This window comes from Mobula birostris, unplaced genomic scaffold, assembly GCF_030028105.1.
Source record: "Mobula birostris isolate sMobBir1 unplaced genomic scaffold, sMobBir1.hap1 scaffold_361, whole genome shotgun sequence".
In the NCBI taxonomy this organism is placed as follows: domain Eukaryota; kingdom Metazoa; phylum Chordata; class Chondrichthyes; order Myliobatiformes; family Myliobatidae; genus Mobula; species Mobula birostris.
In genome coordinates this window covers 81198-225376 of record NW_027276683.1, presented here as the reverse complement: position 1 = coordinate 225376, position 144179 = coordinate 81198, and the positions used below count along the sequence as shown (strand labels likewise).

The following is a 144179-nucleotide window of genomic DNA, read 5'->3' as shown; positions in this document are numbered from 1 at the left end:
AAGAAGTGGGTTTTGGAGGATCGATCAGTGGCTCTCACAGTGTGGAGAAAGTTGACTGGTGGGGAGTTAATTGTATGTCCAACCCTCGCCTGGGTGGATACATCCATCACAGAAGAACGGTCCCCTTTGTTGTGGTCACGGTCCGTGACTTCTAAAGGATTTCAGAAGACAATGGGAAGATCGACGGCGTCAGCTCACCTGAAGACTCAAATCTTTCCCCCTCTCCATCACTACTCAACTCAATACCACGAACTGAACTAAACTTTACTCATCATCGTAAGACTATCTATTTTCCCCTAGACTTGAAGCTTGGTTTTCATATATATTCCACACTTACTTATTTACAATCATTGCTAACCTGTTTGAATTATCTGCATTTATATTACTGTATTGCGTAATTACTAATAAATATTATTAGTTAATAGCAATACTGGACTTCAAAGTGTTTTCCATCTCTGCTGGTTCTTTAACTCGTCACGGGGTACATGACAAAATTGGGGGCTCATCCGGGATATGAACAAATTGGGTGGAAGGCTTGTTTGAACTGATTGAGGAAAATCCCTTTTGATTTGGTTGTGCGGAAAAACAGCAGAAATGGATGTTGCAAAATTTCTGGAATCGCCAAACCCATGTCCTTGACAAAAGCTAGAAAGTATGAGTTGCGGGACATTGTTAAGGAATTAAAGCTTACAACGGTAAAGAAGGGTATGACTAAGGTAGAAATTCAAAGAAAATAGTTGAATATTTTGACAAATAAATTTACTGAGGAAGTGTTGAAAATGTTCGCACAAGGTAAACCTACCTGAGTTTCAGCTTGTTGGAACTGAAATGGCTTGAGGCCGCACAGGCAGAAAAACGGAGAGATGAGGCAGAAAAACGGAGAGAAGAGGCAGAAAGATAGAGACAGTTTGAGTTGGAGTTGGTGCGGCAAGGAGTTCCAGTGTTAAGCCATAGTAGGGAGCCAGTTGTACCGTTTAATGTTAACCAAGAAATTAAGTTGGTATCTCCATTTGAGGAAACAGAAGTCGATAGATATTTCCTACATTTTGAAAAAGTGGCCATAAGTTGGAACTAGCCGAGAAATCAGTGGGCTGTTCTGTTACAAAGTGTGATTAAGAGGAAGGCTCAACGAGTGTATTCGGCATTGTCTGTTGCAGATGCAAATAATTATAATGTAGTGAAAAGTGCTATACTTAAAGTTTACCAGTTAGTCCCGGAGGCATACAGGCAAAGGTTCCGAAATTTGAGGAAGCCTTGGGAGCGCACGTATTTAGAGTTTACCCGTGAGTACTTTGATCACTGGTGTACCTCGAAAGGGACAAGTGAAGATATTGACAACCTCGAAGAGTTGATATTGATTAAACAGTTTAAAGGTTGCGTCCCTGATGGTATAAGGACGTACTTGGATGAGAGAGAGGCAGCAACACTGTCAGAGTCTGCTAGCTTAGCAGACGAGTATGCCTGAACTCATAAGGTCAGGTTTGTTCCGAATAGGAGTTCTCAAAAGGGTAATAGGAATAATCCACTGGCTAAACCAGTAAGTAAGCCGGGGACTAGTAACAAAAGTAAGGAGGGAGGAAAGCAGTCGGGGGAAAATTTCCCAGTTTCAAGTGTTACTTTTGTGGGAAACCTGGTCATGTGGTGTCCAACTGTTTTGCTACGAAAAGGGAAAAAAGAGAAAGAGAAAATCCCAAATGCCTATGTTCAGACGGTTAAAACACCACTGAAGAAGGAGGGGTCTGACCAAGTTCAAGAGGGACATGAGAGATTTATTTCAAAAGGGTTTGTGTCTGTGAAGGAGGGGTCAACCCCAGTTCCAGTGAGAATCTGGAGAGATACTGGAGCTTTTCAGTCACTGATATTAAAGAGTGTTTTGGAATTTGGTGCTGAGACTAAGACTGGTGAAGTAAATATTATCAAGGGCATTGGACAGGGAACTGAGGCCATGCCTTTGCATAAAATAATTTTGAAATATGATTTGGTATCCAGACCAGTCACAATAGGAGTACAATCTGAACTACCGGTAGGCAATGTTGATGTCTTACTCGGTAATGACCTTGCAGGTGGAGATGTTTACCCAGCAGTTCAGCTCACAAGTAAGCCTGCTGCTTCTGAGGACCCGCCCATAAATGCTGATGTGTATCCTGCATGCGCAGTGACCCGAAGCATGTCCAGAAAAGCTGCTGATGCTAATGTTCATTTATCTGAGACTTTCCTACCGTCCCTATACCAACAGGACTTAGAGAGTAGTAAGGCAGAGGAGAGTCAGGAGGAAGGGAAAGACTTGTCCTTCTCGAGGAAGAAATTCATAAAGGAACAGAATAAAGATCCTGAAATTGTGGCTTTAAAAGAGACAGCTCTCTCTGAGGATGAAATTCAGAAAGAGACAGTGGGATATTACCTCAAAGATGGAGTGTTGATGAGGAAGTGGAGACCAGCCACTGTGCCTGCAAGTGAGGATTGGGCTATTGTGCATCAGGTGGTGGTTCCAAAGGTTTACAGGGCTGAAATTTTAAACCTAGCCCACAAGATGCCTTTAGGGGGACACTTTGGAGTAAAGAAGACCGTGCACAGGATTATGAGGGAATTTTATTGGCCCAATGTGAGGAAAGATATTGTCAATTACTGCAGAGGGTGTCATACGTGCCAGGTGGTGGGAAAACCTAGCCAAGCCATCCCAAAGGCACCACTTCGGCCGAAACCTGCTTTTGGTGAACCTTTTTCTAGGGTCATAGTGGATTGTGTAGGCCTAATGCCAAAGACTGCAGCTGGTCATCAGTACTTGTTAACAATTATGTGTGCTGCATTTAGGTTCCCTGAAGCCGTGCCTCTCAGAAACATCCAGGCCAAGACGTGGTAAAGGCACTCAGCAAGTTTTTCGCACTGGTAGGTTTACCTAAAGAAATTCAATCTGAATTTAGTTCAAGAACATTCCAGCAAATAGTTTCTAAGCTGGAGCTAAACAAATTGTGTCATCTGCCTACCACCCGGAGTCTCAAGGGGCTTTGGAGCGGTTTCATTCCACTTTAAAGACCATGGATTAAAACCTACTGCTATGAGAATGACAGGGACTGGGATGAAAGAATACACTTATTACTTTTTGCCGTGAGAGACACCCTTCAAGAGTCCCTGGGGTTCAACCCATTTGAGCTCATTTTCAGCCATAGGCCCAATGGACCTCTGAGCTTGCTCAGGGAGCAATGGTCTAACCCCAAAGTGTGTGTCAGCATGTTAGATTATGCTTTAAAATTTTGTGAAAGACTTATCAAAGCTTGTGACTTTGCCAAGAAGAAACTGCAAAACTCTCAAAATTAAAATGAAACAATGGTTTGAAAAGAGAGCGAGGGAGCAGGTGTTTGAGGTTGGAAATGAAGTGCTGGTGCTGTTCCCTCTTGTGACCAACCCCCTCCAAGCATAATTCCATGGACCATACCACATAATTAAGAAAATTGATTCTTTGGATTATGTTATCGAAACTCCCGACAGAAAGAAGGCGACCTAATTAGTACACGTAAATATGCTGAAGCCTTATCATGATTCTGAGACAGTACCAATAAGTACGGTTATGAAAACAAGTGGGGCTGAGGAATTTGGTAATGATGGGCAAAATCATTTTACCAACCGAATATTGTATCAACAAGACTTGAGAATTCTACTATTTTGAAAGACCTTACTGATAGGGTTTGTCACCTAGAGCCTGCACAGACAGAGCAATTGCAGGAACTAATTAGCAAGTATAAAGATTTATTTCCTGACATTCCAAGACGGTGCACAGGTGCAGTGCATGATGTTATTATAAATTCAACCCAACCCATAAAACAACATCCTTATAGAATGAACTTTGAGAAAAGCAAAGGGGTTGGAAAAGAAATTAGCTACATGCTAGCAACTAGTATCATTAGGCAATCTACCTCAGGCTGGGCATTGCCCTGCGTCTTTGTCCCAAAGCCGGACAGTAGCATGGGATTCTGTACTGACTACAGGAAAATTAATGCAGTAACTAAGACAGATGCTTATCCTATCCCAAGAGTGGATGACTGTATTGATAAAGGGGGAAAGGCTAAGTACCTCACAAAAATTGACATGTTGAAAGGATATTGGTGTGTTCCTTTGACCGACAGGGCCAGAGAAATCTCAGCGTTTGTCACACCTTTGGGGTTGTATGAATATAATGTTTTGCCCTTCGGGATGAAAAATGCTCCAGGGACATTTCAAAGAATTCTGTGATTAGAGGTTTAGAAAACACCGGGAGTTATATCGATGATTTAGTGGTCTGGAATGACACGTGGGAAGAGCATATTGCAGCAGGAGCAAAACTGTTTGACAGACTTTCCAAGGCCAGTCTTACTGTGAACCTCGCTAAAAGTGAGTTTGGCCATGCCACCGTTACATATCTGGGCTATGGGGTAGGCCACAGCCAACTGACTCCTGTAGAGGCCAAGGTTCAAGCTATAGCTGAGGTTCCTGTTCCCACTAGCAAGAAAGCTTTGAGAAGGTTTTTAGGAGTGGTTGGGTATTATCGTAAATTTTGTAAGAACTTTCCTGACATCACTCTCCCCCTAACAAAACTCCTAGGGAAGGGTGAAAGATTTGTATGGAATGACCTTTGCCAGGAGGCATTTGAACATCTGAAAACCATCCTGTGTTATCATCCTGTGCTCAAAGCACCTGATCTTTCAAAACCATTCTCGATAGCAACAGATGCTAGTGACGAAGCTGCTGGGGCAGTACTGTTACAGAAGGGTGTGGATGACATTGAGCATCCAGTAGCTTATTTCTCAAAGAAATTTAATGTGTACCAGAAAAATTATTCAACTGTTGAAAAGGAATTAGTAGCACTTATTCTGGCTTTACAACATTTTGAAGTTTATATTTGTTCTGCCCAGAGACCACTTGTGGTTTACACGGATCATAATCCGTTGGTGTTTCTAACTAAGATTAAGGATAAGAATAGAAGGTTGTTAAATTGGAGTCTGATATTGCAAGAATATCTCTTAAAAATCAAACATGTGAAATGTACTAACAATATTACAGCTGATTGTTTATCCAGATGTTAAGCTGGAAATGGTACACATTTTGCTCTGTCATCTGATGATTATATATGTATTGTTTCAAACTCTGAAATTTCCAGTTAAACCAAAAATTTCGCCTTTGTCAAAATTTTTTTTGAAGGAGAGGGGTGTGTCGGGGTCCTGAATTACCCCTATAAACTGTGCTCAATTACCCCTATGAACTGTGCTTTTAAAAGGAGAGAGAGAGTTACTTAACACTGACATGCTGTTTTGAAAGAGAAAGAGAGAGAGACAGACAAAGACTGCTCACAGGTTGTTTATACTTTCTCCAAGGACATCGCCTGCTTGTACTCTTACACAGACAGAGAAGGGAGGAGTTATTTGAGAGACAGTTGGTACTCAGTACAGTGAGATAAATAGAAGGTCAGATGATAGACCCGAGACACATGATTTTGGACACTGAATGAGCTTTGTTGTGCCCACAGAAGAAGTGGGTTTTGGAGGATCGATCAGTGGCTCTCGCAGTGTGGAGAAAGTTGACAGGTGGGGAGTTAATTGTGTGTCCAACCCTCACCTGGGTTGATAGCTCCACTACAGAAGAACGGTTCCCTTTGTTGTGGTCATGGTCGGTGACTTCTAAAGGATTTCGGAGGACTACGGGAAGATTGACAGTGTCAGCTCACCTGAAAACTCAAATCTCTCCCTCTCTCTCTCTCCATCACTACTCAACTCAATACCACGAACTGAACTGAACTTTACTCATCATCGTAAGATTATCTATTTTCCCCTGGACTTGAAGAAGCTTGGTTTTCATATATATTCCACACTTACTTATATATAATCATTGCTAACCTGTTTGATTTATCTGCATTTATATTACTGTATTGCGTAGTTACTAATAAATATTATTAGTTAATAGCAATACCGGACTCCGAAGTGTTTTCCATCTCTGCTGGTTCTTTAACCTGTCACGAGGTACGTGACAGATGTCTGGTGTTTTTTTTGATCCAGTAGACAGGGAATATTCGTTTTTCTCTCATGCCCATCATACATATTCCAGGATTGACTAGTTTTTATTGATAGCCAAATGATTCCAGTAGTTCGATCCTGTATAAAGAGATTGTTGTCTCAGATCATGCTCCTGTGCTCTTATCTTTAAATCTCCCTAGCTTTCTTCAAAGCATTTTAATGTAACTTTGTTATCTGATAAAGATTTTTTTAAGTTTATGGAGAGACAAATTACTCTTTTTTTTGAAAAGAATACGTCAGAGGAAACTTCTAGTCTTATCAGATGGGATGCCTTTAAGGTGTATACTAGAGGACAAATTATTTCTTACACTGCAAGTATTAAGAAAAAAGCTAATAAAGAGACAAGTGATTTAGCTAACCAGTTGAAACAATTAGACCAACAGTATGCCTTGGTTTCAGATCCTGCTTTATATAAAAGGTGTGTTGAAATTAAAACTAAATATGATCTCCTTTTAACTTATCCAATTGAAACTCAACTCTTAAAAGATAAAAGTCAATTTTATATTCATGGAGAGAAAACAGGTAATTTATTGGCTAATCAAATTAAAACACTTAGAGCTAAACAGCAGATTAAAGAAAAACGTAAAGCTAACGGTGATAGGACAATTGATCATTTAGAAATAAATGACACTTTTAGAGAATTTTATTCTAGACTCTGTAGCTCTGATTCTCCTCAGGATAATACTGTAACAAACAATTTTTAGACCAATTAAGCATTCCCACAATCTCTGTTGACAACAGAAAGCAGCTGGAACAACCTATTTCTTTTGAGGAAATTGCCGAGGCAGTGCGCTTATTGCACTCGAGGAAAGCTCCAGGTCCAGATGGATTTTCTGGAGAGTTTTATAAGACCTTTTCCTCACTGCTTATACCTCATTTATGTTCAGTTTTTTCGGATTCATTTAAGTTGGGCAGGTTGCCTCAATCTTTCTATGAGGCTTCCATATCGCTTATCCTCAAAAAGAATAAGGATCCAATTGAATGTTCTTCCTATAGACCAATTTATTTACTTAATGTTGATACTAAGATCCTATCTAAAGTTTTGGCCCGTAGGATTGAAAATATTTTACCACCTGTCATTTCTGATGATCAGACTGGATTTATCAAAAATCAATATTCTCATTTTAATATTCGTCACTTATTAAATGTTATCTATTCTCCTTCTAAGGAGATATCAGAATGTGTGGTATCCCTAGACGCTGAGAAGGCTTTTGACAGAGTTGAATGGAATTATTTATTTAAAATTTTAGAAAAATTCAATTTTGGACCTGATTTCATTCAATGGATTTAATTACTTTACTTAGCTCCCTCTGCTAGGGTTATCACTGATTCTCATAATTCCAAACCATTTAAGCTGCAACGTGGCACCAGACAAGGCTGTCCATTGAGTCCTTTGCTTTTTGATCTGGCCTTGGAACCCTTAGCCATAGCCTTCTGAGAATCTAATGATATCACTGGTATTTTAAGGAGAGGCACTATCCACAAAGTTTCACTTTATGCTGATGATCTACTGCTCTTTATTTCTAATGTCAAGACTTCGTTATTCCATGAGCTTTCTTTACTCTCCTGTTTTAGCCAGTTCTCAGGTTATAAACTGAATTTACATAAGAGTGAACTTTTCCCTTTGAATAATTGGAGATCAACTAATTCTAACCTTCCTTTTAAAATTGTAAGAAACCAATTTATTTACGTAAGTATAATAATTACTAAAAATTATAAGGGCTTATTTAAAGAAATTTTTTTTACCCTATTGAATTATGTAAAAAGGACACTATCAAATTCGTTGCCTCTTTTGTTATCATTGATTGGTCGAATTAACTCTATTAAAATGAATAATTTACCTAAATTTATATATCTTTTCCAGGCATTACCTGTTTTTATTCCTAAATCGTTTTTTGACTCTCTTGATTCTATTATATCATCCTATATATGGAAAAATAAGTGTTCTAAACAAAATTCATCTTCAGAAAGCTAAAAAGAATGGAGGGCTTGCTTTACCAAACTTTAGGTAAAGTTAATATATGGAATCTTACATCTTGGTTATATTACATTAATCGTGAGGATTGTCCGATGTGGGTTTCTTTAGAAGCTAACTCTGTTAATAAATTTTCTATTATTTCTCTTCTTGGATCCTCACTTCCTCTATCCCTGAGTAAGTTAACTGACAATTTGGTAGTTAAACATACTGTGAGACTTTGGGTACAATTCTGAAAATGCTTTGGCTTATTGAGATTTTCTCTTTTAAGTCCCATTTTTTCCAACTTTTTTTTAAATCTTCTATGATAGATGTGGCTTTTAAAGAATGGGATAGATTGGGTATTAAATGCTTCCAGGATTTGTTTGTGGAGGGAAGTCTCCTTTCTTTTGAGCAATTGTCAGCTAAATACTGTATAGCTGACCCAAAACTCACCTTTTTCAATACCTACAAATAAGAGACTTTTTACGGTCTCAAATATGTACACTCCCTAAAAGTCCTGATAAGAATCTACTAGATGTAATTTTTAATTTGAAACCTTTTTATTATGGATCTCTATCAAATATTTATAATATGTTGCTGGTAATGAGAAGTGTTCCTTTCGATAAAATTAAAAATCTTTGGGAACAAGAATTATAGACTTCAATTTCTGAGGAAACTTGGAATGAAATTTTTAAATTGGTTAACACTTCATCGTTATGTGCTCACCACTCTCTCCTACAATCTAAAGTGGTCCATAGGGCCCACATGACCAAGGATAAGTTGTCTCACTTTTATTTGGATATATCTCCTGATTGTGATAAATGTAATAATGGAGAAGCTTCACTCATTCATATGTTTTGGACATGTCCAAGTCTTGGAAAATATTGGAAAGAAGTATTTCAAACCTTCTCGATACTTTTTAAAGTAGATTTTAAGTCTAATCCTTTGACCGCTTTATTTGGTATTGTTGGAGGAAAGGATATTATTTTGGAGAAATCTGATTTGCACATTTTGGCTTCTAGTTCTCTTATGGCTAGGAGGGCGCGCTTGCTTAAATGGAAAGATGTGGTCCCACCCACTCACGTTCAATGGCTGCAGGATGTGATGTCATGTTTAAATTTAGAGAAGATTCCACATTCAATTTCTGAATCTAATCAAGACTTTCAAACATTGTGAGGGCCTTTTATGAACTATTTTCAAAACCTTTGATTTGCCATTAAAGCACAGATGGTGGCTAATAATATACTTTTTTCCCCTTTTTCTTCTTTACTAATCAGCTTCAGTCTTGGTAGTGGGTTAGATTTTTTTTCCATATGATAAATTTACTATATTTCAATATTATGAATTAATCAATTTGTATGAATATAGAGTAAGGAGTTTGTATGTGCGATTCAGTATAATGTACTTGAGATATTTCTTTTTTCTTGAACTCTGTATTCTCCTATGTAGAAAATTAATAAAAATATTGAAAAAGAAAAACAGTTTGCTGGCACGATGGGGTGAGGGCAACTGTTTGAGACATCGCAAGGGAGAGAAATCCCAGCTTCCCTGAATTTGATGTCAGCCTCCGCAGGCTCATGACTGCTGTTCGGTAAGCCTGGACCTCTGGGTCAGTAACTTGGTCAGCCATCATGCCAGAACAGTCGACCCCTATGTGTATGGCGTCAATGGCTGACCCTGAGAGGCAAAGAACCATGGCATTATTTGTCCCCTTGATATGTTGTATATCAGTTGTGAACTCCATGAAGGCTACTTGGTGTTGCTGCCATGCAAACAGAGGGTCTGATATTTTGCGCATTGCATGCACAAGAGATTTGTGGTCAATGAATGCTGTGAAATGGCAACCTTCCAGAAGAAAACGAAAATGGCGGACAGCCAGATAGACACCGAGAAGCTCACAGTCAAATGTGTTGTACATCCTTTCGGGAGGACTGAGCTGACAGCTGAAGAAGGCGAGCGGCTGCCACACGCCTCCCTCCAACCAACCAAATGGCTAAGGAAGTCATTGGTTGACAATCCAAACTGGCATTTAGCAGGATTAATCATCAACTTGTGTTGGCTTAAATGCTCGAAAGTCTGCGAAGATGAGATACATGTTCAGATTTGGATGCACTGGTAATGAGTATGTTATCCAGGTGAACAAAAAGAAAATCTGAGTCTTTTAATACAGAGTCTATCAGCTGTTGGAAAGTCTGTGCTGCAGTTTTTAGCCCAAACAGCAGAAACTCAGAGGCCAAATGGGGTTATCAGAGCCATTTTGGGAAAGTCCTCCAAGCACACAGGCACCTAATGGTAGCCCCTAACTATATAAACATCGGAAAAAAATTAACTTTCCAGCTCAACTTGCCGAAAAGTCTAGGATGTGTGGGACCGGGTAATGATCGAGGGGGGGTGTGACCTCGTTCAAGTGTCAGTAATCATCACATGGGCAGCAACCATCACTGAACTTGGAGACTTGATGGAAGGGTGAAGCCCAAGGGCTATTTGACTGGCACAGAATGTCAAGTCTTCCCATGTTCCACTGAAAGGTGTCTGGAATAAACTGTAGACGACCCTGGCAGCTGGAATCCATGGTGTTTACAGACCTCTTATATCCCGATGTGCTGGCACTGTCAAAGCTGCAAGGAGGTCATACCAAAGCAAGTGTGGTAAAAATACAGACCTGGAATCATCTGTTTTGTAGCCCTTGATGTCCTTGTGTTGGGGACCTTGCTGACCCAACTTCTTAAGATAGAGAAAACAGGTGGAATGCTGCACTGCTGCCTGGCTGAGTATAGATCATCAGCCATCTTAGCAAGCTTCCTATGGTCCTTCACAGGTGCATTAGTGAAGGCTATGCAAACTTGATCAAGCATTTGCTGCAGGAAGAGTTTTTTAAAGATAAAACAAGGATGGAGTTTTCCCAGGAGACTCAGCTTGTTGTCCATTAGCTCCGATGGCTTAGCATTGCTGAGGCTGGAGAAAGAGAGCAACTGTTTGGCGTGCTTAAATCCAATAGTCCAAAAGACTATAAAAGGTGATTTTTCAGCAATGGGTATTAACCATGTTCAGGTGGATGCTCCAGTCAATATGGTTTCCAGATGATGATATCATAAGCTAGGGCTTTATTCTCTGGAGAGAAGGAAGATGAGAGGAGACATGATAGAGGTATAGAAGTTCCCCTCTACCACCACTCTGCTCCGTCTAGCGGAATTAGTCCTTACTCTTAATAATTTCTCCTTTGGCTCCTCCCACTTCCTCCAAACTAAAGGTGTAGCTATAGGCACCCGTATGGGTCCGAGCTATGCCTGCCTTTTTGTTGGCTTTGTGGAACAATCTATGTTCTGTACCTATTCTGGTATCTGTCCCCCACTTTTCCTTCGCTATATCGACGACTGCATTGGCACTGCTTCCTGCACGTATGCTGAGCTTGTTGACTTTATTAACTTTGCCTCCAACTTTCACCCTGCCCTCAAGTTTATCTGGTCTATTTCTGACACCTCCCTCCCCTTTCTAGATCCTTCTGTCTCTATCTCTGGAGACAGCTTATCCACTTATGTCTACTATAAGCCTACTGACTCTCACAGCTATCTGGACTATTCCTCTTCTCACCCTGTCTCTTGCAAAAATGCCATCCCCTTCTCGCAATTCCTCCGACTCCGCCGCATCTGCTCTCAGGATGAGGCTTTTCATTCCAGGACGAGGGAGATGTCCTCCTTTTTCAAAGAAAGGGGCTTCCCTTCCTCCACCATCAACTCTGCTCTCAAACGCATCTCCCCCATTTCACGCACATCTGCTCTCACTCCATCCTCCCGCCACCCCACTAGGAATAGGGTTCCCCTGGTCCTCACCTACCACCCCACCAGCCTCCGGGCCCAACATATTATTCTCCGTAACTTCCGCCACATCCAACGGGATCCCACCACTAAGCACATCTTTCCCTCCCCCCCCCCCGCTTTCCGCAGGGATCGCTCCCTACGTGACTCCCTTGTCCATTCGTCCCCCCCATCCCTCCCCACTGATCTCCCTCCTGGCACTTATCCGTGTAAGCGGAACAAGTGCTACACATGCCCTTACACTTCCTCCCTTACCACCATTCAGGGCCCCAGACAGTCCTTCCAGGTGAGGCAACACTTCACCTGTTAGTCGGCTGGGGTGATATACTGCGTCTGGTGCTCCCCATGTGGCCTTCTATACATTGGTGCGACCCGACGCAGACTGGGAGACCGCTTTGCTGGACACCTACGCTCTGTCCGCCAGAGAAAGCAGGATCTCCCAGTGGCCAAACATTTTAATTCCACATCCCATTCCCATTCTGACATGTCTATCCACGGCCTCCTCTACTGTAAAGATGAAGCCACACTCAGGTTGGAGGAACAACACCTTATTATTCCATCTGGGTAGCCTCCAACCTGATGGCATGAACATTGACTTCTCTAACTTCCACTAATGCCCCACCTCCCCCTTGAACCCCGTCCGTTATTTATTTTTATACATACATTCTTTCTCTCACTCTCCTTTTTCTCCCTCTGTCCCTCTGACTATACCCCTTGCCCATCCTCTGGGTTCCCCCCCCCCACCTTGTCTTTCTCCCTGGGCCTCCTATCCCATGATCCTCTCATATCCCCTTTGCCAAGCACCTGTCCAGCTCTTGGCTCCATCCCTCCCCCTCCTGTCTTCTCCTATCACTTTGGATCTCCCCCTCCCCCTCCCCCTCCCACTTTCAAATCTCATACTAACTCTTCCTTCAGTTAGTCCTGACGAAGGGTCTCGGCCTGAAACGTCGACTGTACCTCTTCCTAGAGATGCTGCCTGGCCTGCTGCGTTCACCAGCAACTTTGATGTGTGTCCCCCGACTTATGAAAGCTAACATTCCATAAGCTTTCTTAACTACTTTATCTACCTGTGAGGCAACTTTCAGGGATCTGTGGACATGTACCCCTAGCTCCCTCTGCTCCTCCACATTACCAAGCATCCTGCCATTTACTTTGTACTCTGCCTTAGAGTTTGTCTTCCAAAGTGTACCACCTCACACTTCTCTGGGTTGAACTCCATCTGCCATTTCTCAGCCCACTTATGTGCTGGGCCCAGGACAGATCCTTCAAAAAAAAATAACACCAAGGAATATACAGTTGCTCGCCCTCTCCTCCTCTGATCTTGCAATGACAACTGGCTCATGGACCTCTGGTTTCCTTTTCCTGAAGTCTATAATCAGCTCCTTGGTCTTGCTGACATTGAGTAAGAGGTCGTTGTTATGACACAGGTCAGCCAGATTTCAATTTCCTTCCTATCTGCTGATTCCTCACCACCTTTGATTCAGCCTTCGACAGTGGTGTCATCAGCAAACTTGAATATGGCAATGGAGCCACACAGTCATGTGTAAAGCGAATAGAGCAAGGGATTAAGTACACTGTCTTGTGGTGAGCCTGTACTGGAGATCGTGGAAGAGATGTTGCCAAATGTCATTGGAAAGGAAGAGGGCATAGTCAGAATAAAAAGATAGGAGACGTGGAGGAGGATCACAAGCTGGCAGGTAATGGGTGAGGGGGGTGAGGCCGGGTGAGAGGGGGTAGGTAGGTGAGTGGGTTTTCTGCTGATTTCTCTTTGAGTTTTCATCTGGTCACTCAGAATTCAGAAATTGAACATAGAATAGTACAGCACAGTACAGGCTCTTCGGCCCACAATGTTATGCCGACCCTCATACCCTGCCTCCCATATAAGCCCCCACCTTAAATTCCTCCATATACCTGTCTAGTAGTCTCTTAAACTTAACGAGTATATCTGCCTCCACCACTGACACACCAACCACTCTCTGAGTAAAAAAACCTTCCTCTAACATACCCCTAGAACTTCCCACCACTTACCTTAAAGCCATGTCCTCTTGTATTGAGCAGTGGTGCCCTGGGGAAGAGGCACTGGCTATCCACTCTATCTATTCCTCTTATTATCTTGTACACCTCTATCATGTCTCCTCTCATCCTCCTTCTCTCCAAAGACTAAAGCCCTAGCTCCCTTAATCTCTGATCATAATGCATACTCTCTAAACAAGGCAGCGTCCTGGTAAATCTCCTCTGTACCCTTTCCAATGCTTCCACATCCTTCCTATAGTGAGGCGACGAGAACTGGACACAGTACTCCAAGTGTGGCCTAACCAGAGTTTTACAGAGCTGCATCATTGCATCGCGACTCTTAAACTCTACCCCTCGACTTATGAAAGCTAACACCCCATAAGCTCTCTTAACTACCCTATCCACCTATGAGGCAACTTTCAGGGATCTGTGGACATGTACCCCCAGATCCCTCTGCTCCTCCACACTACCAAGTATCCTGCCATTTACTTTGTACTCTGCCTTGGAGTTTGTCCTTCCAAAGTGTACCACCTCACACTTCTCCGGGTTGAACTTCATCTGCCACTTCTCAGCCCACTTCTGCATCCTATCAATGCCTCTCTGCAATCTTTGACAATCCTCTACACTATCTACAACACCACCAACCTTTGTGTCGTCTGCAAACTTGCCAACCCACCCTTCTACCCCCACATCCAGGTCGTTAATAAAAATCGCGAAAAGTAGAGGTCCCAGAACAGATCCTTGTGGGACACCACTAGTCACAATCCTCCAATCTGAATGTACTCCCTCTACCACGATCCTCTGCCTTCTGCAGGCAAGCCAATTCTGAATCCACCTGGCCAAACTGCCCTGGATCCCATGCCGTCTGACTTTCTGAATAAGCCTACCATCTGGAACCTTGTCAAATGCCTTACTAAAATCCATATAGATCACATCCACTGCACTACCCTCATCTATATGCAAGGTCACCTCCTCAAAGAACTCTATCAGGCTTGTTAGACACGATCTGCCCTTCACAAAGCCATGCTGACTGTCCCTGAACAGACCATGATTCTCTAAATGCCCAGAGATCCTATCTCTAAGAATCTTTTCCAACAGCTTTCCCACCACAGACGTAAGGCTCACTGGTCTATAATTACCTGGACTATCCCTACTACCTTTTTGAACAAGGGGAAAACATTTGCCTCCATCCAATCATCCGGTACCATTCCCGTGGACGAGGACATAAAGATCCTAGCCAGAGGCTCAGCAATCTCTTCCCTCGCCTTGTGGAGCAGCCTGGGGAATATTCCGTCAGGCCCCAGGGACTTATTCGTCCTAACGTACTTTAAAAACTCCAACACCTCCTCTCCCTTAATATCAACATGCTCCAGAACATCAACCTCACTCATATTGTCCTCACCATCATCAAGTTCCCTCTCATTGGTGAATACCGAAGAGATGTATTCATTGAGGACCTCGCTCACTTCCACAGCCTCCAGGCACATCTTCCCACCTTTATCTCTAATCGGTCCTACCTTCACTCCTGTCATCTTTTTTTTCTTCGCATAATTGAACAATGCCTTGGGGTTTTCCTTCACCCTACTCACCAAGGCCTTCTCATACCCCCTTCTTGCTCTTCTCAGCCCCTTCTTAAGCTCCTTTCTTGCTTCCCTATACTCCTCAATAGACCCATCTGATCCTTGCTTCCTAAACCTCATGTATGCTGCCTTCTTACACCTGACTAGGTTTTCCACCTCAATTGTCACCCATGGTTCCTTCACCCTACCATCTTTTATCTTCCTCACCGGGACAAATTTATCCCGAACATCCTGCAAGAGATCTCTAAACATCAACCACATGTCCATAGTACATTTCCCTTCAAAAGCATCATCCCAACTCACACCCGCAAGTTCTAGCCTTATAGCCTCATAATTTGCCCTTCCCCAATTAAAAAATTTTCCTGTCCTCTCTGATTCTATCCTGTTCCATGATAATGCTAAAGGCCAGGGAGCGGTGGTCACTGCCCCCAGATGCCCACGCAGCGAGAGATCTGTGACCTGACCCGGTTCATTACCTAGTACTAGATCTAGTATGGCATTCCCCCTAGTCGGCCTGTCCACATACTGTGACAGGAATCCATCCTGGATCCACTTCACAAACTCTGCCCCATCTAAACCCTTGGAACTAATCAGGTGCCAATCAATATTAGGGAAGTTAAAAGTCACCCATGATAACAACTCTGTTATTTTTGCACCTTTCCAAAATCTGCCTCCCAATCTACTCCTCTGTATCTCTGCTGCTACCAGGGGGCCTACAGAATACCCCCAATAGAGTAACTGCTCTCTTCCTGTTCCTGACTTCCACCCATACTGACTCAAAAGAGGATCCTGCTACATTACCCACACTTTCTGTAGCTGTAATAGTATCCCTGACCAGTAATGCCACCCCTCCTCCCCTTTTTCTGCCCTCTCTATCCCTTTTAAAGCACTGAAATCCAGGAATGTTGAGAATCCATTCTCAAATGTGCAAGAGCAGACAGTGTTGTGGACAGCACAGGAGACAGCTGGTGAATGATGGGTTCTTCCCCTATATTCATTAATGAGTAACAGCAGGAGTTGTGCAATGTACTCACAGTCATTCCTTGAACGAAGTATAACTGCAGAGGGATTAGAGGAGTCCACTCAGCATCAGTAGCTTTTGCAATGATGCCTCCTTCCATGGTTGCTAGCTAAATAGAATTACAAATGCAACAAAGGTGTGGATACAGATATTGAACAAGGGTTTGCAAAATCTATGTGCCACATTAGGCTTGGGTCTGCATCCCAATAGCCCAGTGGAGATTCTGTATCTGCTTCTCACTCACTGCCTGCCATTCCTAGCCTCACACAAGTAGAAACCAGTCAGTGGAGGAAAGGGCAAACAGCTTCAAGTTCCTGGGCATCAATATTTCAGAGGATCTATCCTGGGCACAACACACTGGTGAAGTCAGGAAGGACGCGTGCTAGCGACTCCATTTCATTAAGAGTTTGAGGGGATTTGATACTCTAGTAAATTTCTATAGATGACTATGGAGAGCATTCTAACTGGCTACATCACAGGACCTCCAATGCACAGGATCACAAGAGGCTACAGAGGGTTCATCTGCACCCTAGAGAACATCTTCAAGATGCAATGGCTTGAGAAGGCAGCATCCATTATTAATGACCCTCACCATCCGGGACATGCCCTCTTGACCTTATTACCATCAGGAGTAGGTACAGAAGCCTGAAAACCACACTTAATGTTTTAAGAAAAGCTTCTTCCCCTCCACCATCAGATTTCTGAGTAGTCCAGCAACACAACCTCATTATTCATCTTTAGTACTATTTATTTATTTTGGCAAATTATGGTAATTTTAAGCCTTGCACTGTACTGCTGTCACAAAACAACAAATCTCACAACATTACGTCAGTGATAATAAACCTAATTCTGATGTTTGAACATTCTCCACACTGAAGGAGGTAGATCAGGCTGTAAAGTAGAGGGGATTACTGGCCCCTTAATCCCTCAGGGACACTGACCAAAGCCATTTCACCCACTGCAGCCTGTCTCAACCTCAGCTGAAGCTACAAAAATTAAACATATAATAAGGAAAACAAATACATGTTCCTGGCAGTCAGATCCAAACAGTCATAGAGACTTGCACTTTGGGAGGTCAAATGTAAGGGAAAAGTATACATTTAATGGCAGGGTCTTTTTCAGTATTAATACTGTATAAGACACTACTTCTCAATGCAAGTAGATGGAATGGTGAAGGTGGAGTACGGAATGTGTGGCTTCATCACTGGGGCACAGACTATAAGAATCAGGAAGTTAAGTTGTAGTTACATAAAACCTTGGACGTGCGGACATTGGAAAAGGTTCTGAAGAAGATTACTGGACTGCTGCCTGGATAAGAGGGTCTTAGTTGTTAGGAGAGGTTGGACAAACTTGAATCATTTTCTCTGAAGAGCCAAAGGCTGAGGAGTAATTTTATAATAAAGTTTTTTAAATGAGGTATAGATAGGACATAGATTTAAGGTGAGGATTAAAGGGAATATGTGGGGCAAGATTTTTCTTACATAGAGAGGGGTAGGTGCCTGGAACATGGTGCAGTGGTGGCAGTGCAGGCAGATACTATAGAGGCATTCAAGAGACTTTTAGATAGGTACTGTACATGCAGGGAATGGATTTATATGGATCTGTGCAGGCAGAGAAATTAGTTTAATTTGACATCATACTGACACAAACAAAGAGTATGTTGCTATGCTGTACTGTTCTATCGCCTCTGAAATACAGCACAAATACTTCAACCTACTGTCCATGCCAACCACCAACTACCCATTTATACTATTTTCACGTTAATCCCCTATTTTTGATTCTCTCAACACTTTCATCAGTTCTTCCCAGATTCTAGATTGAATTTAGTAAAGATTATTGACAAGAAACTGGTATTAATTTTATGAATCTTAAATGGTGTATTTGGATTTCATTTTGAACTACAACATCAATTGCAGAGAGAGAGTCATAGAACAATAAATTCTCTTCGGTGAATCCATGCCTACCATGGTGTCCACCAAGCTAATCCCAATTCCCTGCATTCAGCACACATCAGGCCACCTAACAGTAGTAGTGAAATTGGGGATGGTATTAAACAGGAAATTAGAAATGCGTGAAATAAAGGAACAGCAGTTATAATGGGTGACTTCAAACTACATATAGATTGGGTGAACCAAATTGGTAAGGGTGCTGAGGAAGAGGATTTCTTGGAATGTATGCGGGATGGTTTTTTGAACCAACATGTGGAGGAACCAACTAGAGAGCAGGCTATTCCAGACTGGGTATTGAGCAATGAGGAAGGGTTAATTAGCAATCTTGTCGTGAGAGGCCCCTTGGGTAAGAGTGACCATAGTATGGTGGAATTCTTCATTAAGATGGAGAGAGACATAGTTAATTCAGAAACAAAGGTTCTGAACTTAAAGAAGGGTAACTTTGAAGATATGAGACGTGAATTAGCTGAGATAGACTGGCAAATGACACTTAAAGGGTTGACGATGGATATGCAATGGCAAGCATTTAAAGATCGCACGGATGAACTACAACAATTGTTCATCCCAGTTTGGCAAAAGAATATATCGGGGAAGGTAGTGCACCCATGGCTGACAAGGGAAATTAGGGATGGTATCAATTCCAAAGAAGAAGCATACAAATTAGCCAGAAAAAGTGGCTCACCTGAGGACTGGGAGAAATTCAGAGTCCAGCAGAGGAGGACAAAGGGCTTAATTAGGAAAGGGGAAAAAGATTATGAGAGAAAACTGGCAGGGAACAAAAAAACTGACTGTAAAAGCTTTTATAGATATGTGAAAAGAAAAAGATTGGTTAAGATAAATGTAGGTCCCCTACAGACAGAAACAAGTGAATTGATTATGGGGAGCAAGGACATGGCAAACCAATTGAATAACTACTTCGGTTCTGTCTTCACTAAGGAGGACATAAATAATCTTCCGGAAATAGTAGGGGACAGAGGGTCCAGTGAGATGGAGGAACTGAGGGAAATACATGTTAGTAGGGAAGTGGTGTTAGGTAAATTGAAGGGATTAAAGGCAGATAAATCCCCAGAGCCAGATGGTCTGCATCCCAGAGTGCTTAAGGAAGTAGCCCAAGAAATAGTGGATTCATTAGTGATAATTTTTCAAAACTCTTTAGATTCTGGACTAGTTCCTGAGGATTGGAGGGTGGCTAATGTAACCCCACTTTTTAAAAAAGAAGGGAGAGAGAAACCGAGGAATTATAGACCGGTTAGCCTAACATCGGTGGTGGGGCAAATGCTAGAGTCAGTTATCAAAGATGTGATAACAGCACATTTGGAAAGCGGTGAAATCATCGGACAAAGTCAGCATGGATTTGTGAAAGGAAAATCATGTCTGACGAATCTCAGAATTTTTTGAGGATGTAACTAGTGGAGTGGATAGGGGAGAACCAGTGGATGTAGTATATTTGGATTTTCAAAAGGCTTTTGACAAGGTCCCACACAGGAGATTAGTGTGCAAACTTAAAGCACACGGTATTGGGGGTAAGGTATTGATGTGGATAGAGAATTGGTTGGCAGACAGGAAGCAAAGAGTGGGAATAAACGGGACCTTTTCAGAATGGTAGGCAGTGACTAGTGGGGTACCGCAAGGCTCAGTGCTGGGACCCCAGATGTTTACAATATATATTAATGACTTAGATGAGGGAATTAAATGCAGCATCTCCAAGTTTGCAGATGACACGAAGCTGGGCGGCAGTGTTAGCTGTGAGGAGGATGCTAAGAGGATGCAGGGTGACTTGGATAGGTTAGGTGAGTGGGCAAATTCATGGCAGATGCAATTTAATGTGGATAAATGTGAGGATATCCACTTTGGTAGCAAAAACAGGAAAACAGATTATTATCTGAATGGTGGCTGATTAGGAAAAGAGGAGGTGCAACGAGACCTGGGTGTCATTATACACCAATCATTGAAAGTGGGCATGCAGGTACAGCAGGCAGTGAAAAAGGCAAATGGTATACTGGCATTCATAGCAAGAGGATTCGAGTACCGGAGCAGGGAGGTACGACTGCAGTTGTACAAGGCCTTGGTGAGACCACACCTGGAGTATTGTGTGCAGTTTTGGTCCCCTAATCTGAGGAAAGACATCCTTGCCATAGAGGGAGTACAAAGAAGGTTCACCAGATTGATTCCTGGGATGGCAGGACTTTCATATGATAAAAGACTGGATCGACTAGGCTTATACTCGTTGGAATTTAGAAGATTGAGGGGGGATCTTATTGAAATGTATAAAATCCTAAAGGGATTGGACAGGCTAGATGCAGGAAGATTGTTCCCGATGTTGGGGAAGTCCAGAACGACGGGTCACAGTTTGAGGATAAAGGGGAAGCCCTTTAGGACCGAGATTAGGAAAAACTTCTTCACACAGAGAGTGGTGAATCTGTGGAATTCTCTGCCACAGGAAACAGTGGAGGCCAGTTCATTGGCTATATTTAAGAGGGAGTTAGATATGGCCCTTGTGGCTAAAGGGATCAGGGGGTATGGAGAGAAGGCTGGTACAGGGTTCTGAGTTGGATGAAACATGGAAACATAGAAACATAGAAAATAGGTGCAGGAGTAGGCCATTCAGCCCTTCGAGCCTGCACCACCATTTATTATGATCATGGCTGATCATCCAACTCAGAACCCCGCCCCAGCCTTCCCTCCATACCCCCTGATCCCCGTAGCCACAAGGGCCATATCTAATTCCCTCTTAAATATAGCCAATGAACTGGCCTCAACTGTTTCCTGTGGCAGAGAATTCCACAGATTCACCACTCTCTGTGTGAAGAAGTTTTTCCTAATCTCGGTCCTAAAAGGCTTCCTCTTTATCCTCAAACTGTGACCCCTCGTTCTGGACTTCCCCAACATCGGGAACAATCTTCCTGCATCTAGCCTGTCCAATCCCTTTAGGGTTTTATACGTTTCAATCAGATCCCCCCTCAATCTTCTAAATTCCAACGAGTACAAGCCCAGTTCATCCAGTCTTTCTTCATATGAAAGTCCTGCCATCCCAGGAATCAATCTGGTCAACCTTCTTTGTACTCCCTCTATGGCAAGGATGTCTTTCCTCAGATTAGGGGACCAAAACTGCACACAATATTCCAGGTGTGGTCTCACCAAGGCCTTGTACAACTGCAATAGTACCTCCCTGCTCCTGTACTCGAATCTTCTCGCTATAAATGCCAGCATACCATTCGCCTTTTTCACCGCCTGCTGTACCTGCATGCCCACTTTCAATGACTGGTGTATAATGACACCCAGGTCTCGTTGCACCTCCCCTTTTCCTAATCGGCCACCATTCAGATAATAATCTGTTTTCCTATTTTTGCCACCAAAGTGGATAACTTCACATTTATCCACATTAAATTGCATCTGCCATGAATTTGCCCACTCACCCAACCTACCCAAGTCACTCTGCATCCTCTTAGCATCCTCCTCACAGCTAACACTGCCACCCAGCTTCGTGTCATCCGCAAACTTGGAGATGCTGCATTTAATTCCCCCATCCAAGTCATTAATACATATTGTAAACAACTGGGGTCCCAACACTGAGCCTTGCAGTACCCCAATAGTCACCGCCTGCCATTCTGAAAAGGTCCCGTTTATTCCCACTCTTTGCTTCCTGTCTGCTAACCAATTCTCCATCCACATCAATACCTTACCTCCAATACCGTGTGCTTTAAGTTTGCACACTAATCTCCTGTGTGGGACCTTGTCAAAAGCCTTTTGAAAATCCAAATATACCACATCCACTGGTTCTCCCCTATCCACTCTACTAGCCATGATCATACTGAATGGTGGTGCAGGCTCAAAGGGCCGAATGGCCTACTCCTGCTCCTATTTTCTATGTTTCTATTCCAACCCCTGCCCTCAAAGTACCAATTTTGATGAATTGTATTAAAGATGTCTGTCTTTTGGATCTATTTTTGTGTACAGCCCTTTGAAAGTTTGTATGTTTTGTGGAGTCAATATTGGAACAGGACACTGCACAATGCAAAATGACTGCAAGATCTAACACTGAACAGACACTGCCTTGTCAACATTCTCTGTCTTTGGGTCTGTGTTTTTATCTGCACCTTTCTGGCAGTTCATTTTAAGTATATACAATTAGGGTCCACGCCATAACCATGAAGTTATGTCACACCATGTGACTTCACAATGAAAACCATAACAACCCTGAGACAAGTGGAGTGGACAAAGCACAGCAAAGAGGTGCAAAATGCTTGTTTTTTTTTGAGTGAGTCAAGTTGTAAAGACTTGTACACAAGAGTGTTCATCAAACCATTCAAATCTAGAAGATAACTGGAAGGAGAACTGGAAATCCATTGTGAAGGAACAGTGTTAATGAATGGAGGGAAAGAACAATCAGAGGAGAAAGAAACTGTCCCCTGTCAGGAGGTTTCATTCTGATTGTGATAAAGTGAACAAGGACAACTTTAACTGATGATCAGGCACTGAACGCATTTAGTCAATAAATGCTTTCAGATTGATCAGCAGTACGTTTGAACCGAGGATGAAAATGATTGAAATATGTAAAACAGCTTGGGGTTAGAGTACTGAAAGGTAATGTCAGTTAGCAAGAAGATACTAATGATTTATGCAATATTGAACTGAGCAACTTTAGTCTTCCGGTCTCAGGCTGTGAACAGACTTCTAAAATGTACAGTAGTGCAAAATCATTCTCAGTTGCATTGCTGAAAATGGCTGAAGATGAAGATGAAAGTTGTCAGCAAAAAATATCAAACACTCTCCACACATTGGGGTGTCATCATACAGAAACAGTACTAATCGCCTGTCATGACTATCTATCTTATGGGAGCTTCCAGACAGCTCCACAAGGAGTTTTAATCTTGGAAACTATGACAAGGATTATCAAAGACACCCTTAACCAAATTAGCCAGACAGTAGCAGAGCAACTTATCTCTTCAGCTGTACAGTGGATGACAATGGCAGAAGCCAAAGCTGAGATCCAGGAAGTTGCTAGCAATCTCTTGGCTGCCATGAGCTTCAGGTTTATAAATGAAATTGTCCAACTGATGATGGAGAATTTCAAACAGGGCCATCTTCCTCATGTATACAAGGTGAAGACACTGACTAAAATATCGACAGAAAATGTGTATGGGATAGTGCCCTTTCTCAAAGCTATCTTAACTAACATGATTCCAATTCTTATTAAAATTAGAGAGGATGATCTGAAGTCTGTGTTTGCCTCAGCGATGGGTAGTTTCAGCAAGAGCATCCTAATCTACCTAGGAAATGGTGAAAAAGGTACAGACCCTACAATCACAAAGAGGTCTTTCTCTACGGAAATCAGCATCATCTACAGTTTGTTGTTCAACGTGTGGCTTGAGAAGGAACCCTCCAGGTTCAACATCCCCACAGTCGAAGCTCTTGGCTATGTCAGCAATCTACTCCCCAAGGACAAAATACAGGAAGAGCTACCCAAGTTAATTCTAGGCATCTTGTCCCTCTATGAGAAACAGGTGGGGCATTTTTCCATCACAGAATGCCTTTGTCAGCTATTAGAAATAGCGACAAAAATGAGGCATGCCAGGCTGAAACCACTGATGGACAATCTACTCAACAGTCTTCACCACCAGATCTGTCTATCAGTGTATCTTAACAACCAACTTGTCATAAAGAGCCACACTGCAGCCCTTGGCTGTTTCACAGTTCTAGCATCAATTTATACTTATTCAGTGGTTAACTTTCTCTTGGGGAAGTTAGAATACGTTGATCAGCAAGTAAGAGCAGGAACACTTAACGTGTTGAAACACCTCATTCGCTCCCTTTCCTCAGAGCTGGAGGGACAGAAGACAAGGATCGTGGATGCAATTAAACCAATCCTTCTGGAGAGGAGCACCAATATAGAGAAGAAGCAGGTTGTTCAAGTAATATCTGCCATGGCCCAACAAGGATACCTTGAGCCTGAAGGAGGTGAGATAATGGTGGAATTCCTTGTCAGGCAGTGCACTGCACCCATTGATTCAAGGACCCCAATAGCCAGCCATCATACAGATCAGGTTACGGATGAAGATTTAGTTTCAATATGTGAAACAGTGATGTATATTATCACAGATATTGCGAAAATGGAACCTGTTCTCTGGCCATTCTTATTGGAATATGTCACCAAAACTCAGTATAGCAACTCTTTAACAACAATCTGCAATTGCATAACACAAATTGCAAAAAGGAAACTACAAGCAAGCAGTGAGAGGTTTGTACTAACTTATGAAGACGATGGCAATCTCTCGAAAGCACAGGCACTTTTGGCCCGACTCCTCCTTGTGTCTTGTTGCCCGTACCAGGGGGGAGGCCAAGGAGCTGCTGCACTACGGCTGCTGCAAGTCCTGAGCTTCAGTATCTACCCAGCAATAATGCTAGAGTGGGAGGAGCAGCTTCCATCATTAACTGACTATTTACTAGAGAATTCAGAGGGATCTCTACCACAACAGGAATGGGAAGAGAAACTGCTGTTATTTTTGTCTAGAACCCTGAATACCATTGACGATGAGGGATGGACGAGCAAGCTGAGTGATGAAATGTGCAAACAGATTGACACTGAGCCCTGTTGCCCACAAGAGAAGGCTTTCCTCTATAAATCTCTTGGGACAGTACTCCATCAGGTGCCCAGTAAGAACATAAAGGAGGAGCTTCGTCTAATGCTACAGAGTGTGCAGCACAGTGAGTGTATCGAAAGAGAGGGTGTGGCTATCGCCATTGGACTTTGTGCTATGACCCACTTTGACGATACCCTTGCTAGCCTGGAGGAGTTTGCACAATCCAGTAGATTGAAGAATGTGAATACTTTCTTCAATATTCTTCGAGATAAGCCTGATGTGAATGGGGATAAAGTCAAGAGCACACTGGCTCTCTGCTATGGGAACATGGCACTCTATGCACCTCAGGAACTAGCTCTCTCCAGAATCGAGACCCACATTCTGCCAGCTGTGATAAGCCACTTCAATTCTTGTAGGCAAGGGGTAAAGTTTGAATCCAGAGATCTCATATTGAAGCTCAGCCTGATAAAGGCTGTGACTCTGATAGCTAGATCCCTACTTTCACATCACCAAATAACTCCCTTCAAATTCAGCAGGAAAGGGGAGCTTCTGAGATACATGCAGCAGTTCATTGAGGCTGAGCCACCAGACCTGCTACACACCCCTATTACACAATTAGCAATGAAGGCCTGCGCATACCTTGTACAACTACACACTGAATCAAACCAAGCTGACACCTCGCAGCTAATTCAAACCTGCTTGATGAGCACATTCAACTTGGTGCCTCCTGAGTTAAAGGGTGGTGATATGGATGATAGCACCAAGGAGCTTTCAATACTTTTTAACCAAACCATGACTGCTCTGCAAGAACTTCTTAAGCAAATTTTACTTCAGGACCTGACCTCTGAGGGTCTTCAGATGATATTCATACATCTGGAAGAATGGATCATATCAAGGGAGAACTATAAAAGAGAGAGAGCAATGAACACTGCATTAGAGCTGCTGAAATATTACTTGCAAGCCTTCTATGTTAACAAGAGCACACCACTAAAAAACTTGGGGTCTCTGATTGGAGAACTGATGCCACGCTGTGCGGATCCATCGCTAGCCGTTGGGCAGATGGCCACAGACAGCTTGCACATCATCCTGACCATTCAGCTATTATATGAAAGCAGCAACCTAGATGAGCATCACGAGGATCTTGAGCTTCTGAAAGCAGTCAAAGAACAATTAGTAATTCGCAACAATTCCACTTTGTTCCAAGCCTGTTGTCAGATCACAGAGGTCATCTCCAAGTGTTTGCCCCATGACCAGCTGGGAAACTTGCTCTTTACACTCTTTAAAAGATTGGCCGACCAACACCTTAGTTGTTCCAGTGCAGCAGTCATCCTTATGAAAACCATCATGCAAAGACGTGGCAGTGAACTTTGGGACCAGGTCTCAGAAATCATTGACTTCCTGAGGGCTTCACTACAGTGTGCTCTTTATGAGGCAGTGAAACTTTCAGTTCTACACAGCATTGCCATTCTTGCCTCACATAACCCAGCAAAAGTCGTGTCCTGTCTGCTCACCTACCTCACTCATGTTACTTCAGACAAGTACATCAGAGATATTTGGAGATCACTTGCCAAGGAGAGACAATGTGCCATGCTGACGATGACAGAATTATTGGAGACACTAAACAAACAGCTGTGCTCTGGAGAAAAGAAGGCCTGTTCTGCAAGAGAGAGCCCGACTCAACCATCTGTCCTTGAGTCCCTAGCACCTGTGTGTGCATTGTATGAGATGATAACCACACCAGAGTCTAAGGAAACTGTAATCAAGTTATTCCCCCAATTATTCAGCACCCTGCTTATCTACCACTGCTCCTTTGTCAATGTGCGCTTACCCAAGATTTTTGTTCCCCATCACAATTCAAAGCACAGAGAATTCACTGCTGAGCCTCAGGCACCCAGCAGCCAAGATGTGTGTGTGAATTGTGTGAAGATGCTTATAAAGCTGCTGGATCAGTCGAACCACAAACAAGTGATCCATTTCATGGTGGAAGTTGGAGGTTGGGACCAGATGATGGACCTACGCAAGTCCCACAGGGGAGTTATGTTGCTGGCCAAAGCAATGATCCAATATGCTATCCCTAGCCTGTCCGTGATTGTAGCACAGCTCTCAGTGTTCATCCTCACTGTTCAAGACTGTCAGAAAGTCACCGTGGCTGCCTTCTTTGGAGAATTTTTAAAGTCTCCACTAGCTTTACAACTGCATTTCACAGACATCCTGATGAACAGATTACTTCGATGTTTGCTTCACACTTCTTCAGTTGTGCAGTTTCTCTGTGTCCGAGGATTGGGCAACATTACATCTGGAGGTCCCAATGACATTGAGAAATATTCTCGACCAGTGCTGTGTGCAATGACCACATTGATGATAAGTGGGGAAAATGATAATGAGGTCCTAATGTTTGAGGTGCTGTTGTGCCTGTCAAAGTACTTAGAGCAGTTGAGAGCAAATACCATCAGACCCTTCATACTGAAAATTTTCACTGGGATCCAACCATTCTTTGAAGCTAAATGCGATAAAGTGCGAGCTGAAGCATTTTATGTGTTGGGGAAATTAGCCAAGTGTGCAAGTAGAGATCCTAAATCCTACTTGTGTCAACAATTCAATTCAAACTTAGTTTGTTTGTTGTTACATCTGAATGGAAATAGCAAGGAGGTGCACAGAGCTTGTAACTCAACCCTTCGTCTGGTCATGCCTTTAATTGGTTCAGACGAGGCACTCTCAAAGATTGAGAAACATTTAGGCAAGCCTATCCTGGACTATACAGATTTCTTAAGGGACATTTCTAAGCAATTCATTAAGGATTTCCCAGATAGGATCCATTCATATGTGACAGACTGTACATCCTTCTTCAATAATCCAAAAGCACAGATCCGTGCAAATGCTGTGACTCTTTCAGCCTTCTTTTTCCAATCTTTGGAACCATGTTCCCGACCTGTCCAGAAAGCCAGTTGGTGGAAAAAGCACACATACAACAGCAGAGGTGGACCCTCTAACTGAGTCAACATATATCTCCACTTCCTTTTGTTGCTTCTCTTGCTCCTGTCATTTGCTTTTCACCTGATTACATCCTCAGCTCTCAGAGATTAACTGCTGCTTGCTTCAGAATGATGTTTTGGAAATTCCTTTATTATAAATAAACTAAAATGTACTGTTCCAATTACTGTTCGATCTTCAAAATGTGCCTGTTAAGATGTATTCTAGAATTATGGAATATAACAAATATTAACTTCAATAGCAACCAATCTTTAGATCTGACTGTGCATTGTAGATTGAATTTAAAATACAGCTCAGAACAATGATCTTCCTGGGGCTGTAGACTGCAAACCAGGAAACACCCAATTGACCTGAGATGTCTGCATCTGTATGAATGCAGTTCTGATACACTGATGATTAACACTTATTTTGGATGTATTGGCCAAGGTGTTTCAAAATTATATGTAACTCAAAAGAAGCATTACGAATGCATTGTAGTTATATAGAAATTGTCCTGCTGTTACCTCTGATCTTTAGCAGATAAACATGTGATGTAACATCGGGTCAGCGAGTCTCCGGAGTGACTCAAAATACCATCAGCTTTTGTGTGCCAAATAAAGACTTTTATACTACCAGCTGCATGCCTCTCCAGTGGCTTTCATTGACAGCCACAACATTTCACAATATTTAAGGGGCTCGTCCAGGATACGCTACTGATCCATCGTGTGGCCAGTGATCTCAGCAGTCTAGTGGGTGAGTTTTTTTAAGATGAGGACCCATGCTTAGATCTGTTCAGGTCAATGATCACAGGATCAAGAGGTATCATGAACATGGCAGAGAGCTGAACTGGTAGATGTGTGAGAGAGAGAGAGAGAACTGTATAGTAGCAGACTCATTTGCAAGTTATTTGTGTGTTTTAAGAATACATCTGTAACCTTGGTTTAACAGTTTTAAATGCAAAGGAATACAACAGGCATTATGAGTTCAGATGCACATAAGTGGAAGATTGCAGAGTACCTACTCTGTAATTTAAGTGTGTACTGTTTAATTATTCATCATTTATATTTTGCATAGTGTGGGAATTAGTGAGGGAGAGGTTATACCCAGATACATCTGTTGAGATGGCGCCTATTGAGGTCAGGCATCGTCAGGTCAAAAACCCTGACGACCTGAGCCAGCCCTTGACCCTGATTATGACCATCCATAAGCCCCTCATCCCCAGGATGAAGGAGATTTAATTTGGCTTTTTCTGACACTGATCAACAGAAAAAGACTCTTTCATGTCGAAGTGAAATCAGATCTCTACAAAGTGCTCTAAGTTAATTACAAATATGAAACAAAAAATAATTGATTACATAAGTATTCACCGCCCTCCCCCAATATGACATACCAAGTCATCACTGTTGCCGCTAATTTGTTTTAGAAGTCACATAATTATTAAATGGAGATCTGTTTTGGAGACCTGTGTGCAGTCAAGGTGTTTCAGTTGATTATAGTAAAAACACACTTGTATCAGGAAGGTCCAACTACTGATGAGTCAATGTCCTGGCAAAAACTACACTATGAAGACAAAAGAACACACTGCGCAATTCTGCGTAAGGTTATTGAAAAGCACGTCAGGAGGTGGGTACAAGAAAATCCCTTGGAGTACGGTTGTCAATCGTCAAGAAATGGAAAGAATTTACAGCTGTAAATCTGCCTAGAGCAGGCAATCCTCAAAAAGTGAGTTAAGGTGCAAGAAGGGGACTAGTGAGGGAGGACACTAAGAGACCTATGCCTACTCTGAAGGAGTTAAAAGCTTCAGTGGCTGAGATGGAAGAGACTGCACACACAACAACTGGGTGCTTCACCAGTCACAGCTTTATGGGGGAGTGGCAAGGAGACAGCCACTATTGAAAGAATCTCACAGGAAACCTCAGCTAGAGTTTGCTAGAAGACATGTTAGAAGACCCTGAAGTCAGCTGGAAGAAGGTTCTGTGGCCTAATGAAAGCAAATTTGAGCTTTTTGGCCATCAGACTAAATGCTATGTTTGGCATAAACCAAACTCTACACCACATCAAAAACACACCACCCCTACCATGAAGCATGGTGGTGGCTATATCATGCTGTGGGAAGGCCCTGGAAAGCTTATGAAGGTAGAGGGTAAAATGAACACAGCAAAATACAGGGAAACCCTGGGGGGAACCCCTGATGCAGACTGAAAGAGAACTGTGACTTGGGAGAGTTGCTTTCCAGGTGGGCAGTGACCCCAAGCATAAAGCCAAAGCTACACAGGAATGGCTTAAAAACAACAAAGTTAATGCCCTGGAGTGGCCAAGTCAGAGTCCAGACCTCAATCTTATTGAGAATTTGTGGCTGGACTTGAAAAATGCTGTTCACTCGCCTTCCCCATGCAATCCAACAGAGCTTGAGCAGTTTTGTAATGAAGAATGGGGAAAAGTTGTAGTGTCCAGATGTCCAGAGCTGATGGAGACCTATCCACACAGACTGAAGGCTGTAATTCCTGTCAAAGGTGCATCTACAAAATACTGACTTGAAGGAGGTGAATACTTATGCAATTCTGTGTTTTGTATTTGTAATTAATTTAGATCACTTTGTAGAGATCTGTTTTCACTTTAACATGAAAGAGTCTGTTTCTGTTGATCAGTATCAAGAAAAACCAAATCTGGGTGCTTTGGTTCCTCCCACAGTTCAAAGATGTACTGTTGGTTAATTGGTCATTGTACATTGTTCTGTGATTAGCCTAGTGTTAAGTCAAGTGTTGCTAGGCAGCATGACTCGAAGGGCCAGAAGGGCCTACTCCACACTGTATCTCTAAATAAAATAAAATAAATAAATCCACTGTGATTAAATATTGTAACATGAAAACTTCCAAGGGGGTGAATACTTTTTATAGGGACTGTATGCATGTATGCAGCTGAAAGACAGTGGTGATTAACACTCATTTTGGTGTACTGGTGTGAAGATCTAGGTGTTTGAAAATTATATACGGTATAACTTAAAGGATGCATTATGAATGCACTGTAACCATAGAAATTGTACTACTGTTATCTTTGATCTTTAGCATATAAAAATATGATGTAATGTTGGTCAGAGAGCCTCTCTCCAGAGTTACAAATGCTGTCAGCTTGTGTGTGCCAAATAAACACTACCGCTAGCTGCATGTCTCTCCGGTGGCTTTCGCTGACAGTCACAACAGTGCCTATTCCTTTGGCACAAGTGGAAATTAAATTTCCTGATTCTCAAACATGATCCTAAATTAGGGATAAACTCTGCCACACAATCTTTCAAATGTTCCTCCGTATTGGTGGTCAAGTTGAGTTTATTGTCATGTGCACAAGCACGGTGAGGTACAAAGAAAAATTTGCTTGCAGCACAATCAGAAGCACCGAAGTACAGGTAATATAATATAAACTATATATAAAATTCTACCATACAGTGATTGCTGCACTAATTCCTGATGATTTGACATCTTAGTAGTCTAGTAAACTGGGGGTGTGAATTGCAATCTAAGTATACAACTAGAGTGAAATCTAAGTGATTTATTCTATGGCCAGAGACATGGTGTGGTATGTTTCAGCTTGTTCTGAGAAGGTGAAAGTTAATAGCAGAAAAACTGAGTTTTATTTTCTACACTTTAAACTCACTGGGTTCACTGAAAAATTGTACTGCTGTGTAACTTGTAAAATAAAATGAAATAAAAGTGTGCAGGAGTATTAACAGGTTAAAAAAACATTGAATAAATCTGCACATTAGCATCAGCGAAGTCCTGAGGATGCCAGATTATCACTGTAAAAAACTGCTCCCACGCTTGAATGCACAAAGATCTGCGTATGCAAGGAAGAATAAAACCTACCTTGAACAACACTTCTCTCTCGGTGTTTGGCTGCTTTTCCTGTATACACTCTATCAATTTGACTGGGTTAAACTGTGGCCATTGTGGGATCCTGGAATATTAAACTGACAATGCAGTTCTGTTCAAACACAAGGCCTTACTTCAGAAGGCAAGCCTGCAGCTTCAGACCTTCTCACATGCCTCACGGTCTCAGTGCTCCTGGTCCCCTCTGCCTCTGGACAGGATCTGGCTTTGTTAAATCCCTGCAGTAGGTAGATAATGTGTAATATCAAATCCATGTGGGGAACATGCATTCCAGCAATGTCCACTCTATAGCAAAAAGTTCAGAATATGGCATGTCAATACCCTCATAGGCAATCTTAACAATGAGAGACCTGAACTTTCCTCTGCCAGTGTAGTTCAAGAACTTAGATGCAACCTATTCCCTCAAACGGTCCATGAACCTTTTGATTTTTTTCCATTATCTCCGCAAGAGATTAATTACATTGACTAATGAACCCACCAGCACGTCTTTGGGATGTGGGAGTAAACCACGTGGTCACAGAGAGAATGAGCAGTCTCTACACAGCATCCAAGATTAAGACTGAACCCAGGACACTAGAACTGTGAGGTGAGAGCACTGATTGAGTGCTACATCTGAATGGACAGAAGTGGCACAGCCTCCCCTCTATAGGCTCTATCTATTGTATGTTTCTTACTGCCTCAGTAAAGCAGAATCAGAATCGGAATTGAGTTTATTATCACTGACATATATTGTGAAATTTGTTGTTTTATGGCAGCTGTACAGTGCAATTAATAATAAAATTACTGTAAGCTACAAGAAATATGAAAATGTAGTGCAAAAAGAGCAAAAAAGAGGTAGTGTTCATGTTTTCATCGTTCATTCAAAAATCTGATGGTAGAAAGGAAGAAGCTGTTCCTAAAATGTTAAGGGAGTCCTTCCAAGCTCCTGTACCTCCACCCTGATGGTACTAATAAGGGGGCATGCTTTGGATTGTGAGGGTCCTTAATGATGGATGCTGCCTTCTTGAGGCCACTTTTGAAGATGTCCTTGATGGTAGAGAGGCTAGTACCTATGATGGAGCTGGCTGAGTTTGCAACCTTCTGCAGATTTTTCCAATTCTGTGTATTGGTGCCTCCATACCAGATGGTGTTGCAACCAGTCGAAGTATTCTCCATGGCGCATCTGTAGAAATTTGCTCACAACACGCTGGAGGAACTCAGCAGGTCCGGCAGCATCCATGGAAACGATGAGTCGATGTTTCGGGCCAGAACCCTTCGTCAGGACTGTAGAGGGAAGGGGCAGAGTCCCTATAAAGAAGGTGGGGGGAGGGTGGGAAGGAGAAGGCTGGTAGGTTCCGGGTGAAAAACCAGTAAGGGGAAAGATAGAAGGGTGGTGGAGGGGAAGCAGGCAGATGATAGGCAGGAAAGGTGAAGAAGGAATAGGGGAAAACACAATGGGTAGTAGAAGGAGGCGGAACCATGAGGGAGGTGATAGGTCCCCTTGTCCTCACCTACCACCCCACCAACCTCCGGATCCAGCACATTATCCTCCACAACTTCTGCCACCTTCAACAGGACCCCACCACGAAGCACACCTTTCCCTCTCCACCCCTCTCCGCTTTCCGCAGGGATCGGTCCATCCGCGACTCCCTGATCCACACATCCCTCCCCACGGATCTCCCACCCGGCACTTATCCCTGTAAGCGTAAGTGCTACATTTGTACCTACCCCTCCTCTCTTGCCACCATTCAGGGCCCCAAACAGTCCTTCCAAGTGAGGCATCACTTCACTTGTGAGTCTGTTGGGGTCATCTATTGCATCTAGTGCTCCCGGCGCAGCCTCTTCTACATCGGTGAAACCCGACGCAGATTGGGGGACTGCTTCGTCGAGCACCTCTGCTCCATCCGCCACAACAGACAGGATCTCCCAGTAGCCACCCACTTCAATTCTGCTTCCCACTCCCGTTCAGATATGTCCATACATGGCCTCCTCTACTGCCAATATGAGGCTAAACTCAGGTTGGAGGAGCAACACCTCATATACCATCTGGGTAGTCTCCAGCCCCTTGGTATGAACATAGAATTCTCCATCTTCTGGTAATTCCCTCCCCCTCCCTTCCTCTATCCCTATGTCACTCTGCCCCCTCCCCCAGCTGCCTACTACCTCCCTTATGGTTCCGCCTCCTTCTACTACCCATTGTGCTTTCCCCTATTCCTTCTTCACCTTTCCTGCCCTTCCCCTCCCTGCTTCCCCTCCCCCACACCTTTATCTTTCCCCTTACTAGTTTTTCACCTGGAACCTACTACCCTTCTCCTTCCTACCCTTCCCCCACCTTCTTTTTAGGGCCCCTGCCCCTTCCCTCTTTAGTCCTGATGAAGGGTTCTGGCCCGAAACGTTGACTGATCGTTTCCATGGATGCTGCCCGACCTGCTGAGTTCCTTCAGCTTGTTGTGAGTGTTGCTTTGACCCCAGCATCTGCAGAATATCTTGTGTTTTGGATTAAAGCATGCCTATTCAGGTTGGCTGCCGGTGATAAGTGGAGTTCCACAGTGGTGCTCCATATTGGGACCACTTCTTTTCACGTTATATGTCAATGATTTGGATGACTGAATTGATGGCTTTGTGGCCAATTTTCCAGACATACAGATACGTGGAGGGGCAGGTAGTGTTGAAGAAGCAGGAAGTCTGTAAAGGACATATACAGTCTGGAAGAATGGGCAAAGAATTGGCAGATGGAATATAGAGCAGGGAAGTGTATGGTCATGCACTTTAGTGAAAGGAATAAAGGTTTAGACTATTTTCTAAATGTGGAGAAAATTCAAACATCAGAGTACAAAAGGACTTGGGATTCCTTGTGCAGGATTCCCTAAAGATTAACTTGCAGGTTGAGTCTGTGGTAAGGAAAGTAAATGTGTTTCGAGAATATGGGCAAAGATGTGATGTCAGGACTTGCCCTCTTCTTATTGTTACTGTCAGGTAGGAGGTACTGAAACCTGAAGGCACACTCTCAGCGATTCAAGAACAGCTTCTTCCCCTCTGCCATCTGATTCCTAAATGGACATTGAACACGTAAACACTACCTAATTTTTTAACATATTATTTGTTTTGCACTTTATTGTAATTGATTTACTTATTTTTTTCTATATTATCATGTATTGCATTGTACTGCTACTGCAAAGTTAATAAATTATGCAACACATGCCAGTGAATTAATGAATTGAAAATACACTTGGACTAAGATGTTAACTGTCCTGTACGATCACCAGTGGGATCATCAGTTGATCTGCCACCTGTCTTCAGGAGTTTTGGCCCACTTATGATCAAGACTCCTTCAAGGTGGTGGGCCAGCAGTGCTAAAATACCACCTCCCACTGGTGAGCTTAAAAACTTGGCATCTGCCTCTATCAGAGTTGTTGGTCGCTTCCATCCAACAGATAGTCTACTCTTCAGGTGTTTATGCAACTACTGAAGGGTTTGCAAAAGATGGATACACTGTCCGACTATCTGCCCCTCTGGACGTACTTAGTCCACAGCCATGATGATGCTGTCTCTGCTGCCTCAGCTACAGCCCTGCTGGTTGACTTGATCTCTCTTCTAATGAAGCCAAGGTCACACAGCCACTTCTGGAAAGTGACCGCAATAAAGCCACAGCAACCTACTTTGAATAGATAGCATGAGACCTTCCACCCTCTGTCTTTGAACTCTGATCTTAATTCTGCATACTTGGTTACTTGCGCTCATGGGCTCCATCGATGTTGTCTTCCCAGGGGACTGTGATTTCACCAATAACCACTTCTCTACTGGTGTCAGACCATACGATTATATCTGGACACAATGTGGTGAAAGCTATTTGCTCTGGGGAACTGCCTTTCCCGTCCAGGTCAGCCTTGACACACCAGTCATTGGCTGAAGAAAGTATGCTTGATCATGAGCCTGCGCTGTACATCCTTGACTTGGAGCCTTCTTTCACAAATGATATGCGATGTTCCATGCAGCATGGGGCATGAGATAAGTTGTGCTCCAGTGCTCTCTGCTCAACCGCTTCTGTTACAACTTTGAGAACATTATTATGTCTCCAAGTGTACATGCCGCTGGAAAGATTGACTCTACATACACTCAAAATATGTTGAAGTGTTCCCTTCTCGCCACAAGCAGCACACCTGTCTGTCTTATCTTCATACCAAGTGCTGAGGTTGGCAGGTACTGGGAGCAGGTCGTACGCTGCTCTGCATAGAAAAGAAATGCAGAGCAGTTCCATCTGCCACGGAACATTCCAAGATAGATGTCGTTGTTCAACACTTTCCCACCAGGTTCAAGCCCCTTGTTTGGCCAGGCCAGCTGTTTTAACTAACCTCTTCTCCTCTTCTACCTCTCGCATTTCTTGTGTTACAAGCTCAGGGCGCTCCTTACCTGTAGAAGATGACCACCACTTGTGGGTTGTCCATCCAAGTCCCTGGTGGCCTAGCTGGATAGCCCCAACCGTCTCCTTGTGCTTTAATTTAGACTCTGCCTTATCAACTGCTACATGAGCTGACCACTTCCTGCCTGATCTCACATCCGGCTGGGTGTTCTTGATGACAGGGTCTTTTGAGTCTCCAAGCATCAAGAATGATCTTACCTTGGCTACCTTGACCTCTTCAACAAGGGATTGCACTGGGATGGTAAGCTTTGTCTGGCTAATGTGGATTGCAACATTGGTGAGGCTGCTCGGTACTCCAAGCCACTTCTTCACATACTTGCTGATCTTCTGTTCCTTTGCCTCAACATGGGACATTGCCACTTCATAGACAGTTAGTGGCCACATTATCCATGGCATCAGTCCATACTGCAAGTACCACAACTTCAACCTGCTAAGCAAGCCACACTTGTCAACAGACATCAGACCTCTGCTGATCTGTTCTCCTGTCTCTTGAACCCACTTGGTGTCTCTCAGCTCCTCTGTGTACCATTGCCCGAGGCTCTTAACTGGTTGGTCCTGAATGGATGGAATCTCCTCTCCACAAAGAGTGAAATGAAAGTCAACCAGCTTTCCTCTCCTGAGAACAAGGCTCCTTGACTTCTTGGTCTTGAACTTCATTCTTCCCCAATCCATTAGCTCCTCGAGTCTAGATAGTACATTTTCCACTGCCTCCGTACTGGGACCCAAAAGGGTGACATCGTCCATGAACGCTCCTGTTGGTGATAACTCCCCTCCACCATCAAGTGCGACACCTGGTCCCACTGATTCTGCAGCTCTCACAATGACCTCCTTGGCTAACACAAAAAGAATAGGTGAAATCGCACATCCAATTGGGATTCCAACATCCAAGCTCTGCCACCTAGTTGTGAACTACTGTGTGGAAAACCTCATCTGGAAATCGGTGTAGTACTGCATAACAAAGTTCCTCACCTTAGCAGGAATCCATAGGAATTCCATCGCAAACTCAATCAGGGCATGGGGAACAAAACCATATGCATTTGCAAGATCAAGCCAAACTACAGCCGGATTTCTTCTCAACCTTTTCGATTCCTGGATGGTATGCCATATCATACTAGTATGTTCAAGGCATCCCAGGAAGCCTGGTATTCCTGCCTTCTGCACAGATGTATTTACCAATCCATTCTCTATCACAAATGAAGATATTCTTTCTGCCAGAATGCCAAACATAATCTTACCCTCTACATTCAGGAGTGAAATTGGTCGGAACTGATTCAATGTAGTAGAATTCTCTTCCTTCGGGATGTATACTCCTTCAGCCTCACTCCATGACGAAGGAACAACACCTTGTCTCCACACCACCTTTAAGAATCTCCACAAGTATTTCCTCAGCTCTTCACACTTCTTGAACACCTTATACGGCACTCCATTAGGTCCTGGCACTGAACCTGACCTTGCCTTTCTGATGAACCGTTCGACTTCTGCCAGTTTGGGTTCTGACAGATCGAACTTCACTCGATAGGCTTCACAAGCCCTGAAATATCAAGCAAAGGAGCCTCCTGTTGTTCGCTAGAGTAAGTGCTTGCCAGGTGATCCTCAAGTTCTTGTTGAGAGATGTTAGGCTGCCCGCTCTTACTTTGTTCAAACAATTTCTTTGTGAACTCATGAGGATTCTCAAAGAATGACCTTCTTGCCTTCTCTCTTTTCTTTCTCTATAATAAACCTGATTCTGATTCTGAAGCTGAGACCACACTTACAGTATTGTGAGTAGTTTTGGGCCCCTTTCTAAGAAAAGTTATGCTGCCACTGGAGAAGGTCCAGGGAGGTTCACGAGAATGATTCCATGAATGGAGGTGTTAATGTATCAGGACCATTTGATGACTTTGGGGCAGTACTCGCTGAGGTTCAGAGGAATAGGAGGGGTTCACTGAACCCTACTGAATATCGAAAGGTCTGGATAAAGTGGATGTGGAGAGGATGTTTCCTATATTGGGGGAGTCTAGGACCAGAGGACACAGCCTCAAAATAGGGAGATGTTTATTTAGAACAGAGGTCAGACGGAATTTCTTTAGCCAGAAGGTGGTGAATCTATGGAAATTATTGTCACAGATGGCAATGGAGGCCAAGTCATTGAGTATATTTAAAGCAGAGGTTGATAGGTTCTTGGTAAGTCAGGACGTCAAAGATTACAGGGAGATGGCAGGAGAATGGGCTTGAGAGGAATAAAGGATCAGCTGTGATGGAACAGCAGAGCAAACTCAATAGGCCGAGTGGCGTAATTCTGCTTCTATGTCTTATGGTCTAACGGTCATTAAACCACCTGTCTGTCTGTCAACTTTTCATAACTTGCAGTACATTTGGTTCTATACATCTGTAGTTTCTTTGTTTGGGAAGCTGAAGTGTGATACAGTTGGTACCTGCTAAATGGGTTTCTTCTCTAAACTGGTCCAAACTGGCTTGCAGTATAAAAGCAAACCATGTGCTCATGTTCCTCCGTTAGTTACAGCCAGGTACAGACAGTTACAGTTTCTTTTAAAGTATGAGCAGTTCCAAATTCCTGGGCATCAAAATCTCCAGGGATCTATCCTGGGCATACCTCAAAATTTTGTCTCTCTCCATCTAGGACAAAGAGGAGACACAGATATCCCCAGAGAGGCACTGATTGCCGACCCTGAGGCATACTGTCGCCGGGACATATAGGGGAGACATCAACACTCTACCCTGGGGCAGAGGGCAGAGGGCAGATACAAATACCCTACTGTGCAGCAGACGCTGCTTTTCTAGCAAAATAAACTTCTTTCATAATAAAAAATATATACCAGAATAAACCACAGAAGAGAATGAGGAGCGATAGATAGGAGCTATAGGGAGGTAGCCACACATAAGTTGCAGGAGACAGGTATCTGGGCGACTATCAGGAAAGAGAAGGGGATAGACAGACAGTGCAGAGTACCCCTGTGCATTTTTGCTCAATAACTGTTGGGGGGAATGACCATAGGGGAAAACCACAGTAACTAGGTCTCTGGCACTGAACCTGGCTCTGTGATTTAGAAGGGAAAGGGAGAGAAGAGGAGAGTGGTGGTGATAGGGGATTCAATAGTTAAGGAAGTAAACAGGAGATTCTGTGGATGTGAAAGAAACTCTAGGATGGCATGTTGCCTTCCAGGTGTCAGTGTCATGAACATCTAAGACTGGGTCAACAGCATTCTTAAAGGGGAGGGTGAGCAGCCTGCGGTTGTGGTACATATTGGTACCAATGACATTGGTGGAAAAGGGATGAGGCCTTGAAGAGAGAATATAGAACAGAAAGCTGAAAAGCTGGACCTGAAGGGTAGTAATCTCTGATTTGCTGCTTATGCCAGGAGCCAGTGAAGATGGGAATAGGAATAGGTTGATTTGGCAGTCAGTTCAGATTGGCAACAAAATCTCCTCCACAATCTCCATCAGCACAGGTGCACGACAAGGCTGTGTGCTTAGCCCCCTGCTCTACTCATTTTACATTTACGACTGTGAACCTAAGTACAGCTCCAATATTTTGCTTAAGTTTGCTGACGACACCAATGTTAACTGATTCAGAGGTGTTGATGAATCAGCATATGGAGGGAGATTGAAAATCTAACTGAATTATGCCACAACAACAACCTCTCACTCAGCATCAGCAAAACCAAAGAGCTGTTTATTGATTACAGGAGGAGGAAACCAGAGTCTGTAAGCCAGTCCTCATCACTTCAAAGTATCTGTTCTTAGTGTAAGTGTCAATAGAGGCAGGGCAGCGCCTCCATTTTCTTTGAAGTTTGCAAAGATTCAGCATGTCATCTAAAACTTCAATAAACTTCAATAGATGTGTGGTGGAGAGTATACTGACTGGTTGCATCATAGCCTGGTTTGGAAACACCAATACCCTTGAAAAGCGTACAAGAGTTAGTGGATACAGCTCTGTCCATCACAGGCGAAGCCCTCCCCACCAGTGAGGGCATCTACAAGGAGCTCTGTTGCAGGAAAGCTGCATCCACCATCCAGGTCACGCTCTCTTCTTGCTGCTACCATCAGGAAAGAAGTACAGGAGCCTGAACCAGAGTAGATAACTTCATTCACACCAACACTGAACTGATTCTACAATCTATGGACTCACTTTTAAGGACTCTACAACTCAAGTCCTCAATATTATTTATCTATTATTATTATTATTTTGTTTTTGTTATTTGCACAATTTGTTGTCATTTGTGCATTGGTTGTTTGTCTGTCTTTCTTTGTGAGTAGTTCTTTATTGAAGCTATCGTGGTTCTTTGTATTTACTGCAAATACCCACAGAAAAATTAATCTCAGGGTAATATATAATGACATATATGTGCTTTGATAATAAATTATTTTAAACTTTGAATGTGTGGCTAAGGAATTGTTGTAGGGAACAGAGTTTCAGATTTATGGATCATTGGGATCTCTTCTGAGGAAAATATAACCTGTACAAAGAGGAAGGGTTACACCTGAACTTGACAGGGACCAATATCCTTGTGGATAGGTTTGCTAGAGCTGTTGGAGCGGGTTTAATCCGGTTTGGTGCCCAAGTGATAGATTAGAGGATGGGGCAATTGGTGTACAGGTAAATGTTGGTGTACAAGAAGGGGAAGTTGAGGGAGCACACACCAGTCCTCATCGAGGAATCAGCAGTGAGCAGTTTCAAGTTCCTGGGTGTCAATATCTCTAAAGATCTATCCTGGGCCGACATATTGATGCAATTTCAAGGAAGGCACGACAGTGGCTATATCTCATTAAGAGTTTGAAAGGACTATGTATCTCACCAAGGACTCTCTACCTAAGTTTTCTACAGATGTACCATGGAGAACATTCTAACTGGTTGCATCACTGTCTGGTATAGAGCAACCACTGGACAGGATCAGAAAAAGCTGCAGAAAGTTACAAACTCAGCCAGCTCCATCACAGGTACTAGCCTCCCCAGCATTACCAGATTTCTTAATGGACAATGAACCCATGTACACTACCTGACATTTTTTTTCTTTTTTTTTGCTTTCTTCTTGCACTACTTATTTAATTTTTTTTATATACAGTAGATTATGGTTAATTGGGTCAATTAATCAGAACAGTCACTTACCTGAGACAAGTCTTAAAGAACAAAAATTCATTGAGAAAATAGCCAGAATACCTTTCATTTATTTGTGACAGTATGCCTCTTAATTGGCCCAAGAGATTATTGCCGAACAGTTTCTAACTAGCATCCATCATGTACACTTGCATGCTGTTAAACACAACATTGTGCTTTGAACGATCAGATTTTAAATAGTGTCATTTGTATGTATTTGTGTTCAAAAAGCACCAATCTGTGTCACTGACAGTTGGCAAGAAACAAGCAGTAAGACAATCCAGAAATGTTTTACTCACTGTAGTTTCAAGCATTCCAGCTTGGAGATGCCAGAAACGACCAGGAGTAAAAATGAAGTGATTTCACTACAGTACTTCATCAATTTAGAAACTACAAAGAGTTTGAAGGTATTGACTATCATCTCCAATGACACAATGAAAATGAAAATTAGGAGGAAGCAATCATCAGCAGTATTGTATGAAGACAGTCTTTTATCTGCACTGATTTTATTCATTTACAGTCAAAAGAAATGAAACTCAGATTAATTCCTCCATTGTTAAGTATTAGGACCCAATATACAGTTTTATAATACTGAAGTTGTACTGGTAGTGTTCTAATTTATTCTGTATTTCATTTAAACACATAATTTGTTACTGAGTTTTGTCTCTTTTCTACCTTTTTAACTATTTCCATGAAACTCTGGCTAATTGGTGCAGCCACTTAATTGGGTCAAAATGTATTGGTCCAGTTGTATACCGATTAACCAGAATCCACTGTATATATATTTTCTTATTGTAACTTATATTTTTTATTATTGTATTGCACTGCAATGCAGTTGCAAAACAATCAATATCATGACATATGCCAGTGATATTGAACCTGATTCTGATTCTAAGCTTATAGAGAGACAGTGAGGAAGGAAGGGCAGATGATAGGTATAATTACCGTCAGTTTGATGGATTGAAGTGTGTCAATTATAATGCAAAATGTATCAGGAACAAGGATGATGAACTTGGAGCATGGATCAGTAGATGGAACTATGATGTTGTGACCATTACAAAGACTTGACTATCACAAAGGTAGGAATAGCTGCTGGATATTCCACACTTTAGATATTTCAAAAGGGATAGGAAGGCAGGTAAAAGAGGTGGGAGATTGGCATTGCCAATCAGGGATAGTATCATAGCTGTGGAGTTTTCTATAGGACCCCACCCCAAAAGAAACAGAGACACTTTGAAACAGATCAGGAAGTAGATTTTGGAAAGATGCAAAAGTAACAGGATTGTTATCATGGGTGGTTTCAACTTCGCTCATATTGATTGGCACCCACTTAGTGTAAAATATTTAGATGGGTCAGATTTTGTTAGGTCTATCCAGGAACAATTGCTGGAACAAAATGCAGACAAGCCAACTGGAGGAGAGGCCGTAATGGATCTGGTACTAGGCAATAAAACTGGTCCAGTATAGATCTCCTTCTTCTTCTGATGTTTTATGGTGGTTGGCATACAGCTTTAAGTTGCATTACCACCACCTTCTGAACTGGAGTGTGGGTCAGGGTATCTAAATCCTAAATATTTATACATGTATCAAATTCCATTAAAAAGGCCTTTATTTTAAAGGAACTATGCTATATAATTTAAAACAAGAATCCAGTAATCTTTTCTACAAAATATTGCTACTGTTAACTTAAATTTATTCCATAACTTCAAAATCAACCATCCCCTCTCTTGAACACCTCACCAGTACATGCTCAACTATTTCTTGCTGATTACACACCTCCCATTATCGTGAGTCTTCATTAAAAACCATGTTCACTGCATGCCCAAGCCTCACCTCCTCCTGCCTGCTCTTTCCAGCATTCCTCAATCACCTCACTTCTTTCTGGATATTATAAAGATGTCTTCCTATTCTCTCTTCATCCCATTGTTTTCTCCTCATTTTTAAATTTCACTTTAATAATGGTTTTCATTTCTCCTTTACAGGAATTTATTTCAATGTCCACTTCTGCTCATCTAGTTGCCTCCTTTGTTACTGGAATTTAGAAGAATGAGGAATGACTTCATTGAATCCTATCAAATGTTGAAAGGCCTTGACAAGAGTGGATCTGGAGAGGATGTTTCCTATGATGGAAGAATCTGAGACCAGAGGTCACGGCTTCAAAATAGAGGGCGGTCCTTTTAGAACGGAGGTGAAGAGGAATTTCTTTAGCCAGAATGTGGTGAACCTGTGCAACTGTGCAGCTGAGGAGGCCAAGTCTTTATGTATAATTAAGGCAGAGGTTGATAGATTCTTAATTGGTCAGGGCATGTAGGGGTTACCGGAGGAAGGCAGGAGACTGGGGTTGAGAGGTAAGATGGAAATGGCAGAGCAGACTAATTCTGCTCCAGATCCTATGGTCTTTTATACAAAGTGTATATATGTATACAGATTTTAAGGATTTCCTATCATCTCCCCGTTCCTTTCCTATTAAACACCTCAGGTGTCAGAGCTCTTGGTTGGTGAGCAATTCAGAGGCAGTAACCACAACTCCCTGACCTTTATCATAGTCTTGGAGAGACAACATGGAAAGGTGTTTAATTTGGAGAGGTGAAGTTATGATGCGACTAGGCAGGAACTTGGCAGCGTAAATTGGGAACATCTGCTCTCAGGGAAATTCACCGTGGAAGTTGTTTAAGGAGTACAGAGAACTATCGCTCTGTTAGCCTAACATCAGTAGTGGGGAGGATGCTAGAGTCCATTATTAAAGATGAAATAGCGGCATATCTTGATAGCAGTGATAGGATTGGGCCGAGCCAGCATGGATTTACCAAGGGCAAATCATGCTTGACTAATTTATTGGAGTTTTTCGAGGATGTAACCAGGAAGATAGACGCGGGAGATCCAGTGAATGTGGTGTACCTTGACTTTCAGAAGGCATTCGATAAGGTACCACATAGGAGATTGGTGGGTAAAATCAGAGCTCATGGCATTGGGGGGAGGATATTGACATGGATAGAAAACTGGTTGGCGGATAGAAAGCAAAGGGTAGCAGTGAATGGGTGTTTCTCGGAATGGCGGGTGGTGACTAGTAGGGTGCCACAGGGCTCGGTATTGGGACCACAGCTGTTTACGATACGTCAATGATTTAGAGGAAGGCATTGTGAATAACATCAGCAAGTTTGCTGATGATACTAAGCTGGGTGGCAGTGTGACATGTGATGAGGATGTTAGGAGAATTCAAGGTAACTTGGATAGGCTGGGTGAGTGGGCAGAAACTTGGCAGATGGCGTTTAATGTGAATAAGTGTGAGGTTATTCACTTTGGGAGCAAGAACAGGAAGGCAGATTATTATCTGAACGGTGTGGAGTTAGGTAAGGGAGAAATACAAAGAGATCTAGGAGTACTTGTTCATCAGTCTCTGAAGGTGAATGAGCAAGTGCAACAGGCAGTGAAGAAGGCTAATGGAATGTTGACCTTTATTACAAAGGGAATTGAGTACAAGAGCAAGGAAATCCTTTTGCATTTGTACAGGGCCCTGGTGAGACCACACCTGGAGTATTGTGTGCAGTTTTGGTCTCCAGGGTTAAGGAAGGACATCCTGGCTGTGGAGGAGGTGCAGCGTAGGTTCACTAGGTTAATTCCTGGGATGTCCGGACTGTCTTACGCAGAGAGGGGGACTGGGCTTGTACACGCTGGAATTAAGGAGATTGAGGGGGGATCTGATTGAGACATATAAGATTATTAAGGGATTGGACAAGATAGAGGCAGAAAATATGTTCCAGATGCTGGGAGAGTCCAGTACCAGAGGGCATGGTTTAAGAATAAGGGGTAGGTCATTTAGGACAGAGTTGAGGAGGAACTTCTTCTCCCAGAGAGTTGTGGAGGTGTGGAACGCGCTGCCTCAGAAGGCAGTGTAGGCCAATTCTCTGGATGCTTTCAAGAAGGAGCTAGATAGGTATCTTATGGACAGGGGAATCAAGGGTTATGGGGACAAGGCAGGAACCGGGTATTGATAGTAGATGATCAGCCATGATCTCAGAATGGCGGTGCAGGCTTGAAGGGCCGAATGGTCTACTTCTGCACCTATTGTCTATTACTTGCACAGGGTTTTGGATAAGTTTGACCCATTGAGGCAAGGGAAGGATGGCAAGGAGAAGGAACCATGGTTGACAAAGGGATGTTGAATATCTTGTCAACAGGAATAAAGAAGGTTACTTAAGTTTTAGGAAGCAAGGATCAGACAGGGGTCTGGAGAGTCAGGAGGTAGCTAGGAAGGAACTTAAGAATGGACTCTGGGGAGTCAGAAAAGGGTATGAGAAGACCTTGGTGAGTAGGATTAAGGAAAATGTATATAAAGGACACGAGGATGATTAGGACCAATCAGGGATAGAAGAGGAAACATATGTCTGGAGTCTGAGGAGATAGGGGAGGTTCTTAATGAATTCTTTGCTTTAGTATTCACCAGTGAGAGGATCCCTGATATTTCAAAGGCTCAAAGGTTATTTTATTATCAAAGTGTGCAACTCTGAAATTCTTCTTCGAATAACCACGAAATCAAGAAAAAAAAGAACAAAAGCATGATCATTACCCCCAAATCCCTGCCTCCACAAACAAAAAAACAAAAATGGAACAGGCATATTGACCCCCAAATCCCTCACCCCTACACACAAAATAAACAGAAAGATCTGGTGAAAAACAGAGACTGAATAAAAAGTCTATAGTCTAAGTCCACATCCAAAACGCAGAAAACCTGGGTAACATTCTCCAGGTAATATTCTCCCACCTCAGGTCACAGAGCGATCTGCAGCAATCAAAAGGCAGGTAGCCAGCGCTCAGCTTCCACATTCACCTCGATGTTTCAATCTCCCTCATCACTTTGATCGGTGAACAATGGAAGCTTTAATTGGCGAATCGGTGCCCCATCCCACAGCCTTCTTGCCATGCAGTTCGTACACGCTGAACTTCAGAATCCTCTCGGAGACTGCAGAGAGCTGGAAAAACCCAAATGACCTCCAAACTGCAAATCACAGGCTCCAATAATTCCAGAATCACATTCAAGATGAAAAACAAACGTAAAAGACGTAAAAGAAGTTAAATATATGGTTTCATGATCTATCCATAAGATGTTGACCAAAACGAGAGGAATAACAGGCTAATATGCTAGAACATGTTGATGTCAAAAAAAAGGATTTACTGGAACTTTTAAAAAATATTAGGATAGGTAAGTCCCCGGCGCTGGTGGGATATATCCCAGGCTATTACAGAAAGTGAGAGAAGAAATTGCTGCACCTTTGACAATGATCATTGCATCCTCACTGGCCACAGGAGCAGTACTATATAATGGGTCGACGGCAAATATTATTCCTTTGTTCAAGAATGGGAGTAGGGTTAACCCTATGAATTATAGACCAGTGAGTCACAAAATTATAAGAGAAGATTCTTAGACACTGGGTTTACAAACATCTGGAGAAGCGTGGTCTGATTAGAGACAGTCAGCATAGCTTTATGAGGGGTAGGTCATGCCTCACAAGTCTGTCTGAGTTCCTTTAGGATGTGACAAAGCACATTGATGAAGGTAGAGCATTGAATGTGGTACACATGGATTTCAGTAGGTGTTTGATAAGGTTCCCCAATGTAGGTTCATTGAGAAAGTCAGGAGGCATGGCATCTAATGAAACATGACTGTGTAGATTAGAATTGGCTTAATCATAGAAGGCAGAGGGTGGTTGTAAATGGAGTGCATTCTGCCTGGAGGTCATGAGCAGTGCTGTTCCGCAGGGATCTGTTCTGGAACCCCTGCCCTTTGTGATTTTTATAAATGACTTGGATGAGGAAGTGGAAGAGTGGGTTAGTAAGTTTTCAGATGACATAAAGGTTGGTGGAGCTGTGGATAGTGTAGAAGGTTGTCAAGGGTTATAATAGGAAAGTGTAGAGGAACAGAAAGATCCTGAGGTCCACGTCTATGCATCCCTCAAAGTCACCATGCAAGCTGGTAGGGTTGTTAAGAAGACATATGGTGCGTTGGCCTTCATTAGTCGGGGGTTTGATTTCAAGAGGTGTGAGGCAATGTATAAAGTATAAAATCCTGTTTAGACCACACTTGGAATATTATGTTCAGAAACAAGAGAAAATCTGCAGATGCTGGAAATCCAAGCAACTCAGCAGGCCAGGCAGCATTTGTGGAAAAAAGTACAGTCGACATTTCAGGCCAAGGCCCTTCCACAGGACTAGAGAAAAAAAAAGCTGAGGAGTAGATTTAAAACGTAGGGGGAGGGGAGAAAGAAAAACACAAGGTGGTAGGTGAAACCTGAAGGGGGAGGGATGAAGTAAAGAGATGGGAAGTTGATTGGTGAAAGAGATACAGGGTTGGAGAAGGGGGAGTCTAATAGGACAGAGGCCATGGAATAAAGAAAAGGGGAAGTCGCACCAGAGGGTGGCAATGGACAGGTATGGAGATAAGTTGACAGAGGGAAAAGGGATGGGGAAAGGTGAAGGGTGGGGCTTACCGGAAGTTTGAGAAATTGATGTTCATGCCATCAGGTTGGAGGCTACCCAAACGGAATATAAGGTGTTGTTCCTCCAACCTGAGAGTGGCCTCATCACGACAGTGGAGGAGGCCATGGATGGACATATCTGAATGGGAAGTGGAATTAAAATAGGTGGCCACAGGGAGATCCCACTTTTTCTGGTTGACAGTCCCCCTTCTCCAGCCCTGTATCTTTTTCACCAATCAACTTCCTAGTTCTTTACTTCATCCCTCCCCATTCAGGTTTCACCTATCACCTTATGTTCCTACCTCCCCTTCCCCCAGCTTTTAACTCAGCTTTTTCATTCCTCCAGTCCTGCCAAAGGATCTCAGCCTGAAACGTCGACTGTAATCTTTCCCATTGATGCTGGCCGGCCTGCTGAGTACCTCCAGCATTTTGTATATTATGTTGCCTTATTACAGGATGGATATGGAAGCTTTAGATAGGGTACAAAGGAGATTTACCAGGATGCTGCCTGGATTGGGGAGGATAGGTTGAGTGAACAAGGGCTTTTCTCTTTGCAGTGGAGGATGAGAAGTGAGTTGATAGAGGTATACAAGATGATGAAGCATAGATAGAGTGGTCAGCTGGAGACTTTATCCCAGGGTGCAAATGTCTCATACAAGGGGGCATAATTTTAGGGTGACTGGAGGAAATTACAATGGGGAAGGTAGGTTTTTACACGGAGAGTGGGGTGGTGATACTTTTTACTTTATTGCCGCCAAACAATTGGTACTAGAACGTACAATCATCACAGCAATATTTGATTCTGCGCTTCCCACTCCCTGGATTACAAATATTAAATATTAAAAATAGTTAAATTAATAGAGGCAGATACATTAGGAGCATTTAGATAAACACTTGAAGGAAAGGGAAATGGAGGACTATTGTGCTGAGACAAAGTGTGAACTTACATTTTTAAACCGACGGAACCAGTGCCACTAGAGGCCGATACCAACACGCCAACCTCAGCAGGCAGCCGTCAACGGGGCTCGCGCGAACCTAACGTCATGACATCATCGCTTAACGTGGTGAAGTCACCGTATGCGCGCCGGTACGAGCCGGAACGCGGAGAGGGTAGAAGGAATAGGCCCGAACAGGGGTGTGGAGTTCGGCAAGAGTAGCAGGCCAGAACCGAAGGCGGAGGGCGGCTGGAGGAGGTGGCCCGATCTGTAACCCTTAGAGCGACGGGTGAATCGAGCCTTAACTGACGCCCAGAGGGCGACGGTAGGAGCAGGCCCTAACCGGAACCCCGAAGGCGCGGGAGAAGTAGGCCGGAGCAGGGGTCTGAGAGCGCTTGAGGATTAGGCCCATCCCGGGCGACGGCCGAGGCCGTGCCCAGAGATCGTTTTGATGGGGAAGAAGACGCGAATCAACTTGCAGCAGAGCCGGCGGCGGCCGATCCTTCAGCTGGAATCCGGTCACAAGAAGGAGGATCGCGGCTCAGGCTCGGGCTCGGATGGTGAGCTGGGAAAGCCGGAATCTAGCAGGAGGGAGGGCATTTGGCATGTGAACCATCAACGGGCTCTTCGAGGCGGCAAGCTGATTGGGGTTATTCTGGCTCATCACGCGTGTCTGCAGGGGACATGTGGGTCTTCATAATGTTCCTCTAAGATCAGTGCGAACTCAAAGTTGCATTGAAACCACTTGGGAATTGAGATTTTAAGTTACTCCAGAAAATGAGCAATGGGGAGCATTTATATGAATAATTCATAATTATTTGTAACCTGTGTTCCAATTAGGCTTTATTGGGAACTAACTGGCCATATTGGGCTAAAAGGTTATTTGCAATGTGTTGTCAATTTAATTGAGGAAAGAAGTACAAGTGCTAACAACCCCACCTGAAAGTCTGTGTTCCAGTATTCCGAATGAAATGGATAGAAAGATAGTTGGCATCTTATTAGTTACTGTTCAATGCAACTCAGATTCTGGAAAGATCCAGGAGGATTGGGGGGAAGCAGCTGTAACTTTTTCAAGAAAACAGGGAGCTAGAAAGCGATTGTTTTAGTCATGGAGAAAAAGCTGTCATCCATATGTAAAGTGGCAATAATAGAATTCATAGAAAAGTTCTTTAGTTTTTGCAATGCTGAACAAGTTTAGATTAAGACTGGGCTGGAATACTCAATCCGTAAGTCTCTTGGTTTTGGCCAGAGTGTTTTACAATTCCCTGTGCAGTTTGCCATGCTCCCTGAGATTAACTCTCAAGTACTGCTGATGCAAGCAGTAAAGGCACACCACATCCCCAACTGCTTGTTCAAATTAGCCGAAGTGTCTCTACGGTTGTCGTAAATTATAATCTGTGGTAAAACAAGCATTATTCAGCGGTTTGAATTAATTATTTGCAGGAAAATGAATGTTTCAAAATGAATCCATTAAATAGTGGAATTTGAATACAGTTCAGTAATTGACTTGCTTTTTTCCTCATGCTAATTTCACATTTGCTCCAATTTTTTTAAAAAGTTGTAATTTTGAGTTTATTACTATCAGGGTGTTTTCCATGCATGTTTAACACAAACTCAAAACCCAACACTGGAGCTCTGGCTTTGGGAATATATTCATTTGTTTTAAATTAAAGACTATAAAGCCTTTTATTGTAGTACATACTGCCTTTAATTTATAGTCACTTGCATACTAGTTTATGATTACTTAGTGACATTTTTAACAGAGAAAATTTTTCAGTCACAGACAAGAGAAAATCTGCAAATGCTAGAAATTCAAGCAACACACACAAAATGCTGGAGGAACTCAGCAGGCCCCGCAGCAGTTATGGAAAAAAAATACAGTCCACATTTTGGGGAGCGGTCCATTGGCGGGTCTGGAGAGTAAAAAAGATGAGGCGTAAATTTAAAAAGTTGGAGGGAGGGGATAGAGAAACACAAGGTGTTAGGTGGAACTGGGAGGCGGAGGGAAGCTGCTGGAAAGTTGACTGGTGAAAGAGATACAGGGCTGGAGAAGGGGAATCTATTTGGAGAAGACAGAAAGCAAGAGGGAGGCAATCGACAGGCAAGGAGATAAGGTGAGAGAGGAAAAAGGGAATGGTGAAGGAGGAGTTGCGTTACTAGAAGTTCGAGAAATCAATGCTCATGCTGTCAGGTTGGAGGCTAACCAGACAGAATATAAAGTGTTGTTCCTCCAACCCGAGTGTGGCCTCATCGATGCCATGGGTTGACATATGGGAATGGGAAGTGGAATTAAAATGGATGGCCACTGGGAGATCCCACTTCTGGCAGGCTCGGCGAAGCAGTCTCCTAATCTGCTTCGGGTTTGACATATAGGAGGCCACACCAGGAACACCAGACACAGTGTATGATCACTCACCAACCACCCCACCAGCCTCCAGTACATAATTCTCTGGAACTTCCGCCATCTCCAACGGGATCCCATCACCAAGCACATCTTCCCCCACTTTGTGCTTTCCACAGGGATTGCTCCCTAAGCGACTCCCTTGTCCATTTGTCCATCTCCCTCTTGGCACTTATCCTTCCATGTGGAACAGGTGCTACCCCTGGCCCTACATCTCCCTCACTACCATTCGGGGCCCCAAACAGTCCTTCCAGGTGAGGTGACACTTCACCTGTGAGTCTACTGGGGTCATATAACGTGTTTAGATTGTGTTACTGAGTTCCTCTATTTTGTGTTTGTTGCTTGAAAAATTTTCAGTTCTTGGATTATTTCACAGTGTGAAAGTTGATTTTTTTGTCAAATATAGTGGTATTTTAAGAATTTGTATAACTGTTCAGTTTTGCATGAAAAACAAGCAAGATTTCCATATTATTGATTCCCATTTGTGTAATAACGAAGAAACAGTAATATGCAAAGTAGAGGTTAGACCAACTTTTTGTTGTTCATATGGCAGAGTATGTAGCTTCTGATTCTGCCCAGATCAGATGATGACAATTGACTTTGTACAAAATCTCAGTCAAATGGTCCCATACTGAGTGCAAACGGTCCCACCAAGACCAGTGTTTACAGGTGTGCGTGAGATAGTAAAACAAAACTAAAAAGAACCTGTTCATGTCAAATTGTGCTAGCTAAATATTATTACAATTTTAACCAATTTGTTATTGCATAAAATACACATTGTTTAAAACTTAACATTGTGCATATTGGTTAGAAAAATGTTCTGCTGTTTTTAGTCTCATACTACAAGTTGAACACCCCTTATCCGAAATTCCGAAGTCCAAGAACCTCTGAAATCCAAATTTTTTTTGAGAGCTGACATGACATCACAAATGGAAAATTCCACAGGGTGCTAGGAAGATTCCCAGGTGATGTGCAGGTCTTTGCACACCGCACAGTTCTGAGAAGTGATCTCACTTATGTAATGATCAGAAGTTGATGAAAGCTAGAAAAACACTGCATAAAGCGAAAAATGAAGATCTTGTTATGTATTGAAAGAGTGGATCCATCAGTATCAAAGTGAACATATCCTGTTCATGAAACAAGCAAAGATCTAACACAATGAATTGAATATTAAAGGTAATTGTGTATATTTAGCAGGCTGGTTGCAGAAATTTAAGGAAAGGCACAATAAATTTTAAGATTTGCATTAATAAAATATCTGATCACGAAGCGGCTGAGAAATTCATTGATGAATTTGTCAAGATTGGCACTGGTGAAAATCTAATGAGCTGAACGGCTACATCATTGCAGATGCGTGATGAGCAAGTGTACGATAAAGACTGATTACGCGGAGCACACAAATTCAGGGTCAGAAATAATGGTGATCAAAAACTATATCATTATATATTCCAAAACACTTCAAGCCCCAAGTATTTTGGGTAAGTGGTACTCAACTTGTATGTACATTAAGAATTGTATTGCTCTATAGCCATCAGAGAGTTGGTATGCTGTTAATTCATTATGATAGGAAATGTGTTAAATATAAGATTCTATTTTTTATATGGTAGTTACTGTAAATTGAGGACTGCTTTATTTGAGCAACACACATCGAAGTTGCTGGTGAACGCAGCAGGCCAGGCAGCATCTCTGGAAGAGGTACAGTCGACGTTTCAGGTTGAGACCCTTCGTCAGGACTAACTGAAGGAAGAGTGAGTAAGGGATTTGAAAGTTGGAGGGGGAGGGGGAGATCCAAAATGATAGGAGAAGACAGGAGGGGGAGGGATGGAGCCAAGAGCTGGACAGGTGATAGGCAAAAGTGATGTGAGAGGATCATGGGACAGGAGGTTCTGGGAAGAACGACAAGGAGCGGGGGGGGGGGGGGCCAGAGGATGGGCAAGGGGTATATTCAGAGGGAGAAAAAGGAGAGTGAGAGAAAGAATGTGTGTATAAAAATAAGTAACAGATGGTGGTACGAGGGGGGAGATGGGGCATTAGTGGAAGTTAGAGAAGTCGATGTTCATGCCATCAGGTTGGAGGCTACCCAGACGGAATATAAGGTGTTGTTCCTCCAACCTGAGTGTGGCTTCATCTTTACAGTAGAGGAGGCCGTGGATAGACATGTCAGAATGGGAGTGGAATGTGGAATTAAAATGTTATGGCCACTGGGAGATCCTGCTTCTCTGGCGGACAGAGCGTAGGTGTTCAGCAAAGCGGTCTCCCAGTCTGCGTCGGGTCTCGCCAATAAATAAAAGGCCACATCGGGAGCACCGGACGCAGTATATCACCCCAGCCAACTCACAGGTGAAGTGTTGCCTCACCTGGAAGGACTGTTTGGGGCCCTGAATGGTGGTAAGGGAGGAAGTGTAAGGGCATGTGTAGCACTTGTTCCGCTTACAAGGATAAGTGCCAGGAGGGGAGATAAGTGGGGAGGGATGGGGGGGGACGAATGGACAAGGGAGTCGCGTAGGGAGCGATCCCTGCGGAAAGCAGAGGAGGAGCGGGGGAGGGAAAGATGTGCTTAGTGTGTGGGATCCCGTTGGAGGTGGCGGAAGTTACGGAGAATAATATGTTGGACCCCCGGAGGCTGGTGGGGTGGTAGGTGAGGGACCAGGGGAACCCTATTCCTAGTGGGGTGGAGCATGGAGTGAGAGCAGATGTACGTGAAATGGGGAGATGCGTTTAAGAGCAGAGGTGATAGTGGAGGAAGGGAAGCCCCTTTCCTTTAAAAAAAGGAGGGCATCTCCCTTGTCCTAGAATGAAAAGCCTCATCCTGAGCAGCGGATGCGGCGGAGACGGAGGAATTGCGAGAAGGGGATGGCGTTTTTGCAAGAGACAGGGTGAGAAGAGGAATAGTCCAGATAGCTGTGAGAGTCAGTAGGCTTATAGTAGACATCAGTGGATAAGCTGTCTCCAGAGACAGAGACAGAAAGATCTAGAAAGGGGAGGGAGGTGTCGGAAATGGACCAGGTAAACTTGAGGGGCAGGGTGAAAGTTGGAGGCAAAGTTAATGAAGTCAACGAGCTCTGCATGCGAGTGCAGGAAGCAGCGCCAATGCAGTCGTCGATGTAGCGAAGGGAAAAGACGGGACAGATACCAGAATAGGCACAGAACATAGATTGTTCCACAAAACCAACAAAAAGGCAGACATAGCTAGGACCCATACGGGTGCCCATAGCTACACCTTTAGTTTGGAGGAAGTGGAGGAGCCAAAACGCCATCCCCTTCTCGCAATTCCTTCGTCCCATGATCCTCTCATATCCCTTTTGCCAATCACCTGTCCAGCTCTTGGCTTCATCCCTCCCACTCCTGTCCTCTCCTATCATTTTGGATCTTCCCCCTCCCCCTCCAACTTTCCAATCTCTTACTCACTCTTCCTTCAGTTAGTCCTGACGAAGGGTCTCGGCCCGAAATGTCGACTGTACCTCTTCCTAGAGATGCTGCCTGGCCTGCTGCATTCACCAGCAACTTTGATGTGTGGTTGCTTGAATTTCCAGCATCTGCTGAATTCCTGTTGTCTGCTTTATTTGATCTGGCCAAGTACAATCTAAGTATACGATGTAATGGTCAGAATTAGAAAAGAACCCCATTAGTGCATCTTAAGTGTAAATGGTGCTGCTGTGGTGAAGCAGAGTAGCAGCTTGTTACATTAGGCTTTTAATGACTGCAACAAGCACTGAGCTATCACTAGTTGAAAGGTTTTTTACTTCACTCTAGTAGAAGATATCCATTTTTCCATTAATCTTGAAGTTTTTCCCTCTCAGCTGGATGAATACTAATATTATACTTATCATACCTTAAGATCTTCAAAGCCTGGACTAAAATTGAATTGATACTAAATTTCCCTTGCACTTACGTCCAAGACCAAGTCCAAAATGGGTTCCTTTCCTGTATAGAGGTCTCTTACCATTGTAACGCTTAGCTATATTGGCTGGTACTTATCCAGGGGAAGACCCCCGTCCGCCACCCACCTTGTCTCCGGGTTACGTCGGTTGCTGTACAAATGCCACCTGATTTCGGCTTCAAACATCAATCATCAGCCAGCACACAATGTACGTTTTACCAATTACACTTTATAGTTATTACTAATTCTATGAGATAAAAGTTCAATACAAAAAAGGAATGGAGAAGGCACCAGACTTATCAAAGTTCCAATTTCTTCGTGCATCACGTTGGAGCTCGGGACCCACCCAGACCCCCTTCGACTGGCGGCTCGGGACCACCCAGACCCCTTCGACTTGGCGGCTCGGGACCACCCGAAGCAATTGACCTGGGCTTTCCCGGTACGTCTGTCGTCCTCGACGGTCTCTCCGCCAAAACCCCCTGGTTCCCCTCCCAGCCATATGAGACAGCATATCAATCCAAGAAAGAATAACATTGACACCCATTGGTTCATTTACTGTGTTATCTATATTATAACCCAAGCAAAGTGCTAGCTAGAGACTTTATCGGCATCTAACATAACAAAGAAGCCATTTTAATTAACATACGCAGTTACATAAAAGAAGAAAGGCCTTACACCATTCAGTGGTCTAAGTGGTTCAGAGTGTCAACAGAATCTCTGGATGGCTCATTCACTGCTGAAGTAGATGTTGTGAGATTCTTCATTCCGAACAGTGTTGGGAGGGATTATCAAATTGGTTGTAGAAGGTTTTTTTTGTGTGGTTGCTGTTGATATTCCCTGATGCTGTCCTATCAAATGATCCCAGCATAGATTAACCATGGTGTATGTGGTAAAGTCAGATCCTTATCTCCACGTCAAGAATTCCAGATGATTAAGGCTATTTATCTTCACCTTGAATTCAGTAATGAGTAAACGTGCAACCATGTTCATCCTGTAAGTCCATCATCTTCAGTCAGTTCTTTCTCCTTGATATCATTCCCATAAAGATGGCACTAACAAGACAAGGTGACGCTTTACAATTAATGGTTCCATTTAATATCAGAGAATGTATACAACCTGAAATTCTTACTCTTAGCAGACATCTGCAAAACAGAAGAAACCCACAAAGGATGACAGAAGGTTAGAACCCCAAAGCCCCCCATGCAGCGGCAAAGTACCCCAAAGAGACTATGACCTAGGTCCATAACCCAGCACTTCTACTTGCCACAGGTCTCTCTAATAAGGGAGAGAGACGTTACCCCTTCCACAATGACAGAGGAGACAAAAACCCACTGATTTATGTGGCAGAGACTGCTGTGTCGCTCATTCCAGCTCAACAGACTTCCACTTTTTCTCTCCCTCTCCCTCTCCCTCTCCCTCTCCCTCTCCCTCTCCCTCTCCCTCTCCCTCTCCCTCTCCCTCTCCCTCTCCCTCTCCCTCTCCCTCTCCCCTCTCCCACTCCCACTCCCACTCCCACTCCCACTCCCACTCCCACTCCCACACACACACAGTGCTTCAGTTGACAAACAAAGCTGCTAGCTATTCTATTATACTTTTTTCTGGACTTCCATCACTGTAATCCACAGCCTAGAGCCTGGTAAATTCCTCTTTGTGGGGTTGTGCTTTTGAACCATCTGCACGACCTGGCATTTTTGTGCTACACATTGCTGGAGCAGACCTATGGTTAGCGGCAGGACCGGGCCCAAGAGTGAAAAATTGACTTATGTTTTGCTGATTTAAGTGCCAAGCAAGATTAAAAAGATCAAAGCGTCAAGACCAAGGGTGAAGGACTCTGTGAGGTTTTCTTGACTCAGCTCTGAACTGACTGCAGCTGTGACCTGTAACCATTGGCACTCGCCTCAGCACGGAACTGGCTCTGTGACTGTGGACTCTGCAGTTTATGTTCTGTGTTATTTGTTTACTTTTTTATTGTTTACACGATTTGATCTGTTTTTTGCACATTGGGTGTTTGATCTTTGTTATGTAGGTTGTTTAATGGGTTCTGTAAACACGAGGAATTCTGCAGATGCTGGAAATTCAAGCAACACACATCAAAGTTGCTGGTGAACTTAGCAGGCCAGGCAGCATCTCTAGGAAGAGGTACAGTTGACGTTTCAGGCCGAGACCCTTCGTCAGGACTAACTGAAGGAAGAGCTAGTAAGAGATTTGAAAGTGGGAGGGGGAGGGGGAGATCCAAAATGATAGGAGAGGACAGGAGGGGGAGGGATGAAGCCAAGAGCTGGACAGGTGATTGGCAAAAGGGATATGAGAGGATCATGGGACAAGAGGCCCAGGGAGAAGGAAAAGGGGGAGGGGGGGAACTCAGAGGGACAGAGAGAGAAAAAGGAGAGAGAGAAAGAATGTGTGTATATAAATAAATAACGGATAGGGTACGAAGGGGAGGTGGGGCATTAGTGGAAGTTAGAGAAGTCAATGCTCATGCCATCAGGAATATGAGGTGTTGTTCCTTCAACCTGAGTGTGGCTTCATCTTTACAGTAGAGGAGGCTGTGGATAGAAATATCAGAATGGGAATGGGATGTGGAATTAACATGTGTGGCCACTGGGAGATCCTGCTTTCTCTGACGGACAGAGCGTAGGTGTTCAGCAAAACGATCTCCCAGTCTGCGTCGGGTCTCGCCAATATATAGAAGGCCACATCGGGAGCACCGGATGCAGTATATCACCCCAGCCGACTCATAGGTGCAGTGTCGCCTCACCTGGAAGGACTGTCTGGGGACCTGAATGGTAGTAAGGGAGGAAGTGTAAGGGCATTTGTAGTACTTGTTCCACTTAGAAGGATAAGTGCCAGGAGGGAGATCAGTGGGGAGGAATGGGGGGGACTATTCCTCTTCTCACCCTGTCTCTTGCAAAAATGCCATCCCCTTCTCTCAATTCCTCCGTCTCCGCCGCATCTGCTCTCAGGATGAGGCTTTTCATTCCAAGACAAGGGAGATGTCCTCCTTTTTTAAAGAAAGGGGCTTCCCTTCCTCCACCATCAACTCTGCTCTCAAATGCATCTCCCCCATTTCACGCACATCTCCTCTCACTCCATCCTCCCGCCACCCCACTAGGAATAGGGTTCCCCTGGTCCTCACCGACCACCCCACCAGCCTCCGGGTCCAACATATTATTATCTGTAACTTCTGCCACCTCCAATGGGATCCCACCACTAAGCACATCTTTCCCTCCGCCCCCCTGCTTTCCGCAGGGATCGCTCCCTACGTGACTCCCTTGTCCATTCGTCCCCTCCATCCCTCCCCACTGATCTCCCTCCTGGCACTTATCCTTCTAAGCGGAACAAGTGCTACACATGCCCTTACACTTCCTCCCTTACCACCATTCAGGGCCCCAGACAGTCCTTCCAGGTGAGGCGACACTTCACCTGTGAGTCGGCTGGGGTGATATACTGCGTCCGGTGCTCCCGATGTGGCCTATATATTGGCGAGACCCAACGCAGACTGGGAGATTGTTTTGCTGAACACCTACACTCTGTCCAGCAGAGAAAGCAGGATCTCCCAGTGGCCACACATTTTAATTCCACATCCCATTCCCATTCTGATATGTCTATCCACGGCCTCTTCTACTGTAAAGATGAAGCCTCACTCAGGTTGGAGGAACAACAACGTCTGGGTAGCCTCCAACCTGATGGCATGAACATTGACTTCTCTAACTTCCGCTAATGCCCTACCTCCCCCTCGTACCGCATCCATTATTTATTTTTATACACACATTCTTTCTCTCTCTCTCCATTTTCTCCCTCTGTCCCTCTGACTATACCCCTTGCCCATCCTCTGGGTTTTTTCCCCCCCTCCCCCTTTTCCTTCTCCCTGGGCCTCCTGTCCCATGATCCTCTCACATCCCTTTTGCCAATCACCTGTCCAGCTCTTGGCTCCATCCCTCCCCCTCCCACTTTCAAATCTCTTACTAGCTCTTCCTTCAGTTAGTCCTGACGAAGGGTCTCGGCCCGAAATGTCGACTGTACCTCTTCCTAGAGATGCTGCCTGGCCTGCTGCATTCACCAGCAACTTTGATGTGTGTAGCTTTAATGAGTTCTGTTGTGCTTTTTGTTTTGTGGCTGCCTGCAAGAAGATGAATCTTAAAGTTGTATACTGTATAATATTTACTCCTCTTGAAGTTCATATTCAATTGCATTTGAAAGGTTCCAAGTGGCCCATTCCAGACCCTTCTAAAAATATTCTATTTTACTCTTTGCTTTGCATGCTTTTCTTATATCCTTGACCTGTGCTAATTTGCCATTGAAAATGGGTTCTCCTCCAAAAAAGCTGCATATCTGCACTGGCTCTTCCTGTAATCTGCTCCGGTAAAAGTGAATGAAAGAGTAGAAAGAGAGCATGTGAAGGGGATGTTTCTAGTAGTGGGAGAGTCTAGGACCAGAGGGCACAGCCTCAAGATTGAAGGATCTCCCTGTAGAACAGATGAGGAATTTCTTCAGCCAGAGGATGGTGAATCTGTGGAATTATTGATGCAGATGGCTGTAGAGGCCAACCCATTGGGTATATTTAAATCAGAGGTTAATAGGTTCTTGATTAGTAAGGGCTGATGGTTACAGGGAGAAGGCAGAAGAATGGGGTTGAGGAAAAATAAATCTCAGGATCATTTTGTAGAGCAGCCTCAAAGGGTTGAATTGCCTAATTCTGCTTGTATGTCTTGTGGTCTAAATATCTCCACCAGAAAGATTGGCTGACTTGTGGTTAATTATGTGAAAGGTTGGAGTCCAGACAAATTTATAGAAGATTTGGAAATATTTTGACTTTCAGCCTCAGGATATTTTGATTCAGTGCTTTAAAGTCTGTTTTCTAGTATATCGTAAGTGTACATACTCCTGGTGTCTTGCTGTGCATCAGTTAAGTAAATAAAGAGTTTTTGCTGCATGAACTTTATTGAGACTGTGACAAGTTCCCACGGCAGACTGGTGCAAAAGGTTAAAGCCTGTGGTCAATTTGGCAAATTGGTTTAGTAATAGAAGGCAAAGAGTGATCATGGAGGATTGTTCCTATGATTAGATGCTGTGACCATCAGTGCTGGCTCCTTTATTGTCAGATGCATTAATGATTAGAATGTGAGTGTTTGAGGTATGATTGCTGGGTTCACAGATGACATTAAAAATTGAGGAGAATCATCTTGGGTTGCCTAGGTAAAATGGGTAGAGCAGTGGCATATGGAGTTTAATTATGTTTAGGTGGGGCTAATAAGAGAAGAATATACACTGTGAATGTCAGTGCCTACAGAATATTGAGGAACAGAAGTCCAAGCATGCCCAAAATTACCAAAGCCAAGAGTTAGTGGTTAAGTCATATGGTATACACTCAGTGGCCACTTTATTAGGTAGCCATAGGAAATATTTAATCAACCAATCATATGGCAGCAACTCAATGCGTAGAAACGTGTAGATGTGGTCAAGAAGTTCAGTTGTTGTTCAGACCAAACATCAGAATGTGGAAGAAATGTGATCTAAGTAATCTTGACTGTAGAATGGTTGGTGCCAGGAGGGCATGAATATCTCAGAAACTGTGATCTCCTGGGATTTTCATGCACAGCAGTCTCTAGAATTTTCAAAGGGTTGATGGGGGAAAAAACAAAAACATCCAGTGAAAGGCAATTTTGTGAGAAAAATACCTTGTTAATGAGAGAGGTCAGAGGAGAATGGCCACACTGGTTCAAGCTAATAGGAAGGGGACAGTAATACAAATAACCATGTGTTACCACAGTAGTGTGCAGAAGAAGAACATTTCGTGTTGACCCTTGAAGTAGATGGGTTATAGCAGCAGAAGACCACACTGGGTTCCACTCTTGCCCTGATAAAATTGTCATTGGGTGTACTTGCCTTTGTTATCTGGGATGCATAATATAGGAAAAGGGAAGTTATGGTACGTGAACTTTGGGTCAGCCACAGCTTAGAAATGTTGTGTGCAATTCTGGTCCTCACAACAGAAGGGATGTAATTGCACTAGAGAGAGCATAGAAGTGGTTTACCAGGATAGTACTTGTGATGAAGCAGTTTAGTTATGGTGAGAGACTGTATGGTTTAGATTTATTTCCTTGGAGGAGTGGTGGCTACAGAGGATCCAATTGTGATGTACAAAATTTTGAGGGGCAATTTTACAGCTCATTTAGTGGGTCACTTGGTTAAATGCTACCTTATCATTTTATGCCACCTTGGAATTGCACTGTTTAATGATATTTGAACAAGGATGCAAAGAGGTTTGAAGGCAAAATACAAATTGAGTAATGGCAAATTTATTTTTTAGTAAGACAAGTCAGTGATTGAGGCAGCGGCAGTTAGCTGGTTTGGGCAAGCATCTGGGCAATTTTCGATCTTATCAAGTAGATGCAGGTATAAATACTCAATCTTTTACAGACTTCTCAATGCTTCACATGAAAAGCACGTTTAAGTCCCTTGAGGGTGATAAGGAAGAGGTTTAAAAGTATTGCACTAGAGTAGCTGGACAATAGGAATGAACTCGTTATGGAATGATGCTTTCAGAATATTCAAGGAAAATGTCTGATGTTGCAACCTTATTGAAGGTGGCAGAAGTTACGTTGAATATAAAAATTAGAGTAGAAGCTAAGGTCAGTCCTTCCAGATGAAGCAGCATTCATTTGCACTTCCTATTATGTTTTGTAACTTCCAAAACATTAAACTAATTCAAAGGAAAACAAGAGATGTGAGTCTTAGTTTGTTCTTTAAGTGAGATGTGAACATATTACATGGCAGCGCCATGACATATGTAATTCACTTAGTTTTACATAGGACCTATATAATGTAAACCAGGGCTTTCCAACCTGGGGTACACGTACCTCTTGCTTGATTTAAATGAACAAGAATGCTTAATCGAACACTGTATTTACAATACTACTCAACTACTGAATTATTAAGTACACTTCACTCCCACTTGCTTAGCTATAAACTCCAACTCAACAGAGAATGCATTTCAACTATATACATAGTATTTTATATTATAGAACTACTGTATACAGACATCCACATCACAGTAAAATTAAAATGGACCCATTCGTGCCTAAAGACTTGATCATTATGGAGGATTTCTTATTCTTGTGGGGTTATGTCCTTCCTGACAAGGGGGATCACTCTGCTTGGCAAGTGAAACTTGTGGCTGTGAAAGCAGTCTCTGGTTCTGGGGCCTCCTTTGTGGTGGTTGTAGGAGTCGACTCTGAGACTGCAGGAAGTGGTAATGACAGCTCTGGGCACCTCTCTTCTTCCTCTTCCTTTTAATTTGTGCCTTTTGATGTTGGGAAGATCCATTTAGTTCACTGGAGTATTTCCTTAATAATCCTTCTATTGCTCCCTTTACGATCTGATCTGATCTCATCTTGGTTTTGTCATCTACTACATCACTGACAAATCCTCTGTTTCTGTTTTTGTTTTCCCATTGACTTTTTTTTTAATTTTTGCCTTCCATTCATCCAGCTGGGCTTTGGTCTTTGCATCTACGTTTACAAGAAGTTTTTTGTCTCCCACTTGGAGTTTATGCAATAACCTTAAAGCGCACAGAGTAGATTTTGCTTCTTTATACTCACAAAAACCAAATACTTGTAACTTCCCTGAAGCTCCTTGAGCTCTCTTCCAGTTTAAAATCAAGCCACATTTTGCAAGAAATGTTGTGGTTGTTCCACTGCTTTTGTCACTTTCACACTTCCTCTAAGCAGCATGATTCTTCTTGGTCTAGTATGCTTTCCAAATCAGAGGTTGGCACCAACACCTGTCTGTCCTCTGGGCAATGTTTCATAGTGTACAGCATGGAGACCGTTGTTATATCATCAATACCTTTATTAAATCACTTTCAGTTGACTATTGCATGCCAACGGTGGATGGATCACCAATCAAGTTGTAGTTGTCTCAGCCAATCGTGTGCCCACAATGCTGGTTCTCCTGTTTTTACCACATAAAGTTCCATCTGGCTTGCTTGTTATTGTGTTTCACTGTTACAAATGTCACCATCACTCGGGAATTATCTTTGCTCCAGTGAAGTTGTATGTTGGATATCAGCAGGCTTCAGCTCAGCATCTGTGAAATGCTGTTCAAACCCATCTTTGGAATGACTGAAACAGCTGAACCAAAATCCAATTCTATTTAAATTAATTTACTGTTCACTTCAGGTGCAAGCCAGATTGCTGTTCTATTGCTAGTTTTCACATTGTAAATCTCGAGTGTACTCAGTCCTGTGTCACTCTCATCATTATCAGATTATTCATCAATAGCATGCAGATTAGTGCTCTATTTGAAACTGCAACTTGACGTTTTAGCTTTATCTCTTCCCTGTGCAGTCCATTTATTTTTGTCTGCCTGACATACTCTCTGTATGTGTCCTTTGTTGCATTTGTTTTGTTGCATTTTCTGCAAGTTTTGCCTTTAAATCTGCATTGGTTTCATGTATGTGAGCCCCCTGCCACAATAGTAATACAATTTGTTCAGCCAGGCCGGTTTCTGTTCAATGCTGCAATTTTGTTTGCTCTCATTTTCATCAATTGCGCCTCTGCTATTTCCATTGATTCTACAATTTCAACTGCTCTTTTAAGTGTAAGTTGTGCTTCAGTTAGGAGCCATTTTTGAATGCTTTCTTGTAAAGTTCCATAAACTAAATGATCTCCCAGTGCATCATTAAGCCTGTTACCTAACTGGCAATGCTCAGTCAATCTCTTCAATTCAGCCACATAGAGTGAAATGGATTCCCCTTCGTTTAGATTTAGCTTATGAAACCTAAAACATTCTGCAATCAACAATGGTTTTGTTTCTAAATGTTCCTACATTGCATTCATGATAATCAGCAAAGCTCATTTCAGCTAGTTTGGATGCAGCAGTTAAATTTCAAAGCAAACTGTATGCCTTTAAACCCAATACACTCAGCAAAATTGGTACTCGTTTCTCATTAGCTATTTTATTTGCTTCAAGATACTACTCAATTAGCTCAATATGCATGAGCCTGTTGCCCATTGAGCAATTGTATGTGTCTATCTTTCTGATGTAGCCAGCCATTTTATATACTTTTTTTAAAATGATCAACACCTGGTACTCACTGTGTATGAACCTGTGAATTCTTCTATTTTATGCCTTTTTTTAAAACTCTACTGTCTCTACACATGTTACGCTTTTTTTTACTCGTCAGTCTTCACTGCAGTTTTTTAAAACTTTATGTCTCAACAAGTCAGTAACTATCTTGGCAAACACGAGGAATTCTGCAGATGCTGGAAATTCAAGCAACACACACAGCTGGGGTGATATACTGCGTCCGGTGCTCCCGATATGCGGCTGGGGTGATATACTGTGTCCGGTGCTCCCGATGTGGCCTTCTATATATTGGCAAGACACGACGCAGACTGGGAGATCGTTTTGCTGAACACCTACACGCTGTCCGCCAGAGAAAGCAGGATCTCCCAGTGGCCACACATTTTAGTTCCACATCCCATTCCCATTCTGACATGTCTATCCACGGCCTCCTCTACTGTAAAGATGAAGCCACACTCAAGTTGGAGGAACAACGCCTTATAGTCCATCTGGGTAGGCTCCAACCTGATGGCACAAACATTGACTTCTCTAACTTCAACTAATGCCCCACCTCCCCCTCGTACCCCATCCGTTATTTATTTTTATACACACATTCTTTCTCTCACTCTCCTTTTTCTCCCTCTGTCCCTCTGACTATACCCCTTGCCCATCCTCTGGGTTTTTCCCCACTCCCTGGGCCTCCTGTCCCATGATCCTCTCATATCCCTTTTGCCAATCACCTGTCCAGCTCTTGGCTCCATCCCTCCCCGTCCTGTCTTCTCCTATCACTTTGGATCTCCCCCTCCCCCTCCCACTTTTAAATCTCTTACTAACTCTTCCTTCAGTTAGTCCTGACAAAGGGTCTCGGTCTGAAACGTCGACTGTACCTCTTCCTAGAGATGCTGCCTGGCCTGCTGCGTTCACCAGTAACTATCTTTGGTTCGTTTTTAAAATACCTTGTCACCACTGTGAGGTTTTGTAACTCCAAAGCATTAAACTAATTTAAAAGAAAACAAGAGCAGGGAAATGTGAGTCGTAGTTTGAACGTATCACCTGGTAGCGTCATGACAAATGCAATTCACTTAGTTTTACATATAACCCGTAATGAGTTATTTAAATGAACAAGAATTTACAATATTACTCAAATTCTACTGAATTATTAAATGCACAACACTTCCAATTTAATATATTGAATGTGGTGCTGATAATGGGGTCTCCTCTACATTGCAGAAACCAAATGCTGATTAGATGACTGCTTTGCAGAACACCTCCATTACACACACAAGGGTGTCTTTGAACTTTCAGTTGCTTGGCACTTTCAATCTCCATCCCACTCCCATTTGGCCATGTCCATCTTTAGCTTCTCTCTGTTCCATTGGAGTCCACCTTGATTTCAGGATTTCATTTTTGTATACCACATTAACTTGGAATTCAAGAGTTTCAGATAGCCAGCCTTTCCAGTGCCCTTACTGGTGGAAGCACGATGGGGCAGTGTAATTTGTGTTGATGGAACAGCTTTGTTTTTTGTCGTACAACGGTGCCCATATCAGTACAATGCTACATTATTCAGACTGTTCTCCCTTCTTTGCAGATGAGCAGGAAGATGGGTCAGATCAGTTATTTGTTAATTCGACTTCAAACAATGCAAATAATGGGCCAGCAAAAGATGCTGTGGTCCGGACTACAGGTAACTACATCCTGTTTTAATTCCCAGAAGGTTCCATTCAAAATTTTAAGATGTACCTCCTGGGCTGTGAACATTTTGTTGGAAAATCCTGCAAAAAGTAGTGGATACTGCCCAGTGCATCACAGGTAAAACCTTCCGCACCATTGAGCACATCTATACAAAGTGTTGTTGCAGGAAAGCTGCATCCATCATCAGGGACCCCCACCGCCCAGGTCACGCTCTCTTTTTGTTGCTGCCATCAGAAAGAAGCCTCATGACTCACACCACCAGGTTCAGGGACAGTTAATACACCTCAGCCATCAGGCTCTTGAACAAAGGGGATAACTTCAGTCAACTTCACTCACCCATAACTGAACTGTTCCCACAACCTATGGACTCACTTTCAAGGACACTTCATCTCATATTCTCTATTTATTTATTTATTATTGCTATTTTTTTTTCTCTTTGGTTTTGCACAGTTGTCATTTGCACATGTGCAAGTTGTTGTGGGCTTGCATGAATTCTATTATGGATTAATGATATGCTTGCAAGAAAATGAATCTCAGGGCTGTATGTGGTGCCATATATGCAGTTGGATAATAAATTTACTTTGAACTTTTGAGATCACCCACCATTCACTCTCCCATACTTTGTAATTTGTATTTATAAGCCCATTTTATTGTAACACCCAAAATTCTAAACAACAGCATTATTGATCCAAAACTTTGATTATTGGCTTCAGAAAATGCCATCAGAAAATAGGAGATCAAGGAAGATTTAGGGAGAGAATTTGAAGAATGTAGTGCAGTTAAATGGTGTGAATAGAATTTGCAGAGTGCCACTGACTGGAATCAGACACAAACCAAGCCAATGCACCTCTTGTAATTTAACATTTTAAGTCCAGTTCTGTTGCATCTGCATTGTGAGTATGAGGCAAAATGTATCCTTAGGATGTTGTCTGTAGAATTGAATGGAACATTCTTTGAGATGTGGTTCAATTGAAGCCTATTATTTCCCTTTCTATTCCGGTCTCTGAGTTACTGCCAACTTTCATTAGCTCAGCATGGTAGCATAGCACTTAGCATAACACTTTACAGCTCAGGGTTCAGTTCCCACTGCTGTCTCTAAGGAGTTTATACTTTTTCTCCATGACCATGTGCCTTCCCTCCAGGTTCTCTTGTTTCCTCCCACATTCCAAAAATGTAAGTGTTAGTGAGTTATGGGCGTGCTATGTTGGAGGTGGAAGCTTGGTGAATCTTGCACTGGGGTTAGTCATTACATGAACAATGCAATTCAGTATACATTTTGATGTACTGTACATGTGACAAATGTTAATTTTTCATCTCTATCTCTTTTTTCATTCTGTATCTGCCCAGTAGGTTAATTTATATGGTTCTTGTGTATAAATTTGCAGATCTTTCACTATTCTAAGACTTGTTTTTCCATTTAGAAAAACATTCCTTTTTGTCTCTTGGATTAGATGGTGGGTCACCTGGTTCTTGCTTATATTGTATTACTTCTGTAGTTTTGGACAAGTTCATAATCTGTCAGTTTGCAACATTCTGATGCTATTTACATATTGCCAACAGCCCACTCAAGGTTAACTATTAATGTGGTATTGTAGTTTTTCATGCAGCACCTTGTGTTGCTGTTTTTGGTTGTGAATTCGGATGGGATGAACCGGCATATAACTGCTTCAAAATTTTCTTTAACTTGCTCTTTTATCAGGTGGTTTGGGCTTGCTTGGAGCTTACACAGATAGTGACGATGAGGACAGTCCCGAGACTGAGCCACAGGAGGTGGAGCCACGGTCCAGTAAACCTGCAGACATTGACAGCACATTGGCAAATTTCATGGCGGTGAGGATTATACTAGCATTAACCTTTTTAGTGTTGCCTCTCGTTCCTCTTGTTCTTCTTCCTCCTCTTCCCCACTTCTCCCCAGCACTGTCCAATTGTATCTTTTCTCTTCATACTCAGTGCTCGATCACTCTTTAAGTAGGTTGCTGAGAGGGTACCAGTGAATCGTCACCTTGGCCTTTTCACTCCATCCTCACTTTGACCATGTTCTGACTTCCCCAGGGTGCTCCCCGCTTCACCATTTTCCAATCTCAACTTTTCCTTTCCTTTCCATGCTAATCGTGACTTTCCCTTCCTGTAAGTGGGACTGAGATATTTCTGAGGTTGCACCATGAAGGAGGCACTGGGTCGCGGATGTACTTTGAGTCTAATGTTTGTCTTCTGCCCACAGGAAATTGATGCAATTACAGCACCTCTGCCCGTTTCTGAATCAGCTCCTTCCACTGAGGCAAAAGCTCCGGCACCAACACCTCCACGTCCAGAACCCAAACCTTTATTAAATGCTCAGAAAGCTACAAACAACCATGTTGATAATGAAGTGAATGCAGTGGTGGTGAGCAGTAACATGGCAGCTGATTGGCACTATGATACACAGTATTCACTGGCTGGAGGTATGTGCTACATTAATTTTATGCTTGGTCAAAACCTGCTCTTTATGGTTCTTTAATACAGTCAGAGAGCAATATAGGGCTGAACCTATATCCCTCTAAACCCTACATCTTCGTGTACCTCTTCAAGTACTTTTTAAGTTATACTATTATACCTGCCTCTGCCCTTTCCATATACAGGATTCATTGGATAACCAAGAATAACACTGCTTCGGATATAGGCTGTAGCTACAGAACCTAGGACTCTGTATCTCCCTCTGCAACTGGATCCTCAACTTCCTAACTGGAAGACCTCAATGTGTGCCTCTACTCTACACCCACGTGGCTAGGCACAGCTCAAACGTCAACTATAAATTTGCTGATGATACAACCATTATTGGTAGAATTTCAGATGGTGATGAAAGGGCATACAGGAGTGAGATATATAAATTAAATCAAGTTTAATTATCATTCAACTTGTACATTAATACAGCTGAACGAGACAGCATTCCTCTGGGGCCAAGGTGCGAAACACTCAAAATAGCAAGCAGATTTAAAAATAGTGAGCAAAGAAGCATATTCACTCGGAGGAGGCAGGCGGGGGGTGGGGGTTGAGGAGCATATAGGCCAAGACCCTGAGCAACGATGTTCAGCAATCAATGGTACAGTTTCCTGGCAGAGCGCAGACTCACGTAATCCAGCCTGTCATTCCACTGCTCTAACACGGGAGGACAGCTTCACTGGGAGAGGCCAGGACCGAGCCGAGCATGGATATCACACTGCAGTGTTTCTGCAACTCTCACCTGGTCTGCAGCAGCAGGAAAGCCTGAGGTTGTGGTAAGGACGAGGCCTCAAGCCAAGGCTACACAGCTTCCATGTCAACTGCCCCTCCACCATACAAGGGTGACGGGCCTGCAGCAACTTACATTGTCGCTGTCCAACAGAGTCTTGCAATTGCAAGTGAAATGTCCATGACAATCTCCCACCATTATAGTGCACCAACTTCGCTTACGAGTAGCAGGCAGCAACACGGTCTGCGACCAGGTCAGCTTCTCCGACATCCCGGTGGGCTCAGCTAACACCTGTCTAGTCACTCAATCACTGATAGAGTAGCCCTGTAGTACCCTAAGTTCTTGGAATAGAATTATCTTGCAATCATAAAAAACAAACTTTATAAAGAGAAAAGCACTTTTGGTAGGCCCCTGACGTGCCGCTGTTTTTGCACGCATCGAAACAGTTGCAAGAAAATGTTTGTGAACTTTTGCAATTACCTGGTTTTCTGTATCAGTTACTCTGAAATTTTGGTTTTGTCAACTGAAACACTCAAAACTTTTACAAATGTACCATGGAGAGCATTCTGACTAGCTGCATCACCATCTGATATTTGGGGGGTGAAGGGCTACTGCAGAAGATGGAAATAAGTTGCAGAAAGCTGTAAAATTAGTTAGCTCCCTCATGGGTACTAGCCTCTGTAGGAACAGTGCCTTAGGAAGGCAGTGTCCATCGTTAAGAATCATCTCGTCCCAGGACATGCCCTCTTCACACTGTTAACATTGGGAAGGAAGTACAGAAGCCTGAAGATGCACTCTTGGCGATTCAGGAACAGCTTGTTCCCCTCTGCCATCCGATTTCTAAATGGATATTAAACCCATGAACACTACCTCAATACTTTTATTTGTTATTTTGCACTACTTATTTAAACATGACTATTTAATAGACATATGTATTTAACATATCTCAATTTTTCTCTATATTTATCATGTATTTCATTGTACTTCTGCCATAAAGTTAACAAATTTCATGACTTGTCCCGGTGATATTAAATCTGGTTGTGATATGTCATGTCTTGCTTAAACTTTACATAGGAATTAATAGAAGTGAGACTCTTAGCCTATTGTCTGTCAGCTCTTGGAAACAGCTAACAAACCAGTTATATCCAATCTTCTCCACCTCCCCTCCTTCCATGGTCCCTATTTTCCCTGGCTGTCTAAAATGCTTTCCATTTGTCCAATGTACTGAGAAGCACCAACATTTTCAACATGCAGCTTTCTATCTTTTTTATCCTATCCAGTGTCACTGTTCTCTTCATCTTAATGATTTTAACATATTCGGTGATACAACATGTTCCTTCAGCACTCCATGCATTCTCTCTGAATGCATGTGTATTTTTGTTCTTTTCTTTACAATTGACTTTTTTAATTTTAAATGACTTGCAAATCATTTTTCAAACATTCTTTGCACTTGTATTCTTTTTCAATTCCCTCAATATACTTTGTGTATTCTATCTGGTCTTCAACATATGCCTGTGCCAAATATCTTCTATACTACTGGGCAGTTCATGCCTTTTTCTTTTATCTTGTAATGGTTGGTTCCTATTCCTGTCTATTTTAAAGCTGGAATCTATCATAACCACAACATCATAACTGCTTATGGCTGCTTTGCCAAATTTCATGTTTTGTTTTTGCTGAATTCTAAGCTCTGCCCAATCCTCAGGCTTGTTAGTTTTTAATCATATCTTTATCGCTCTTCAATTTTTTTTAAAAAAATTGTTAACTTTTAGTCATAGTTGAGTCAATTTTCTTTTTGAATTTGACACCGAATAGCTTTGGCAAAAACACCTATTATTTAAAATGAATGAATAGTTGTCATCTTCTGAATTTTTCCTGTAACTATTCACAAAATGTAGCCAGCTGGTGGTTGCCACCGTACTTTGTGTCAAGTAGTCCCTTTTAATCCATTCTGGGTTGAGTGTCAAGCTAGCAACTGGGCCTTGTAAACAAAAAGCAGACATGCTAAAGAAGCGGCAAAGTTGCCACTTGATGAGCCACAAAGCGTGGAAGAGGATCAACAGCTCGCAAAATGTGGGGGAACGTCACGTGATGACGTGGGATTGAGACGTATGAATCCAGCTCTCCCGTAAAAAATCAGCAAAGTACCGTTTAAACAAAGCAAAGTTAATAAATACTTTCCGAAAACTACTTATAAACTTCTCAAGACTATTTTATGATATGCCTTGTAAATCGCAACAGAAGAAGTCTGCCGTTGTGAAGTCGCCACGAGACGAGAAGAAAAAAAGGCCTACTGCAGCGATGGATCCTTGGACTCAGGTTGGATCTCCTTTGGAGGAGACACGTTTTATCTCTGGCGTAGAAGAACAGAGAGCAATGGCGGCGGTAGCAGTCCCTGGGAAGATGATGCCGGAACTGCGCATGCGCAAAGAAGTTGGCATGCGCAAATCGATACAACTTAAAACTACAAGAACCGACGGTCACTGAAAGCGAAAGTGACTCAGATTCAGAATCGGGTTCCGCAGAGAACACAGATGAAGGAGAGGAGGAAGAACTGGAAGAAAATAAAAGTAAAGGATATGATGGAGACATAAAAGAGGCTTTATTGCAAGTAATGACTGAATTAAAAGGAGTAAAAATAGAGATTACAAACATGAAGCTGAGCTATGATAAGGCTATGAGAAGACAGGAGAAAATGGATAAGAAACTTCAAATGTTGGAAAGAACAATGGAGCATATTAACGACAGAGTGGAAAATGATATGCTTGTCTGGAAAACGGAAAGTAATCGACTGTTGGAAAAAGTGGGCGTGCTGGAAAATTTTAGTAGACAAAATAATATTAAGATTGTTGGTCTTAAAGAAGGTATAGAGGGAGACAATCCAGCAGAATTTTTTCAAAGATGGATCCCAGAAACTTTGCAAATGAAAGAGGAAGACCGATCAATTGAAATTGAATGAGCACATAGAGCTCTAAGACCAAAACCACAAGATGACCAATATCCACGATCAATTTTAATAAAATGTTTGAGATTTCAAGACAAAGAAAGGATTCTATGGGCGGCTGCTCAAGCTGCCAAGAATAGAAAAGGGCCATTGATGATAGAAGGGAACAAAATTTTTTTCTACCCTGACATAAGTTATGAACTTTTGAAGAGAAGGAAGAAATCTAATCCAGTGAAAAAATTCCTTTGGGATCACGGTTATCAATTTATACTGCGCTATCCTGCAACCTTGAAGATTTTTTTGGCTGCCGGAGAAAAAAGATATTTTGACAACTACCAGAAAGCGGAGAAGTTTGTGCAAGATTCTTTGAAGATACAAGAACAAACCCAGGGGAGCGAAATGAATTAAAGATGAAGATTTTGTCAAGGAATAGACTTGGTGAATTTTTAAAGGCGAAAGAATATATAAATATATTATTAATTATATGATAGAGGGGAAGAAAGGTTAAAGTTTAGAATATTAGTTGGGAATAGTGATATTAATTTTTTTGTTACGGGGGAGCTGGAAGAAATACTGACCAATCGCTACGGAATTAGCCACGACCCGCAAAATGGAGGGGGGTAGTGCTGTGCTTTTTTTCATTCACAACATTAGTAGAGGGGTATTTTGTTGTTTTTCTTTTTGTATCTTATCTATCTTTCATTTCTTTCTTTTTGCCTGGATGATTGGGAGGGAAACACATAGCAACACGGTGAAGTTTAAAGAGATTCCCCAAGGAACTATGAGAGTTAAGATGTTAAGTAACGTTTTAGATTGGAGTAACTTCGTTAAGAATAATGACTAACTTATTGAATTTTTTGAGTTTTAATGTTAATGGGCTTAATGGACCGGTGGAAAGAAAAAGAACTTTAACACATATTAAGAAAATGAAGGTAGATTTAGCCTTCTTGCAGGAAACGCATCTAACAGAAACAGAACATCAGAAATTAAAGAGAGATTGGGTGGGTAGTGTTGTTGCAGCTACATTTAATTCAAGAGCGAGGGGAGTAGCAATTTTGATTAATAAAACCTTACCAATTGACAAAATGTAATAATCGATTCTGCAGGGAGATATGTGATTAAAAACTGTCAACTTTTTTCGGAATTATGGACTCTCATGAATATTTATGCACCAAATGAAAATGATGCAAAATTTATACAAGAAGCTTTTTTGAATTTGGCTGATGCACATGAAAAAATATTAATAGGAGGAGATTTTAATTTTTGCTTAGACCCAGTCTTAGATAGATCAACTAAGGCTGTTACAAAATCGAAGGTAGTAAAACTAACTTTATCATTGATGAAAGATTTAAATTTGATTGATATATAGAGAAGAATCAATCCCAAAGAAAGAGATATTCGTTCTATTCTAATAGACACAAAAATTACTCAAGGATAGATTTTTTCCTATTACCAATCAATATTCAACACAGAGTGAAAAATATGGAATATAAGGCAAGAATATTGTCAGATCACTCTCCTTTATTAATGACAACAATAATGACTGATAAGGAAGAAGTGACTTATAGGTGGAGATTTAATTCAACGTTATTAAAACATCAAGATTTTTGTGATTTTATGAAAAAACATCCAATTTTTTTTGGATACAAGCTCATTCAGTGGATGATAAATTTATACTATGGGATTCGATGAAAGCATATTTGAGGGGTCAGATAATAAGTTATACGTCTAAAATTAAGAAAATATATGGCAGAACTAGATCAATTGGAAAAAGAAATTACAAAATTAGAAAAAGAATCTCAAAGACATACGACAGAAGAAAAACAGACAACTTGTCACTAAGTTACAATATAATATGCTTCAGACATGTAGAATGGAAAAAGCAATCATGAGAACTAAACAAAGGTATTATGAGTTAGGTGAGAGAGCACACAAAATTCTTGCTTGGCAGTTGAAGACAGAACAGGCTTCCAAAACGATAAATGCAATTAGAACAAGTGCAAATAAAATTACTTATAAACCTTTAAAAATTAATGAAACCTTCAAAAGTTTCTATTCTGAATTATATCAATCGGAATCACAAAATGAGATAGAAGGGTTTTTATCACAAGTAACTCTTCCAAAATTGAATTCGGAAGAACAGAAGGGATTAGATATGCCTTTTACATTAAAAGAGGTTGAAGAAGCTTTAGGATCACTTCAAAGTAATAAATCTCTAGGAGAGGATGGTTTTCGACCTGAATTTTATAAAAAGTTTAAAGATTTATTATTTCCTCCTTTTATGGAGTTAATACGTCAAGCGGAAAAAACACATAAACTCCCAGAATCTCTCTCAACAGCGCTTGTAATAGTATTGCCAAAAAAAGATAGAGATCCTTTAAAACCGGCATCATATAGGCCTATTTCTTTGTTGAACACGGATTATAAAATAATAGCAAAAATTTTATCAAATAGATTGTCTAAATATTTACCAAAATTAATACATAAGGATCAAACAGGATTTATGAAAAATAGACAATTGGCAGATAATGTAACTCGGCTACTCAGTATAATTCATTTGGCACAAAAAAGGGAGGAGATGAGTATAGTAGTAGCCTTGGATGCAGAAAAAGCGTTTGATAGATTGGAATGGGATTTTTTATTTAAAGTATTAGAAAAATATGGGTTAGGAACCCCTTTTATAAACTGGATTAAAACTTTAAATACTAACCCTAATGCTAAAGTAGTGAGAAATAGTCAAATTTCAACACCATTCCAGTTAAGAAGGTCAACTAGACAAGGTTGTCCATTATCACCTGCTTTATTTGTATTGGCGATAGAACCATTAGCAGAACTAATTAGAACTGATTCAGATATTAAGGGTTTTAGAGTTAATCAGGAGGAATATAAAATTAATCTATTTGCTGATGATGTTTTGATTTATTTAACAAACCCACAGCATTGGTTACATGAGTTATCTTGTAGATTGGATGAATATGGGAAAGTATCAGGGTATAAAATAAATTGGGATAAAAGTGAAATTTTACCTCTTACTAAAGGAGACTATAGCCAATGTCGATTAGTAACCCAATTTAGAGGGCCGGTAAATGGTATTAAGTATTTAGGTATAAGACTTGATAATGATGTAAAGAATTTATATAAATTTAATTATTTACCACTATTGAAAAAAATTCAAGAAGATCTTGACAAATGGATGATACTACCAATAACATTAGTGGGTAGAGTCAATGTTGTAAAAATGAATATATTTCCTAGATTACAGTATTTGTTTCAAACATTACCACTACAAGTGCCGCAGAAATTTTTTCAAGAGTTAAATAAATGTGTGAGAAAATTTCTTTGGAAAGGTAAGATGTCAAGAATATCATTGGAAAAATTGACATGGAAATTTGAGTTAGGAGGGTTACAACTTCCAAACTTTAAGAATTATCATAAAGCAAATCAACTTAGATTTATTGCATCTTTCTTTGACGAACAAAAACCGGCATGGATTAGAATAGAATTAGATAAGATAGGAGAAAGTATACCTGAAGATTTTATATATAAATGGGAATCTAAATGGATACAGGAAAAGAAAGAATCTCCTATATTAAAACATTTGATTGATCTATGGAATAAGATAAACGTTGATAATGAAATAAAGAAATCTTTATTAGCAAGGAGACCTTTGATTCAAAACAGACTTACTCCTTTTACAATGAATAATCAACTGTTATATAATTGGTACCAAAAAGGGATTAGATCTATAGGAGACTGTTATGAACGAGGTATATTGATGACATTTGAACAATTAATGAATAAATATAAAATATCAAATAACAAATTGCCTTCAATTAAGGGCTTATTTAAAAGACAAACTGGGTCAAACAATGTTTTTGCCAAAACCCAATGAAATTGAAATTTTAATTCAAAAAGGAAAAATTTAAAAATGTATTTCTTTTATGTATAATTTGATTCAAAAACAGGCAATTAAACAAGGAATCCGCAAGTCAAACCAAAAATGGGAAACAGATCTGAATATTAATATTGATGAAACAAAATGGTCAAGACTGTGTCTTGACAGTATAACAAATACAATAAACGTACGACTTAGATTAGTACAATACAATTTTTTACACCAATTATATATTACACCGCAAAAAATAAATAGATTAAATTCAAACTTATCTGATCAATGCTTTCGATGTAATCAAGAAATTGGTACTTTCTTACATTCTATTTGGTCTTGTTCCAAAATTCAACCTTTCTGGATAAATTTAAGAGTTTTATTGGAACAAATTACTGGAACTCAACTTCCACATAACCCTATTTATTTCTATTAGGTGATATTGAAGGGATAAAACCAAAACTTAAACTGAATAAGTATCAGAAAGAATTTATAAAAATTGCATTGGCAGTAGCCAAGAAGGCTATAGCAGTTACTTGAAAATCGGATTCGTATTTAAGTATGGATCGTTGGAATAATGAAATTTCTAGTTGTATTCCACTCGAAAAAATTACTTATAATTTAAGAGAAATATGATACATTTTTGAATATTTGGTGCCCATATTTACAAAAGATAGGATGGCATGTTTAGTTGCTCCGATGATAAAGATGTTGGTCCCCTGGGGAAAGTAATAAATAAATATACTGAATTTATTTTGAATCCCATGGAGCATGTGGAAACTCTGCAATATCCAGGCAGTTCTTCTTTCTTCTTTCTTTTTCTTTTTTTTTTCTTTTTCAGATAGGGGTATATATCGGGGGGAAGGGTTAAGGGGAGGGGGGGGACGGTAGATATTATCTTTCTATGTAATCTTTTCGAAAACTCAATAAAAATTATATTTAAAAAAAACAGTTCCCAAAATGTGAGGAGGGCTTGATTTGGTATGGCTTATGATCACATAAAAGTGATGGTCATTGTTGGGTGTTATCCTAATCATTGGAGAATTGTGCTGAACAAGGGTAAGCTTTGGATGATGTAAATTCCCTGGTAACAGAAAGTGTTCTGTTCTCTTATTGCTACAGTTAATGTGGAGATGGGTGACTGGCAAGAGGTGTGGGATGAGAACACAGGCTGTTACTACTACTGGAACATTCAAACCAATGAAGTGACATGGGAATTACCCCAATACCTGGCCACTCAGCTTCAAGGACTCCATTACCAGGCCAGGTGGGTACTTTGCCACAACACAGTAGACTTCCAATGCACAGTCCACTGAAAAAAATGATATGCTATAAATTGCCCTAAACTCCCACATCCTGATCCATCAAGGGAGACTGAGCCATATTGCAGACCAGAATTTAAATCATTTGAATCATCTCTGGTTCTGGCTTGCCCCCAGTGGGCAAGGCAGATTAGAAAAATTGAGTGCAAGTTGTGAAATTCTGTTTTCTGCTCAGTTCTCTTCCCCAGACCTTGTAATCCTAAAATTGAGCCTACCCAATAATTGAATGCTTGCCTTGATTTTAACATGTGTGCCCTCTGTCAAACTATGGAGTGTTTTGGCTTTGTGGAATACTTGGAAATGCACACTTGACGGTTGTTCACATTCGTTTCTATCTTCCATGAGAGAAAGTTAAACAGTGTTAATGAAGAAGGCGCAGCAGTGGCAAACCCCGAGTCTCATTTTGAGGGCGTTGAAACTAATGGACGGAGAGACCTGAACTGTGCAAGAGGATCGAGGGATCGGGGCCAGACAGGGCCCACATCTCCTTGGGTCAGCAATTGATGCCAGCAATCAGTGGAAAAAATGTTAATTTTACAGTGTTTCTAACCAAAGAATGGTCTGCAATTCTCCACTCCTAGCATAGTGTGAAAAGTGAAGGGCTGTCTCGCCAGGGGGTCCGACACCTCGATATACACGAGCAGGGGTGATACGACCAGTGGCTCGACGCTGGCTAGTGCAAGTGGTGATCTTAGACCTACCTGTGTCTGTTCCTGTATTCGTTTACTGTTGAGGGCGTGCAAAAGGTAATGGATTGGCATTCTGATATGCCACACAAAGGTTTTAGGCTAAGTATGATGGCACAATGTAATTTTGGGTCAGCTTGTAATATTGCAACAACACAATTGCCAAGGCGGAGTTGGATTAATTCTCTTCAGCTCATAAGTGGGACATCTCAAAAATAGTTGCAAGGATGTCTGCCTATAATTTAACAGGGCAGAGGTGAGACCGCACCTGGAGTACTGTATACAGCTTTGAAATCAGCCAAGGATATCATCTTTGGGAGGTATTTGAGTAGGATGGGGCCTAAATTTTCAGTGTCTTGGGCAAAGTAAATTGCCATGAAACACAAATCTCCCCTGGTTGCAGAATGTAGAAATTGTCTTCAGGTATAAGGGGGTCATCATTTAGGCATGCTGAATGTTCTTCACGAGGGAGGTGGGGGCGGGGTATGAACATGTTTGAGTATATTCAAGCCTGGGTGCTGAGGGTTACTGGTATATGGTGGGTATATATCATGGAACTGTAGGTATCAGCAAGACAAGTTAAGCTGAGCTGTAAATTCTCAGCACATGATGATTCATTTTATTGTCTTGTGGCTCTCACTTATACCTTATTATTCATTAATGACTCTTTAATGAAAGTGTCCCTCAGTTTTAATTCAAAGTGTCAGCCTCAGTAACCCCTGGTTAGAGTACTTGCAGGAAGAGAGCTGCGGTTTGAGCTAGCTTTACGTGAGTGATTTCTTCGTCACCTTGATGGATGTTTTGGAGCCCCTCAGTGGTCTATCTGCCCTAAGGAAAGTTTTGCCCCATTTGTTTGCAGCTTAGTGTAAGTCATGCTCTGGTATCATTCTTCTCAATCTGTGCTGTCTCCGGTTACTACTTTCGTGAAGTATGGCACTCCAGTTGCGGTCTAAGGAGGGCTTTATGTAACTTCTAGGATAAAGCTCTGAGCCCTGTCTGATGTTTTGAAATCAGTGTTGCCATTCAAAATGTCGCTTAGCAATCCATGGGGTGGGAAGGGGGATGGTGGTTGCAGGATTGGATATAATTGCCTATAACAATTGATGGAAAATCCATTGATTTGTTTTAAGTGCATGTTTCCAAGGAAGCATTAAGCAGCACAGGGAGAGACGCATGTTTTTGTGTATTGTCTTTCAGCTCCGTGGTTCTGTCTGCTGGTGAAGTGGAGAGCAGTTACCAACATGTGGGTGTCTATCACCATGACCAAACTCTGGCAAAGCCTGATGGCAGAAACCTTAAGAAGAAGGTAGGGGTGAATTAAGGTGATATCTTTTGCTTTCCCACAGGGCACAGGGGCAAGAGAAATAAAATTCTTGTGTGGAAGCCTACATTTGTTTCAGTGGGGCCATTGATGTGCAGGTAACTTTTGATTTATGCCCATGCTGGCGCCCTTAGGTATTATGTTTCTCAAATGTGTTTTTTCCTGCTTCCAAAGGAAGTTAACGAAAGTGTGTTTGCACTGACTGGTGAGAAGGAGGAACAGTTGGGCGTTGCTGCATCTTTGCTGGCTCCACTTATCCCAGAGGAGGTGAAAAAATCCGAGGAAAAGTGGCGGAAGAAATTGATTTGCCAGGAAGAACCTCAGGAAGAGGAGGAAGAGGAGAGTGCGAGTGGGGACACTGGACACATGGAAGAAGCCCCTCAGGAGGAGCGGCAGAGCTTGAATCAGGAGAGTGTGGAGGATGAAGAGGAGGGGGTGGAGAAAGAGGAAGAGGAGTATACACGGCAGTTGGAGCTGGTGCTGGAGAGGAAAAAGGTAAGATTACAGCACAAGAAGATTGTCCCTTTAAAGGCCTGACTAAACTATAATGAATGCAAAGCTCTCTGGTGTGTTTGAATTTCTAAACTGTATTTTTTTATTGAACAATTGTATTCTGTAGAGATAAAGGTAAATTAATATGGAGCTTTTTGAGGATGTTACCAGGATAGTTGATGAAGGAAAGACAGGTGTATTCTCCATGGGCTTTAGCAAGTCCTTTGACAAGGTCCCACATCTGCCAGTGGAAGTGGTGGATGTGGCCTTTATTTCACCATTTAAGACAAGTTTGGGTAAGTACATGGATAGGAGGGGTATGGAGGGCTATGATCCATTTGCAGATTGTTGAGACTGGGGGAGTGATAGTTTGGCATGGACTAGATGGGCCAAAGGACCTGTTCCTGGGTTGTGCTTTAGCTCTATTTTATGACAATAAGTTACTTTGTGTAATTCTATAAAACAATGCTAATGTTGACAATAACTTTAAAAGTTTCAGAAAAATGTGTGGTTTGAATAAAGCCGCAAATGCAGTAAGCTGTTTATATTCAATTACGTTAGTTTTTGTCATGTGCACGAGGATGCAATGAAATCTGTGCATAAGCTCGCAAAGTAAACAGTATACTGGCCTGTGCAATTGTCTCAGGCACGTGAAGCAAGATCTGTAAAGTGAAGGTGCTGTCAAAAATGAAATGTAAAACTAAATATCAAAATTACTATAAAGAGCAGTAAACACTTTTTTTTATAAAAAGCTAAATCAAATCAATATTTGGTGTGACTTTGCTTTTAAACTGCATCAATTCTCTTCCATACTGTCATAAAGCTTCATAAGAAAATCGGCTTGTAGGTTGTTCCAGGCATCTTGAAGAACTTGCCACAGGTCTTCTGCAGATTTTGCCTGTCTCACTTCTGTTTCTCTAGGGAATCACAGGCAGCCCCGGTGTTAAGATTGGGGCTCTATGGAGGCCATGTTGAACTCTTGTTCTTTTCACTGAAGATAGTTCTTTATGACAGTGGCCGTGTGTTTGGGGTCAGTGTCCTGCTGTAGAATGAAGTTGGGACCGATGAGACACCTCCCTGACGGTATTGCGTGATGGATGGGAATCTGCTTGGACTTCTCAGCATTGAGGATTCCATTAATTCTGACCAGAACACAAACTCAATTCGCGGGGAACCACCGGCATGCTTCACTGTTGGCTGCAAACTGCCTCTGTTTAAGCCAACAATTTCAAATTTTAACTCTTCAGTACAGAGCTCTTGCTGCCATGGTTCAGCACCCCCGTCCTTGTGTTTTTGGGCATAGATGAGTCTCTTGGCTTTGTTTTCACTTCGGAGGAATGGCTTTTTGGCAGTAACTCTTTCATGAAGACCACTTCTAACAAGACTTCGCCGGACTGTAGAGGGGTGTACTTGGATTCCAGTGGTGTCTGTGAGTTCAGAGCTGATAGCCATGCTGAACTTCTGATTTAGTAGGAATGTCAGTTTGATGCATCTCATGTCTGCTGCAGTCAGTTTGGTTGTCCTTCACCCAGTTTGATTCGTTCTACACCTGTTTCTGTTTCAGTTAATCAGCTTAGTTCATTTAACTCAGTGTCATTGATCATTAGCACCTGTTATCTTTGTTTAATCATGCACTGGGCTATATACTTTACCTACAAAGTAATCAAAGTTTTATTTGAAAAGTGGTCTATTACTGAATGTTATTTTCTATAACAAAGCAAAAAAGTTTTTGTAACTTAAGTTTTTGGAAATGAATACTTGGAAATCTAAAATTTTCTCTTTTCAACTGGACAGAAATGCAGAAAACAAAATAAACATCTAAAGCAAAATTTATATAAAGAATCTAGAGTGCCTAAGACCTTTGCACAATAGTGTATAATTGTAATAAATTCAGTGGTGCAAAGATTGCACAATCTGAAGTAGTGTGAAAATAAATGCTAAAGTGACAGTAATGGAACAACCAAGAGAGAGATTGTCGAGAATATGAGATCACGCTAGGGAGCAGTTACTGAGATAAGTGTAACAAACATCTGATTAAGCCTGTTGGAAGTAGTGTTGCTTTGGTTATTGAGCACATTGATAAGCCACCTACTGGGAAATTCACATCTTCCATGCTGAAGAGCTACACAGACCTTGTGCTCCCTCTGAAATGATCACCTTCCCCCAGTGTGTCTAGAGTGGAAAATAACGAAAAAGATCCATGAATACAATATCAATACCCTCAAAGAGCAGAAAAGTAGCTGTGTAGCACTTCTTAATATGCCATTTATATCAGTATTACTGTGCTAGTGCTAACTCTGCCATGTCTTCACAGGCAGAGCTGCGTGCACTAGAGGAGGGTGACGCCTGTGGGTCGAGTCCACGATCTGATTGCAGCCAGGTTATGCAACAGGATGTTCAGGTGTCTGAGAGCAGTAAACATGTCCACAGGAAAGGGAAGTGGCAGGCACTTGCTCGCACATTCAGTCCTGACTCTGCTGGCCGTGCTTTAAATAACCAAGAACAGGACACTGCCCCAGAAGGAGTGCAGCCTGCAGAACCTGGTGAGTTATAGAAACATAGAAAACCTACTTCACAATACAGGCCCTTCAGCCCACAATGCTGTGCCGAACATGTACTTAACGTTAGAAATTACCTAGGCTTTACCCATAGCCCTCTATTTTTCTAAGCTCCATGTAGCCACCCAGGAGTCTCTTAAAAGACCCTATCATTTCCGCCTCCTCCAACGCAGCCGGCAGCCCATTCCACGCACTCACCACTCTCTACATAAAAAAAAAACTTGTCCCTGACATCTCCTCTGTGTCTTCTTAACCACACAATCTTTCTACACAGCAGGTTTGAGTGTCCGATGGACTCGGACCCCAAGATCCCTCTGATTTTCCATACTGCCAAGAGTCTTAAATGCTATATTCTGCCATCATATTTGACCTACCAGAATGAACCACCTCACACTTATCTGGGTTGAACTCCATCTGCCACTTCTCAGCCCAGTCTTACATCATATCAATGTCCCGTTGTAACCTCTAACAGCCCTCCATACTATCTACAACACCCCCAACCTTTGTGTCATCAGCAAATTTACTAACCTATCCCTTCACTTCCACACCAAGGTCATTTATAAAAATAATGAAGAGAAGGAGTCCCAGAACAGATCCCTGAGGCACACCACTAGTCACTGACCTCCATGCAGAATGTGACCCATCTACAACCACTCTTTACCTTCTATGAGCAAGCCAATTCTGGATCCACAAAGCAAGGTCCCCTTGGATCCCATGCCTCCTTACTTTCTCAATAAGCCGTGCATGGGGTACCTTATCAAATCCCTTGCTGAAATCCATATACATTACACCTACTGCTCTACTTTCATCAATGCGTTTAGTCACATCCTCAAAAAATTCAATCAGGCTAGTAAGACACGACGTGCCTTTGACTAAGCCATGCTGACTATTCCTAATAATATTGTTACTCTCCAAGTGTTCATAAATCCTGCCTCTCAGGATCTTTTCCATCAGCTTACCAACCACTGAAGGAAGTCTCACAGGTCTATAATTTCTTGGGTTAACTCTACTCCCTTTCTTAAATAAGGGAACAACATCTGAAACCCTCCAATCTTCCAGAACCTATCCTGTCCCCACTGAACCATTGATGATGCAAAGATCATTGCCAGAGGCTCAGCAATCTCCTCCCTCGCCTCCCACAGTAGCCGGAGGTATATCTCGTCCAGTCCCAGTGATTTAACCAACTTGATGCTTTCCAAAAGTTCTAGCACATCCATTTAATATTTATATGCTCAAGCTTTTCAGTCTGCTGTAAATCATCCCTACAATTGCCAAGGTCCTTTTCTGCAGTGAATACTGAAGCAAAGTATTCATTAAGTACCTCCGCTGTCTCCTCCAGTTCCATACACACTTTTCCACTGTCACACTTGATTAGTCCTATTCTCTCACGTCATACCCTCTTGCTTTTCACATACTTGTAGAATGCCTTGGGGTTTTCCTTAATCCTGCTCGCCAAGGCCTTCTCACGGCCCCTTCTGGCTCTCATAATTTCATTCTTAAGCTCCTTCCTGCTAGCCTTATAATTTCCTAGATCTCTTATCATTACCTAGTTTTTTTGAAACTTTCGTAAGCTTTTCTTCTTGACTAGATTTCCAACAGCCTTTGTACACCATGGTTCCTGTATCCTACCATCCTTTCCCTTGTCTCATTGTAACGTACCTATGCAGAACATCATGCAAATATCACCTGAACATTTGCCATATTTCTGCCATACATTTCCCTGAGAACATCTGTTCCCAATTTATACTTCCAAGTGCCTGCCTAATTGCTTCATATTTCCCCTTATTCCAATGAAATGCTTTCCTAACTTGTCTGTTCCTATCCCTCTCCAATGCTTTGGTAAAGGAGATAGAATTGTGATCACTATCTCCAAAATGCTCTCCCACTGAGAGACCTGACACCTGATCAGGTTTATTCCCAATGCCAGCTCAAGTACAGCCTCTCCTCTTGTAGGCTTATCTACATATTGTGTCAAGAAACTTTACTGAACACACCTAACAAACTCCACCCCATCTAAACCCCTCGCTCTAGGAGATGCCAATCAATGTTTGGAAAATTAAAATCTCCCACCACAACAACCCTGTTGTTATTACACCTTTCCAGAATCTGACTCCATATCTGCTCCTTGATGTCCCTGTACCATTAGATGCTCTTAAAAAAAAAAAAAACACCCAATAGAATTATTGACCCCTTCCTGTTCCTAACTTCCACCCACAAAGACTCAATGGACAATTCCTCCATGTCTTCCTCCTTTTCTGCAGCTGTGACACTATCTCTGATCAGCAGTGCCACACCCCCACTTTTTTTGCCTCCTTCCCTGTCCTTTCTGAAACATCTAAAGTCTGGCACTCTAAGTAACCATTCCTGCCCCTGAACCATGCAAGTCTCTGTAATGGCCATAATATCATAGCTTCAAGTACTGATGCACGCTTTAAACTTATCCGCTTTGTTCATGATGCTGCATGCATTAAAATAGGCACATTTCAAACCATCAGTTTGAGAGCGCATCCCTTCTCTATCACCTGCCTATTCTCCCTCTCACGCTGCCTACAAGCTTTCTCTGTTTCTGAGCCAACCTCCCCTTCCACCGTCTCTTCAGTTCGGTTCCCACCCCAGCAATTCTAGTTTAAACTCTCCCCAGTAGCCTTAGCAAACCTCCCTGCCGGGATATTGGTCCCCCTGGGATTCAAGTGTAACCCATCCTTTTTGTACAGGTCACGCCTGCCCTAAAAGAGGTCCCAATAATCCAGAAATCTGAATCCCTGCCCCCTGCTCCAATCTGTCAGCCACACATTTAACCTGAACCTCACCCTATTCCTGTGCTCACTGTCATGTGGCACAGGCAATAATCCCAAGATTACTACCTTTGAGGTCCTGCTTCTCAGCTTCTTTCCTAACTCCCTGTAGTCTATTCAGGAACTACTCTCTTTTCCCATCTATGTCGTTGGTACCAATATGTACCACGACCTCTGGCTGTTCAACTTCCCCATTTGAGGATATCGTGGACACGATAAGGAACATCCGTGGCACCTGGGAGGCAAACAACCATCCATGTTTCCTTCCTGCAGCCACAGAATCACCTGTCTGACCCACTAACTATAGAGTCACCGGTCACTGCTGCCATCCTCTTCCTTTCCCTACCCTTCTGAGCCACAGGGCCAGACTCTGCCAGAGGCTCTGCCACTTCCTTCCCCAAAGTAGGTCGAGCTTCCCAACCATACTCAAACAGGAGTACTTACTGTTAAGGGGGACAGCCACAGGGGTACTCTCTAATATCTGCCTCTTGCCCTTCTCTCTCCTGCCTGTTACCCACTTATCTGTCTCCCGAGGCCCCAGTGTGACTACTTGCCTATAGCTCCCCTCTATCACCTCCTCACTTTCCCTGACCTAGCAAAGGTCATCGAGCTGTATCTCCAGGTCCCTAAGGAGCTGCAGCTTGACACACCTGGTACAAATGTGGCTGCCCGGGAGGTTGGGAGGCTCCCAGACTTCCCACATCTGACACACAGTACAGAACACCAGCCTCACAGACATACTTCCTATTCCGCACAAGTAGCTTACCTTGCCTTGACCCATTATCGCCGAAGCCCTGTTGAGCCAAAGCCCTCCTACTCTGTCTCCCTCTGCTCTATAAAACGGTCTTCTTTTAAATCCTTCCCACCGGTCTAACTCGCTGATGTCCACACGCTTGTGCAGTCGTGCCTCGTAGAAATCCTATCTCTAGCCTCTGACCCTGACCTTTGAAGATGCCGAGCCTTTATTCACACAAGTGTCAGCTCTCTGAAGAATGAAAACTACACTATCCAACTGTAGCCACTACGGTCAGCCTTTAAGGTTAATTTCCAATCTAGCCCTGGTACTAGAGAGCACCCTAAAATGCATCAGGATCAATGCTTGGTTGTCTGTACTGGTGTGGTATAGAAGCTGCACTGGAGTGGGCAGGAAGGCTCTACAATGAGAAGCTCCCAACGTCTCACTGGCACCAGCCTACTCGCCGTCAAGGTCATATATACAGAAAGGTGCTGTAAAGGGGCCAGTAACATGAAGGACCTTACCCACCCTACTCATGGACCATTTGTCCTGCTCCCATCAGGGGGAGGCTATGTAACATACACGCCAGGACAAGACACTCAAACAGATATTTTCCCCAAGCAATATGGCTAATCACATCCACCCATTATGCCACCACTACTTTATCATTTCCTGTCAGCCACCTAGTATACTGACACTCCTATGCCTAACATCACTTTATGGACATACAATCATTCTATTTATATAAGCTATTTAACCTATTTATATTTATTGTGTTTCTTTTGATTGTGTTCTTTATCTTACTGTTTTTCTTTTGTGCTGCGTCAGATCCAGAGTAACAATTATTTCATTCTTCCTCACACTTTTGTACTGGAAATGACATTAAGAAATCTTGAATCTTGAATTCCAGTGTCTCTTCATAATAACCAAACCTAATTCTATTATGTCTTCAATGGTTGTGAAACAGATTTCATTTGTAACATCGCAAACACGAGGAATTCTGCAGATGCTGGAAATTCAAGCAACGCACATCAAAGTTGCTGGTGAACACAGCAGGCCAGGCAACATCTCTAGGAAGAGGTACAGTCGACGTTTCAGGCTGAGACCCTTCGTCAGTTAGTCCTGACGAAGGATCTCGGCCCGAAACGTCGGTTGTACCTCTTCCTAGAGATGCTGCGTTCACCAGCAACTTTGATGTGTGTTGCTTCATTTGTAACATGTAGAGTTGTCTTTGAACACTAATGGGCAGGATCAATATGAGCACATCTCCCAATCCATTGTTTTGTTTTGCACCAGTTTTAATATTTACTGAGTGAGGCCACTGTAATAAGTAAATATAATTTCCACTCTCCCACTTTCCCAGTGGAATCCGTGTTTCATGTTGTCCTGTGAATTACATAGAATCTGCAAATGTGGTAAATTCACTCATAGCTTGCAGCAATCCCATCTGTATTGGTTGGACATTTCAGGGTTATAAATTATTTTCTCCACAATTATTTTCTCTTTAGCTCCTGAAAAACCAAGCATTGATCCTGAAGGTGGTGATGTGGACCTTGAAGAGCCTACAGAAAAGGCAGTGGCAGCACCAAAACCACCACTTGAAGAAAAAGATGATGAATTTGAACTCAAGGTGGGGAGGAGGATGGGCTACTGTGCAGACTATGCTGACATTGCCCTAATTTTCCAATGTTTAAGGTGGTGCAGCAATATTCCTATATGTTGATATTTTTGTGGAAAATTGAGTTGTAAATTAGTATCTGGGGCAAGACCAGTCATGGATTATGATGGGGTTTGGGAAGAGGACTGGTGTGGTTGGGGTGGGAGTTGTGCTGGAAGCAATGCTGCATATGTGAAACTGCTTTTTACCGGGCGTCTCTAGCCCCTCGTTAGCCTCTTTTCTCCGTTCGTCTAGAGTCAGATCCCACCAAAACCAGGAATTTGGGATGTCTCGCCCACTTGAACCCTGAATTGTGTAAATACTGCCCCCACGCAATTAGCCGTTGGCAGGAAATAACAGATCGTACACTGCACACATTTATAAAGAAAGTATATTTACAAATGTCAGCTTTATCGAACAGTTAGTACGGAAAAGAGAAAGAAAAACATTTAAAGGGGCCAGTTATAGTTAACAGAGTCTAAATGTGCACGCAAGTTGAAGCTCATCTTGAAGTTGTCTTTAACTCGCACACTGGAGCCATGGCCTGTGTGAAAGCGCACACCACCATCCGAATATCACTTGAAATCCAGCTCAAATAAATGGGGCTTGCCCACTGGAGTATTGGTCCTTCTTCCTTGAAGTCATTCATCTGCACAAAGCACCTTGTGCCTCAGCCATTTTGCCTCCTGTCTTCTCCCAGCTCCCACCAAAAAAGACCTCAACCCGCACCAGTGTCCGTCACAAAAACATCTCCGCCTAGTTCCCTCCAGAATCTTCTCCCAATTCTACCATCCTGATTAGCTGACACAACATCCCTAAGTTGAACAACAGAACCCTATACCTCAGTTCAAACCCAGACATGCTAAAAGCAGGACAGACTGCTCTTACAGAACTGCTAAAATGAAATACCTACAGCACAGCAGTAAAAATCTGAACCAGGGCGTTACGGATGTCTTAAGTGGTATTCTCTGGAGGAAATAGTGGGGGCTTTGGCAGTGGCATAGTTGGTAGTTTATGGGCAATTATTCCTGAAGCTGGTGGTCTGATTAGGTTGGGCAAATTATTTCAAGATGTCAAAACATCCTGAGGTGTGGTTGTGGTCACGTGGATGTTAACTGCAGATTTTTTTATATCAGTTTCAGATTGCTGAACTGGCAAACACACTCTCCAGTAAACTGGAATTCCTGGGAATTAGCAGACAGTCTATCTCCAACTTCCATTTCCTGCTGCTCCAGATTGAGGTTTGTGACTGGCTCCTATATTCCATCAACACACATCAAAGTTGCTGGTGAACGCAGCAGGCCAGGCAGCATCTCTAGGAAGAGGTACAGTCGACATTTCAGGCCGAGACCCTTCGTCAGTCCTGACAAAGGGTCTCGGCCTGAAACGTCGACTGTACCTCTTCCTAGAGATGCTGCCTGGCCTGCTGCGTTCACCAGCAACTTTGATGTGTGTTGCTTGAATTTCCAGCATCTGCAGAATTCCTGTTGTTTGCGTCCTATATTCCATGTAGTGTTCCTTGTGTTTGGGGATTAGTTGCTTTCAAAGAGGGGTTTAATTTTGAAAATGCTGTTTATAATTCGGTTTTCAGATAGCTTCCACTTCGCCCCACAGTAGCACCCCAACCACTGTCACACTGCACAGCTCTAACAGCCTGGTTTTATCCCTGGCTCTGGGTCTTCTATCTGTGCAATTTGCCTATGGACCATATGAACTTCGCTGGATGCTCCAGTTTCCTCCCACACATCAACAACACATGGGGTTGGTACGCTTATTGGCCACTGTAAATTGTCCCCAGCATGTAAGTGAGGGAGAAATTGTTGATAAGTGAGGGAATACTTTGTGGGGGATGAGTCTGATGGAAATGCTCTGAGAGACAGCACTGACTCTGGACGGAATGGCAGGAAGTAAAAATGTGCAAGAACAAAAGTGAAACAGTATACCCGCAGCCTCTGCACTCAGTGGCCACTTTATTAGGTACACCTGTATGCTCGCTCGTTAATGGAAATAGCTAATCAGCCAATCATGTGGCAGCAACTCAATGCATAAAAACATGCAGAAATAGTCCAGAGGTTCAGTTGTTCAGATCAAACCAAACATCAGAATGAGGAAGAAATGCGATCTAATTGACTTTGACCGTGGAATGATTGTTGGGGCCAAGCGAGATGGTGTGAGTATCTCAGAAACTGCTAATCTGTGGTTTTCACACCCAACAGTCTGCACTTTATAGAGAATGATGCAAAAAAACAAAAAAAAACATGCAGTGAGCAGCAGTTCTGTGGGGAAATAAAATACCTTGTTAACAAGAGAGGCCAGTGAAGAATGGCAAAACTGATTCAAGCTGACAGTAAAGTAATAGTAACTCAAATAACCATGCGTTACAACAATAGTGTGCAGGAGAGTATCTCTGAATCCTCAATACCTAGAACCTTCAAGTGGATAGGCTACAGCAGCAGAAGTCCATGAACATACACTCAGTGACCATTAAGTGTACATCCTTGTGTCTGCCAGCACCCATTTTGTCCTCCATCTGTGACAGTTGACATCTTGTCCTTTTCTCAACATTACCACGCAAAATAATGGGCCTGTCTGCCCTGTAATGTGGGTCCATGTCCCCGCTGCAGGTTAAAGAATGGAGCTCCTTGCCTCATCACTGCTTGTGGACAGGATAGATGGTGAATCCAGTGTGTGCTGAGGGATCTAACTGACTGTTCCCCAGTAGCTACCGCTGATTGCTGATAGAGCACCTGTCCTGGGCTGTACTGAAACGCGAGAGATCTTTCGTCCGTGTTTAAGCCTGTACCTTAATGGCTCAGTGTTCTTTTCTAATTACCCTTCATTATCCTGTGTTTCAGACTCGTATATCAGACTGGCGAGAAGGAGCACTGAATGGCCAATATCTCAAACGTAAACTGCAGGAAGCTGATTTACAGATTAAACACTATGAATCAAATGCATCCCCAAAAGGCTGGTCCTGCCATTGGGACAGGTACGCACTCTTCTACTTTTTCACCTTTCACCTTTGACACGTGACAACTGAACTGTGACCCCACCCTCCCCATCTCCACTTGACGACGTGACAACAATAGTTGCAGACTGCCAGCTTTTCTAAACTACTAATTTGGCAGCACTCCCGCATGCGTGCAAAAAAAAATCCCAAAAGCAAAACAATCATTGGACCAGCCTAAAGTGTAACCCACAAATTTTGGCAATATCTCTTGCTGAGGGTTGAGTATTGGAGTTGAACAGATAGACTGCTCGTATAATTTTGAGGAAGGGATAAAGGGGAAAGGGGCGGGAGAGAGTGCGCATGCAAGGAATGTCTGCGCTTTGCTGGAAATTTCTGGGATGGAATTCCTGAGCCGACCACGCGACAGAAAGAGGGAAGGTGCCTCCTGCAGCAGCTGCAAGAGAAGACCAAGATTATTGCCGGAACCACAGGTCAGAATTATTTTCTTTTATCTTTTTTACTGTTTACTGCATCTGTAAAACATGTAAATGTGTTTTTATAAATACACATAAAAATTGCTGTTTCATTTTTCAGCTTGAAGAATATTTTTGCACTAATTCCTTCCTTATTTGCTTCCAGAACAAAAGGGTTGTCTTAAGTTACCTAGACACCCTCAATGCCGTCATTATCAGGCAGCCATTTTCTCTCTTCAAAAGATAAAATAATTGGACTGAATTAGTAACTTTCTTTTTAAATGGCTGATATTTATTTATTTTTTTTTAAATAAATCAAATCCAAAACACAATTGAATCATGAGGTTTCCCCTCTGATCTCTGCCATCCTAGGTCTCTAGGAACAGGAGGTGCCAAACTTCCTGTTGGCAAAACAAAACTCATAATTTTCTTTTTCGCCTTTGGCAGGGACTTCCTGCTGCTACCTCTATACTAAGTGTGCCCTTTCTGTCACGCCGTAGGGAGCACCGGCGCTATTTCTATCTCAATGAACAGACGGGCCAATCTCAGTGGGAGTTTCCAGATGTGGACGAGGAGGAGGAGACAGCCGAGAGCACTTCAAGGCTAACTGCTGGTAAAAGCATGCTCAGCGCTCCAGTGAGAGAAGCTGCAGGTGTGACAGGTGACCCTGCAGGTGAGGAGCTTAGCATCTCCATGGGTTCCAGTCTTTGACACATGTCCCCAGTCACATCTTGGAGTAGTATAAGCACGGAAAGAGTCCCTTTAGTGCAACCAAAATGCCTGTATTTGTCCAATTATCTTTCTAAACCTTTCTATCCATGTTTCTGTCCATATGTTTCTTAAATGTTGTTTCACCTGCCTAAACTGCCTCCTTTAGTAGCTCGTTCCCTGCACTCACCACTTTCTGTGTGAAGAAGTTGCCATTTGAGTCCTTTTTAAATCAAATCCCCCCACCCCCCCCCCCCATATTCAAGTTATGCCACCCTTAGTTTTTCATTATATTTTCCTGTGGGAAGGACTGTATGTGTTCACTCTAACTATGCCTCATGGTTTTATACACCTCTTTCAGGTCACCCGTAAGTCCCCTACACGCTAAGGAATAAAGTCCTAGCCTGTCCAACTCTTCCTATAACTCAGATCCTCGAGTCCTGGCAGCATTCTCAGAAACCTTTGCTTTTTTTTTTAACCAGCTTACTGGCATCTTTCCGATAAGTGTGACCAAAACTACACACTATTCTAGCTTACCAACATCTAATACAATGGCAACATACTGCCCCAACTCTTGTACTCAGTGCCCTGAGTGATGAAGGCCACCTTGCCAAAAGCTGCCTTCGGCACCCTGTCTACCTGCAGCTTGGCTGAGTTGCTGAAGGTTTCCTCCTTCTGGGTCAGGGATGCTGGAGCAAAGACTGTGGTTGTTATTTTTGTGCGTTTGCCTCAGTAAGTCAGCCAGAGCAAATCACTTGAAAGAGCAACACCCACAAAATGCCGGAAGGAACTCTGCAAGTCAGGCAGCATCTATGGGTATGAATAGGTGCTACATTTTGGTAGGACTAATCAAAATAGGACATACATGGTAAATGGTAGGGCATTGAAGAATGCTGTAGAACAGAGGGATCTAGGAATAATGGTGCATAGTTCCCTGAAGGTGGAATCTCATGTGGATAGGGTGGTGAACAAAGCTTTTGGTATGTTGGCCTTTACTAATCAGAGCATTGACTATAGGAGTTGGGATGTAATGTTGAAATTGTATAAGGCATTGGTAAGGCCAAATTTGGAGTATTGTGTACAGTTCTGGTCACCGAATTATAGGAAAGATGTCAATAAAATTGAGAGAGTACAGAGAAGGTTTACTAAAATGTTGCCTGGGTTTTGTCTCCTAAGTTACAGAGAAAGGTTGAACAAGTTGGGTCTTTATTCTTTGGAGCGTAGAATGTTAATAGAGGTGTTTAAAATTATGAGGAGGATTGATAGAGTTGACGTGGATAGGCTTTTTCCATTGAGAATGGGGGAGATTCAAACAAGAGGACGTGAGTTGAGAGTTAAAGAGCAAAAGTTTAGGGGTAACATGAGGGGGAACTTCTTTACTCAGAGAGTGGTAGCTGTGTGGAACAAGCTTCCAGCAGAAGTGGTTGAGGCGGGTTCGATGTTGTCGTTTAAAGTTAAATTGGATAGATATATGGACAGGAGAGGAATGGAGGGTTATGGGCTGAGTGCAGGTCGGTGGGACTAGGTGAGAGTGGGAGTTCGGCATGGACTAGAAGGGCCGAGATGGCCTGTTTCCATGCTGTAATTGTTATATGGTTATTGTTGTTCGTCTATTGTTGACGTCGATGAGGACCTCGACACCATTATGATGGTGTCAAGACTAGCGCGTGATTCGGATTTAAGTGAGGGAGAGTTGCGCAGCGTCAGCTTCACTCTCTCTTCCCAATTCCCATCTGGGTCCAGTGGCAAAGCAGAGTCTGGAGGGCTGGAGATGGGACTAGGCGCAGTGGGTGACCAGGATGTCTTCTGTGTCTTGTCCTGCTCTACACGTTCCACGACACTTGCAGAGACTGCCTTCTTGACCGTTGGACCTTCCATTGGTTTCGTCCGCTCAGTCCGCCGGAGTCTGTCTTCACATGTTGGGATAGACAACTCCCTATCTCACCAAGGGTTTGAGACCCGTCGGCTACCCTCACCTGGTTTAGCCGGCTTGTCGAAGCCGTTGCCCGGGGTGTGGCCGCTGTCGCATGCAAGCAGCTACGGGGAGCCACAGGTGAGAGCTGAGTGCCAGGTGGGGACCAAAGGTGGACTAACCGCCCTGAAAAGGACGCGACATGTTCCCCCACCAGAGGTACTACCCCTCCCTGACACCCCATATACCCCATATGGTTATGTGGAATAATTAGTTGACGTTTCAGTCCAAGGCTTTTCTTCAGGATTGAGAGGGGTGAGGGAGATGCAGAATAAAAAGGTGGGGGGAGGGGAAGGAGGCTAGTTGAAAAGTGATAGGTGAAGTCAGGTGGGTGGGAAAGGTAGAGTTGGAGAAGAAGGAATCTGACAGAGGAGAGTTGATTATTGGAAGGGAAGGAGGAGGGGACCTCTGGGGAAGTAATAGACAGGTGAGAAGAGATAAAAGGTTAGAGTGGGGAATAGAGGAAGGTGGAGGAAGAAATTTACCAGAAGGAGAAATTGATATTCATGCCATCAGGTTGGAGGCTACCCAGATGGAGCATAAGGTGTTGCTACTTCACCCTGAAGGGGACCTCATCTTGGCCTCGTGCCATGGACCAACCCATTGGAATTAAATTGAATGAAAAGAGGTGGTGTTATCAGCAAGACTGCTGTGGTTTCCTGGATGACTGCTGCGCAGAAGCAGTGCTTTAGTAGAGGAATTCCTCTAGGAGGAAAACAGAGTTCTGAATGCAACACAGTGGGTGTTGAAAGAATGAAAATCACTAGAATAAAAAGTTGTCTTGAATGACTTGGACAGAGTGGCCTTTTCTGTTGCTTAGTAGGGGTTTCTCCAAATGCTTAAGCAGAAGAGACTGCTGAAAAAACTTGCTGTCAGCACCATCATCCTTTTAAACTACATGTGCAGTAGATTGGGTCCCATCTGATGATGTCATTTTCCCTGTTCTGTTTAAAAGCCCTCAACACGGGAGCCCCTCAGGGCTGCGTCCTAAGCCCCCTCCTTGACTGTCTGTATGCCCATGACTCTGTCACCACTCACAGCTCCAATCTGCTAATTAAATTTGTTGACGTTACTGTATTGATTGGCTTAATCTCAAATAATAACAAAACAGCCTACAGGGAAGAAATCATCACTCTGACACAGTGGTTTCAAGAAAACAACCTCGCCCTCAATGTTGCAAAAACAAAGGAGCTGGTTGTGGACTATAGGAGGAATGGAGACAGACTCATCCCTATTGACATCAATGGATCTGGGGTTGAGAGGGTGAACAGCCTTAAGTTCCTCGGCATACACATCACCGAGGATCTCATGTGGTCTGTACATGCTGTGTACATTCTGCACAACAGCACTTCTTTCACCTCAGACAGTTGAAGAAGGTTGACCTGAGTCCCCAAATTCTAAGAACTTTCTACAGGGGCACAGTTAAGAGCATCCTGACTGGCTGCATCACTGCCTAGTATGGGAATTGTATATCCCTCAATCGCAGGACTCTGCAGAGAGTGGTGTGGACAGCCCAGCGCATCTGTAGATGTGAACTTCCCACTATTCAGGACATTTACAGCGCCAGGTATGTAAAAAGGACCCGAAAGATCATTGAGGAGGGGACCCGAGTCATCCCCAACCACAAACTGTTCCAGCTGCTACCATCTGGGAAACGGTACCGCAGCATAAAAGCCAGGACCAACCGGTTCTAGGACAGCTTCTTCCACCAGGCTATCATACTGATTAATTCACAGTGATACAATTGTAATTCTGTGCTACATTGACTGTCCTGTTGTACATACTATTTGTTGCAAATTACTATATATTGCACATTCAGACGGAGACATAATGTAAAGATACTTATTCACGTATGTGAAGGTTGTGAGAAAAAGTCAATTCAATTTAATTTAAATTTTAGATTTGGTGCAAGTGGAGCTGTCTGCTGGCCAAGCTTCTGCAGAAGTCACCCCCCAGCCTCCTCCCCCACCGCTTCCCCCTCAACCCCCCCTCCCCTTGGATCTCCCTCCCTTGCCCCCACCCCCTCCCTCCTCCCCTCCACCCCCACCCCCTCCTCCACCCCCTCCGAGTGACGATGGTGGCGACATACAAGAAGTGGAGATGGAAGTGGACAGCAAGGAACCACCAGCGCCGGGAACAGAAGAAGATTGTTTGGAAAGGTCCCTTCTCCCCATCGTTCCAGTTACAACAGTCCAACTTCCAATAGTAAAAGTGGTGAGAATGTTTTCATGGTTTTAAGCCACTGTCCACCCCATCTCACCCAAGCTCAGCAGGTTGTTTGTGTCAAGAGTTTCCTGTTTTCTGGTCCCTCTGGGATAAGAACATAAGAAATAGGAGCGGGAACAGGCCATCTGACTCGTCGAGCCTGCTCCGCCATTCAATAAGATCATGACTGATCTGGCCATGGTCTCACCTCCTTTTCCCCGTAACCCTTAATTCACCTACTATGCAAAAATCTATCCAACCTTGTCTTCGGTATATTTACTGAAGTAGCCTCCACTGCTTCATTGCAGAGAATTCCATAGATTCATCACCCCTTGGAAAAAACAGTTCTTCCTCATCTCCATCCTAAATTTACTCCCCCGAATCTTAAGTGCAAACTTACCAGTGCAAACAACTTTTCTGCCCCTATCTTATCTATCCCTTTCCTACTTTTGTATGTTTCTAAGATCTTCGCTTATCCTTCTGTATTCCAGCGATTACAGTCCCAGGTGACTCAATCTCTCCTCATAGTCTAACCCCCTCATTTCTGGAATCAACCTGGTGAACCTCCTCTGCACCTGCTCCAAAGCCAGTTTATCCTTAAAGTAAGGAGACCAGAACTGCACGCAGCACTCCAGGTGTGGCCTCACTAGCACCCTGTACAGTTGCAGTATAACCTCCCTCCTCTTAAATTCAATCCCTCTAGCAATGAAGGCCAACATTCCATTTGCCACCTTCTCAGCCTGCTGCATCTGCAAACCAACCTTTTGTGATTCATGCACAAGCACTCCCAAGTCCCTCTGCACAGCAGCATGCTGTAATTTTTTTTTTAAACATTTAAGTAATGATGTGATCTTTCATTTTTCCTTCCAAAGTGGATGACCTTCCATTTACCAACATCGTACTCCAACTGCCAGACTTAACCCACTCACTTAACCTATCTATATCTCTCTGCTTTTCCACTCAGTTTAGTGACATCAGCAAACTTGGATACACTCGGTCCCCTCTCCAGATTGTTAATGTATGTCGTTAACAGTTGTGGGCCCAGCACCGACCCCTGCAGTACACCACCCACCAGTGATTGCCAGCTAGAGAAATACCCATGTATCACAACTCTCCACTTTCTATTGGTTAACCAATTCTCTATTCATGCTAATACATCACCCCTTATGATAAGTCTTTTATGTGGCACCATACCAAATGCCTTCTGGAAATGCAAGTAAGTATCAGCTATCTGTTCCCCTCTATCTCCTTCACTTGTTTTACCCTCAAAGAACTCCAGTAAGTTTGTCAAGCAGGGCCTGCCTTTGCTGAATCCATGCTTCGTCTGTCTGATGGATCCATTTCTTTCCAGATGCCTCGCTACTACTTTAATGATAGCTTCAAGCATTTTCTCCACGACAGATGTTAAACTAACAGACCTATAGTTACCTGCCTTTTGCCTGCATCATTTTTTTTGAACAGTGGCGTAATATTTGCCATCTTCCAATCTGCTGAGACCTGCCCTGAGTCCAGAGAATTTTGGTAAATTTTCAGCAAGGCTTCAACTATAACCCCTGCCATTTCTCTCAGTACCCTGGAATGCATTCTATCAAGAGTAGGTGCTTGTCTATCTTTAGGTCCACAAATTTGCTCAGCAACCTCTTCGGTGATAGTTATTGTATCAAGGTCTTCACTTCCCATTGCATTTATATTTTGTGCTAGCTAATTTTCATAATCTATGTTACCTTTCTTTATTGATCGCTTAGTGGTTTTTTGTTGCTTTTTAAAGTTTTCCCAATCTTCCAGTTTCCCACTACTCTCAGCGACTTTGTTTGTATGAGCTTTTAGTTTGATGCCTTCCTTTATTTCCTTGGTTATCCATGACTGGATCTCCCCACCCTTGCTTTTAACTGGAATATACTTTTATTGAGCACTGTGGAAAAAACTCTTTGAAAGTCTGTTCCTCAACTGTCCCACCGTATAGCCAGTGCTCCCAGACTACTGTAGCCAACTCCTTCCTCATCCCACTGTAGTCTCCCTTGTTTAAGCTTAATGTACTGGTTTTAGATCAAACTATTACACCCTCCATTTGCACCCTCAATCTGCTGTAACCACTCTTTCCAAGAGGATCCCTAACTACAAGATTGCTAATTTTACCTGTCTCATTGCACAGGACCAGATCCAAGATAGCATGTTCCCTTGTAGGTTCAGTAACATGTTGTTCAAGAAAGCTATGACATATATGTTCAATGAAGTCCCCAAGCCTGCCTCGACCGACTGGATTCACCCAATCTATGTACAAGTTAGTCCCCCACGATAACTGCTGTTCCATTCTTACATGCTTCAGATATTTCTTGGTTTATTGCCTGTGCCATTGTAATGTTATTATTCGGTAGCCTATAGACAACTCCCACCTGCAATTTCTTTTTTTTTAAACCCCATTTACTATTCCTGATCTCTACCCAGATGGATTCAGCATTCTGCTCCTTAGATCTTACATTGTCTCTCACTACTGCCCTGATCCCATCCTTAATTACGAGCACTACCACACTTCCCTTACCTTCCTATCCTTCCATATTACGTGATATTGTTGGATATTTAATTCCCAGTCCTCTCCACCCTGCAACCATGTTTCTGTAATGGCCACTAAATAACAACCCTTTATACTGATTTGTGCCACAAGTTCCCTGACCTTGTTACGAATACTACAGGCATTCGGATAAAGTGCCCTTGCACTCATTGTGCCTTTAAAATCTAGTCATCTTTGTCTCTTATACACTTTGGTCTTTTCTGCACTCCACCCTTTTATCTTTTTTAACTTTTGTTTTTACTTTTTCTTTATCCACGCTCTTCTCTTTTACTTTATCCATACTGCTCCAATCGATATAGTTTAAAGCCCTATCCACAACCCGAGTTATACAATTTGCCAAGCTCCAGGTCCTATCACAGTTCAGGTGGAGCCCGTCCTGATGGAACAGCTTCCTCCTTCCCCAATGCTGGTGCCAGTTTCCTATGAATTCGAACTCATTTCTCCCACAACAGTCCTTGGGCCATTCTCTAATCTTCTTAACTCTGTGCCAATTTGCATATGGCTCAGATAGTAATCTAGAGATTACCACCTTTTTCATTCTGCTTTTTAATTTAGTCCCTAGCTGCTCAAATTCCTTCAACAGAACCTCTTTCCCCATTCTACCTATGTTGTTGATACCCACATGGACCACAACAATTGGATCCTTTCCTTCCCACTGTAAATTCCTCTGCAGGTCAGATGAGATGTCCCGAACCTGGGCACCTGGCAGGCACCAGGGAGATAAATTGGCTAAATTTGGAAATATGGTGAGCTGGGTTATGTTGTATGGACACCACTGACTCTGTGCTATTCTTCTGCTAGCTGTACCTTCTGCAAATTTGAGCAAAGCCAACACTGCTATCCTTCATATAGGCTGCAAGGGAGAATGAGTGTACGTGCTGTTTTGTATGTGACCAAAGAATGTGGTATGGATCACACACATCCTCCCCTTAGTTGGGTGAAAGGTTTGTCTTAATACAGAATATTAGAACTCAGATTACAGTTTATGTTTGACTCTGACCTTCTCTACATAATCCTCTTGGTTCCTTGAGCACCATGAGTGCAGGTAGGTTCCGTGGATCAGCTCCCACTCACGACTGATTGCATAAACTAGATGGCTGTCTGGGATGTTTACGAACATAAGAGTTGGTTATCTTTCAGAGTAACTCTGCTTCAAGCATGCCCTCAAATCCTCCAGCTCTGGGTCCGGCAGCCAAGCCCATCAAGAGGAAAGCAGCAGTGCTCACTTCCACAGCGATGCCGCGTACTATCACCATTGGAAGCAATCCTGTCCTCTACAGTCAGTCGGCCATGGTCCCAGGTAAAAGTGGTCCACGTTGACACTTGGGTTGTATAGTAATCGTGAGGCTGAAGATGGGGAGCTGTTGGGTGGGATACATTCCAATGGTATTCGATAGCTGATTTTAGTAATTGTACTTGTAACATACACCAGCATTAGGAAACTGAAAGAAAGCAAAAGCGGATGTTGATCTGATTTCCCTAGTTAAGCCGTATGTATAGTTGTGAGTAGGTTAGCTGAGAAATGACTCTAGGTGTGTGGTTCAAATCCATCTCTATCACTAGCAGTGAATATTGAGACTGGTAATCACAAAATTCTCTGCAGATGCTGGGGTCAAAGCAACATGCTGGAGGAACTCAGCAGGTCAGGCAGCATCCATGGAAACGAACAGTCGGTGTTTCAGGCCGAGACCCTTCGTCAGGACTGAAGAGGGAGGGGCAGGGGCTCTATAAAGAAGGTGGGGGAGGAGGGTGGGAAGGAAAAAGCTGGTAGGTGCCAGGTGAAAAACCAGTAAGGGGAAAGATCAAGGGGTGGGGGAGGGGAAGCATGGAGGTGATACGCAGGAAAGGTGGTGAAGGAATAGGGGAAAGCACAATGGGTAGTAGAAGGAGGCGGAACCATGAGGGAGGTGATAGGCAGCTGGAGGAGGGGATCTCCCACCCGGCACTTATCCCTGCACATCCCCTCTCACCACCATTCAGGGCCCCAAACAGTCCTTCCAGGTGAGGCAACACTTCACTTGCGAGTCTATTGGGGTCATCTGTTGCAGGGGTCCCCAACCTTCTTTGCACTGCAAACCAGTTTAATATTGACAATATTCTTGCGGACCGGCAGTCAAATACGTTGTGTTTACCCAGAAAAAGACTACAATGACCAAGAAGCCTTGTGCGGGCACCAGTGCGCATGCGCGTCGCGACCTGCTATTTTTCTCCTGCAAATCATTTTTGGCGATTCTGTTCGGGGGGTGGGGGGGTGTTAATCACAACTGGAATATAGGTGATAAGTGGCTAATGCACTCAATTTCATTTCTAAAACGGTTTATCTGACGAATTTAATATTAAACACAGCGCATATTTTCCTTGCATGAATATAATGATAAGTTAATTATCAGGGGAGCTTGAAGTAAGTGTTGAACGAACTTCCAGTAGAAGTGGTAGAGGCAGGTTCGATATTATAATTTAAAGAAAAATTGAATAGGTAAATGGACAGGAAAGGAATGGAGGGTTATGGGCTGAGTGCAGGTCGGTGGGACTAGGTGAGAGTAGCATTCAGCAGGGACTAGAAGGGCCGAGATGGCTGTTTCCGTGCTGTAATTGTTATATGGTTATATAAGTAAGTCAATAGCATCATAACATTTTAAGTAACGTTTGGATATTAAACATACAGCACATATTTTCCCCATATGAACATATAAAATCATTGCACCAATATCGCTGAATCAGTGGGAGCCCTGGGCATTGTTTCCCTGCAACAAGACGGTCCTATCGAGGGGTGACGGGAGACTGTGATACACGAAGGGGGTTCCTTATCTCCAGTCTATTCCGCAATTTAGTTTTTGTTGCATTCATTGCAGAGATATGTTGGAAATGGAAGCAAGGTTTTCAGTGCTTTTGTGGCTATCTCAGGATATTTAGCCTTGACTTTGATCCGGAATGCTGGCAGAGATGTTATGTCAAACATACTTTTCAGCCCACCGTCATTTGCAAGCTGAGGAGTTGATCTCCTTCCCGCGCTGACATGAATGACACGCGGGTAATGACCTCGCGCCGTTCAAGCTCAACAGTGCGTGACAGGGAATGAGGAATGGTGCCGCTGACTCATATCGCCAAATCATATCGTTTCCTTGCGGCCCGGTAGCACATGCTTTGCGGCCCCGTGGTTGGGGACCGCTGATCTATTGCATCAGGTGCTCCCGGTGTGGCGTCCTCTACATGGGGGTGAAACCCGACGCAGATTGGGGGATCGCTTCGTCGAGCGCCTCTGCTTCATGTTCCCATTCGGATATGTCCATACATGGCCTCCTGTACTGCCATGATGAGGCCAAACTCAGGTTGGAGGAGCAACACCTCATATACCGTCTGGGTAGTCTCCAGCCCCTTGGCATGAACATTAAATTCTCCAACTTCCAGTAATTCCCTTCCCCCATCCCAGTTTCACTCTGCCCCCTCCTCCAGCTGCCTATCACCTCCCTCATGGTTCCACCTCCTTCAGCTACCCATTGTGCTTTCCTATTCCTCCTTCACCTTTCCTGCCTATCTCCTCCCTGCTTCCCCTCTCCCACCCCTTGATCTTTCCTGTTACTGGTTTTTCACCTGGCACCTACCAGCCTTCTCCTTCCCACCCTCCCCCCACCTTCTTTATAGGGCCCCTGGCCTCTCCCTCTTCAGTCCTGACGAAGGGTCTTGGCCCGAAACGTTGACTCATCGTTTCCACGGATGCTGCCTGACCTGCTCAGTTCCTCCAGCATGTTGTGCATAATATTGAGACTGGGCTGTCTCTGTCTTGTGAAGCTGTCCATCAGCTGGTGACCCTGGGGGTACCTGAACGCTATGGTTCATATCGTGAGGTGGTGTCTCCATTTAACAGTAGCATATGTTGAAACTATGACTTGCATACATAGTGTTTCACTCAGGTTGTAATTGATTGCGGTGTATTCCTTGATTGGAGTTGCCGATTAAATGGGCCTTTATCTCCTTTGAAGGTGACTTGAATAGAGTACTGAAACAGTTTTTATACGCTCATTATGTTTTCTTTTGGTTGAGCTGCAGGCCCACAGATGCTGGCCACGATGATGTCTGTTCCTCCCATGCCTGCCCCGAGACCCCTTTTATTACCCAGACCAACCCACTTGGTACAGATACCACACCCTATACCACAACACCAAATACCAGTGGCACAAGCTATTCCACAGCCCCCACACATACCAGAGGCTCCTCCGGCTGCTGCAGCCCCTCAAGTAACAGAAAAAAGCAGGAAGGTGAAGAAAGACAAGGTAGGGTGCAGCTTATTTTTCTCAGTGTCTGATGGTGCAATGCCTTGCGTTTGAGAAATACTAAGCAAATATTCTCAAAGTATTTCCCCCCCCACCCCGAGGCAAGCAGCATAGAGAGAGGCTCTTCAGCTCACCACGTCCCTGTCAATTGATCTTACTAACCCCATTTGCCAGCACTTGGTGCATGTCTTGGCTATTATATTGATTGTCCAGTTGCCTTTTAAATATTATGAGTCTGTGCTTCTGATATAATTCTGTTTGCTAAAGCCAGAGCCCAGGTTGGTAATACTCAGCAATCAGATATGAGCTACCACCAAATCTCACTAACAGTCTCTCCATGAACTGGGAGTTCCACTTGCTAGGTGTGTTCTGGCTACAATGAGATACCAGTTAATGTTGCTTGATAATTACAGGGGATTACTTCCCTAGGGTTGGTTACTGATGCTTGGGATTGTTTGTGTTTCAAATATTGCAAAACTTGGTCCTGTACTGAGAGCACAGCTCCAACATCTTTTTCTCTATATCTATAATTAATGCTAAAAGTTAGAAGCCTGGAGTATAAGCAGATTTAAAGCCATCTGGTGTTCTTCCAGCCTTTTATCTGCTGCTATCAGCTTTTGTTCCAAGTTGAGGTGGGAGTCAATAGATTTGGGTAATGCAAGAAAATCGCACTGGGGTGGAAGGTCAGCTGTGCTCAGGAATAACAGAGCAGGCTTGATTAGCTGTTCAATTTATTGAACAACACACAAAATTCTGGAGGAACTTAGCAGGTCATATGGCATCTATGAAGGGAAATAGTTGATGTTTGGGGCCAAGACCCTTCTTCAGGACCTGACTTACTGAGTTCCTCCAGCATTTGTATATGTCGCTCACATCAACAGAATTACTTGAGTATGCAGGAACTTCTGACTTGTACACAAACCTTGTTGACTTTTTTCATGATTGTGCATGTCTATGAAGGTTCTCAGTCATCCAGGTCATTGTATATCAAGCAGCAGTAAATCAAGGCAACTGGACTTTCTGTGTTGTCTAGAAGACATTTTGACACTCACCCAAGAGGCTTCTTCAGTTCTGACCCATGGCAGGTAGCTTTCCAGATTATAAACTGAGTTGTTTAAAAGCGTAGTAATCACATGAGGGTCATAGAGGTAATGAGAGGGTAATTTATTTTGCATGAATGGAGGTGTGAGCTGTTGTGGGGACGCTGGGGTAGAGATATTAGGACTTTGATAACAATGTGCACATTTTGGGCAGAGAGGGCAAGTGGTTTGAAAGAAGAGTTAAAGAAGCCATCTTTGTCAAACTGGAAAACCCGTCTCTGAACAGAGGCAGTGGGGTACACCACCTACCAGCTACTTACAATGCAGTCCTAACATCTCCACCCCAGTGTCTCCACAACAGTTCACACCTCATAAGAAATAGGAGCAGGAGTAGGCCACCCGGCCCACCAAGCCTGCCCCACCATACAATAAAATCATGGCTGATCTGTACGTAACTCAGCTCCATCTGCCTGCCTTTTCCCCATAACCCTTAATTCCCCTACTACGTAAAAATCTATCTAACTGTATCTTAAATATGTTCAGTGAAGAAGCCTCAACTGCTTCCCTGGGCAGAGAATTCCACAGATTCACCACTCTTTGGGAAAAACTGTTTCTCCTCATCTCCGTTCTAAATCTTCTCCCCTGAATCTTGAGGCAATGTCTCCTAGTTCTAGTCTCACCTACCAATGGAAACAACTTTCCTACTTCTTTCTTATCTATCCCTTTCAAAATTTTGTATGTTTCTATAAGATCTCCTCATTCTTCTGAATTCCGGAGAGTATAGTCCCAGGCAACTCAATCTCTCCTCATAGGTTAACCCCTTCATCTCTGGAATCAACCTGGTGAACCTCCTCTGCACTGCCTCCAAAGCCAGTGTATCCTTCCTCAAGTATGGAGACCAGAACTGCACACATTACTCCAGGTGTGGTTTCACCAGTACCCTGTATAGTTGCAGCATGACCTCCCTGCTCTTGAATTCAATCCCTCTAGCACAGAAAGCCAACATTCGGTTTGCCTTCCTAATAACCTGTGCACCTGCAAGCCAACTTTTTGCGATTCATGCACAAGCACTCCCAGGTCCCTCTGCACAACAGCATGCTGCAATCTTTCACCATTTAAATAATGATCTGCTCTTCTATTATTCCTTCCAAAGTGGATGATCTCGCATTTACCAATGTTGTATTCCATCTGCCAGACCTTGGCCCACTCATTTAACCTATCCATATCCCTCTGCAGACTCCCCACATCCTCTGTACAATTTGCTTTTCCACTCATGCGAAGATAAAACAAATGACCCTGTCATTACCTCTCGATTCCTAACATGCCTCATGTGATTGCTGTACCTTTAAACAACTCGGAGTTTATAAGCCATAAAACTACCCGCTATGGATCAGAACTGAAGAAGCCTCTTGGATGAGTGGCAGAACGACTTCTAGACAACACAGCAAGTTCAGTTGCCCTTGATTTACTACTGCTTGATATACATGCGTCTGATTAATTAAATCCCTGTTAATTGTTATTTAATGGCATTATTTCCCAACTCCTCTTTAAGTAGTTGGTGCACCCTTTGCTTTTCTGCAACACCATGATATTGGAACGTCTTGAATTGTTTTCCAAGTTCTGCAGGATGTCCCCAAACCTTGTCTCTCCAACTGTGATTAAAAGGTTAGGAAGAACAGTTACTGCCGTGGCTCTTCCTGTCTATAGAGTAACATTTATGAGATATCTGTTTGGGTAGAGATGTGGCATTAATTGTCTTTCTGCTCCACCAATCCTCTGTTGGCTGTTTTTCAGCTCTGTGGATAGATGGGAGCAAGATTACATTACACTCTTCCCATCATGCGCATTTGCAGACTAGTCCCATTTAAAAGGCAAACCTACAATAGTGAATGACATTTTCAATATGTGATTGGCGGTCTAGGATGCTGGTGGTGTGAACTTATGTAGTCTTCTGTCGTGACCATTTTTAGGGATGTGATAAATTTTTAAACTCTTTCAGAATAAGAAGAGTAAAATGAAGATGCCATCATTGGTGAAAAAGTGGCAGAGCATTCAACGGGAGCTAGACGAGGATGAACACTCAAGCTCCAGTGAAGATGAGCAGAGAGCGATTCTGGCGCAAAAGCGGATAGAAGAGTGGAAGCAGCAGCAGCTGATCAGGTGAGCTCCCTGGCCCTGGCCACAGTCTGAAGGAAGGTTTGTGCACAGTGGTCATGAGTCGTGCAAGGGATGCTGTGGTGAATAGAGCAGTTGTAGAGTAGTGATTGCAGGCCAAATCAAGCCAACATCCTCTTGAAAAATCTGGTGGTTTCATAATGGAGTAGTTCAGTAACAGAAATCAATTAATCTGATACAGGCCCCAGGCGCAGATATGATGAATCACAATGACAGAACCATTTTTTTTATCAACACCATTCACATGATTTGCAAACTGAGTAAAGTAATTCTCATTTGTACATCTTACCTTTTTCCCCTGGATGAGATATCTTTGCCTTTCACATCCCTTCCAAAAATGTTTTTCAGTATGGGAGTATTAAATGGGAATAGTGTCCAATATTCCAGAAAATCTACTACCAAAATACAGTAATAGTTTGCTGTATTGTATCCTCTAATATCATCACAATGATTTATTATGGTCACCCTTTCTGTTCCCCTACTTTCACTTTTACTTTCATGTTCTGCTTTATGTCCTTGGGCTCGCTGGCCTCCAGGATGTCACCCATTTAGACAGAATTTGTTGCTGATAGAGGTGGACGATGAGGAGAGTGCGGAGTCCACCAAGCGATCTTTAAATGTTAGGCAAATTACCATAAGATCTGGAAGTAGGAGTATAGCAAAAGGAAATGACATCCAGTTCAAGAACCATACTTAACAGCAGAACATTGAGGTGTCTAGCGTTCTTGTGTGTGAAGCACGAAGTATGCAGGTAAAGGAAGTAGGTTGGCAAATAGAAATGCTGGCTTTGATTGAAAATAGGGTGGAGGGTAAATGGCACATGTAACACCACACAGTACAGTGTACAGTTTTGGCTTATTTATTTAAGAATGTATTTGCATTGGAAATATTTTCAAGAAAGTTGATCAGAATGATTCATAAGATGGTGTGAGAAAGGGTTAGGCTTGAGACAAAGCCTCAAATTTGGGGGAATAGATTTGGGTTGGAGATGAGAAACTGCTTTTCCTAGAGAGTAGTGAAGCTGGAATTCTCTGCCTAGGGAAGCAGATAAGGCTACCTCATTAAATATATTTAAGGCACAATTAGATAGATTTCTGTATGGCAGGGGAATCGAGGGTTATGGGGGGAAAGGTTGAGCTGAGTCCATGGCCAGATCAGCAATGATGTTATTATATGGCAGAGCAGACTCAACAGGCTAGTAACCCTACTACTACTTGTTTCTTATGTTAAGCAAGAATATACACCTTCAGCTGTGTCAGGTTGGTAAGCGCAAAATGATGCATACACTACAACTCTGAAATAAAACTAAAACGGTATAAGCACCCAACTTTTCTTGGAAGCCAAACAGTTAACACTTCAACTTCTTGACCTTTCCTCCAAACCTTAATATTCAATGTCTTGCCACACAGGTGAAGCTACAATCCCTTTCTCAAGTAAATATTCAGATGTTTGATGGGATGTAAGGATATTGGGAAAGCGTATGAAAAATAGAAGGTGGTGTTAGGATTTTCATCCATTTCTCTGTACTTGTCCTGGTCACCTGCCTGTGTCTGTTTAAATGTGCAGTGGTCAAGCTGAGAAAAATGCCAACTTTGAAGCGCTACCAGAAGACTGGCGGGAGAGACTGAAGCGGAGGAAAATGGCTTCAAACTCCTAACATTCTGAGTTTTATACTATGTGTAAATTATTTTTCTACCTTTATACAGAACGGTTTATATTTGTGTAAATCACTGAGTAGATGGTGGGTCTGTGAGCAGTTTGGTGCATGAGCATATTTGGTGGATAATAGAGTATACTGCTTTCAATTTTCTAGTATTGAGCTATGAAAATTTTCCATGTAATAAAATGACGTGCATCCAGGTTGTGAACTAATGGTGCCCATTTGCAATTTCATATATGCTGTACATTTGTATATAACAATAAACCTTTTTTACAATAGCTTGGGATCTCTTGTCTGAATCTATAATGTATTTTGTCGCTTGCCTACCACATATTCCATCCTCTTCCTGATATGTGCCCTACTAGCCCAATGTGCTCACAGCACCCAGTTATACCCACAGAATGGCCTGTATAACCCTGGCTCTCAGTCCAGGGAACTATGTATCATTTAGCTTAATGACGTTCAGGAAAATAATGGTATTCCACTCAGCTAAGGTATTGATCTGTTTCTGTGCTGTCTAATCTAACCCTATAACTTAGTAAGTCCCTTATGCTACCATTTGGTAATTGTCTCCCTGTATTCATTGTAAGTAAAAATGGTAATGCAATTACTCCTTCTCCAAAATACAGACTCCTCGGGTGACTATAGATGCCAATTTGGGATCCACATATCGGGATGCTGGTGCATTCCCTTGATGAGGAACGGCAGCCACCACACAGATTGAGGTCAGGGTCCAGTGGCATGGCTGCTGCAGCCTTGCTTTATATTTACTGCCATTGTGATATGTCATCATCTGCCAGCTCCACCATTGAGGCTTGTTGAATCATTCTTTGTCTGGGACCTCCTCCTTAACCTTATTGCTATATGTGACCCTACTAACCCAAGGATGGCTAAGCACCAGATAGCATTGCTCTCAGCAACTCAATCCTTCCCATCACAAAAAAGTGATGATCCTCAAAGAAGCAAGTAAGGAAAATAACTTGTTCATATTCCATTAGAATAAGATGAGGAAGAGGCTCCAAGAGCATCCTTGGTGATGGCAGGGCCCAGAATATGAGTGTGAGCTGAAACATTTACATCCATTTTCAGCAGGTGGATGATTTATAGAACATAGAATAGTACAGCACATTACAGGCCCCTTGGCCCACAATGTTGTGCCAACCCTCAAACCCTGCCTCCCATATAACCCCCCACTTTAAATTCCTCCATATACCTGTCTAGTAGTCTTTTAAACTTCACAAGTGTATTTGCCTCCACCACTGACTCGGGCAGAGCATTCCACGCACCAACCACTGTTTGAGTAAAAAAACTTTCCTCTAATATCCCCCTTGAACTTCCCACCCCTTACGTTAAAGCCATGTCCTCTTGTATTGAGCAGTGGTGCCCTGGGGAAGAGGCGCTGGCTATCCACTCTATCTATTCCTCTTATTATCTTGTACACCTCTATCATGTCTCCTCTCATCCTCCTTCTCTCCAAAGAGTAAAGCCCTAGCTCCCTTAATCTCTGATCATAATGCATACTCTCTAAACCATGCAGCATCCTGGTAAATCTCCTCTGTACCCTTTCCTTGTTTCTGAGACTTCACCATCTAGCCAATTCAATTCCAGATGAGGGCACTAGATGCAAAAAGTTCATAGGATCAGACAACGTCCCAGCTGTGGATGTGCTCCAGAACTAGCCGCTTCCATAAAAATGTTCCTTTTCGGGCACCTACAGGAGAGGAGTAAGGACAGCCCCTCAATCCCCCTCTGCCATTCAGTGTTCTGACTGTAATCTCAGCTCTGCATTTCTTCCTCCCTTCAGTAACCTCACTGAACCCCCTTCCCCACCACACTGAATTGTGTCTACATCTGCCTTAAAATATCAAGACCCCTTAAGGAAAAGTCCAAAACTCACAACACTGACAATTTCTTTTGCCTCCTCTCTTGTATGTATGACCTATTACTTTAAGACAAACTAGAACATTGCGGAATGTCAATTTGGCAGGAAAGTATAAAATTTTTGAGAGATTGCAGAGCTCGTGAGATGCAGAGGGATCTGGATGTCCTAGAGAATGAATTACAAACAGCAAGTAATTAGGTAGTCATTGTTTTCTTTTAAATCCTGGTGGAGGTCTTTCACCTTCAGTGTTTCACTTTCCAGAAATGTTGCCTGACCTGATAAGTGCTTCAGGCATCCATAGTATTTTAGTTTTCAGAATATTCTTCATTGTTAGGAAAATTGATCAGAAAAGTAGAGTGTGCTTTAGTGGTACAAGTGAGTTTATATTTGAAATAAGATGGACAGTATTAGTCTCCTGGTCAATGGAAGGATGTCACTGTTGGATGAAGTTCAGGTTAACTAGACATAGAATGAGCAGGTTATAAGGTTAATTGGGCTGAGCTTGTGTCTGCTGAAGTTCAGAAGAGTGAAAGATAAAAGAAAGTAACATTCTGAGGGATCTTGATAAGCTGGATGTTGAGAGGATGTTTTCACAAGTGGGAAACTAAAGGGTCACCGTTTAAACAGGGGCTCCTACTTAAGGCAGATGAGGTCATGAGTCTTTGGAACTCTTTCTGAAAAGGTAGCAGAAGCAGTCTTCCAATATTTTTGACTGATAAATTCTTGGTAAGCTTGTGGGTTACTGAGGTTGGTGAGAGCCTGTCAGGGAACAGTCAGACTAGTCTGATCTTATTGAGTGACAGAGCAGTCATAGATACTGCTCCTGCACCTGATTTTGTATGTATACTCGTACATAAATATTTCTAGTTCCCAAGAGCAGGTTAGGGACTGGTTGGTGAGGGAATTACCCCCGATACCCCGAGGCCTGTTCCCCTAACCACAGCGCATTAGCAGTGTGTTGGAATTTTCCACAGATACCTGAATGGACAACTCCATCTATTCAAAAAGGTTGATATCATTCAGGACAAAGTAGTCTGCTTGACTGGCACCCTGTGACCACCCTTAAGACTGTTAATCTCTCCAATTTCCCATTCCCTCCACAACTCATTTTGAACCCTCATCAGGTTAGCCTCTAGTTTGTGGAGAAACTACAGAATTTCCCAATGATTATTTCTAACTACTCAGCAGGATTAGGGTCACAAGACTGCAGATGCTGGAATCTGGAGCAACAAGCAACATTCTTTGGTATTTAAACTTGTGAAGACTTGTACATCAACAAGATGTGCTACGCTTCTCGTCAAAACTAGTTTTCCCAATTATTTACAAATCAGCAAGCTTACTATTGTCTTTCTGCACTACTTGTACATCTCCTTATCTTAAATGTGTTTCTGGACTTGTGGCAATAATCTGTACTCTTAATCTTGGTCCATGTATGTTGTTAATGGAATGTTGATCGGGCTTGCCTGGTGGGCTGGATGTATGAAATATAATATACTTTCTTGGCAAGTAGGATGAAAAGAACTAGGTCAACACAACTAAAAACAGCAAATTTAAAATGTTGGAAAAAATGAGGTGGTCAGGGAGCAAGAGAAAGTGATAATGAGGACTCATCATTAAAACTGAGAAAGAGAAAAGTTAGTGTAAGTAGCCCAGTAGTTATGATTTTTGTTTATTGTTAAAGGGTTGTTGACTCAAAATGTTGGTTTCTCTTTCCATAAATGCTTTCTGGTGTAGTATGGTGTACAATGAAGAAGGTTATCTAAACTACAACAGGATTTAAATCAACTCGGAACATTGGAAGGCTAGTGGCAGATAGAATTTTGCTTTAACTTCAAGATAATGCATTTCTACAAGTTAAGACAGAACAGGGCTTAAACAGTAAACAGCAGTACCCTGGGGAGAATTGTAGGCCAGAGAGACCAAGGGGTACACATACATAGTTCACAGAAAGTGGTGACATGGGTAGGTGGTTGTGAAGAAGGCATGTAACATGTTGCCTTCAGATAAAGCACTGACTACAAGAACTTATGAGGAGCTGAAGACACATCTGGAGCATTGTGAACATCCACAGCAGATGCCATCTTATTGGCTCTTCACACAACACTGGAACATCTAGACAGCAAAGATGCATAAATCAGAATGTTTTAAGCTCGGCATTCAATACTATTATCCCTTCAGAACTAATTATTAAGCTTCAAGACTTTGGCCTCAAGGCCACCACAATTGTATCCTCAATTTCCTCACTTGCAGACTCTAGTCAGTTCATGATCTCCATCAGCACAGGTGTACCAAAGGCTGTGTGCTTACCCCCCTGCTCTACTCACTTTACAGTTGTGACTGTGTGGCTAAGTACAGTTCCAATGTCATATTCAAGTTTGCTGATAACACTGCTATCATGAACCAAATTAAAGGTGATGATGAATCAGCATATAGGATGGAGACTGAAAATCTGGCCGAGTGGTCCCACTACAACAACTTCTTGATCAAAGTCAGCGAGACCAAGGAATTGATTATTGACTTCAGGAGGAGGAAACCAGAAGTCCATGAGCCAATCCTCATTAGGGAATCAGAGGTGGAGATGAACAGCAACTTTAAGTTCCTTGGTGTTTTCATTTCAGAGGACCTGACCTGGGCCCAGCACGCAAGTGTAATTATGAAGAAAGCACAGCAGCGCCTCTACTTCCTCAGGACTTTGCGGAGATTTGGCATAGCATCTAAAATTTTGACAAGCTTCTGTAGATGTGTGGTGGAGAGTATATTGACTGACTGCATCACAGCCTGATATGGAAACACCAATGCCCTTGAATGAAAAATCCTACAAAAAGTAGTGGATATAGCCCAATCCATCACAGGTAAAGCCCTCCTAATCATTGAGCACATCTACGTGAATTGCTGTCGCAGGAAAGCAGCACCCAGGACATGTTTTCTTCTTGCTGCTGCCATCAGGAAGAAGGCACAAGAGTCTTAGGGTGCACACCACCAGGTTTAGGAAAAGTTACTAACCCTCAACCATCGGGCTCTTAAACAAAGGGGATATCTTCACTCAACTTACCTTAGAAATGTTCCCACAACCTATGGACTCACTTTCAAGGACTCTTCATCTCATGTTCTCAATATTTATTGTTTATTTATTTATATTAATGTCTCTTCTTTTTGTGCTTGCACAGTTTGTTGACTCTGCACTCTGGTTGAAAGCTGTAGTTTGGAGGTTGTTCGTTGATTCTGTTATAGTTATTATTTTATAGATCTGTTGAGTACACCCACAAGAAAATGAATCTCTGGGTTGTATATGGTGACATATATGTACTCTGATAATAAAATTTACTTTAAACTTTTTGTATGTGCACAGTTTGTTGTCTTTTGCACACGGGTTTCACAACCAGCTGGTGCAGTCTTTCGTTGATTCTATTGTGGTTATTGGATTTGAGTATGCCCACAAGAAAATGAATCTCAGGGTTGTATATGGATAATAAATTTACTTTGAACTCCGTGAGTAATACTGGTTGCCATATTATAGGAAGGATGAGATTAAGCAAAAGAGGGTGCAGAAAAGATTTACGAAGATTTTGCACTAACTGGAGGACTTCAGAAGTGAGAAGAGACCAGAGAGGCAGGGACTTGTTTTCCCCAAAGTATCGAAGGCTGAGAGGTGAACTCGTAGAGGTTTATAAAATATCATATTGACTCCATCAGTCTTTTTTCCCAGAGTTGGGGAGTCTAAAACCAGAGGGCATAGACTCAAATGGGACCCGAGGGACAGTTTTTTCACACAAGGTGGTAGGTATATGGAAAGGGTTGCTAGTGGAAGTGGTTGAATCAGGTATGATTACAATGTTTAAAAGAGCACATGGTTTACAGAGGGATATGGACCAAAGCCATGTAAATGAGACTAGATCAGGAAGGCACATTGGTTGGCATGGATGGGTTAGGCTGTAGGGCTTGATTCAATGCTGTATAACGAAGAGCATTTTCAATATTTGTTTCAAATTTTGAACATCTACAGCTTTTTATTTGCCTCCATTCTGCTTCTGTCCTGCGACTCTGTCTGCCTGGCTTCAGAAATGGATGCACTCCATTCAAAATCTTTTATGTTCTACAGTACTCTTATAAGACCATAAGACCAGAAGTCAGCCATTCAGCCCATTGAGTCTGCTCCGCCATTTTATCATGAGCTGATTCATTCTCCCATTTAGTCCCACTCCCCCGCCTTCTCACCATAATCTTTGATGCCCTGGCTACTCAGATACCTATCAATCTCTGCCTTAAATACACCCAATGACTTGGCCTCCACTGCCACCCGTGGCAACAAATTCCATAGATTTACCACCTTCTGGCTAAAAAAATTTCTTCGCATTTCTGTTCTGAGTGGGAGCCCTTCAATCCTTAAATCATGCCCTCTTGTACTAGACTCCCCCATCATGGGAAACAACCATTCTGTCCATGCCTTTCAACATTCAAAATGTTTCTATGAGGTCTCCCCTCATTCTTCTAAACTCCAAGGAATACAGTCCTAGAGCGGACAAACGTTCCTCATATGTTAACCCTCTCATTCCCGGAATCATTCTAATGAATCTTCTCTGTACCCTCTCCAACGTCAGCACATCCTTTCCTAAATAAGGAGACCAAAACTCTCCAGCGCCTTATAGAGCCTCAACATCACATCCGTGCTCCTATATTCTATTCCTCTAGAAATGAATGCCAACATTGTGTTCACCGCCTTCACCACCAACTCAACCTGGAGGTTAACCTTAGCGGTATCCTGTACGGGGACTCCCAAGTCCTGTTGCACCTCAGAACTTTGAATTCTCTCCCCATTTAAATAATAGTCTGCCCATTTATTTCTTCTGCCAAAATGCATAACCATACACTTTCCAACATTGTATTTCATTTGCCACTTCTTTGCCCATTCTTTGAACCTATCCAAGTCTCTCTGCAGACTCTCCGTTACCTCAGCACTACCAGCCCCTCCACCTATCTTCGTATCGTCAGCAATTTTAGCCACAAAGCCATCTATTCCATAATCCAAATCGTTGATGTACAATGTAAAAAGAAGTAGCCACAACACGGACCTCGGTGGAACACCACTGGTAACCAGCAGCCAACCAGAATAGGATCCCTTTATTCCCTCTCTCTGTTTCCTGCCAATCAGCCAACGCTCTATCCACGTATGTAACTTTCCCGTAATTCCATGGGCTCTTATCTTGTTAAGTAGCCTCATGTGTGGCACCTTGTCAAAGGCCTTCTGAAAATCCAAATATACAACATCCACTACATCTCCCTTGTCTAGCCTACTTGTAATTTCCTCAAAAAATTGTAATAGGTTTGTCAGGCAGGATTTTCCTTTAAGGAATCCATGCTGAGTTCTGCCTATCTTGTCATATGCTTCCAGGTACTCTGTAACCTCATCCTTGTCAATCGATTCCAACAACTTCCCAACCACCGATGTCAAGCTAATGGGTCTATAATTTCCTTTTTGCTTCCTTGCCCCCTTCTTAAATAGCAGAGTGACATTTGCAATCTTCCAGTCCTCCAGAATCATGCCAGAATCCCGACTTCTGAAAGATCATCGCCAATGCCTCTGTAATCTCCAAAGCTACTTCCTTCAGAGCACGAGGGTGCATTCCATCTGGTCCGGGAGATTTATCTACCTTTAGACTATTCAGCTTCCTGAGTACTTTCTCTGTCGTAATTGTGACTGCGCACACTTCTCTTCCCTGCCACCCTTGAGTGTCTGGTATACTGCTGATGTCTTCCTCAGTGAAGAGTGATGCAAGAGACTCATTCAGTTCCTCTGCCTTCTCCTTATTTCCCATTACAATTTTTGCAGCATCATTTTCTATCGGTCCTATATCTACTCTCACCTGTCTTTTACTCTTTATATACTTGAAAAAGCTTTTAGTATCCTCTTTGATATTATTTGCTAGCTTCCTTTCATAATTAATCTTTTCCCTCTTAATGACCTTCTTAGTTTTCTTTTGTAAGCTTTTAAAAACTTCCCAATCCTCCCCACTAATTCCCACTATTTTTTGCTTCCTTGAATGCCCTCTCCTTTGCTTTAACTTTGGCTTTGACTTGTCTTGTCAGCCATGGTTGCATCCTTTTTCCATTTGAAAATTTCTTCTTTTTTGGAATATACCTGTCTTGCACCTTCCTCACTTCTCACATAAACTCCAGCCACTGCTGCTCTGCCGTCCTTCCCGCCAGTGTCCCTTTCCGGTCAACTTTGACCAGTTCTTCTCTCATGCCACTATAATTTCCTTTACTCCAATGAAATACCGACACATCAGATTTCAGCTTCTCTTTTTCAAATTTCACAGTGAACTCAATCACGTTATGATTACTGCCTCCTAAAGGTTCCTTCACCTCAATCTCTCTAATCACCTCCGGTTCATTACACAATACCCAATCCAGTACAGCCGATCCCTTAGTGGGCTCAACAATGAGCTGTTCTAAAAAGCCATCTCGCAGACACTCTACAAATTCTCTCTCTTGAGATCCAGTGCCGATCTGCTTTTCCCAACCCACTGGCATGTTAAGATCCCCCACTATTATCATAACACTGGCTTTCTGACAAGCCTTTCCTATTTCCTGTTGTAATTTGTAGTCCACATCACTGCAGCTGTTTGGAGGCCTATAAATAACTGCCATCAGGGTCCTTTTACCCCTGCTATTCCTTAGCTCAACCCATAAAGATACTGCACCTTCCGATCCTATATCACCTCTTTCTAATGATTTAATATCATTTCTTACCAATAAAGCCACGCCTCCCCCTCTGCCTACCTTCCTATCCTTCCGATACACCGTGTATCCTTGGACATTCAGCTCCCAGAGACATGCATCCTTTAGCCAGGTCTCAGTGATGGCCACAATATCATACCTGTCAATCTGTAGCTGTACGACAAGATCAACCACTTTATTCCTTATGCTGCATGCATTTAAGTATAACACCTTAAGACCATATTTCTGATACCAGTACAGAAAATTCAGTAAAGATTAAAATGTATTATCTTTGCATTTGAAGGCCGTTATAGCTTGTTTTTCATTATTTCTTTGAGTCAAGTGGCAACTTTCTTGACGTTAAAACGACATTATGCAAAATAGCCAGTGATTCTGTGGATTTCCATATCCTGCTTTAAACACAGTAGCTATTGGCACTGGCACTGCTCATTTACATAATATATTGGTATATGTACTTAATAGTGTTTCTGATGTCACTATGTCGTCGTCGTCGTGGCTATCCCTCGGGGTCGAGGATGATGGTCTTCATTCTGAAGAAGTGGCCCACAGAGCGGAGACGCCTGTGCGTGTATTTGTTTAACGTGTACTTGATGTTGCACTCCAAGAAGCACACGATACTTCAGAAATCAACCAACTGATTCCAATGGCATGGAAACCACGACGATTGGAGCTGATGAATTTATTGCAGCCTTCATCCGCCTTCACAGCCGTTGAGTTCGAAGTAACTTCATTCGCCCGTTCCCCCATTGAGATCTTGGTTGGATTGTTCTTTGTCAGGGATCTCACCCTCGACCTTACCGCCATGGGTGACCCTACCAGGAGCATAGCTCCAGACGGCATTGTTCTCGGGATCACAAGACCACACAAGCTTCTCAACCACGACAAGGTGACAATCCACGGAGAAGTCACTCTATCAGCACTACTTGAATGCAATCCACGCCAACCACGGGCTTTTCCTCTGCCTGTCTAGGAAGGTTATCAACTTCTTCCCCAGTCTCATCAAACTAATCATATTAGTTGCCCTTGAAAACGAAAGTAAGTATTCAAATATTTGTTTTCTTATGCAGCTAAATGCCCCGTGGGCTTTTAAATTTGCCATATGTATAATCTTCATCAAATTGGCTCTCCGATCACACTGTCCCACTCTGTATTCAGTCTGGACCTGACCGTACCTGCTCTGGATTTCACGGTCACTGCTCTGGCTTCACTCCGTTCCTCACTCACTGTACCTGCTCCGGATGCTCGACACCGGACCGTCTCCACTGTAATCCTGCGCTGGGTCCGGCCGCTTCCTGAATTCCCGAGAGCCCTCGCCGAGTGTTGTTGGTGTTGCCAGGCGACGGCCAGGGAAAGTGTGGGTTCGAGGGAGCCCGGGGGAGAACGCCTGTGAATGTTTGGAAGCTCGGATGGGGAAGAAGGGTGACTGGAAGAGGGAGTGAACAAGCAAAGGGTGAGAGAAGGGGTGGAAGGGAGAGAAGGGGTGGGACGGAAAAGGGAGTGAGAGGAGGGAGGAGTAGGAGAGGAAGAGAAGGGAGAGCGTGTGTGGGGAGTGGGAGAGGCAGCAACGTCTGAGATTCCAGTCGGTGAGCGGGGTAGGACGAGGGGAAAGGGAGTGGGAAGAGCCGGGGTCGACCAGTGTTGGGGGTGAGTCAAGCCACGGGAGCCGAGAGATCCAGCCACCGCGGTTCGAGGCAGCGACTCCCTGCGGAGGGAGAATCACTGGAGTCAGAGCCCTGGACAGGTATCAGACCCACTCGTTCGCTGGATGACTAAATGCGGAATGTGCTTGGTGTGAGAGTGAGGTCGACCGGGAGTATGTGTGCGTACACGCTCAGGGATTGGCTGCTCAAGGAAGATGCAGAGAGTCCTCAGACCACACTCGTGTGAGATGGAGTGTGTAGGAAGCTCACAGTAGGAACTCAGAACTGGGCATTTGCAGAGAAAACATCAGAGGTAAAAAGGAAAGGACTGGAAGAAGGGAGGTGGAAAGGAATCAAAGTAGAGAGAAATAAGGCCAATGGGACACCAGCGTCTGAAAGGACAGCTTTGCCTGGGCTGTCCTGCTTGTGGATATTGAGGAGAAGGTAGATGAGGGTAATGGGTCTCTAATCTGTGTGTCTCTCCACAAATGCTGCCTGACTTGCCGAGTATTTTTAGTATTTTCTTGTTTTATTTCAGACTTCTGGCATGTCGGTTTTTTTCTCTCTGTTTTCATCTTTGAATGGAAACAGGCTGGGCACTTTGGCTTGTATGTGCCAGGGAGCAAACATCAAGCCAGCTAGCAACTTTGAGTTTTAACAGGAAATGCCTGAAACACACAACATTCTTTTTTGTTGTAAAACAGGAGTAGGTGGTCTTACATCTGAAGAGGGAAGGGAAGACACAGGGGAGTCTGTGGAGTGGTGGTGGGGAAGAACAAAGGAGCCATAGCAGATGCTGATGCTGGAATCTGCAGCAACACACAAGGTGCTCGTGGAACTCACCAAGTCAGGCAGCATCCGTGGAGGGAAGTGAACAGTTAACATTTCAGATCAAGACACGTTATCGAGAGTGAAAGAGCAGAGGTAGCCAATATAAAGAGGTGAGAGGAAGAATTGGCAGGTAATAGGTAGATCCAAGTTAGGAGTGGTAATTGAATTGAATTGACTTTATTACTTATATCCTTCATGTACATGAGAAATAAAAAATCCTTACATTACATTTCTGTTCAAATGTGCAATATGAAATTACAGTAATTTATAATAAATATAGAAATACAATTGCATCAGCATGAGTTTATCAGTCTGATGGCCCGGTGGAAGAAGCTGTCCCAGAGCCTGTTGGTTCTGGTTTTTATGCTGCGGTACCATTTCCCGGATGGTGGCAGCTGGAACAGTTTGTGGTTGGGGTGACTCGGGTCTCCAATGATCTTCGAGCCCTTCTTACACACTCGTCATTGTAAATGACCTGTATAGTGGGGAGTTCACATCTGCAATTACGCTGGGCTGTCCACACCACTCTCTGCAGAGTCCTGCAGTTGAGGGAAGTACAGTTCCTATACCAGGCAGTGATGCAGCCAGTAAGGATGCTCTCAGTTGTGCCCCTGTAGAAAGTTCCTAGAATTTGGGGGGCCATACCAAATTTCTTCCACTGCCTGAGGTGAAAGAGGCGCTTTTGTGCTTTTTTCACCACACAGCCGGTATGTACAGACCTTGTGAGATTCTCTATGATGTTTGTGCAGAGGAACTTAAAGCTGTTCACCCTCTCAACCCCAGGTCTATTGATGCCTGTCTCCGTTCCTCCTGTAGTCCACAACCAGCTCCTTTGTTTTTGCGACATTGAGGGAGAGGTGGATTTCTTGACACCACTGTGTCAGGGTGATGACTTCCTCTCTGTAGGCCACCTCGTTATTGTTTGAGATTAGACCAATCAATGTAGTATCATCAGCAAATTTAATTAGCAGATTGGAGCTGTGGGTGGCAACACAGTTATGGCTATACAGGGAATAAAGGAGGGAGTTTAGTAAACAGCCCTGAGGGACACCTGTGTTGAGGGTCAGAGGGGGAGAGGTGAGGGAGCCCACTTTTACCACCTGCCAGTGATCTGACAAGAAGTCCAGGATCCAGCTGCACAAGGCAGGATGAAGGCTGAGGTCTTTGAGCTTCTTATTGAGCCTGGAGGGAATTATGGTGTTGAATGCTGAACTGTAGACCAAGAACAGCATTCTCACATAAGCATCCTTCTTCTCCAGATGTGTAAGGACGGTGTGTAGAGCCATGGCTATTGCATCAACTGTCGATCAGTTGTGTCGGTAGGTGAATTGTAGGGGGTCCAGTTTTGGTGGTAGCAAGCTGCAGGTGTAATCCCTGACCAGCCTCTCAAAGCATTTGCTTATTATTGAGGTGAGTGCAACAGTGCGCCAGTCATTCAGACATGTTACCTTGGCCTTTTTGGGTACAGGAACAATGATGGATGTTTTGAACCAAGAGGAGACTATACTGGGAGAGGGAGAGATTAAAAATGTCTGCAAACACACCTGCCAGTTGTGCTGTGCACATCTGAGTACCTGCCCGGGATGCTGTCTGGTCCTGCAGCCTTGTGAGTGTCCACCCGTTGGAAACACCTGCGTACTTTGACCTCAGAGATGACCAAGCTGCAGGCCGCATCAGCAGCTCTCCTCAGGGGCTCAGTATTGGCGACACCGAATCGAGTGTAAAGAAGATTTGGCTCAACTGGGAGAGAGGCAGCGATGTTGGAAACTCCACTGTTTTTAGATTTGAAGTCTGCGATGGTGAGCAGACCTTGCCATAAACTGCATGTGTTGTTGGTGGAAAGTTGTGTCTGAATTTTGTCCCTGTACTGTTGTTTCGCTGCCTTGATGACTTTGCGCAGATTGTAGCTGCATTTCTTGAGCTCCTGCTGGTTACTGGTGGTGAAAACTCTGTCTCGTGTGGTCAGTGCTGCTCGCACAGAACTGTTGATCCAGGGTCTCGGGTTTGGAAAGATCCTGACAGAGTTCTGTGGGACACCATTCTTGATGCACTTCTGGATGAAACTCATGACCCCTTCGGTGAACTTGGAGACATCCTCATCATGGAAGACGTTCCAAGCAATGTCATCAAAGAGGTCCTGCATCATGGAGGCCAATTGGTCGGACCAACAGTGGATGGTTTTAGCAATGCCGCCTCTTGTTTCAGCTTCTGCCTGTACTTTGGCACCAGAAAAATGGAGGAGTGATCTGATTTTCCAAATGGAGGGCAGAGGAGCGCTTTGTAAGCATTGCAGAAGGGAGAGTAGTAGTGGTCAAATATGCTATCTCCCGGAGTGCTCACCTGGATGTGTTGGCAAAACTTCGGAGAGACTTTCCTTCAGAGCCAGGTCAGTATCAGCCTGCGGTAGAATATACGTAGCTGTGATAATGACAGGGTAGGGGAGGAGAGAATGGGAATAGTGACAGAGGCAGGGAGGTGACAAGTGGAGGTGACAAATATTCCATGCTCACACCCATCCTAGCCCGCCATCACCCTGTCTTTTTCCTCATCTGCCCATCGCTCACACATTAGTCCACCTCTCATGCTCCATCTCCCTCTCCTATCAGCTTCCATCATCTTTGTACCTTTGTTGCACCCACCTGTCACCTCCCAGCCTCTGCCACTATTTCCACCCTTCCCAGCTATCTTCCCTCTTCTTTCAGTCCGGATGAAAGGTCTCAACCCAAAGTATCAGTTGTCCATTTCCCCCCACAGATGTTGCCTGAGCCACTGAGTTCTTGCAGTGTTGTGTGTGTGTTGCTACAGGCTGAATGATGGCTGGGACACACGTAGGGAAGAGGCAGGCTGGAGGAAGTGTTCTTTGGTGCTCCGAGTAGATGAGATTGAATCTGAGGGGACATAGAACATCAAACTGTACAGCCCAGGAACCAGCCCTTCAGCCCACAACATTGAGCCAAACCAATTAAGTTAATGATCAAATAGCCAACTAAACTAAACTCTTCTGCCTACGCAATGTCCATATCCTGCCATTTCCCTCACATTCATGTGCCTATCTAAACATCTCTTAAAAGTCTCCAATCAGACTCCACCATCACCCCAGCAAGTGCATTCCAGGCACCCACAACTCTCTGTGTAAAAATCTTGCCCCTCACATCTCCTTTGAAATTATCCCCTCACCTTAAATGCACGCCCTCTGGTATTAGACATTTGAACCCCACGAGAAGGATACTGTATGTCCACTCTTCCTCGGCCTCTCATAATCATATAAACCTCGGTCCAATCTCCCCTCAGCCTTCACCACTCAAGATAAAACGACATGAGTTTGTCCAACCTCATGTCCGCTAATCCAGGCAGCATCCTAGTAAACCTTCTCCAAAGCCTCGACGTCCTTCTTATAACTGTATGCAATACCTCAGGTGCGGCCTAACTAGACTTCTATAAAGCTGCACAGTAATTTACTGACTTTTGCATCATCTAATGAGGCAAGCATGCCATTTGGCTTCTTAACTCCCCTATCAACCTGTGTAGCCACTTCAGGGAGCTATGAACTTGGACCCCAAGATCCCTCTGCCCATCAATACTTAAGTGTCTTGCCCTTAACAGTGCGCTGGCTCTTTACGTTTGACCTACCAAGCTGCAGCACTTCCCATTTGGGCAGGTTAAACTCCAGCCACCATTTCTCTGGCCATATCTGCAGCTGGTCTATATTCCGCTGTATTCTTTAACAGTCTTCTATGCTAACCACAACACCACCGATCTTTGTATCATCTGCAAACTTATTAACCCATGTATCTACATTTTCATCCAGGTCATTTGTGTACATCACAAACATCAGAGGTCCCACTACAGATCTCTGCAGGACACCGCTATTCACAAACCTCCAGCTAGAATAAATCCTTTTGGCCTCTATCTTCTGTCTACCATGGGCAAGCCAGTTCTGAACCCAAATGGCTAATCCACCATGGATCCCATGCATCTTGTCCTTGTAGACAACACCCACAGCTCGATCATCATCAATCATCCTCATCCTCATCAAAAACCTCAGTAAGACACTTCTTGCCCCTGACAAAGCCAAGCTGGCTCTTCCTAATTAGGCCATGGTTTTCCAAAAGCTCATAAATGCTCTAGAAATGATTACATTTGGTGTTTAAGTTTGGAAGGTTGCAGTGGGACTGTGAGATGCTGTTCCTCAAGATTACAACAGAATAGCGGCTGAAGACCGGGGTCAGAGAAGAAGTGAGAGAGAAGCTGAAGCAATGGATACCTAAGAAATCAGGTCTGAGGGGATGGTGCACAGTGCACAGCAGACTAAATCTGGAGGCAGGAGCAAAATGAAAGGCTGGAATACATCGTTTCAGAGTGGCTGAGGGTGTGGGAGAGGGTTGTCAATGGTAGGAACTGTACAGGCTATCTCCAGGTAATAAACGGGTTCTGTTTAACAGATGTCCATGAGTCAATTTTATCTGTATTGGAAATCTATAAAACCACTGGATACACTAACCTTACCTCCACAGTGTTGTAATGAATGGCATTGGAAACACGTGGAAGTGTGTGTTTTGTGCAAGAACTATTACTAAAAGTGGAGAGAGAGGAAACTAGTTCTGCTCATAGGAATGAATGTATGTACATAGACCAGGCTTCTGAATTTAATATTAATTTATGAACTTTTATCTATGTACATCAATGTACTGTTTGTAACCCAGGCATAGCCTGTATCAGGATATTGCGACATTAAGATGGACTGGAATACATTATTCCAGTGAGGAAATTGTGTTAATGGTTAATGGCTATCAGCTATTGTGGGAGGGGAGGGGAGGGGCCTTGTGTCAGAGAAAAGGAGTGGGTGAAGCCTTGTATCAGACAAAGAGAACACGTTGTAACAAGAGAAGGGATACCTTGTATGAAAGTTGTTGGATCAGAACCTATTATATTGGAGAGGTACTGGATACATTTTCCATCAACATTTGGGATCTGGACATCACTGGCAACACCAGTATTTACTGCCCACCTCCAGCTGGTTAGAGGTGGCGGTGAGCTGCTTTCTTGAACTGCTACGGGCCTTCTGCTGAAGGTCCTCTTGTGGTGCTGCCTGAGAGGGATTTTGACTTTCAATGGTGATGGACAGGTGATATATTTCAGAGTCAGGATACTGTGAGACTGGAGGAAAACCTGCAGATGGTGGTGCTGCCCTTGACTTCCTTGGTAAAGATCACAGGTTTAGTGATGCTGGAGTAAATTGCATGTGTAACTGCAGTGCATTGTGCAGATGGCACTTTCTGCAGTCTCTGGGTACTGGTGGTGAAGGGACTGATGGATGGTATCCCAATCAAGTAGCTGCTTTGTCCTGGATGGTGTTGAGCTTCCTGGAAGATGTTGCCACTACTCTCATACAGACTAGTGGAGACTTGCGTCACACTATGACTTGCTTTGTAGAGTAGAAAGGCTTTGGTGTGAGGAGGTGATGTCCAGTTCTGTCCTGCTTTGGTAGCCACAACACCTCAGTGGCTTGTTTGCAGCCTCATTCCATTCCTTCCTCCCCCGGAGTTCAGAGGAGCTGCAGAATGCAGAAAGGAGTAGTGACTGAGAGATGTGACTTCAGCAAGTTGGATTGATCACTAGGCAACACTCTGATGTTCATCTTTAATTGGTGCACTCTTATAACCCCTCTATCTATATCAGTGGAAACCAACCAATATACAATATTCTCAACTCCTCTCTCTTTTTTAGGGTTTGAAATGTGTTCTGCAGCTGCCAGGGTCTTGGATTTCAAGGTAAGCCTGTTCCGAACATTTGATGTAGTTTCAGAATTTGGGTGTATCCGAGGGAGGTTGAACAAATGTGGATTATTTCCTTTGGGTTGTGAGAGGCTGCAGGGTTGATAAATGATGAGAGGTATAGATATGCTGAGACAGTGATGGTTGGAGATGACAAATACCAGAAGGTGTAGTTTTAAGGTGAGAAGTGGAAAGATCAAAGGTGATTACTCCAGCAAGATAGTTATGCGGAATGGTGTGGAGTGTGCCGGGTGAATATGCAGAGTGATGTGGAATGAACCAGGTGAATATACAGAGAGGTGTAGAATGTGCTGGGTGAATATACAGAGTGGGGTGTAACGTGCCGGGTGAAAATACAGAGTGGTGTGAAATGTGCCAGGTGAATATACACAATAGGGTGGAATGTACCAGGTGAATATACAGAGTGGGGTGTAATGTGCCGTGTGAATATACAGAGTGGTGTGGAATGAACCGAGTGAATATAGAGAGTGGTGTAGAATGTGCCGGGTGAATATACACAGTTGTGTGGAATATGCCGGGTGAATATACAGAGTGGTGTAGAATGTGCCGGGTGAATGTACAGAGTGGAGAGGAACGTGCCGGTGAATATACACAGTGGGGTGGAATGTGCCGGATGAATGTACAGAGCGGGGTATACTGTGCCGTGTCAATATACAGAGAGGGATGGAATGTGCCGGGTGAATATACAGAGTGGGGTGGAATATATCGGGTTAATATACAGAGTGGGGTGGAATGTGCCGCGTGAATATACAGCGTGGGGTGGAAAGTGCCGGGTGAATATACAGAGTGGGGTGGAATGTGCCAGGTGAATATACAGAGTGGGGTGGAAAGTGCCGGGTGAATATACAGAGTGGGGTGGAATGTGCCAGGTGAATATACAGAGTGGGGTGGAATATGCCAGGTGAATATACAGAGTGGGATGGAATGTGCCGGGTGAATATACAGAGTGGGGTGGAATGTATCGGCTGAATATACAGAGTGGCGTGGAATGTGCCGGGTGAAAATACAGGGTGGGGCGGTATGTTCCGGGTGAATATACATAGTGGGGTGAAAGGTGCCGGGTGAATATACACAGTGGTGTGGAATGTACCGGGTTAAAAAACAGATTGTGGTGGAATGTACCGGGTGAATATACAGAGTGGGGTGGAAAGTGCCGGGTGAATATACAGAGTGGGGTGGAATGTGCCGGGTGAATATACAGAGTGGGGTGGAAAGTGCCGGGTGAATATACAGAGTGGGGTGGAATGTGCCAGGTGAATATACAGAGTGGGGTGGAATATGCCAGGTGAATATACAGAGTGGGATGGAATGTGCCGGGTGAATATACAGAGTGGTGTGGAATGTGCCAGGTGAATGTACAGAGTGGGGTGGAATGTATTGGCTGAATATACAGAGTGGCGTGGAATGTGCCGGGTGAAAATACAGGCTGGGGTGGTATGTTCCGGGTGAATATACACAGTGGGGTGAAAGGTGCCGGGTGAATATACACAGTGGTGTGGAATGTACCGGGTTAAAAAACAGATTGTGGTGGAATGTACCGGGTGAATATACAGAGTGGGGTGGAATGTGCCGGGAGAATATACAGAGTGGTGTGGAATGTGCCGGGTGAATATACAGAGTGGTGTGGAATGTGCCGGGTGAATATACAGAGTGGTGTGGAATGTGCCGGGTGAATACACAGAGTGGGGTGTAATGTGCTGGGTGAATATACAGAGTGGTGTGGAATGTGCCGGGTGAATACACAGAGTGGGGTGTAATGTGCTGGGTGAATATACAGAGTGGTGTGGAATGTGCTGGGAGAATATACAGAGTGGGGTGGAATGTGCCGGGTGAATATACAGTGTGGGGTGGAATTTTCCGGGTGAATATACGGAGTGGGGTGGAATGTGACGGGTGAAAATTGAGAGCGGGGTGGAATGTGCCGGGTGAATATACAGAGTGGGGTGGAATGTGCTGGGTGAATATACAGAGTGGTGTGGAATGTGCCGGGTGAATATACAGAGTGGGCTGGAATGTGCCGGGTGAATATACAGAGTGGGGTGTAATGTGCCAGGCGAATATACAGAGTGTGGTGTACTGTATTGGTTGAATATACACAGTGAGTGGAATGTGGCGGGTGAAAATACAGAGTGCGGTGGAATTTTCCGGGTGAATATACACAGTGGGGTGGAATGTGCCGGGTGAATATACACAGTGGTGTGGAATATACCGGGTGAAAAAACAGAGTAGGGTGGGATGTGCCGGGTAAATATACACAGTGGGGTGGAATGTGCCGGATGAAAATACAGAGTGGGTGGAATGTCCCGGGTGAAAATACAGAGTGTTCTGGAATGTGCTTGGCGCATGTACAGAGTGGGGTGTAATGTGACAGGTGAACATGCAGAGTGGTGTGTAATGTGCCGCGTAAATATACAGAGGGCGGTGGAATGTGCCGGGTGAAAATTGAGAGCGGGGTGGAATGTGCCGGGTGAATATACAGAGTGGTGTGGAATGTCCCGGGTGAATATACCGAGTGGGGTGGAATATGCCAGGTGAATATACAGAATGGGGTTTACGTGCCCTGTGAATATAAAGACTGGTGCGAAATGTACCGGGTGAATATACAGAGTGGGCTGGAATGTGCCGGGTGAATATGCAGAGTGGGGTGGAATGTGCCGGGTGAATATACAGAGTGGGGTGGAATGTGCCGGGTGAATATGCAGAGTGGGGTGGAATGTGCCGGGTGAATATACAGAGTTGGGTGTAATGTATCGGCTGAATATACAGAGTGGGGTGGAATGTGCCGGGTGAATATACAGACTGGTGTGGAATGTGCCGGGTGAATATACAGAGTGGGGTGGAATGTGCCTGGTGAATATACAGAGTGGTGTATAATGTGCCGGGTGAATATACAGAGTGGGGTGGAATGTGCCTGGTGAATATACAGAGTCGGGTGGAATGTGCCGGGTGAATATACAGAGTGGGGTGGAATGTACCGGGTGAATATACAGAGTGGGGTGGAATATGCCAGGGGAATATACAGAGTGGGGTGGAATGTGCCGTGTGAATATAAAGAGTGGTTCGAAATTCGCCGGGTGAATATACAGAGTGGGCTGGAATGTGCCGGGTGAATATACAAAGTGGGCTGGAATGTGCCGGGTGAATATACACAGTGGTGTGGAATGTACCGGGTTAAAAAACAGATTGTGGTGGAATGTGCCGGGTGAATATACAGAGTGGGTGGAATGTCCCGGGTAAATATACAGAATGGGGTGGAATGTGCCGGATGAAAATACAGAGTGGGTGGAATGTCCCGGGTGAATATACAGAGTGTTCTGGAATGTGCTTGGCGCATGTACAGAGTGGGGTGTAATGTGACAGGTGAACATGCAGAGTGGTGTGTAATGTGCCGGGTGAATATACAGAGTGGGGTGTAATGTGCCGGGTGAATATACATGGAGGGGTGGAATGTGCCGGATGAAAATACAGAGTGGGTGGAATGTCCCGGGTGAAAATACAGAGTGTTCTGGAATGTGCTTGGCGCATGTACAGAGTGGGGTGTAATGTGACAGGTGAACATGCGGAGTGGTGTGTAATGTGCCGCGTAAATATACAGAGGGCGGTGGAATGTGCCGGGTGAAAATTGAGAGCGGGGTGGAATGTGCCGGGTGAATATACAGAGTGGTGTGGAATGTCCCGGGTGAATATACCGAGTGGGGTGGAATATGCCAGGTGAATATACAGAATGGGGTTTACGTGCCCTGTGAATATAAAGACTGGTGCGAAATGTACCGGGTGAATATGCAGAGTGGGGTGGAATGTGCCGGATGAATATACAGAGTGGGGTGGAATGTGCCGGGTGAATATGCAGAGTGGGGTGGAATGTGCCGGGTGAATATACAGACTGGGGTGTAATGTATCGGCTGAATATACAGAGTGGGGTGGAATGTGCCGGGTGAATATACAGACTGGTGTGGAATGTGCCGGGTGAATATACAGAGTGGGGTGGAATGTGCCTGGTGAATATACAGAGTGGTGTATAATGTGCCGGGTGAATATACAGAGTGGGGTGGAATGTGCCTGGTGAATATACAGAGTCGGGTGGAATGTGCCGGGTGAATATACAAAGTGGGGTGGAATGTACCGGGTGAATAAACAGAGTGGGGTGGAATATGCCAGGGGAATATACAGAGTGGGGTGGAATGTGCTGTGTGAATATAAAGAGTGGTTCGAAATTCGCCGGGTGAATATACAGAGTGGGCTGGAATGTGCCGGGTGAATATACAAAGTGGGCTGGAATGTGCCGGGTGAATATACACAGTGGTGTGGAATGTACCGGGTTAAAAAACAGATTGTGGTGGAATGTGCCGGGTGAATATACAGAGTGGGTGGAATGTCCCGGGTAAATATACAGAATGGGGTGGAATGTGCCGGATGAAAATACAGAGTGGGTGGAATGTCCCGGGTGAATATACAGAGTGTTCTGGAATGTGCTTGGCGCATGTACAGAGTGGGGTGTAATGTGACAGGTGAACATGCAGAGTGGTGTGTAATGTGCCGGGTGAATATACAGAGTGGGGTGTAATGTGCCGGGTGAATATACATGGAGGGGTGGAATGTGCCGGGTGAATATACAGAGTGGTGTAGAACGTATCTGGTGAAAATACAGAGTGCTGTGGAATGTGCCGGGTGAATATACAGACTCGGGTGGAATGTACCGGGTGAATATGCAGAGTGGTGTGGAATGTGCTGGGTGAATATACAGACTCGGGTGGAATGTGCTGGGTGAATATGCAGAGTAGTGTGGAAAGTGCCAGGCAAATATACAGAGTAGGGTGGAATGTATTGGGTGAATATACAGAGAGGTGTGGAATGTGCCGGGTTAAAATACACAGTGGTCTGGAATGTGCCAGGTGATTATACAGAGTGGGCTAGAATGTGCCGGGTGAATATAGAATGGAGTGGAATGTGCCGGCTGAATATACAGAGTGGGGTGAAATGTGCCGGATCAATATATACAGAGTGGTGTGGAATGTGCCGGGTGAATATACAGAGTGGTCTGGAATGTGCCAGGTGATTATACGGAGTCGGGTGGAATGTCCCGGGTGAATATACCGAGTGGGGTGGAATATGCCAGGTGAATATACAGAATGGTGCTTACGTGCCCTGTGAATATAAAGACTGCTGCGAAATGTACCGGGTGAATATACAGAGTGTGCTGGAATGTGCCGGGTGAATATGCAGAGTGGGGTGGAATGTGCCGGGTGAATATACAGAGTGGGGTGGAATATGCCGGGTGATTATACAGAGTCGGGTGGAATGTAAAGGGTGAACATACAGAGTTTGGTGGAATGTGCCTGTTGAATATACACAGTGGGGTGGAATGTGTAGGGTGAAAATACAGAGTGGTGTGGAGTCAGCCGGGTGAAAATAGAGTGGTGTGGAATTTAATGGGTGAATATACAGAGTGGTGTGGAATGTGCCATGTGATTATAAAGAGTGGTGTGGAATGTGCCAGGTGAATATACAGAGTGGGATGTAATGTGCTGGGTGAATATACACGGTGGTGTGGAATCTGCCGGGTGATTATACAGAGTGGGGTGGAATGTAGTAGGTGAATATACAGAGTGGTGTGGTATGTGCCGGGTTAATATACAGAGTGGGGTGGTATGTGCCAGGTGAATATACAGAGTGGTGTGGAATGTGCCAGGTGAATATACAGAGTGGGATGGAATGTGCCGGGTGAATATACAGAGTGGGGTGGAATGTATCGGCTGAATATACAGAGTGGCGTGGAATGTGCCGGGTGAAAATACAGGGTGGGGCGGTATGTTCCGGGTGAATATACATAGTGGGGTGAAAGGTGCCGGGTGAATATACACAGTGGTGTGGAATGTACCGGGTTAAAAAACAGATTGTGGTGGAATGTACCGGGTGAATATACAGAGTGGGGTGGAAAGTGCCGGGTGAATATACAGAGTGGGGTGGAATGTGCCAGGTGAATATACAGAGTGGGGTGGAATGTACCGGGTTAAAAAACAGATTGTGGTGGAATGTACCGGGTGAATAAACAGAGTGGGGTGGAATATGCCAGGGGAATATACAGAGTGGGGTGGAATGTGCTGTGTGAATATAAAGAGTGGTTCGAAATTCGCCGGGTGAATATACAGAGTGGGCTGGAATGTGCCGGGTGAATATACAAAGTGGGCTGGAATGTGCCGGGTGAATATACACAGTGGTGTGGAATGTACCGGGTTAAAAAACAGATTGTGGTGGAATGTGCCGGGTGAATATACAGAGTGGGTGGAATGTCCCGGGTAAATATACAGAATGGGGTGGAATGTGCCGGATGAAAATACAGAGTGGGTGGAATGTCCCGGGTGAATATACAGAGTGTTCTGGAATGTGCTTGGCGCATGTACAGAGTGGGGTGTAATGTGACAGGTGAACATGCAGAGTGGTGTGTAATGTGCCGGGTGAATATACAGAGTGGGGTGTAATGTGCCGGGTGAATATACATGGAGGGGTGGAATGTGCCGGGTGAATATACAGAGTGGTGTAGAACGTATCTGGTGAAAATACAGAGTGCTGTGGAATGTGCCGGGTGAATATACAGACTCGGGTGGAATGTACCGGGTGAATATGCAGAGTGGTGTGGAATGTGCTGGGTGAATATACAGACTCGGGTGGAATGTGCTGGGTGAATATGCAGAGTAGTGTGGAAAGTGCCAGGCAAATATACAGAGTAGGGTGGAATGTATTGGGTGAATATACAGAGAGGTGTGGAATGTGCCGGGTTAAAATACACAGTGGTCTGGAATGTGCCAGGTGATTATACAGAGTGGGCTAGAATGTGCCGGGTGAATATAGAATGGAGTGGAATGTGCCGGCTGAATATACAGAGTGGGGTGAAATGTGCCGGATCAATATATACAGAGTGGTGTGGAATGTGCCGGGTGAATATACAGAGTGGTCTGGAATGTGCCAGGTGATTATACGGAGTCGGGTGGAATGTCCCGGGTGAATATACCGAGTGGGGTGGAATATGCCAGGTGAATATACAGAATGGTGCTTACGTGCCCTGTGAATATAAAGACTGCTGCGAAATGTACCGGGTGAATATACAGAGTGTGCTGGAATGTGCCGGGTGAATATGCAGAGTGGGGTGGAATGTGCCGGGTGAATATACAGAGTGGGGTGGAATATGCCGGGTGATTATACAGAGTCGGGTGGAATGTAAAGGGTGAACATACAGAGTTTGGTGGAATGTGCCTGTTGAATATACACAGTGGGGTGGAATGTGTAGGGTGAAAATACAGAGTGGTGTGGAGTCAGCCGGGTGAAAATAGAGTGGTGTGGAATTTAATGGGTGAATATACAGAGTGGTGTGGAATGTGCCATGTGATTATAAAGAGTGGTGTGGAATGTGCCAGGTGAATATACAGAGTGGGATGTAATGTGCTGGGTGAATATACACGGTGGTGTGGAATCTGCCGGGTGATTATACAGAGTGGGGTGGAATGTAGTAGGTGAATATACAGAGTGGTGTGGTATGTGCCGGGTTAATATACAGAGTGGGGTGGTATGTGCCAGGTGAATATACAGAGTGGTGTGGAATGTGCCAGGTGAATATACAGAGTGGGATGGAATGTGCCGGGTGAATATACAGAGTGGGGTGGAATGTATCGGCTGAATATACAGAGTGGCGTGGAATGTGCCGGGTGAAAATACAGGGTGGGGTGGTATGTTCCGGGTGAATATACATAGTGGGGTGAAAGGTGCCGGGTGAATATACACAGTGGTGTGGAATGTACCGGGTTAAAAAACAGATTGTGGTGGAATGTACCGGGTGAATATACAGAGTGGGGTGGAAAGTGCCGGGTGAATATACAGAGTGGGGTGGAATGTGCCAGGTGAATATACAGAGTGGGGTGGAATATGCCAGGTGAATATACAGAGTGGGATGGAATGTGCCGGGTGAATATACAGAGTGGTGTGGAATGTGCCAGGTGAATGTACAGAGTGGGGTGGAATGTATTGGCTGAATATACAGAGTGGCGTGGAATGTGCCGGGTGAAAATACAGGCTGGGGTGGTATGTTCCGGGTGAATATACACAGTGGGGTGAAAGGTGCCGGGTGAATATACACAGTGGTGTGGAATGTACCGGGTTAAAAAACAGATTGTGGTGGAATGTACCGGGTGAATATACAGAGTGGGGTGGAATGTGCCGGGAGAATATACAGAGTGGTGTGGAATGTGCCGGGTGAATATACAGAGTGGTGTGGAATGTGCCGGGTGAATATACAGAGTGGTGTGGAATGTGCCGGGTGAATACACAGAGTGGGGTGTAATGTGCTGGGTGAATATACAGAGTGGTGTGGAATGTGCCGGGTGAATACACAGAGTGGGGTGTAATGTGCTGGGTGAATATACAGAGTGGTGTGGAATGTGCTGGGAGAATATACAGAGTGGGGTGGAATGTGCCGGGTGAATATACAGTGTGGGGTGGAATTTTCCGGGTGAATATACGGAGTGGGGTGGAATGTGACGGGTGAAAATTGAGAGCGGGGTGGAATGTGCCGGGTGAATATACAGAGTGGGGTGGAATGTGCTGGGTGAATATACAGAGTGGTGTGGAATGTGCCGGGTGAATATACAGAGTGGGCTGGAATGTGCCGGGTGAATATACAGAGTGGGGTGTAATGTGCCAGGTGAATATACAGAGTGTGGTGTACTGTATTGGTTGAATATACACAGTGAGTGGAATGTGGCGGGTGAAAATACAGAGTGCGGTGGAATTTTCCGGGTGAATATACACAGTGGGGTGGAATGTGCCGGGTGAATATACACAGTGGTGTGGAATATACCGGGTGAAAAAACAGAGTAGGGTGGGATGTGCCGGGTAAATATACACAGTGGGGTGGAATGTGCCGGATGAAAATACAGAGTGGGTGGAATGTCCCGGGTGAAAATACAGAGTGTTCTGGAATGTGCTTGGCGCATGTACAGAGTGGGGTGTAATGTGACAGGTGAACATGCAGAGTGGTGTGTAATGTGCCGCGTAAATATACAGAGGGCGGTGGAATGTGCCGGGTGAAAATTGAGAGCGGGGTGGAATGTGCCGGGTGAATATACAGAGTGGTGTGGAATGTCCCGGGTGAATATACCGAGTGGGGTGGAATATGCCAGGTGAATATACAGAATGGGGTTTACGTGCCCTGTGAATATAAAGACTGGTGCGAAATGTACCGGGTGAATATACAGAGTGGGCTGGAATGTGCCGGGTGAATATGCAGAGTGGGGTGGAATGTGCCGGGTGAATATACAGAGTGGGGTGGAATGTGCCGGGTGAATATGCAGAGTGGGGTGGAATGTGCCGGGTGAATATACAGAGTTGGGTGTAATGTATCGGCTGAATATACAGAGTGGGGTGGAATGTGCCGGGTGAATATACAGACTGGTGTGGAATGTGCCGGGTGAATATACAGAGTGGAGTGGAATGTGCCTGGTGAATATACAGAGTGGTGTATAATGTGCCGGGTGAATATACAGAGTGGGGTGGAATGTGCCGGGTGAATATACAGAGTGGGGTGGAATGTACCGGGTGAATATACAGAGTGGGGTGGAATATGCCAGGGGAATATACAGAGTGGGGTGGAATGTGCCGTGTGAATATAAAGAGTGGTTCGAAATTCGCCGGGTGAATATACAGAGTGGGCTGGAATGTGCCGGGTGAATATACAAAGTGGGCTGGAATGTGCCGGGTGAATATACACAGTGGTGTGGAATGTACCGGGTTAAAAAACAGATTGTGGTGGAATGTGCCGGGTGAATATACAGAGTGGGTGGAATGTCCCGGGTAAATATACAGAATGGGGTGGAATGTGCCGGATGAAAATACAGAGTGGGTGGAATGTCCCGGGTGAATATACAGAGTGTTCTGGAATGTGCTTGGCGCATGTACAGAGTGGGGTGTAATGTGACAGGTGAACATGCAGAGTGGTGTGTAATGTGCCGGGTGAATATACAGAGTGGGGTGTAATGTGCCGGGTGAATATACATGGAGGGGTGGAATGTGCCGGATGAAAATACAGAGTGGGTGGAATGTCCCGGGTGAAAATACAGAGTGTTCTGGAATGTGCTTGGCGCATGTACAGAGTGGGGTGTAATGTGACAGGTGAACATGCGGAGTGGTGTGTAATGTGCCGCGTAAATATACAGAGGGCGGTGGAATGTGCCGGGTGAAAATTGAGAGCGGGGTGGAATGTGCCGGGTGAATATACAGAGTGGTGTGGAATGTCCCGGGTGAATATACCGAGTGGGGTGGAATATGCCAGGTGAATATACAGAATGGGGTTTACGTGCCCTGTGAATATAAAGACTGGTGCGAAATGTACCGGGTGAATATGCAGAGTGGGGTGGAATGTGCCGGATGAATATACAGAGTGGGGTGGAATGTGCCGGGTGAATATGCAGAGTGGGGTGGAATGTGCCGGGTGAATATACAGACTGGGGTGTAATGTATCGGCTGAATATACAGAGTGGGGTGGAATGTGCCGGGTGAATATACAGACTGGTGTGGAATGTGCCGGGTGAATATACAGAGTGGGGTGGAATGTGCCTGGTGAATATACAGAGTGGTGTATAATGTGCCGGGTGAATATACAGAGTGGGGTGGAATGTGCCTGGTGAATATACAGAGTCGGGTGGAATGTGCCGGGTGAATATACAAAGTGGGGTGGAATGTACCGGGTGAATAAACAGAGTGGGGTGGAATATGCCAGGGGAATATACAGAGTGGGGTGGAATGTGCTGTGTGAATATAAAGAGTGGTTCGAAATTCGCCGGGTGAATATACAGAGTGGGCTGGAATGTGCCGGGTGAATATACAAAGTGGGCTGGAATGTGCCGGGTGAATATACACAGTGGTGTGGAATGTACCGGGTTAAAAAACAGATTGTGGTGGAATGTGCCGGGTGAATATACAGAGTGGGTGGAATGTCCCGGGTAAATATACAGAATGGGGTGGAATGTGCCGGATGAAAATACAGAGTGGGTGGAATGTCCCGGGTGAATATACAGAGTGTTCTGGAATGTGCTTGGCGCATGTACAGAGTGGGGTGTAATGTGACAGGTGAACATGCAGAGTGGTGTGTAATGTGCCGGGTGAATATACAGAGTGGGGTGTAATGTGCCGGGTGAATATACATGGAGGGGTGGAATGTGCCGGGTGAATATACAGAGTGGTGTAGAACGTATCTGGTGAAAATACAGAGTGCTGTGGAATGTGCCGGGTGAATATACAGACTCGGGTGGAATGTACCGGGTGAATATGCAGAGTGGTGTGGAATGTGCTGGGTGAATATACAGACTCGGGTGGAATGTGCTGGGTGAATATGCAGAGTAGTGTGGAAAGTGCCAGGCAAATATACAGAGTAGGGTGGAATGTATTGGGTGAATATACAGAGAGGTGTGGAATGTGCCGGGTTAAAATACACAGTGGTCTGGAATGTGCCAGGTGATTATACAGAGTGGGCTAGAATGTGCCGGGTGAATATAGAATGGAGTGGAATGTGCCGGCTGAATATACAGAGTGGGGTGAAATGTGCCGGATCAATATATACAGAGTGGTGTGGAATGTGCCGGGTGAATATACAGAGTGGTCTGGAATGTGCCAGGTGATTATACGGAGTCGGGTGGAATGTCCCGGGTGAATATACCGAGTGGGGTGGAATATGCCAGGTGAATATACAGAATGGTGCTTACGTGCCCTGTGAATATAAAGACTGCTGCGAAATGTACCGGGTGAATATACAGAGTGTGCTGGAATGTGCCGGGTGAATATGCAGAGTGGGGTGGAATGTGCCGGGTGAATATACAGAGTGGGGTGGAATATGCCGGGTGATTATACAGAGTCGGGTGGAATGTAAAGGGTGAACATACAGAGTTTGGTGGAATGTGCCTGTTGAATATACACAGTGGGGTGGAATGTGTAGGGTGAAAATACAGAGTGGTGTGGAGTCAGCCGGGTGAAAATAGAGTGGTGTGGAATTTAATGGGTGAATATACAGAGTGGTGTGGAATGTGCCATGTGATTATAAAGAGTGGTGTGGAATGTGCCAGGTGAATATACAGAGTGGGATGTAATGTGCTGGGTGAATATACACGGTGGTGTGGAATCTGCCGGGTGATTATACAGAGTGGGGTGGAATGTAGTAGGTGAATATACAGAGTGGTGTGGTATGTGCCGGGTTAATATACAGAGTGGGGTGGTATGTGCCAGGTGAATATACAGAGTGGTGTGGAATGTGCCAGGTGAATATACAGAGTGGGATGGAATGTGCCGGGTGAATATACAGAGTGGGGTGGAATGTATCGGCTGAATATACAGAGTGGCGTGGAATGTGCCGGGTGAAAATACAGGGTGGGGCGGTATGTTCCGGGTGAATATACATAGTGGGGTGAAAGGTGCCGGGTGAATATACACAGTGGTGTGGAATGTACCGGGTTAAAAAACAGATTGTGGTGGAATGTACCGGGTGAATATACAGAGTGGGGTGGAAAGTGCCGGGTGAATATACAGAGTGGGGTGGAATGTGCCGGGTGAATATACAGAGTGGGGTGGAAAGTGCCGGGTGAATATACAGAGTGGGGTGGAATGTGCCAGGTGAATATACAGAGTGGGGTGGAATATGCCAGGTGAATATACAGAGTGGGATGGAATGTGCCGGGTGAATATACAGAGTGGTGTGGAATGTGCCAGGTGAATGTACAGAGTGGGGTGGAATGTATTGGCTGAATATACAGAGTGGCGTGGAATGTGCCGGGTGAAAATACAGGCTGGGGTGGTATGTTCCGGGTGAATATACACAGTGGGGTGAAAGGTGCCGGGTGAATATACACAGTGGTGTGGAATGTACCGGGTTAAAAAACAGATTGTGGTGGAATGTACCGGGTGAATATACAGAGTGGGGTGGAATGTGCCGGGAGAATATACAGAGTGGTGTGGAATGTGCCGGGTGAATATACAGAGTGGTGTGGAATGTGCCGGGTGAATATACAGAGTGGTGTGGAATGTGCCGGGTGAATACACAGAGTGGGGTGTAATGTGCTGGGTGAATATACAGAGTGGTGTGGAATGTGCCGGGTGAATACACAGAGTGGGGTGTAATGTGCTGGGTGAATATACAGAGTGGTGTGGAATGTGCTGGGAGAATATACAGAGTGGGGTGGAATGTGCCGGGTGAATATACAGTGTGGGGTGGAATTTTCCGGGTGAATATACGGAGTGGGGTGGAATGTGACGGGTGAAAATTGAGAGCGGGGTGGAATGTGCCGGGTGAATATACAGAGTGGGGTGGAATGTGCTGGGTGAATATACAGAGTGGTGTGGAATGTGCCGGGTGAATATACAGAGTGGGCTGGAATGTGCCGGGTGAATATACAGAGTGGGGTGTAATGTGCCAGGCGAATATACAGAGTGTGGTGTACTGTATTGGTTGAATATACACAGTGAGTGGAATGTGGCGGGTGAAAATACAGAGTGCGGTGGAATTTTCCGGGTGAATATACACAGTGGGGTGGAATGTGCCGGGTGAATATACACAGTGGTGTGGAATATACCGGGTGAAAAAACAGAGTAGGGTGGGATGTGCCGGGTAAATATACACAGTGGGGTGGAATGTGCCGGATGAAAATACAGAGTGGGTGGAATGTCCCGGGTGAAAATACAGAGTGTTCTGGAATGTGCTTGGCGCATGTACAGAGTGGGGTGTAATGTGACAGGTGAACATGCAGAGTGGTGTGTAATGTGCCGCGTAAATATACAGAGGGCGGTGGAATGTGCCGGGTGAAAATTGAGAGCGGGGTGGAATGTGCCGGGTGAATATACAGAGTAGTGTGGAATGTCCCGGGTGAATATACCGAGTGGGGTGGAATATGCCAGGTGAATATACAGAATGGGGTTTACGTGCCCTGTGAATATAAAGACTGGTGCGAAATGTACCGGGTGAATATGCAGAGTGGGGTGGAATGTGCCGGATGAATATACAGAGTGGGGTGGAATGTGCCGGGTGAATATACAGAGTGGGGTGGAATGTACCGGGTGAATATACAGAGTGGGGTGGAATATGCCAGGGGAATATACAGAGTGGGGTGGAATGTGCCGTGTGAATATAAAGAGTGGTTCGAAATTCGCCGGGTGAATATACAGAGTGGGCTGGAATGTGCCGGGTGAATATACAAAGTGGGCTGGAATGTGCCGGGTGAATATACACAGTGGTGTGGAATGTACCGGGTTAAAAAACAGATTGTGGTGGAATGTGCCGGGTGAATATACAGAGTGGGTGGAATGTCCCGGGTAAATATACAGAATGGGGTGGAATGTGCCGGATGAAAATACAGAGTGGGTGGAATGTCCCGGGTGAATATACAGAGTGTTCTGGAATGTGCTTGGCGCATGTACAGAGTGGGGTGTAATGTGACAGGTGAACATGCAGAGTGGTGTGTAATGTGCCGGGTGAATATACAGAGTGGGGTGTAATGTGCCGGGTGAATATACATGGAGGGGTGGAATGTGCCGGATGAAAATACAGAGTGGGTGGAATGTCCCGGGTGAAAATACAGAGTGTTCTGGAATGTGCTTGGCGCATGTACAGAGTGGGGTGTAATGTGACAGGTGAACATGCGGAGTGGTGTGTAATGTGCCGCGTAAATATACAGAGGGCGGTGGAATGTGCCGGGTGAAAATTGAGAGCGGGGTGGAATGTGCCGGTTGAATATACAGAGTGGTGTGGAATGTCCCGGGTGAATATACCGAGTGGGGTGGAATATGCCAGGTGAATATACAGAATGGGGTTTACGTGCCCTGTGAATATAAAGACTGGTGCGAAATGTACCGGGTGAATATGCAGAGTGGGGTGGAATGTGCCGGATGAATATACAGAGTGGGGTGGAATGTGCCGGGTGAATATGCAGAGTGGGGTGGAATGTGCCGGGTGAATATACAGACTGGGGTGTAATGTATCGGCTGAATATACAGAGTGGGGTGGAATGTGCCGGGTGAATATACAGACTGGTGTGGAATGTGCCGGGTGAATATACAGAGTGGGGTGGAATGTGCCTGGTGAATATACAGAGTGGTGTATAATGTGCCGGGTGAATATACAGAGTGGGGTGGAATGTGCCTGGTGAATATACAGAGTCGGGTGGAATGTGCCGGGTGAATATACAAAGTGGGGTGGAATGTACCGGGTGAATAAACAGAGTGGGGTGGAATATGCCAGGGGAATATACAGAGTGGGGTGGAATGTGCTGTGTGAATATAAAGAGTGGTTCGAAATTCGCCGGGTGAATATACAGAGTGGGCTGGAATGTGCCGGGTGAATATACAAAGTGGGCTGGAATGTGCCGGGTGAATATACACAGTGGTGTGGAATGTACCGGGTTAAAAAACAGATTGTGGTGGAATGTGCCGGGTGAATATACAGAGTGGGTGGAATGTCCCGGGTAAATATACAGAATGGGGTGGAATGTGCCGGATGAAAATACAGAGTGGGTGGAATGTCCCGGGTGAATATACAGAGTGTTCTGGAATGTGCTTGGCGCATGTACAGAGTGGGGTGTAATGTGACAGGTGAACATGCAGAGTGGTGTGTAATGTGCCGGGTGAATATACAGAGTGGGGTGTAATGTGCCGGGTGAATATACATGGAGGGGTGGAATGTGCCGGGTGAATATACAGAGTGGTGTAGAACGTATCTGGTGAAAATACAGAGTGCTGTGGAATGTGCCGGGTGAATATACAGACTCGGGTGGAATGTACCGGGTGAATATGCAGAGTGGTGTGGAATGTGCTGGGTGAATATACAGACTCGGGTGGAATGTGCTGGGTGAATATGCAGAGTAGTGTGGAAAGTGCCAGGCAAATATACAGAGTAGGGTGGAATGTATTGGGTGAATATACAGAGAGGTGTGGAATGTGCCGGGTTAAAATACACAGTGGTCTGGAATGTGCCAGGTGATTATACAGAGTGGGCTAGAATGTGCCGGGTGAATATAGAATGGAGTGGAATGTGCCGGCTGAATATACAGAGTGGGGTGAAATGTGCCGGATCAATATATACAGAGTGGTGTGGAATGTGCCGGGTGAATATACAGAGTGGTCTGGAATGTGCCAGGTGATTATACGGAGTCGGGTGGAATGTCCCGGGTGAATATACCGAGTGGGGTGGAATATGCCAGGTGAATATACAGAATGGTGCTTACGTGCCCTGTGAATATAAAGACTGCTGCGAAATGTACCGGGTGAATATACAGAGTGTGCTGGAATGTGCCGGGTGAATATGCAGAGTGGGGTGGAATGTGCCGGGTGAATATACAGAGTGGGGTGGAATATGCCGGGTGATTATACAGAGTCGGGTGGAATGTAAAGGGTGAACATACAGAGTTTGGTGGAATGTGCCTGTTGAATATACACAGTGGGGTGGAATGTGTAGGGTGAAAATACAGAGTGGTGTGGAGTCAGCCGGGTGAAAATAGAGTGGTGTGGAATTTAATGGGTGAATATACAGAGTGGTGTGGAATGTGCCATGTGATTATAAAGAGTGGTGTGGAATGTGCCAGGTGAATATACAGAGTGGGATGTAATGTGCTGGGTGAATATACACGGTGGTGTGGAATCTGCCGGGTGATTATACAGAGTGGGGTGGAATGTAGTAGGTGAATATACAGAGTGGTGTGGTATGTGCCGGGTTAATATACAGAGTGGGGTGGTATGTGCCAGGTGAATATACAGAGTGGTGTGGAATGTGCCAGGTGAATATACAGAGTGGGATGGAATGTGCCGGGTGAATATACAGAGTGGGGTGGAATGTATCGGCTGAATATACAGAGTGGCGTGGAATGTGCCGGGTGAAAATACAGGGTGGGGCGGTATGTTCCGGGTGAATATACATAGTGGGGTGAAAGGTGCCGGGTGAATATACACAGTGGTGTGGAATGTACCGGGTTAAAAAACAGATTGTGGTGGAATGTACCGGGTGAATATACAGAGTGGGGTGGAAAGTGCCGGGTGAATATACAGAGTGGGGTGGAATGTGCCGGGTGAATATACAGAGTGGGGTGGAAAGTGCCGGGTGAATATACAGAGTGGGGTGGAATGTGCCAGGTGAATATACAGAGTGGGGTGGAATATGCCAGGTGAATATACAGAGTGGGATGGAATGTGCCGGGTGAATATACAGAGTGGTGTGGAATGTGCCAGGTGAATGTACAGAGTGGGGTGGAATGTATTGGCTGAATATACAGAGTGGCGTGGAATGTGCCGGGTGAAAATACAGGCTGGGGTGGTATGTTCCGGGTGAATATACACAGTGGGGTGAAAGGTGCCGGGTGAATATACACAGTGGTGTGGAATGTACCGGGTTAAAAAACAGATTGTGGTGGAATGTACCGGGTGAATATACAGAGTGGGGTGGAATGTGCCGGGAGAATATACAGAGTGGTGTGGAATGTGCCGGGTGAATATACAGAGTGGTGTGGAATGTGCCGGGTGAGTATACAGAGTGGTGTGGAATGTGCCGGGTGAATACACAGAGTGGGGTGTAATGTGCTGGGTGAATATACAGAGTGGTGTGGAATGTGCCGGGTGAATACACAGAGTGGGGTGTAATGTGCTGGGTGAATATACAGAGTGGTGTGGAATGTGCTGGGAGAATATACAGAGTGGGGTGGAATGTGCCGGGTGAATATACAGTGTGGGGTGGAATTTTCCGGGTGAATATACGGAGTGGGGTGGAATGTGACGGGTGAAAATTGAGAGCGGGGTGGAATGTGCCGGGTGAATATACAGAGTGGGGTGGAATGTGCTGGGTGAATATACAGAGTGGTGTGGAATGTGCCGGGTGAATATACAGAGTGGGCTGGAATGTGCCGGGTGAATATACAGAGTGGGGTGTAATGTGCCAGGCGAATATACAGAGTGTGGTGTACTGTATTGGTTGAATATACACAGTGAGTGGAATGTGGCGGGTGAAAATACAGAGTGCGGTGGAATTTTCCGGGTGAATATACACAGTGGGGTGGAATGTGCCGGGTGAATATACACAGTGGTGTGGAATATACCGGGTGAAAAAACAGAGTAGGGTGGGATGTGCCGGGTAAATATACACAGTGGGGTGGAATGTGCCGGATGAAAATACAGAGTGGGTGGAATGTCCCGGGTGAAAATACAGAGTGTTCTGGAATGTGCTTGGCGCATGTACAGAGTGGGGTGTAATGTGACAGGTGAACATGCAGAGTGGTGTGTAATGTGCCGCGTAAATATACAGAGGGCGGTGGAATGTGCCGGGTGAAAATTGAGAGCGGGGTGGAATGTGCCGGGTGAATATACAGAGTGGTGTGGAATGTCCCGGGTGAATATACCGAGTGGGGTGGAATATGCCAGGTGAATATACAGAATGGGGTTTACGTGCCCTGTGAATATAAAGACTGGTGCGAAATGTACCGGGTGAATATGCAGAGTGGGGTGGAATGTGCCGGATGAATATACAGAGTGGGGTGGAATGTGCCGGGTGAATATGCAGAGTGGGGTGGAATGTGCCGGGTGAATATACAGACTGGGGTGTAATGTATCGGCTGAATATACAGAGTGGGGTGGAATGTGCCGGGTGAATATACAGACTGGTGTGGAATGTGCCGGGTGAATATACAGAGTGGGGTGGAATGTGCCTGGTGAATATACAGAGTGGTGTATAATGTGCCGGGTGAATATACAGAGTGGGGTGGAATGTGCCTGGTGAATATACAGAGTCGGGTGGAATGTGCCGGGTGAATATACAAAGTGGGGTGGAATGTACCGGGTGAATAAACAGAGTGGGGTGGAATATGCCAGGGGAATATACAGAGTGGGGTGGAATGTGCTGTGTGAATATAAAGAGTGGTTCGAAATTCGCCGGGTGAATATACAGAGTGGGCTGGAATGTGCCGGGTGAATATACAAAGTGGGCTGGAATGTGCCGGGTGAATATACACAGTGGTGTGGAATGTACCGGGTTAAAAAACAGATTGTGGTGGAATGTGCCGGGTGAATATACAGAGTGGGTGGAATGTCCCGGGTGAATATACAGAGTGTTCTGGAATGTGCTTGGCGCATGTACAGAGTGGGGTGTAATGTGACAGGTGAACATGCAGAGTGGTGTGTAATGTGCCGGGTGAATATACAGAGTGGGGTGTAATGTGCCGGGTGAATATACATGGAGGGGTGGAATGTGCCGGGTGAATATACAGAGTGGTGTAGAACGTATCTGGTGAAAATACAGAGTGCTGTGGAATGTGCCGGGTGAATATACAGACTCGGGTGGATTGTACCGGGTGAATATGCAGAGTGGTGTGGAATGTGCTGGGTGAATATACAGACTCGGGTGGAATGTGCTGGGTGAATATGCAGAGTAGTGTGGAAAGTGCCAGGCAAATATACAGAGTAGGGTGGAATGTATTGGGTGAATATACAGAGAGGTGTGGAATGTGCCGGGTTAAAATACACAGTGGTCTGGAATGTGCCAGGTGATTATACAGAGTGCGCTAGAATGTGCCGGGTGAATATAGAATGGAGTGGAATGTGCCGGCTGAATATACAGAGTGGGGTGAAATGTGCCGGATCAATATATACAGAGTGGTGTGGAATGTGCCGGGTGAATATACAGAGTGGTCTGGAATGTGCCAGGTGATTATACGGAGTCGGGTGGAATGTCCCGGGTGAATATACCGAGTGGGGTGGAATATGCCAGGTGAATATACAGAATGGTGCTTACGTGCCCTGTGAATATAAAGACTGCTGCGAAATGTACCGGGTGAATATACAGAGTGTGCTGGAATGTGCCGGGTGAATATGCAGAGTGGGGTGGAATGTGCCGGGTGAATATACAGAGTGGGGTG

At 43.8% G+C, this 144179-nt stretch overlaps 1 protein-coding gene across 4 annotated transcripts; it reads left to right on the top strand.

Annotated features, from left to right (window-relative positions):
- The first annotated feature begins 48841 nt into the window (after positions 1–48841).
- On the top strand, positions 48842–107655 carry LOC140193046 (formin-binding protein 4-like). Of its 4 annotated transcripts, XM_072250489.1 has the most exons (17): positions 48843–49270; positions 65649–65744; positions 67452–67582; positions 67974–68193; positions 76910–77054; positions 78993–79101; positions 79291–79611; positions 81923–82151; positions 87206–87327; positions 88491–88595; positions 90210–90343; positions 91278–91450; positions 95358–95671; positions 99372–99531; positions 102279–102502; positions 105542–105702; positions 107284–107655. In XM_072250489.1, exons 1-17 carry the CDS (start codon positions 49162–49164, stop codon positions 107372–107374), a joined length of 2844 nt encoding a protein of 947 aa, XP_072106590.1. In that variant the 5' UTR covers positions 48843–49161; the 3' UTR covers positions 107375–107655. The 4 variants fall into 4 exon arrangements, with proteins under 4 accessions (XP_072106593.1, XP_072106590.1, XP_072106591.1 ...); XM_072250490.1 differs by lacking the exon at positions 65649–65744; XM_072250491.1 differs by lacking the exon at positions 88491–88595.
- The last annotated feature ends 36524 nt before the right edge of the window (positions 107656–144179 follow it).

Excerpts from the sequence above, each read along its gene's own strand:
- LOC140193046 (XM_072250489.1), top strand. The coding sequence starts at position 49,162 with ATGGGGAAGAAGACGCGAATCAACTTGCAGCAGAGCCGGCGGCGGCCG. Across the intron at positions 82,152-87,205 it reads AGTGCAGCCTGCAGAACCTG|CTCCTGAAAAACCAAGCATT; the intron begins GTGAGTTATAGA and ends TTTTCTCTTTAG. Across the intron at positions 91,451-95,357 it reads TGTGACAGGTGACCCTGCAG|ATTTGGTGCAAGTGGAGCTG; the intron begins GTGAGGAGCTTA and ends TTTAAATTTTAG.